Source organism: Protopterus annectens, chromosome 6.part0, assembly GCF_019279795.1.
Source record: "Protopterus annectens isolate FY-2018-M chromosome 6.part0, PAN1.0, whole genome shotgun sequence".
NCBI classification, from domain to species: Eukaryota; Metazoa; Chordata; order Ceratodontiformes; family Protopteridae; genus Protopterus; species Protopterus annectens.
Window position 1 is genome coordinate 1,740,049,057 of NC_056737.1, and position 144,179 is coordinate 1,740,193,235.

Sequence of the window (144,179 nt, forward strand, 5' to 3'; positions counted from 1 at the left end):
CTTCAGATCATTTACTGGATTCCATATTACATAAACTTCAGGCACATAATTGCACTGATTGCATAGATCCAAGACATTGTGCCTCCTAGTGATCACAGCATGGTGGTAGCATATCAGATGCAAAGATCAAGAAACATGCATCCCTTCTTAGCATATGAGAAATATGTTTTCACATGCCCCCTATCATATGCATTATATAACAAGATTTGTTACTTAAGGGGAATGTTTCCTGGAAATATAGGAAGTATAGGAAGGTTGACTGTAAAAATAAGGTTGAGCACAAAACACAGACAGACAATGTGCTATGTTTAAAATATTTCCTAAATGACAAATAGATTTTCTGTGTCTTTTCTTTTAACACATTTTTCATAAATAATGCTAGTGTGTCAGATTTCTTTTTGTGTTATTTCATTTCAGGTGAAACATGTGGCATTGTTCATTGATAAAAGCACATTCTGTCTTACACATTCATGCTTGTTACAGAGCAATACATTATTCTGGAATGCTGCTGTTCTGTTTGCATTCAAAAATATTGGTATTTATCAGTCAGATGCTTTGCTAACCCCAGAAATTTTCCTTACTTAATAAATATGTATATTTGTAAGAGTGAGAGGCTTCACTACCTGCTGACCGTCATCTCCTCTCATAATCCATTAGTTCATTTGTTTCTCACAGGGCAAGAGACAGCTGCTCCATGCCCATTTGTTCCCTGTGATGTGAGAACCAGTTACAGGGGCCATCATACTGGCAATCATCAAGTTTTTCTTGCTTTCAGTCCCTACCTAAGTCCACACCTTGGGGGCTGATGTGGTTGCCCTCATCATCAAAGGGCCTTCTATGCCCTCCCATAGCATACACATGCATCTCACATGTACACACCTTTAAGGGCTATTATCAACAGCTGTGGATAGCCAAGCTGTCATCACCCCCAGTCATATGTTCATAGGTAAATACTGTTCTATCAGTCTGCAGACTATTACAGTCCTAGCCAATAACCTGAGGTCAGACTCAAACCCTTTACCTTGTATCTGTGAGGTTAAGACCTCAACCATTTTGCCACCCCCCCCCCCCAGTCAACAGTCTTTGTGACCTGCAAGATCTTCCACCACTCAAGCTGCTAATTGTGGCTTCATCCTTCTGTTCCCCAGAACCTGAATGGATCTGTATTTTAATATTAAAGCCTATCCTTATTAATGGCTGAAGCTGAAAGCAGTGAAAGTGATTTAAAATGCATAATTCTAAGCCAACTATATTTTCACTGCTGATTAGGTAATTAGTAACTGCAATAGGGAGAATGGAAAAAATAAGATTAAAAAGATTTACTAAGGTTTGGTGGGTTGAACCAGATTTGTTACATGAGACACTGGCTACCTAAAATATGATTATCCATCCCATTTTATGTAGTATTGATCAAAGCTAATTCATAGCTAATCAATATTCCCTTCCAAAGGCACTTTGCAGAGTGTAAATATGGAAAGCATCACCATATTAGTACAATCTGATGTTTAGCCAATAGGGTATTTATCGGTCGTGCTTTTATGAAAACATATGCTTGTAGATGAAAAGACCAAATGTGTGCCAAGAACAGGCATCCCAAACAAAGCTCTACAATACAGTTACTATAGCAGAGGACACTAATGTACAGCCGTGTGAGTATACTCATCATAAACAGATGTTATGTGAAGTTACCATGTAACACTGGATCAGTGAAAAAAAGGCATTCCAGTTGTCAAAGCAGAGACAGGGATTACACTCAGATGTTAACACAGCTCAGCACAATAAATTTCCCAGACTGGTATCCATGCCTTTATTGCCCCCCCCTTTTCTCCCATATGAATTATCCTTTCAAGAACACTCCATTCCGGTTTCAACCCCCCTCAAAAAGCAGCACAGCATATCCAAAAATAAAGTGCAACATAAATCCAGAAGAACCTCTCAACCTCATACTCCAAGAAATCTGGATGAAGCCTAAAAATAATGAGGGGACAAAGGCCCAAAAATAGGGACAGATTTTAAATATTGCACTTTGAAAGTTGCTAGAATAACAGCATTTGTGAAAGCATGCATTTTCTGAATGATACAAGTCTAAAATTCAAATGTATGTTACTATTTAGTGACTTCATTCCTCAGTGATTTTCCAGAAAACCACAAATTTTATGAGGAACAGACCAAACATAAGTGGAAGAATCAGAATTCTTTCCAAAATCTGCTCAGTTGAGTGGTATGAGAAGAGGTAACGGGAAGGCTGGTGTGAAGGTGTCCTGCAGCCAAATGCATTATCACAGATCTGACATAATGATGAGTTTACTACATAAATTCTGTATCTGGTATCAAACACTCTTACTGCGTGGTACACAAGAAAGAAACCTCAGCTAAATCCTCCCAAGTGTTTGGGGGATTCCTGCTGGAACATACACTGTACCACTATGGCTCCAAAGGATGATCTGGACCAGAATCCTTTTATATGTAGTAAAAAGGCATGGGAGGACCAAAAACAGTCCAGAAACTTCATCCAGAGAAGCTTTTAAAGAAAAAGGCAGCAGATGTGAATACTGCCCCTTTAGAATAAACTTTGGGAATTATAGACAAGGATTTACTGTATTTAATATGACAAAAACAATGCACTTAGCCATTTAGCCAACTTCTCTGACCCTGAAAGAAACACAAAACCTGATCATCTTTCCTAAAGAGCTTGGTCCTCTTACATTGTCTTGTAGGCATCTGCACGATAACAGATGTTCTCTCCAAGGTTCAAATATAATAATAAAAAAAAAATGAATGGACTGATTGTTTAATCTCAGTAGTGACAATCATAAATGAATGAATGACACACAAGGATTTATCCTTATGAATGATCAGATGAGTCAGAGAAACTGATGTGACAGAGATTTCTGTAATATGCTTTGCAAATGGATCAACCTTAATATCAACTTCAAGACATGCAGTCTGAAGTGGTCAGCTGGACATGTGTGCCAGAAGCTCTTTGTGACAGAAAAGTTGAAGATAAGAAATGAGAGCAAGAGCTTGTAGTATATAGAACTACATCATATCTCTCAACCTCTTAGAGCAAGAAATCTGGACACAGCCATAAATAATAGGGGGGGGGGGGCAGGCCTAAAAATAGGGACGTTTTAAATATTGCTCTTTCAAACTTAGACAGTTGCGAGAATAACAGGTTTTGCATTAGCATGCCTTTTCTGATAGATATGAAGTCTGAAAATCAAATGTCTGCCATTATTTTCTATTTTCAGTCCTCAATTACTGGTCAGTAATTTGGCAGAAAACTATAACTTTATGAGAAACAGACCAAAAATATGAGTCATAAACCTGGACATTCTGTGAAAATCTGGACAGTGAGAGCTATATATCTGCATAGGCCACATTGAAATCCCTTTTGCTTTAGCTGTAATGTTTTTGCCAGGAGTCTGGACTTTAGGGGAGAGAAGGGTAAGCATATATGATTCCCAAGTGGACATAAAAGTCTTAGGACATTCCTCAGATTATCATGCATGGGGGTAGGGAAACATTTGTGGCATTTGACAATGATAGGAGATGTAAGCAACTCAGTATGAAGTAACTCCAGTAACCAAAGCTCATTTGGTCACTGAGGGGCTACGTGAGACTTCATTTGAAGCAGTATGCCCCTGCTCAACCTGTCTGCCAGGTAAATTAGCCCTCTGGAAATGTGGACTGCCACCAGGCACCTACTCATCTGGATGACTCACTCCCATATTATCAGAGTTTCACAGCAAGGAGGAAAATTATGAGACCCCCAATCTTATGTTCATGAAAACACAGATGTAACTGGAAGGACACCATACTGTTTGGAAACCAATGGTGCAGAGACTGAGACCAAAAGAACCATAACCAGATCTCCAATATATTAGCTAGAGTGTACTTCTACCAGGGTGAACATGCTGGGATCTATGGTTGTCTGCACATACTTCCCAGGCCAGATATAGCACATCTTGGTAAATATCTAATTTTATTTACACTTTGTTGACTAGGTTATCCCACTAGGCCAGTGGTCTTTTTTTCAAGGAATATGTGAGGTAGTATTCATACTGACCAAGGGAAATTTGGTCAGGGCACCAGGAAACCTCCCCTTTTCTTTTTATAAGTTTTATAGGATCTTTATATTTATATAAACTACCAACAATTCAGGCAGACAGATGGGGATTTGGTTTAATGTCTCATCTGAAAGATTGCATACTCAGGAGTGCGGGATCCCCCCCCCCCCCTTAAGCTACGTTGCATTGTCAGAATTGGAAAATTAATCCAACTACTTGATGAGTGAATAGAACCCACAGCTTTCTGCACCAAAGGCGTATGGGCTGTCAGGTGAGCAACTGATACTTTATGTCTAGCAAAGGCTGGGAATCAGCAAGAATTTCCTCATTAGTAGCTTGTAGGATTTCAACCATCAAAGCAGGTGATCCTAATAGTTGGTCTGGTAATCTAGATGATAGCATCAGGAGTGTCCTGGTTCTTGAGAGCCCACTGTAATAACCTCATGTGCAAACCCATGAAGAGAACAATTAGCTAAAGCCATCATGAGACCCAAGACCTCTTGGAAATCATGGGCTGGATCTATGTCACTGGAAATGATCTGAGGGATGAAAGACTGAATCTCCACCAGTCTCTCTACAGGTGAAAATGCCTGACAAGAAGTTAGAACATCGGCTGTCATGAGCAATGATTTTGGAAAACTGGCAGTGATTACCGAGGGCTGGAAGAACTAGAGCAGAGAATATGCATGTGTGACCAGATCCTCTCAACTGTTGTCTACCAGGATGAATTATTCAAGCAGGGAAAAACAATTATTCATCTACTCATCAGTGTTGCACCACAACCATGAATTTGGTGAACACCTTGGGTACTGATTTAAGACTGAAGGGTGACTACCTCAGCTGACAGTGACTGGCTTCTATGTGTGTCCAGACAAATACTGACTACCACTGATCCTGATATGTAGATAGGCATCTTGGAGATTGCAAAACTTACATCTAGTTTCTTCTTGATAAGAGAGGGAGAATAGTCTGATGAGTGACCACGCAGAAAGACTCTTTAGGGATAAGGGTATTGAGGCTCCTTTAGTTAATCCCAAGTCAGATATTCCCTCTCTTCTTTGGAACTATAAAGATCCTAGAATAAATTCCTGTCTTGATGGTCTGAATAAATGACCTACATGATTCTGTTACTAAGAATCATCTGTCCCTCCTTCCTTGCTGACTGTTTCAGGCAAGGTGATAACATTTGGCAAGGGAAGAAAAGTGGGATGAATATTGACCAAAATGTTTGTGACTTACTAAAAGATCCTCTGGGGGTAAATCTTCACAACCACACTTTATAGAGAGACTAGTCCTTCTGATAATATTCTTTATATTATCAGTCTTTGGTCCAAATAAGGGGGCTTCCTGTAAGGTACATTCATGAAAGTCATCCATCATCTTTAAAAGAATATTACTATTGTGTCAGAACTAGAGACGAGGAGTCACACAACGAAGAAAAAAAAATCTGACCCCCAGCTCTACCATTAGTATTCAGGTCTAACATGCTGAAGCAGGCCTTATGCTCTGATCAGCTTCACTTTTTTTCAATGTTTGTAATAATACAAACCCTGGAAATGAACCAGGCTTAGGAGGTGATTATGCTTGTCTAACTTCCTCTGTTACCTTCTTCTGTATTCTCAAGTCATCAGGGAGCTGATGATGCTTGCTTAACCTCCTCCTACAGTTATTTTCCTGTTGGGGGAGTCTGCTGATTGCTTATACTGGCTCAAAAGATATCCTGCTGAGAGCGATGAGTTATGCTAGAAGTTATGTGAATGAAATGCCAGATCAAAAATGTCTGTCTCCAAAGTGAGAAAGTCTGCTTCCCGTTTGTTGATATAACATATAACCGTAGTGCTGTCTGTATTAGTTCAAAGTTTACCTAAAAGGAAACTGTCCTGAAAATTTGTTAAGGTCTATAAATTGCTTTTGCATCCTTCAGATTAGACATTTCATGTCAAGACCAACCGAGATGCATAGAAAGACTGTAGAAGTGGATTTTGCAAGCATAGCTTGAAGGGTTTGCTGTCAGCCGCAGAGTAATTCCAGAAAAAGAAGGGTCATTCCTTTAGATAAGTTGTTTGGATCTGTCCACTAAATAAACTCCTCTGTAGACTGAAGGGGAGGAATCACCATCCCTAGTAAATTTGATGATTGGTTCTACATATTTCTGATAATCCAATGAGCTACTGTAATCTGTAGCCTTGCATAAGGGTGAATAATAATGGAAGGGTCTATATTAGAACATCGAAGTTTCAGAACTTCAAATGTTCTAATATCGACCCCTAATAAGCGAAAGCTAAAAATAGCGAAGTTTCAGAAAACCAAATTCTTTCCTAGGGAAAGAATTTGGTTGTTCATTCCTGTCGATTTGCTATTTTCAGCACTGTGGTGGAAAGTTACGGGTTGGGTTCAGGTAAGTGTGCGATTGTGTGGACATGAGAGTTAGGGCGGGTTAGGTGAGTTAAGGTTAGGGCGTGGGTCAGGTAAGTGCGCGAATGTGTGGACGTGAGCGTTAGGGCAGGGTAGGTGAGTCAGGGTTAGGGTGTGGGTAAGGTGTGTATGCGATAGTGATGGACCTTAGGGTTAGGGTTAAGGTAAGTGGGTAGATAGTGGTGTATGTATAGTTTAGTGTAGGGTTAGATGTAAGATTTTAGGTGTATGTGTGTGGATTGCTGTTTGTTTGGTGTGTTTGTGTTGGGTGTATCTGTTTTGGAACAGCAAATTTTTTCCCTAGGAAAAAATTTGTTGTTCTGAATTTTCGATATCAGTTTTTGGTTACTAGGTGTCGATATTAGAACATTCGAAGTTATGAAACTTCGATGTTCTAATACAGACCCTAATGGAAGACAACATACATTCTGGGGCCCTTAGACATGTCCTTTCTATAATGTCAGACAGCCAAGAGAAACCTGTCAGTGCATTCTGAATTATTATCTGTTTCTGTTTTCCAGAAAGACTTTTCTCTGGGTTGAGTCTTTGATGGCTCCTAACAAAATCACTGATGTTGCTGCAGCCACACATAATGCAATTCGTCAAGGACTTCATCAAAGCAATTGCCTGACTTATGTATTGCAATACCATTTGTGGTCTGTACTGTTGAATTTTACATTTGGAGATTCCTTCAGAGAAACATTATTGGATCTGCAATTGCACACGACATCAAAAATTTGTTTTATTATAAAAAGATGATTATGCAAGTTATTAACTGCTATATCTTGCATACTGGAGATTCGGCAAATAATGTGGGTCTACAGTTGAGTAAGGGTAAGTGTAATACTGTGAATTATGGGAAACCACATATAAAGAAATCTATAATACTTTCTTTTTAATAATGGCTGAATTTAATAGTTATAAAGACTTAGATATAATAACGACTCCCAATTTTTCATTTGGTGCACATTCTCAAATATCAGGAATAAAGCAATGAAGCAAATGGGGTTCCTACTTAACATTACATCAAGGGATAACAACTGTACACATAGGGCTTTTACTTGAATATAATACCATTTTCTATTATGCACAGTGCTACTCAACTAATTATCATTGAGCAGGTTCAAAGGAAGTTTACAAAGAAAATATTTACTGTTAAAGACCAAGTTTACATGAGTAGATGCAAATCACTGAATTTGTATTCATTGCAAATATAGCTACATCCATAGTAAACTATTTGGATTCAAGATTTTTATAAACAATATACTTTACTTGCTGTTGGACATGGAGATTAATGGAAGTATTAAGACTCAAACATAATAATATGAATTTTCTTACCCCGATTACAAGATCAAGATTAAGGGAGAGTTACATAATACCAAGAATTGAACATTTTGATATAAAATTACTACATGTATTAAATCAGCAGTATATGTTGAAACTATTACGACACTATTAGACTCATGGGTTGGTGATTTCGTTTTTAATCCTAGTATTCGGGAAATAGTGTTCCTTGATGGTTATATGGTTAGTACACTATCATCTAAGTTATTAACTTATTTCTTGGAAGTGGATTGATATTAAACAATAATCTAGGTATATAAAGATAATTGCATTTTGTTTCTTGAAATGTGAAAACAGCAGACAGCCACTCTGGTATCTGTGGGCAACCCAAATGACGCAGCTGAAAACTGAAGATGAGCTAACAGAATCAAGCAGTACTTAATGGGATGGCTTTACTGGGCTAGGTAAGTAGGGCATCCTTCATATCCACTGTTGCCATATGGGGCCCACAGTAGTTTCTGTAAAAATTCAGTTGTTATGAAAAACAATAATAAACTGTACTGCTCCAAATCTGAAATAGAACAGCACTCCTGAATCTAAGAAAACTCTTTTTTTATTACATGGAAAAAAAAACATGGTGGGGGGTCAGCACTTTAGACCCTCTCTTTACAACTGTTATGCAAGACCTTAAGCTTGAATTTCCATTACACTGGCATCATAACAAAACAACCGTCTACTGTATTTGAACTAGCCAGTGGATGTGAAGTGATTAATTATGTACAATGAATGCCATATGATGTGAGCAGAAGGCTTAATCCAAGGTGATTTCAGTGGCTCTATATTATATTGCTATAATAATGGCAACATACTGTACCTCAGATCTATATCTGTCAATAGCCTTGAACTCTAAATGTGCTTGGACTCACCCCTGTTGGGAATAAAAAAAGGGACTAATAGACACATGGCCATCTAACAAAGTTATCCAATTAAAAAAACAGCCAATGAAAGTAATTTGGCAGAAGGAGGAAGTGCTCTTGTTATTTAATCCATTAAAAACAAACAAGGCAGGATGTGAGATATTTAACAATTCTTGTATGAGTTTTAAGCTAATGACTCTAAAATCCTGGATCCAACGTATGCATGAATTCTCTGTTAGGAAGGGGTAGTCCAACTTCTTATTTTTAACAGAAATGGAAAAAAAATTATGTCTTGCAAAATGACAAAACAGAACTTCCATTAGGACCCAAGGCATGTCAGTTGGGAAGGGGGGGGGGGGCAGCAATTTCTATTTTTCCATTTTCTTTCTTATGACACCATATTTAATATTCTAGTTAAGTGTGGCTATTTGAAAGCTATTGCTTGTTATACAGGTGTTGTACAAAAGTTCATGTTAGCATAAGACAAACTGATATTAAATGTAGATGAATTTATGCACATTAATTACTGCTGAAAAACAACTGGCAATTTTAGATCTATGTGAAATATAATAACTGAAGTAGTTGTAAAAATCAAATAAAACTATTCATATAAAAAGATGCAACACAAATAGAAAAATATATAGCGAAAACTACAAGAGAAAGCAAAATAACCATTAGTTAAGAGCATGATGCACAACTGCAGGGGAAAAAAGTAACAACACATGCTTGCCCAGGGCCACATTTAACAGCTGTCCTTTCATGTCCTCAGTCAGTTGCTACATCCTTAGACAAGCATACATTCTGGTAAGAAAGCTTAGCATACTGGCATTTCACTTTGTGTTTACCGACACTGAGTGCATTCTGTAGACATTAAGACAGGTGATGTTTAAGGGCAGTGGCTGGGATCTCCTTACAGATATTCTTCACAAAAGTTCATAGGTAATCACTTGACTAACAGTCTACAGACTATTACAAGCTTAGGTAATAACCTGAGGTCAGAATCAAAGCATGTAACTCATACATGTGAGGTAATGACCTTAACCTTTAGGCAAAACCCTCTCCTGGTGGGTTTTGTTTAATAATACCTCATTGAGGATGGCTCTATGGCAGTGAAATAAAGACCGTACTACAACCCAGAAGAACTGGCACAAGCCAGGGAAGGCAGAAGTGAGTGGTCATTGTCAGCTCACTCATCTTAGTGGGAAGAAGGGTTGCCGAGCCTGACACATGTCTAGCACCTAGTGGAGGTAAATGCTCCAGCATGCATTTCATCTTGGGGGATGGGACATTAGCCTGGCATACAGAATCAGTGGCACTTAGCAGTGTCAGGTGTTCCATCGTGTGGTAGAAAGGCCCAAGATGTCCAATCCCAACAAGATGCATATATGCACAGTGGCCATACTAGCTGGTGCACAGGAGCATACAAAAATCATTGAGTGGTAATGGAATAGTCTAAAATTCCTTGCACACTATACAGAGCTGGCACTTCTTTGGGGATAAAAGAGATGTTTTTTAGTTTCTAACCTGAGTACATTTAGGATCCACCCTTAGATATTGTCTGCCCTGGTTAAGGATGATAAGGAAGCCAAGCCCTCAGGCTTGTGGAATGAGGGCACCCAACGCCCAAAGAAAACTGAGCCCTTAGCAGCATCAGTGTGTGCTAAATAGGGAAATATACAGCAGGGGACAAAAAAGCTTCCACGGCCATCTGGAAAATGTCCACAACCTGATTTGCTCTCAACAAATCGCTGGTCTTTGAGAGACAGTTGTACTGGGGGAATGAAGATTCAGTGGAGGAGGGATGATGGTTGATATACAACATGGAAAATGTGCTTAGAAAAAATAATATCTCCTTGTTACTGGAGCATGTATGGCATCTAAAACTGACCTCATACCTAGGGTAGCTGAGAAATATACCTTTTTATCAAGCTTTTCCAGGTTATGACTCTCTTTGTTGTTTGGTAAGGTGACCCTAGCAAGCACGATCTTAGATGCTCTAGCCATGTCCACTGAAATGGCAGCAGGACTGTTCACTAGATTCTAGTATACAAACTTAAATTCATATTCAACCCAGTAAAAGTGGCTGGATTCCTTCAGTAGTTCAGAGTCAGTCTCTAGGCGAGATGCTGTCAAAAAATTCAGGTATCATTTAAAAGAGCTGGATTGTTCTTGACTCTCAATTTAAAATGTTCCTACATTAAATGTGATGTTTCCTCAAAGCGTACGCCTGCTGACAGAGAGGGGCAGAAGAAAAGGTCTCCTTGTCATTGGCCTCACAGCTGAACAATGCGTGGTTCAAGGTAGCTCAGAATTAATCCTTATCACTGGACATATCCATGGAGGAAGACAGTTTTCTACTTTTCTTTGGAGGGGTTGTTCCAGAAGCTGATGGTTTATGAATGGCAGAGGGGAGCATGGATTCGCTACCATGCTGACTCATACATCTTAGTGAACTTCAGGAGTCAAAACAGGAGGGAGCACAGACAGGTATCAACAGGACCGACTCCAAAGGCATAAAGCTACTGGGTACAGTTTGGGAGGCTTGATCTGTTTATAGAGTTTTTTTCAAGAAGGAGAAAGTAGTTTCTGCTCCAGGACCTCAAAGGTCAGATGTCTGCTTGTTGTGTAATCCCATCAGTAAAGAATCATACTGCAACAGTGATTCTTAATTATGAATAAAAAAGTATCACAAAATGAACTACAATACATCTACTATTGATAATTCATAAATTATGTAATTAGCTATCAGTAAAAGAAGCATCCCAGAAATGACTTGAGTCTATGGCTATATTTTTGTGCCATGCAATCCCCCTTAGACAATTTCAATTCTGCTATAATCTTATAAAGCCAATGTCAATCAGTCATAATGCCGTCTGTAAAAAAATGTTCATGCATTTATGTGAACATGCTGCCATACACTTCCATGTTAATTCATTGATTTCATACTCCCTTTTTTATTATTTTTTTTACGGACAGTGGTTCCTGTGACAAAATATAACATTTCCATCATGCCATATAATAAATGCTAATGTACAATATCGCATGGCATTGAATAATGCTTTTAGGCCAAATATGACCAAAAACTACATATATTCTTGCGGTCTTAACTGTCAAGGTCTGTCATCTTTCTTCAGGATAATACCATCTCAGTTCAGTCTCTTTCTATAGGATTTCTGGAATAGGATAAATAATTTCCTTTGTCCTCATGTATACAGAGCTGCTTCTTCACAAGAATGAGGCCACCAGAACTGCACAAAATATTTTAGATGGGGGTCTCGAGTAGCACTTATAAGGGATCACTCCACTTTTCAGCTAGTGATACTTCTTATACAGCCATATCCCACCAACCTTCCTTCTTGTTTTCATGTAATTCATTTAGAATGTAGGCCACTGAACAGGGATACCTGTGGGAATAACTCTCAGCTGTCCTTGATTTTTCAGTACAGCCTCAATTTTGCCCTGTCCCTCATTATTTTGTTTATTTTCTGGTAAATCACTGAGTATCGCGGTCAGTGAGAATGCCATACCCTGGAGTTTCACACTCCTTATTCTTCAGAGAATGCATATTGGCATAAAATATGTTGTTCTTTTAAATATCTTGAGAGTATTATAATAACAATTAAAAATTGTTCCCAGTTTTGAGCCTTTGCCCTCATTATTTCTGCCTTTGACCTAATTTTTCAACAAAGAAGTTAAGAGCTATGCCTATGACACTTTTTTCACTTAAGCTGCCAATTCTTTCCTCCAATTTACCATCTATTTCCCATCTTTTTTTTTCACACAGCCATTATTTGGTATGTAATGTCAGTTGCCGTGTTGAGATCACTCATCTACCTTTGCAGACTTCCTTTTCATCCTTACATAAGAAGTAGAATAACCCATGTTGTATGCATATTTCTCATATTTGCCTAAATATTATCAATCCTTCATTAACATCACTTATTAAGATACTATAAAGGGTCAGTACCACTAGTGGCTCGGTTGTATGCTGCTGGTAACAATCCTTTTTTATGAGCAAACTCCACTTAACATTATTCTCTCTCTTTGCTCCTTTGCCAAGACATTTTCTAACCTGTGTTATAATCTTTTAAGCTGCACTCTGGGGACATCTAATTTACTCACCCAATTTATGTATGGTACAGAGCTGAATGTTTAGCTGATGCTTAAGTATGTCTAGTCCACAGCTCCCTTCTCATTCACTATCCTAGTTGCCGAGTCAAAACAACTCTTCTTACAATTTCTAATAATAACCTCCTGCCCAACATTTGTGGTGTCTTATGCCCTATGCTTTCTAAATTCTGGCTATGCACCAATTACATCCAGCCGAAATAATTTTATCACCTGTCTACTTTTGAAAATAAACTGGCAGGTGGGTATACTCCAGGTTTTGTCTTGGTTCTGCCACTTCAAAAAAGAATTATTCTAACCTTCAGATACCACACCATACATTCTACTTATTATCTGATGAAAGACATTATCAGTGGTGTGAATAGTCTTCCCCGAGTTTCGTACAAATTCTGAAGAAAATGCCAATAGACACTACAGATTAACTATCTCTGTCTTATCTACCTTTATTTTCTGGAGTATCTTTTCTGTTTTTTAGGTTTATGAGTATTCTGTGATTCTGCTGTTGAAAAGAAATGCTCAGGTCATCAGCTGTGAGCATGGTATTTAGCTTACTATTCTCAAAAGTAATGTAATTTAATTTTAAACACTAGAAATATGTTGCATCCAGTCAGAAAACTACTGTACAATTAAGTGTTACACTGGAGGTTGAGGCAGTGTACACTCATGTAAGGCAATTGATGTACTCATTAAAGACATCACAGAAAACATTTTGTACAAAACAGATTTTAATAAATTAATTCTTGTGAAATTAACAAATAAATAGAACATTAATGAACAGAACAATCTGAAAAAGAGCAATGTTGTAAAGAAACTAAACTCCCTCATCACACCAAGAGTCTAACATTAAAAATCTCTCACTACCTCAGTTCAGAATTAAGTTCCAAGGAAATAAATAATTACAGTATACAAACTTGTCTTTATTAGAGTTTTCAGCAAGATGTGACAATGCACAAGCCATGTGTTTCAAAAGTCAAGGTAGGCATGAAATGAGCACAGAAACAAGAATTCTGTGACCACATTAGAAAGTAGTATTATGTATAATAATATTATTATAAGCTCACTCAGACAACAGTTTCAACTTTCAAGTAAAACAATCCTTCAAGGAAATTACATACTTCAGGAAAACTAACAAACAATTTTGCATTTATTTTCTGCTAGTTATTACTACTAGTTCCTTGCAAGAACATGAACTAGACAACCCAGAATCTCTGTATTCTACAGACTCCATCTAAGTTTCAGATGTGGCAGCCTTGTGCATAAGGCAGTAGTCAACTGTGTATCACATTTTCCCTGGGTATGACAAATTGAAAGAGAAACACTTCACATTAGAAACATTTTGGTTGCTTGTTACAAATATCTAGTAATCTGAAGAGGTTGCTCCACAATCCAGAGACCCAACATTGTACAAAATTTGGAAACAAATGAAAGTCACAGCATCAAATAAAGACAATGAGAAAGTACAGGAAAATGGAAGCAATTCCCAGTTACACACTGCTAAGTCACAGCAACTGGCTTGTTGTCACTGAATCAGTTACAGTAATGAACTCAGTCTTGTAAGATTCCTCCCCCCAACAGTACTTTGAGTGGGGTCTGCACAGTTAACATGCCTTGGGGGTAGAACTAAATATGCAAATTGCTTCATTTGGGAAGTCTGAGTTTATAGACTACCAATGTGTGATGATTTAACAGAACAGGAAGCCAAGAGGCATAAGCAAAACCAGCCTAGTCTTAGAATATATAGGAAGGTGATAATGCCTAGAGAAAGTATGACACTGAACCAAGCTGCTTCTTTCAGAATATCATGTTGCCATGGAAAATCAAAAGGCTCCTACTGGCATAAGGCCCTGCAACTCAGACACGCTTCTTGCAGAAGTAATAGCCAACAGAAAAGCAGTCTTTCCAACCAAATATTTCAATTCAGCAAGTGGCCTGGGCTCAAAAAGGTTGTAGAAGTTTTCCAACATATGTATTCTGCACGGTTTCCATGAAATGCTCCCTCTAATTCCCAAACACAATGTACTTTTCCAAACTCCTGGAGAGAAAGAATCTCTACATGGCAAATCTATTTTATGACTTTTAGGTTAAAAGACAGAAAGGTGTTGTATGCCCTTTGTAAAATAAACTTTTTTTTTGTTAAATAAAGCTACGTAATTACTAGAGTCGACAGCTCTCTTTAACTTTTTACAGCAGTACATCTTAATGTATTACATTTAGTTCAGCTATAAACATAATAGGATAAGGCTGAGCAATGTAGAATTGCAAACTCACTATTTTAGCAGGATTTCCAGAAATGAAGCAAAATCCACAGATGAACCTATCTTTATGTACACTTAAGTAACACTACAATTTTGAGTATAATCTGGGAAAAAGCAGTACAGCTTAAACACTGCATGCATCTATGCATTCCACTTCAGATGGACAACTTCAACAAACAGAAAACAGTCTTCTAATAATTTTATAAGAATGACAACATAAATTACAGTTTTTATAAGATAGTCAAGTAAGTGTGTATGTAAACCTGAATGTGACTGATTCCAGATCACATTGCAAAATGATTATTACACCATAACAAAAAACATAGCCACTCACACATAGATTTACATACAAACAAAATGCAGGTAGTGTTGGTAGGTCCTTCATTAGTCCTTTACTTTCTAATGCTCAATGGTCTGAAAGTTTACATGTAGGGTTTCACAGTAGCATACTGCATGCCAGATATACAGTAACAGAAGATTAGAACACAAGGTGAGTCTGCCCAAAAAGTAAAGCCCTGCTGCTTCTGAACTTCACCAAACCTCCTTTCAAATTCAACTCTGGAAATCCACTTGTACAAGCACACTGGAAGCATTAATTGCTTGTATTCTTCTTTGCAGTCCATACTAACATTTCTGTAATGTAGGCAGATAACAAGTGCCAGCAGCTACATGGACACTTATTAGTACAGACAGGCTATTGCCTTTATTTTGCATGCTCTCCGCATTGACGGTTCAATATTGCAGGCAGATTACCATTACCTGCAGCTCATATGTACAGACCAGCAATGTAAACTAATTACTGCCTTTACGTGTGACTAGGAACATACTGACAGTCCAGAAGTACAGGTAAAGTACACTGTAAATTCATTAATGCATTTATTTCTGCTTGCATTTCTGATTCTTTATGCACCTAAAGTGGTACAACAAGCCAAAAACACTAATTATGATGCTTTTTCTTTCACCCAATCTGCACACCATGGCTCTAGTACATACAGTCATTTTCATGTTAACATAAAAGTAACTTGCCCCCAGTGCAGGCAACATGGAAGACAAATGATTCAGTTCTTCCCCAGTTGTTATGAAGTTTTCATATAAATACAGTTTGACATCCAACATATTTCATAACAGTCAGTCTGAATAACATGACGTTACAGCTCAACATATTGAACACCCTTCTGTTTAAAAATTAGAATAGTACAGCCTTTTAGTGGGAGCATTTATAGTTACTAAAATGATAAAACACATCATAAAGAGTTACTAGGCCCTTGTGAATGTAGTACATAACAGTCAGAAACAGCAATTAATCTTTGTGTATGAAGCACGGTGTGGTAAACCTTTAATACTTCATCCAACAACTTGCCATATCTTCCAGTTTCCAGTACACAAGTTTGCTGTAAGTTCCTTATTATGAACAATTTTACTTGATAGAGCCAAAAAGGAAAAGCAGCTTTTATCCTGAGTGTTGCAATCAGCCTGAGAGTATATGTAGGTGTCAGCAGTTAAAAAAAAAAAAAAACTCAGAAGATCTTTATGATGCTCTCCTCAAAAGTAGTCTGACCTCCAGTAAAGGTGGGTTATAGTTGCAGTCTGAAAAAAATGAGGCTTACTGCACAGTGAGAAAATGGCAAACTTGCACCTTGTGCTCAAAAATAAGAAGTACAGCCACTCGAATAAGTAGCACAAAGTTAACAATGGTTATACAACAGAACGAGGCCACCTAGGACTTCAGCTAAAGCAGTACCTTCTCTACTGTGGACATCTGATGTCATGGTAGCAGAAGAATCATTCTTGAAGGATCAGCTCACTGATCTTAACTGACTTTATTGCACTTGGTCCCTTTTTTGCTTCAAAATGATTTCCAATGTTTGACTGACCTTCCCTGAGTGTAGACAGGAGACTCAACAAGGCCTCACTCCTGGAAAATGAAAAGGAGGCTAAACAGAAAAAAAAAATTGCGGTGAAATTCCACTACGCCATCTGCTGTAACTGGAAATGAGTCTTACGCCAAAGTCAGTATGTAATTACTAATGAAATTGCTTGCATGACTTTATAACTTAACGAGGTATGCAAATGTAAAAAGCCAGTATCTGGAGCACATTTGGTCACTTCAGCAGGACACCATTTTGTTTACAAAGCAAATAAAAACCTAAAATTATTTTATAAAGAAAACAAATAAGACTATCGTTAACTAATATATTTTATTTTATACATTACAGAAGCAATAGAACACTTAGTGGAATAGTATATGCAATTTTATATCATTTGTATTTAAATTTTACTCTTCTACATATGTTTAGACTTGATGTTTCCTTCCTAATTTATCAATGGTGCCCAGCTATTATCAAGGCTGTCTTTGTTTATGTTCCACTTTGGTTAAATATCCAAAACAATGATGGAGAGTGCAGCTGGGTGGAGGGGGACTGGAAGCATAGTAAGACAGATTAGAATAAGAGTAGAAATAAATACTTGCAAATCTAAACCTCATTTGCTGGCCAGATATCCAGAACCCTCTATTACAAGGTGCAGCAATCCACAGACATTCTTTCCATTTCTGTACACCAGGTGCTGGCTAGTCACACAATATGTTTACTGCTGGTATTACTGACAGCACAAGTGATGCATAGTCTCCATGCTAATCTACTGTCTGTTTAAATACCGAAAATGCACTTCAGCTGTACAAAGAAATACAACAGAGGTAGTCACTAATAAGACCTGAAGTATAAGCCCACAAGCTGAGTGGAGGTAGCTACCCAAGTTGCTAAGCTGCAAGACAGGGAGAAAAAGGAACATATGCTGATGGTGAGTTTCTGGAAGAACAGTTTTTATAAAGTATTTATGATTATTATTATTTTATTTAGTTCGTACTTCATGTTTCAATCATTAAAGTCTAAAAAGATGGTCCATCACAAGGAGTAAAGAAGTCATAAACAACAGATTTAAATGGAAAACCCATGTATGTTTTGGCACAGGCCATCCACAAAGGGCAAATGTTTAATTTTTTATAAATGTGACACTGATGTGCACTTTCAAATGTAAGTGGATTCAGTTATTTTGGGGATTCAGCTACTAACCCTTATGTTTTACCTTTCAGCTGCGATGTCACAGGCATCAATTAAATTGGAAGGTAAGACAAAAATTACAAAGGACTTAACAAATAGTTGCTGCATGGTATATAACTGGTAATCTGGCTGCAAGAAACAATATAATATAAAATGGATAATTTGTGTGTAGTGATGTCAAAAGAATACATTACACAGGCATAAGAAAAAAAAGTCTTATCTGCATATAATGAACTTGATGAAACAATTACTGAATGGTCTCTAGTAACTGGTACTCTAGCAGCAAGAAAAAAAGCCAATACGGAATGCACAGTCTGTGTGGTCTTTGTATTTTTAAGATGTTAAGTGTGTGTAATAAGGCCTGACAATCCACTTCCATTCCTTACTTGCCTAGTAAACTATGAGGATGGCAAAGGCGGTTAATGGGGTTGCTACAGGAGTCCTAGGCGACTCCTAAGCATGGATGTTTGGAAAACAAAGCATCCTGAAAAAGTATCGTCAGGGATGATTTGTTTACACAGAGAATGGGTCAGGTAGATATAGTGCTTATGAATGATATAATTTTGAGTCTTCATAATTTCAAAACAAGGAAATTTTAAGTTCCTTTTTTACAAGAAGCTGTGCACCGTGTATTCCCCTTATGAGGTCTTCTCCTTCATATGTTTGTTCATATATATATATATATATATATATATATATATATATATATATATATGCGTGTGTATATATATATATATATATATATATATATATATATATATACACACACACACACATACACACACACGCACACACATATATATATATATATATATATATATATATATATATATATATATATATATATATATATAAGCTTTGGGGTGCTGTACCTTAAGTTAAAGGCATAAAAAGACAAATCATGAACAACTTGGCCTGTGACTAGGTTCACTTCCCATAAATGTCAACTCCAGAAGAGTATGGTATTAGAAATGAAGAGGCAGACAGTAATTCCCAGAGAATGGAACATCTTTGGGGTTGCTGTCTTAGAATGGGCAGTTTCCATATCAGATAATCCTCTGAGAAATGTAGCATCCAAACATGGAAGGATGCAGGAACTGCTTCTTCTCAGAGTGGCGAGCACTCATGGAAAATGTAGTCTTTCTCATAAATTCTTGTACATGGAGGGGTTCAGCATCTTTAACACAGCTGAAGAGAAGGGGAAGACCAATCTTCAAGCATTCCAGAATGGCAGCAGTCAGAGTTGCTACAACAGGACTTCTAGGACTTGCTGGGGTATCATCAGTACAGTGGGCACTGACTATTAATTGGACAGATACCAGCTGCCCTATAAAATGGGCAATAAAGCTGAGCACTGATTTACAAGAGGTAGAGGCTTGGCAGTAGATTTCATGGACATGTGGTCCCCCAGTTGCATTCCAATATGTCTTCAAGTGGGGAGCTACCGCATGTGATATAGAATTGTAAGCGGCCTCTATTGTTTTTATGTGACTTTGGGGCTACCTCATTTTTTTCAAGCTGAAATCTCAATCACTTAATTGTAAAAATATAAAGGTAACCTTGAGCTACAGAGATTGTCTTATCTGTGAATGAAATACTCCTAATTACATGAAAATGCTGACAAATTTCACAACATATAAAGTTTGTCAGACTCCAATAAATGTGTATATATGTGTGTGCATAATGAGACAGACAGTGTGTGAATATGTGTGTCTCTGTGTGAGCGTGTGCATTTACATGCGTACATACATATTCTTATAGGCATACCAGATGTGCTATCAGTAGCTGTAGAAATTGGGAAGAAAAGACAGATGGAGTGACACAAAAGAAAACCTGAAAAAAACGTAAAAAATTTTTCTGTTCAGCAGAAATAATTATTTCTAGTAAAGTGATGGTGAACTGCTACTGTTGGCATGATTAGGCTCTAATATGTGCTGCCATAGAAATCCTGCCAACTGCTGGGATCTGCATATTTTATAAAAGCCCTTCTAAAGTTATAGTGCACACCCACTGGAAGTTATTGAAATATGTTCATGCTTTACAAAACTATGACACACACAACACTCTGTATGTCCTGAAATAAATTCATGTGGCTCAGTATATTATAGCTTACAAAAGCATTTATGTAAGGATTTTTGCTCATGTTAAAAACAGATGTTACATATAAAATGTAACACAATTTCCCCTGCTATTACAATACCATTTCTCTTTGTTGTTAAAATAGTATCAAGTGCATAAAATCAGGCTGCACTATTAATAGGTTATCAAAATCTGGCACTTTGAAACATTTCTTCTATTCAAATACCCAGTATGGAAATAATGTTTACAAAAAGGAGGAAGGTAAACTGTAATTAAAATGACAGTACTAAAACAATTAAGAAAACTACATATATTATTTTAAATGGTATTGTAATGTGTGGGAATGCAGATTTAGAAATCAGAATAATTTGTTTTATTTTAATGCTTCAGTTCAAAAGTGTTTTGCAGGCACATTTATTAGACTGCATATTCATTTTTTATTCAAAATGTGTCCTGTTTAAGTGACCAAACTATTATGAAAACATGGGCATTTTAAATTTACATACTTTGGCAGTGGTGGAGGAGGGGGATATCTCATACACTGCTATACTTCAGTTTCAACACCAGTCAGTTTTGGGGTGAGAATTCGGGGTGTAATGCCAGCATTAAGGTCATTTTCAAACTCCTGAAGCTGTCCCATAAAATTGAGGTTAGGGGAGATTATGGGTCGCTTCCCCTTGACATATTTGTAGGCATCTGCCATCGTCATCAGGGTGTGCTTCATTAAGTAGGCAACAACAATGGTAGCAGAACGCGAAACCCCAGCTTGACAGTGGACTAGAACTCCTTTGCTGCACTGATGAGCTTCCTCTGGGTGGGGAAAGGGAAAAATAAAACAAAAAGAACAATGAGAATTTTTTTTAAGTACAGAAATTAAAATTCAGACATTAATTTTCTGCAAGCAGTGCTATGAACATAAAATATACAAAATATTACACACACACACGCACACACGCACGCACACACACACACACACACACACACGCACACACACACGCACACACACACACACACACACACACACACACACACACACACACACACACACACACACACACACATTACACAGATTTTTATAGAACAGATCACACTTACTCGTCTCTGTCTTAGGTTGTTAAAGACAATCCACATACTAACTGTTACTATTATTATTATTATTATTTTGAATTAAAGAGTAGACTAGACCACTTCATTTATAGCCACAACTTAGTTACATTCGACACTGAACTCATATTAAATGAAAAGTATAATTAACAATTTAATTAAGGAATATCACTAAAGAAACAATACTAAAATACAGAAGAATGATACAAACACCTGGTGTTCAGCATAGCCAAAAGAGTCTGCAGCAAGTAGAAAACCAGCCAGTTACTGAATGCACAACAGATCTTGCATTTTATACAATTCCATTTCAGCATCTATGTTGATTTTTTTTCTAGTAAAAATGTCATTAAGGTGAGATGAAAAAAAATGGTAAACAGGCAATCCAGGCTGAAAATTGCACAGTTAAGAGAGAAGATGGAATTAATTTTACTGCTTCATTTAATGGGCCGGGATGGTACTGTCAGTGCATTACCTGAAGCAATTCTGGATTCGAGTCACAGCTGCCCAGGTACCGATCAGATGTTTGGCTAGTGAAAGACATATTAAAAGACTTATATCTCATTTAACAAAGTACTTTCATCCTCTCTTACGGGTAACCATTTTGCTTTAGAAGGTGTTTTACAATGATGTTTAAGTCTGGAAAATAATACTATGAATATGCAATGTTTGCTCAACAGAATGTGCATGCTTGTATATTAGTAATTAACTTGGCTATGATGATAGACAGTGCACATTTAAGGATAGGAGTACTGACTACTTATCCTGGCATTTATTTGTTCTTTTTAATCACAGAGGTGAAACTCTGCAGCCCTAAAGAATCATACTGTTACGTGACTAGGAACATACTGACAGTCCAGAAGTACAGGTAAAGTACACTGTAAATTCATTAATGCATTTATTTCTGCTTGCATTTCTGATTCTTTATACCTAAAGTGGTACAACAAAAACACTAATTATGATGCTTTCTTTCACCCAATCTGCACACCATGGCTCTAGTACATACAGTCATTTTCATGTTAACATAAAAGTAACTTGCCCCAGTGCAGGCAACATGGAAGACAAATGATTCAGTTCTTCCCAGTTGTTATGAAGTTTTATAAATACAGTTTGACATCCAACATATTTCATAACAGTCAGTCTGAATAACATGTTACAGCTCAACATATTGAACACCCTTCTGTTTAAAAATTAGAATAGTACAGCCTTTAGTGGGAGCATTTATAGTTACTAAAATGATAAAACACATCATAAAGAGTTACTAGGCCCTTGTGAATGTAGTACATAACAGTCAGAAACACAATTAATCTTGTGTATGAAGCATGGTGTGGTAAACCTTTAATACTTCATCCAACAACTTGCCATATCTTCCAGTTTCCAGTACACAAGTTTGCTGTAAGTTCCTTATTATGAACAATTTTACTTGATAGAGCCAAAAAGGAAAAGCAGCTTTTATCCTGAGTGTTGCAATCAGCCTGAGAGTATATGTAGGTGTCAGCAGTAAAAAAACTCAGAAGATCTTTATGATGCTCTCCTCAAAAGTAGTCTGACCTCCAGTAAAGGTGGGTTATAGTTGCAGTCTGAAAAATGAGGCTTACTGCACAGTGAGAAAATGGCAAACTTGCACCTTGTGCTCAAAATAAGAAGTACAGCCACTAATAAGTAGCACAAAGTTAACAATGGTTATACAACAGAACGAGGCCACCTAGGACTTCAGCTAAAGCAGTACCTTCTCTACTGTGGACATCTGATGTCATGGTAGCAGAAGAATCATTCTTGAAGGATCAGCTCACTGATCTTAACTGACTTTATTGCACTTGGTCCCTTTTTTGCTTCAAAATGATTTCCAATGTTTGACTGACCTTCCCTGAGTGCAGACAGGAGACTCAACAAGGCCTCACTCCTGGAAAATGAAAAGGAGGCTAAACAGAAAAATGGTGAAATTCCACTACGCCATCTGCTGTAACTGGAAATGAGTCTTACGCCAAAGTCAGTATGTAATTACTAATGAAATTGCTTGCATGACTTTATAACTTAACGAGGTATGCAAATGTAAAAAGCCAGTATCTGGAGCACATTTGGTCACTTCAGCAGGACACCATTTTGTTTACAAAGCAAATAAAAACCTAAAATTATTTTATAAAGAAAACAAATAAGACTATCGTTAACTAATATATTTTATTTTATACATTACAGAAGCAATAGAACACTTAGTGGAATAGTATATGCAATTTTATATCATTTGTATTTAAATTTTACTCTTCTACATATGTTTAGACTTGATGTTTCCTTCCTAATTTATCAATGGTGCCCAGCTATTATCAAGGCTGTCTTTGTTTATGTTCCACTTTGGTTAAATATCCAAAACAATGATGGAGAGTGCAGCTGGGGACTGGAAGCTAGTAAGACAGATTAGAATAAGAGTAGAAATAAATACTTGCAAATCTAAACCTCATTTGCTGGCCAGATTTATTTCCAGGGAACCCTCTTTTTGCATCGTCATCAGGGTGTGCTTCATTAAGTAGGCAACAACAATGGTAGCAGAACGCGAAACCCCAGCTTGACAGTGGACTAGAACTCCTTTGCTGCACTGATGAGCTTCCTCTGGGTGGGGAAAGGGAAAAATAAAACAAAAAGAACAATGAGAATTTTTTTTAAGTACAGAAATTAAAATTCAGACATTAATTTTCTGCAAGCAGTGCTATGAACATAAAATATACAAAATATTACACACACGCACACACGCACGCACACACACACACACACACACACACACACACACACACACACACACACACACACACACACACACACACACACACACACACACACGCACACACACACACATTACACAGATTTTTATAGAACAGATCACACTTATTCGTCTCTGTCTTAGGTTGTTAAAGACAATCCACATACTAACTGTTACTATTATTATTATTTTGAATTAAAGAGTAGACTAGACCACTTCATTTATAGCCACAACTTAGTTACATTCGACACTGAACTCATATTAAATGAAAAGTATAATTAACAATTTAATTAAGGAATATCACTAAAGAAACAATACTAAAATACAGAAGAATGATACAAACACCTGGTGTTCAGCATAGCCAAAAGAGTCTGCAGCAAGTAGAAAACCAGCCAGTTACTGAATGCACAACAGATCTTGCATTTTATACAATTCCATTTCAGCATCTATGTTGATTTTTTTTCTAGTAAAAATGTCATTAAGGTGAGATGAAAAAAAAATGGTAAACAGGCAATCCAGGCTGAAAATTGCACAGTTAAGAGAGAAGATGGAATTAATTTTACTGCTTCATTTAATGGGCCGGGATGGTACTGTCAGTGCATTACCTGAAGCAATTCTGGATTCGAGTCACAGCTGCCCAGGTACCGATCAGATGTTTGGCTAGTGAAAGACATATTAAAAGACTTATATCTCATTTAACAAAGTACTTTCATCCTCTCTTACGGGTAACCATTTTGCTTTAGAAGGTGTTTTACAATGATGTTTAAGTCTGGAAAATAATACTATGAATATGCAATGTTTGCTCAACAGAATGTGCATGCTTGTATATTAGTAATTAACTTGGCTATGATGATAGACAGTGCACATTTAAGGATAGGAGTACTGACTACTTATCCTGGCATTTATTTGTTCTTTTTAATCACAGAGGTGAAACTCTGCAGCCCTAAAGAATCATACTGTTTAGTCTATTTTGTAGTTTTCCTATTTGCAATATAAAAGAAAGTACGTGCTGAAATGGCATCACTAGCTATCGGTTTTCATACACTTGTTGAATAGGCCTACAAGTGGGTCCTTTAAGTCACTAGTCTGTGAAAGTAGCTTTATCATTTTGTATCCTTCTATAAGGCTGAATTTTGTTTTAGCCACAAATGGTCTCCCTAAAAGACAAGACCCTATTGACTGCCTTCTCCTTAGCACTATTACCCACTTACTTCTCACATCTGACATCCCTCGAGCCTCCACATCAGGACCCTTGTTCTTTACCCAGTTCATTAACAGTATTTCTTCAAGAACAACTACTCAGCAGTTTAATGCTAGTAACACTGTGTTCTGGTCCTCTGAACTATTCCTAGAACTCATCAACAAAAACACTCTGCTCAAGGCTTACTCTTGCAGAAATACCTCATCATCACTATCAACAGTTCAAATATCAAACATATGCTACCAGGCACTAAAAAGCTAAAAAGCCAATGAAATTCTCTTTCACTTCCCTCCCCCTCAAGAAATGTCATAGAAACAGTTTTATGTTTGGATACATAAGCCTATAAATTGATCCCTGTCCTTGTTACATAATGCACATGAACACAGGTATTTGTAGATCACAGCAATTCATGAAAGTCTTTAATTTCCAACATCAACTGCTTAAAAAGCCAAAAAAAGTTCAGACCACTTTACTTTCAAATCTGTATGATGGCCTACTAATCATTTCTTCAAGCTTTGCTTTGAAGTTTGTTTATGAAGGCTACCAAACATGAGTACATCCAGGCATACCACAAACCCAAACATGGCGTAAGGCTACAGAATACTACAAAGCTAGAAAAAATAAACTGAAAGAAGCGCAAGTGTGACAGGCACTGAAAACATTCCTCGATTCACTGGGGAAAGACAGGAGCAAGATGTATATTTTACAAAATAAAGTGATATTTGATTTTCAGTCTGAATGTGATTAATGCATAGGTGCAAAACTGAACTGAAAAAACTTCAGAATTTACAGTTTCAGTTTAAGAGCATCATTATTTGTTCACTGCAGTCTGTTACATGAAAGAGAGTGTATTAATACTCACATTTAACTTCCTTAAATTATGCATTCTAAAATGAAACACAACTCTGTATGCAATAGTTTTTGACATATTTTAATTTGGATTCAGACCTGGTCTGCAAAATTTGATGCAGTGGGCAAGTACTGTGCTGTAAATGAATATGCCTATATGACAGTGTTAAAAGGACATTTTATTCCACCAAGTCAGTCGGACTGCTGCAGGCACCTGGTTGCATGGAACTATCTCATTTGTCTTTGCTGTATATTAACTACACTGTTATAACCAGTCAGTGAGCACATAATGATATACAGCACAAGTACTGACTATGGCCCTGATGAACGGTGAGGCTCCAGTGTGCCTCGATATTGGTAATATAATCTTCCAAAAAAGTAACTTGGCAGAATAAAAGACTAACAAGGTCAAAATGCAAAACATTTTACTTCTTATCTGCACATGACTCTATGTACATTTGGGGTAATCTTTTGTTCCAATTTCTGCCATTTTAAAGCACACACTTCCACTTTGTGTGCCTCAGACTGTCTCAGCAATACTCTAACCACAGTGGATGTGCACCTCCTGAGGTTTGTCAGACTGCATTCTTTTAAAATGCAAACAGCTCCTTCCTGCATATTAGGAAAACAGGCAATAAATAGAACGATCAGTCGTTTTCTTTCTTTTTCGTTTTTTTTTTTTTTTTTTTTACTAAAATGCAGAGTAAAACTGACTCTACTGAAACCATTCAGGAGGGAAAAAAAGTTTTTTCTACTAGACTATAGGAATCCACCAGAGACTAGACCATCTGGCTGCTACAACATACATACACAGCCAAGTATGTGGACCACTACAGCAAAACCAACATAGAGGTACCATTTTTGTAAAAGGTGTTTACCTGGTTTCATCACTTTACCATTCAGCAAATTTGTGGGGGCTTCAGACAGAAAATTGGTGAATTCTAACCGTCATGTCTGCATAAAACCCAATACTTAGCAATATATTCAACTGACCACACCAATGCTCCACAACAAAAGCAACAATTAACCCAACAGACTGGACAGCCTAACAGACTGGAAAGAAGTCCATTGGGATAGCCCTCTTCTGAAATGATTTTTCCCTGTCACAAACAGAAAACTTGTACCACTCCTATGACATCAAATCTTTAAACATATATATAGATAAACGGTGAACACACATACACCCACACACACATGCACACATATCTGTATATACCTATATCTATCCATATACACACACACACACACACACACACACACATACATATATATATATATATATCTATATATAGATAGATAGATATACACATACACAAACTATTTGTCTATCGATATGGGCCTATTGAAGTTGGTCACGTCTACCTTAGGTCGATATCTGTTTAGTCAACAAAATTTGATCAATTAAACAGATGATTAACAGGTGTGCAAGACTGCACAATTCTCATGGTAGGTAAATATGCCCTTTCCTCAAGATTGTGCAATCTCAGAGTTAGTATATATAATTAGCAGGGGGTTGTGGCGGGGTGCAGGGGCTTGCCCCCTTCAAAAAAAGGATGTTTCAGGCTGTGACTCATTAAGTTAGTTTGCATGCAACAAGAGTTTTACTGACTGCATGCGTACTGGTGTGCCAATGTTTACAAAGTCAACTTTTTGCGGTCGACTTTGTAAGCATCAATCTTTGGGTCATGCATTACCAGTAGACCCATCTGTATGCATCTATCTATCTACATAGATATCTATACATATCTATGTAGATAGATACATGTATAGATATATATATGGCTGCTCAACAATTGTTCAATCTCTGTTCAGTCAAATTAACTTACTGCAGCTTTTTATCAATTCAGTCTGATTAGAAACAGATTGCAGGATCTCATACGAATGGGGGCAAGGTAGCTCCTCCTTACTTCCACTGTTCTGCAGTTTTGAAATTAGTGTATTTAGAGATGTGGTGGTATCAGTGTATACAAATTGTAGTAGGTGCAGAGGGTTTGAACACTAGCAAAAAATACTGTTTAATGCATTTCTTTGAATCTTCATAATGGGAAATAAGATCTTTTACACATCATAATTACATATCAGTGGGGGTAGGGAAGCTTAGCTTCACCTCCACTGTTGTGCAATATCAGACTTCTATTTTGTGTGTGTGTGTGTGTGTGTGTGTGTGTGTGTGTGTGTGTGTGTGTGTGTGTGTGTGTGTGTGTGTGTGTGTGTGTCTGTGTGTGTCTGTGTGTGTAAATAGATAGCTTCACTCACTCATTCTGGGAAAAGTTGCTAACTATATACCCTTCCCTGAGCAAAGGCAATATACCCCATGAAAGAATTAACTAAAGGCTTCTATATACCTAGCAAAAACCAACACTTCTCCTTTAGAGAAGCACCTCTAGAGTACAGAAATGTTTTCTAATGCTTGGCTACCCTTCTGTACCATCATGTCCAAGGTCATTATCCCTGCCTCCTAAAGTTGTATGGTTACATCATGACAAATGATGCAATGTGCGTACGCGAACACTGAAACGTGGAACCGCGGTACTTCATTTTTTTCCTGGCCAGAACTGATAACGTGAAGCTTACTGATCACCTCCAACACTCCTAAAGTGGCTTGTATATTTGTTGGCAAAGTTCTTCACTAGCTAAGGTCCCCCTTCCCCAGGGAAGATCAGACTCTGGATGAATAGTACTTAGGGGATATTGTATAATCCACAGACAAATGTTAATAAATGTACTTTCCTCTTTGGGCTTTCAGTGAAACAGAGTGTGTTAACACTTGAGGAACTGTTACTTTAACTGCAACAATAAAACATTTCTAGGGAGGAGTATGCAGTCCACTGCACTCCCACATCCCTGTCAATATGAATAAATTTAAGCAGACGGACTTATCAGCTCACACAGATTTCTTGAGTTGCAATAATCACAGACTGAAAGGTCTGTCCACTAGTGCATGCAGAACTAGGTTCACTAAAAGTGAACTGAGTGAGTTGTACTGTACACATACTGGGGTACTGCCCGATGTGTAAAAAGTAAGACAGACGACTAAGAAGTCAATCATACATCTAACTCTTACCTTCTTAATGTCCTCCTGGAGTGCAGGCATGCACATATTATTACAAGTGTGCACTATGCCTGCTTTGGTGCAAGCAGACAGTGTAAAGTCTGCCAGTACCCAGATCGTTTCACCTACGAGTATCATCCTTTAAGTCCCTTTCTCTCCCCAGAAAAGAGAAGGGGCTAGCCCTCAGTCAGTCAACTGGGAATGCTGGCTGATGTTCAAACACGTATGTCACTAGTCCAAAATGGGACAGTGAAGAAAGTACTACTAAAACAAGCCACCCCGCAGTATATCACCTTTCTACTTTTTCAGGTACACTGTCCTCACTGTATATTCGGCATTTACTATGGAAACTAGCAATAAAAGAATGTTGAACTACTGGCATCTGAAGAGGAGGCATACTGTCCAAACAAGTTAAACATTTCCAGCATATGTTTAACAAATATACAGTGATGGCAAGTTTTGGTACATCATTTTTCTACAGTTCGTTTATAGTAACTATATCAACACTTACACAATTGTAACAATAAGATCATTCTCTTAATGTCTCAGTATCTCAACATCGTTTATTTTGTGTGGATGTAATGGTTTTCCTGAGGCTGCATGACTCAAAGGAAAGGGAAGAGGTGATTTTTGTTTTTGTTGTTTTTTTTCCCTTTTTTTCAAACATATGTGATGTTCAAGGTGGTATATTTAGAGATCAAGGGTGAAGAAGCAAAGCTCCAACTTTAGGACACAAGGGGTTATAGCTCAATCTGTAAAAATGTTCCTTAATTCTAATGAAGTATTTTATGATGCATGTTCTTGTACTTTCATTTTTTTAATTTACTGATGTTTCAGTTGCAATAACTTGGGGGGCAACATTTTAGTCTTAAGATTTAATCATTAAAGATTCTTACTACATTCACAGGTAGATTCATAATTACTAAACAAATGTGTATTGCCTGCCAGAAAAAAACTGAAAAAAATGCTGAAATTGAGCAAGCCGTATTTTAAGCTTTTGCAGGGGGCAAGCCACCCAGCACCCCCCCAAATGGGGAAGGTCCATTCATCTCCCCCCTAAATTATATATAGGGAATCCATGGTTGCACAACACTGATTATGCCATTGTGCTTTTGTCAATCTGACAAATAGTATTCATCAAAAACTAAAATTCACCCATAGGTGATCCACCAGTTATGTAAATATAGTTAAGCTAAATAGATTACCCATCATATATGAAGTCGTTACCTTTACAAAACAAGCAAAGCTTTCATCTGGGTCAATCTGGGTCACCTTGGACCCCCATTACTTACAGTTTTGTCCAGATTTCTTGCTCTAAGAGGTTGAAAGGTATGGTTAGGTGACACTATGTAACAGACCTCCAGGAACTAACAGACCTTTTAGCACCCATAGTCTGTTAACCCCCTATGCTGCCCATCTTGTTAAGGATTTTCTATATAGCCTCAGTTTTCATCCATACCTCTAACCCATTACAGTGGCTGGAAATGTGCCCAAAGCTTTGTGCTCATAATTAAAAGAAAAATGAATGTTTTAGGTTTCATCTTGAAAATATCAAACTTACCAATGAATTCAAAAGCTTCTTCAAAGTACTGCCGCAAGTTCTGCTTGCTGTTATCTGTAGCTGGTAAACGCTTGTAGCGGATCAAGCCTGTTTCAGCATGATATAATGGAAGGTGGGTTGTGACATTCACAACATACGCAATATTTAGATTTCGCATCTTTTCTAGGTCCTGGGCATCTTTTTCACTTCCCAAAAAAAGAAATGGCAGTATGATACTCAGTTCTGCATTTTCTAGGTCAGGTGTTAATGCCACTGGAGTTCCTGCTGACAGTCCAATCTTGCTCTCCAGTAGGGGCAAGTCTCCAGGTACACCTTCTTTCTCAGGTGCTGTACCTTTAAACATGGAAACAAGGAAGACATTGGTTGAGTAAGAAATCATTCCAGTAAAAAGGTATCTTTGTTTTAGCAAACCTTCCTTTCTGTGACTGACAAGCAACAAACACCCATAGAAGAACAGACCAAGTATACTGAGAAATATTACAGGACATGTTATGCCTTAGTAATGATTACAGAACTCACGTTCCTATCTTCTTATGGTGAACAGAATGGAAGATATACATCATAATGATAAACATTATATAATGCACAGTGTATAGAGAACATGGTGAAAAAAACTGCTTGCACAACACTGTACTTTTAGATTAATTGTATATTTGTTATACAGCAGCCATCATTAGACCTTATTCTTTATCAAAGTATTTCTGAAGATGAACAGAAACCATAAAGGTCCAGAATATTTTCTTTTTTCTTTCTTTTTTTTTTTTTGCTTTTGTATAAAGCCTTTTTTCATCTTCTTGTGTGAGTTGTGTTTGGTGTGAGGCCCATGTTCCATCTGCTGCACAGACAACTTAACAGATGCAACTTCAGACCTCAGGCCCTAATCTCTGTAAGCATGGGGACTCCCAGCTGGGTGATGTCACCAGTTTGAGAGCGTTTCTGCAGCAACGGAGCAGGTGGCTGCTCCCCCACCCACACTGAAGTGCAGAAACAGCTGAAAGAATCATGTTTACTGAAGTGGAATTAGCTCCGCCTTATGTAATTCGCATTACATCATCCTTAACCATTTGTCTAAGGCTGGCAGAAATGGACAAATAAAGTGCTGCACAAAACAGTAGCAGCTGGTCACATTCCACCATATGCTACCGCCTTGATGGTCATTATTACCTTCCTGCTTTAATATGTATATCTTCCCCACATCTGACTACTTTTACAACAAAAAACACTAATAATAAATGTTTTATTTTTAAATGGATAAACTTTCTAACCAGAATTCTAAATTAAATTTTAAGTTAATGCAATAATTTGATTTTTCTTGTTATCTGTTTTCAAATGAATTACACAAACCTATGTTATACTGAACATATTTCGGAGCTGCACACAACTGTAATAGCAAAACGCCATGTTAAAATTAAAACAGACAATATTTTTTCCTTGACAATAGCCCATTACTCGTAACTTAGTTATTAAGAACTACTCTGTTCTGATAGAACAGTCTGAGCTCTGATTCTCACTTCTAAGAAAGTAAATATGACGTGCGTTAGGAATGAGAAATACAAACTGGCCCACCTGTGATTAGCTGAGATACCAAATGCAAACTATTCCAACACGTTACTGTTTTTCAAAAACAAAAAAAAAAAAAAAAAACCAAACATGTCTTGATTAATCTTTAGACATTAAGATGTAACTGAAAAATAATCCTCACACAATCCGTAATCTTGTCTTCTCTATTTTTATTCATCTCCCTTGTTATTCTCACTGCCTTACACCTACTTTATGAACATTAATTATACACTCTAGGTTTTTTGTAACAGTGCTTTGAATTTAGTTCAAGGGGAAAAACTTGCAGCCTGCAACCTTTTTCCTTATTTTAATCCTAGATTTGGATTAACAGCTTTATTACTAAAACAGTCATATATTCTGCTTACAAAAACAACAAACCTAGACATAATTAAGTACTATGGTGTGGATATGATGCAATTATCTGGTTAAAAAAAAACAGTTCTTTAAAACCATGAAAAAGAATTAAAGAAATTCTGAAATGACAACACAATGTGTTCTTGAAACATATAGCCAAGTACTTCACCTGCATATTACAGTGCTAAATCTTCCTAATGAATCAGAATGATTATCTAAGTATATCTTCAGAGACTTTCAAATCCCAATGAGCAGCAACACTAGACTACAGAAGGATCCTGCATTTTTTAGTATACTGTTTATTTCATTAAATCCTAGCAAGTGACCCCAAGAGTTTTGTGCTATCTGCAGTACATTCCAACACTGCACTACAATCCCAAAATAGAAACAGCCTAAGTACATTAAAGACCATTTCAACAGTGTTTAATCAGAACAATATGACTAGAATAACGTATGCATATATTTGTTACATGTACACAAGGGCCATCTCATGGAGTCCACAGTCCCTGGTTGTTATGCTGAATGGAGTGTGATGTAACACAGTCTTACCATCTAAAGTTCATTAGTATTTCAGGCTTCTTGGTTAAAAAAACTGTTAGGTCAGACTGCGATGGACTGCTTTTGAGGCCTGCTGGCATAGTGCAAAGTACAAAATGCAGACAAGCAGTAAAGTATCACTTTTAAATGCAATAGTTTTTCTATTTGCAAACATCTAGTGCGTTCTTTTGAATATATAAATAAAGTTAAGTATACACCTAAAGGGCGTTTTACATGTAATAGTAGGGGGGGTTATTTATACCCTAAAATGTCCCTGTGGTTTCTTTTACATTGGTGAGACGAAAAGAAGTTTTAAGGTGAGGTTAATGGAACATATCAGGGACATAAAAAATCAAAAGGAAGACAAAATTATAGCTTGTCATTTTAAAGAAGTACACAACAATGACTTTACTGTGCTTCAGGATAGTGTTTTAGAACAAATATATGTTAGGGATAATGAAATTCTTTTGAAAGAAAAGTTGTATAAGGAATCTGTTTTTATTGTTAAATATGATACAATGGTTCCTATGGGACTGAATGGAGAGATTAATTGGAAGTATTTTATTTAACTAATTGTATAATTGAATAATTGGTTTTCTGTTTTGTATATAAGGTAATAGATTTTTGATGTACTTTGTAACTCTTTGAAGGTCTTGTAACGAGGTGCTAGAGAATTAAAGTGATTTGGGTCTGAGCCAGTGGTTTTGGTCTTGTTTTCTGCATAGTTGTTTGGATTTAGTGCTTTTCTACGGCGTCGGACCCTAATAGAGATAGTCCATGAAATTTAGAGAAGATTCCTTGCCTGCTTTGGGAGCTGTTGGTGCTTCAGGACATTTATCTGGGGTACAGAGAACTATGGAACAATATATCCAGGCTGCAGAAACGTCTACTAGTGAAAATGGCCCTGGTACATCTAATTTTGCCCAGCTGTTTGATCGGTGCATTGAGGAGAGGCAAAGACGTGTGAATAATCCCTTCTCAGCAGTGGAACAGGTTTTTAATTCTGTCCCTTTGGACATGAGAGAACCATGTGAAAAATTTGACTTGTTTTTACAGAAGAAAACAAAGGTACACTTTAATATTTTGGTCTTAAAAAGATATATAGAGATAAATATTACACCTAAAGGTCTTTGGCTTATTAAAAACCCTAGTGAACCTTTTGACTTGCATCGTGAGTCTGATAAGATGTTTCAGGAACGTTGGGTTGCAGCAGTCCATATATGTGTTATGGACTGGCTTTCTATTTTGCTTGAATGTGATCAGCTCAAGCAACAAAAGCTTAAACAAGAACTGCAATCCTTGTCTTCAGAAATATCTAGTTCTCTCAACTCAGTCAATATGAATAATTTAATGGAAACTGTAAATGCAAAGGTTAAATTCACTAGAGAAAGATTAGTTAGAATATAAGAAAACAAAATTGCTACTGATAAGGGACTATGAGAATGGGTGAGTGTTTGTGTCTTCAGCCAATCAGCACCGTGGGAAGGGACGACGCAAGAGAGGAGGTTTTAAGAAACCTCATTCAGTATCCTTTGCCTCTTCGGAAGGGATGGATTATAATGGCGGCTTAGAAAGCGATGAACATGAATATCCTGCTTTGCCAGCTTCCAAATAACCGGAAAAACATGAACGCCGGTTTTGGAAGGCAGGGGACAATATTAGAGAGCAATTTAATCACAAAAGGGGCCATAATGGCTCCAATAACAACAGTAATGGATTTGGACAACAGATTACAACAACAGTCTAACAACAAGACAGGCAGGTGGCAATGACTTTGTTAATACAAAACTGTTATATGGTTGCAAATCTTTCTGGTTGTGGTTTATCTGATGAACAATTTTCTGTTTTAGATTTGGGACTAAAATTTGTCCCTACAGTGCTACCAAGGAGGCATATTCTAAGTCAGGAAGTCTTCTGTTTTGTTCGTAAATTACATTTAAAGGTTTTTTATGCTAATTGCAATAATAATTCGCCCTGTGATGATGTATCTATGGAAGAAAGTTTTCATTCTTGTTTTTCAGATTTGAATGACTCTATAGAGTATATGCATAGTGATGCTTATTGTTTTATTGATATTTCTGTTGTTGCCACTAAAAGTAGATTAATTTCTCCCTATTCTAATGACAAAATTATTCATTTTAGTTATGTTAAATTTTGCCATGAATGAAATGTGTGAAAAGTTGTCACACAATAAGAATGAGGTTTGCTACAATTTGACATTGAAGGAGTGGAAAGCTTTACAAGAATTGAAGGAAAAAGGGATTTGATTATAAAACCATCTGACAAAGGAAATAAAATAGTTATAATGCATTTTCAACAATATTATAGGATGTGTTTGGAACATTTGCACAATAAAGATGTATATGAGAGTAGTGTTAATAACACTTACAGAAAAGCAATAACTAAATTTCAAGAATTTTTGCAAAAAGTGACAGGTTGGGTTATTTTTCAGAAGATGAAGTGTATAAAAAATGTAACACTGAAGACTGTGCTTTAGCTACATTTTTTGTTTGCCTAAATTGCACAAGGATATGAATAATCCTCCAGGACGTCCTATTATTTCGGCCTGTAAGCATTTTTTACATGGTACTGGGCTAGTATTACATAACATTTTTCTTCCTTATGTCACAAGAATTTCTTCTTATATAAAGGGCAGCTTTGATTTTTTAAATAAGATTTCCACTGTCAATTGGAATAAAGAAATGTATTGGATAACTTTAGACATTAAAAGTTTATATACGTCAATTAAACATGAGGATGGACTTCATGCCCTAATGTATTTTTTGGGGATAGTCCGTTAACTAATTATTTGATTGATTTGAAACATTTTTGTTTAACTAATAACTTTGTTAAATTTAATAATGAAATAGTTAGGCAGAAACAGGGAACAGCCATGGGGGCACCCTTTGCCTCCATGTATGCTAATTTATTCATGGCTTATTATGAGATAGAATGTCTGTATAAGTATAGTTTTACGAAAAAAATATTTTAGACATTACTACCATTATACAGACAATTTGATTTTTATTTGTGACGGGGGGTAAGGGTGAAATGCTCCAGTTTGTTGCTGATTTACAGCATAACACATTTAACCTTTCTTTTGATGGGTTACAATATGGAGAAAAAGTGTCTTACTTGGATTTAACCTTAAGGAGAACGGATAGTGGTGAAATTTGTACTGGAGTACATAGAAAGTTTTTAGATGGAAGCCAGTACTTGTATGCCACTAGTTGTCATCCTCCCCATGTTCTGTCAGCACTACCTTATGGAGAGTTTTTAAGATTATCAAGAATATGCAATGTTAAAAGGAATTTATTAGATGAAATACATTATACTACAATTATATTTTGTAGTAGGGATTATAACAAAGAAGTGGTGGAGGAAGCCAAGTATAAACTTTTATCTTTGGATTCAAATAAAAATGTGAATAAAAGGTGCTGGAATAAAGTGAAAGAAAATAGTGGGACCAATAATAATAATAAAGAACAGATGTATTTTGTTACTACACATAAGATTAAAAGTGAAGAAATTTGTGAAATTGTAAGATATTATTGGAAATTTCTTCTTATGAGATAAAGATTTGAACAAAATTTTGGATAACTATCCCATAATGTCATATAAATGGGGGAGGAGTCTAAAGGACATGCTTGTACATGGAAATTTTGTTTTGCCAAAAATAAATTTGAACAACTATCCAATATCTATTGGCACTTTTAAATGCAATAGCTGTTCTATTTGCAAACATGTAGTGTGTTCTTTTAAATATATAAATAAGGTTAAGTATACACCTAAAGGGTGTTTTACATGTAATAGTAGGGGGGTTATTTATGCCCTAAAATGTCCCTGTGGTTTCTTTTACATTGGTGAGATGAAAAGAAGTTTTAAGGTGAGGTTAATGGAACATATCAGGGACATACAAAAATCTAAATCCTAAAGGCTGGAAAACAAATACTGTAATCCCATTACACAAGGATGGCCCAACTATGGACCCTGTTGACTACAGGCCCATTAATCTCACTCAAGGTTTTAGTGCCATCCACACTTTTTGACCAGTAGCTGCACAGACAGGGGCTAAAGCTGGAGGTGTCTCAATATACCTCAATAACATGCATACCCCTACGGTGGTAAAGCAGGATGACATGCTGGAGTTCCTTCACATGCAAATTATCATAGACAAAATCTCGTACCATATCTTAGACAGCTATAGGTCACCCTCCATAGTCCGAGAAGCTCACAATACATATTCAAACCTACTGGGGAAACTTACCATCCAACCTACCACCCTACTCGTGGCTTTAATTAACCTTCTACAGATTGGGAATCTGACATGGCCTCATGTCTATGGCACAGAGATTCCTGGACTTTGTAAATACAAACACCCTTGACCAAATAGTCAATACACCCAAAACATGCTCCAACATACTGGACCACATGATAACAAATATTGGAGAATTCTGCCCCCCCCCCCAATGTCTTGTGCTCTCTGACTGATAAGGTCCAAAGATAAAGCTGTCTCCCTTGAAATCAAAATCAACTCCACAATCCCATTAAAATCAGTAAATGTTAGGAACTATTCCAAGGCAAATCACCTGTTAGTAAGTGATGGTTTATTAAAATTCCATGCCCCCTCCAAACTCCACGAACAATACCATCCTATGCTGAATTGCTCTCAAACTCTGTACAGCCATGTCAATGGCTGCACAGAGGTTGCTGTACTTACCAGAAGTAAGCCCAGAACTACCCCAGAAATAAAACAAACTGGTGGCATCCCAAATTAAACAGGATTTACAACAAAAGGAAAAAAATATGGGAAAAATCAGGAAGGGTAATTTCCATAAAGATAAAAACTCTCTCATTGAAGTAAACAGGCAACTAAAAGGACTAATTAGATCACACTAAGCTAACTCTAAGATTAAGATATCCTCCCAGGTGAAAGATAACCATAAGGCCTGGCTCACTGATAGGACTGGAGGTTATAACTGGTGAGGCCACCTCCACAAAGAGGCCAGTCACCAATGGAGTTCCCCAGAGTTCTGTGCTAGGCCCACTCCTCTTTGGCATCTACTTCTCAGATGGCAAAGCCAATACCAAAGGCCTCTGGCTAACAAAGTTTGCAGATGATTGCAAACTGGGAGCAGTCACTGAATCCCCCCAAACAAGAACACCCTTTAGGAAGGTCTAATATAGACAAACGCTTAGTGCCAAAGCCATGGCTTAAAACTCAATACTAAGAAATGCATTACAATACCTTTTGGGAAGTCTGCCACCCCTGGTAACTATGCTATCAATAAAATATCTTTAAAGGTTGAACCACTAGTCAGGAATTCAGGAACTCATGTAGACAGTAACCCAGACTTCGACCAACATGTGTCCAAGGTAGTAAGAAAATCCTTCTGTCTTGCTCAACTTATAAGCAAAGGCATGGCACACAGGTCCAGAGAGGTCATCATACCACTCTACTCAGACCTCATCAGGATCATCATAGAGTATAATACCCCCTTAGGTATGTACTTGACCAGACACATGCAGCAACTGTAATGTCCACAAAGGTTCCTTACAAAAAGAATACAGGGAGTGAAAACAAAGTCCTGCACTGATCACCTCAATACCCTGTCTCTTTACTCGGTATCATACAGACTTATGTGAGGTGATCTTTGCCTGACATAAAAGGCATCCCTGGACCCTGTTCTGATGAATCTTTTTCAAATCCACAAAACAAACAGAATCAGAACTACTAGATTAAAATACCTAGATTTTCTTGCAACATAAATAGGATATGTTGGAGATACAGATATGTTTCTCAAAGGATTCCAATTCTCTGGAACATTCTCCCCATCCATGTGAAGCAGAGTTCCTCCCTATCCCTATTTAAGCCAACCTGGACCAATGGATGGGTAATCAGAAATCCACCCTTGTTCTGGCTCCTATGTCTCTGATGGACACAGGCAATCAGTAAATCACCCCTATAAATCAAATATAAATCAATTTTGTTGGTCACATTTGAGTTGCATGGCTAGGCTTTTAAGGGCCCTAGTGGTCGTTAGCCTAGTATACACTTATGAACTAGTTTAATATGTAAAGCTATGGGGCACAGGGCCTAACTTGTGTGACTGTAAGCAAGTCACTTAACCAGACACTGCTCCTGGGCTGAGTTGAGAAAAATCCGAGAGGATCTAATCTGGACATTGAAAATCTCTCAACTCTGGACTCTCATCAATATGGCATAAACAAAGGAGGGTTCTGCCTCTTTAACCTCATTAATTTATTTGAAAAAGTAACTGAAACAGTGGGTAGTGGTTATGCAGTGCATACAGCATATCTAGACCTGGCCATGGTCTTTGACACTATTCCTTATCCAAGTATTATTGACAGACTTGTAAATCTGATTATGAATCCTTAAACTGTGTGATGGACAGCTAAATGGCTGTCTGACACAACCCATGTGGTTAGAGTAGCAGGTAACACTTCTGAAAGCAAAATAGTTACCAGTGGTGTACCACAGAGATAAGTTCTGGTCCCTCTACTATTTGACAAATATTTCGCAGACCCTCAGACCAGCACTTTTGGCCTAAGTTTGCAGATGATTGTAAACTGGATATTGTTATTTGATCTTCAGCTGACTCACAATTGCTCCAACATGCCTTAATTCCCCTTTATTCATATCTTATTAAACCCATTATTGAATAATTCACCTTTTGGCATGGATTTATATACACATCTCATGCAACCTGAGAGATCTCAGAGATTCAGAAACGAAAAGATCAGTGGCTTCAAAAATCTTAAGTTATCTGGAGAAACTGTCAGCTCTTTCTCTGTATCTATTTTCTTACAGACTAATCCAGTGGTGATGTATGGCTAGCCTTTTGTGACATGAAAGCTCCATCTCCTATTCCTTCATAGAACTAATGGTACATCAAATACTTACTTAAAGGAACTAAACCTTCATCAGCAGATTAATAACATGTGGCGTGATAGATTCATATTTCAACATATCCTTCACCTCTGGTACAAACTTCCACTACATGTCAAAGAGTGGCACCCTTGCCACCTTCAAGGTAAATCTAGACAATTTGATAGTCAGCTTCAAATTCTCTCCTGGTCTACCTTGTCTTGCCCCACTTGAGGATACAGAGAAACTGTGAATAGGGTTTATTGGCTAGGCTTGAAATGGCCTACAGACTGATTGCCTGGTACTTAATCTCTATATTATTTCTTGGAGCCTAACAATATAGGTTCATAGGTAGATACTAGGCTATTGGCCCTATGGCCTACATAAGCCTAGCCAAAAAATGTACCCTGGCTTTCGCCACCCAAGAAAATTATTTTCCTGTGCCCCTGTCGAGCAGAGCCACAGAAGTGATCCCTGGGGTGAATTTCCCATTTCCCATCCAATCATCAAGATTTTTCTTGAAGAGGAGTGCTAATGAGGAGCTCTGTTTGACATAGACAGGTAGTCTGTTCCAGAGTATGGGAAGTCTCTGGGACAGGAATCTTTCCCTCCAGCATGTTCTGTTTATTGTGGTGACAAGGTTTAGGTCCCTAGAGTGTGTAGCTCGGATGGATTGGGATTTCTTTAAGTGGAGCATGTCCAACAGCTCTGGGTTTGACATAGCTTTGTATGTTAGGGAGAGATTGCCCCTGAGTAGGCGATATGCGATGGAGTAAAGCTGTAGTTTTTTGAGACTGTCTGCATAGGGCATCTGTTTGAGGCCAGTAATCCTCTTTGTGAGGTATTTCTGTAGTCTTTCCAATTGCTGTAGATGTCTTATGAGGTACATACCAAAAGGGGCATTGTACTCTATAATGGGTCTAATGAGTGATGAGTAGAGGGAAACAATGACCTCTTTTTTTCTGGATGAGAATCCTTTTGTGATGAGATGAGCCACATAGAAGGATTTCTTGACCACTGTGGCGATGTGATCAAAGAAGAGAGTCCTGTCCACCTGTGTCCCAAGGTCTCTTATCACATTTTCGGCATTAAGTAGACTACCAGCTATGTGGTAGTTCATGGGTACAGAGTTTTTACCAAAGGGGATGACAATACACTTTTTGGCATTGAGCTTCAGGCCATGGCTTTGACACCAGGTATCTGTCTCAGTGAGGCCCTTTTGTAGTTTGTCCACATCGTTAGGAGTTTTGATTATGGCTCCGAGTTTGCAGTCATCTGCAAACTTTGTTAGCCAAAGACCTCCTGTGTTACCTGCACTTCAGAGAAGTAGATACCAAACAGGAGAGGACCCAGGACTGAACCCTGTGGTACTCCACTTGTCACTGGTCTGAAGTCGGATTTGGAATCCGCTACTTTCACAGTGTGGGTTCTGTCCGTGAGCCAGTTGGCAACCCATCTTGTGACATAGGGATTTATACCTAGTTTTGTGAGCTTATCTATAATTCCAGAGTGGGGGATGGTGTCGAAAGCCTTGGCGAGATCTAGATAAGCTGTGTGAACCATTTTACCCTCATCTATGGCTTTGGTGACTGCTTCAAAGAAGTCAGTCAGGTTTAGGAGACATGATCTGCCTTTTACAAATCCAAACTGGGTAGGGTCCAGAGTTTGGAGATTACCAATGTCTTTGTTTATGAGTTCCATGATGATACGTTCCATGGCCTTGCAGACCAGGCTCATCAGGCTAATGGGGCGGTAGTTCCCGGGGTCCGTCGTGGCTCCACCTTTGTGGAGTGGGATAACCGTTGCGGTGCGCCATTTAGTGGGTACAAAGCCTGAGGTGAGGCTATGATTGAACATGGTACTTAGGTAGGGTGCCAGTTCATTCTGTAGTTCATGTAGAACGCAGCCTGGGATATTGTCAGGTCCCATGGATGCTGTGTTCTTGGCTTTGGAGAGTGTGTTTTTACCTGTGCAGCCGTGATTATAGGAACTTTGCATTCTTCCGGTATAGAGATGGGCCCTCTAGGGGGTGAGAGGCGGGTAAAGTTAGCACTGAACCTATCTGCTAGGATGTTGGCAATATCAGTTGGTTCTGTATATTTAGCGCCATTGTGCTGTAACTCAGAGCAGATCTGAGTGTTCCCATTGAGATTCTTGACATAGCTATAGAATGTTTTGTGGTTGTCTTTAGAGTCAGTGGCAATTTTGTTTTTGTAATTAGCTTTGGAGGATTTTATGAGGGATCTCACCTTCTTACTGAGGTTGACCAGGGAATTCCTCCAGTCATGGGATTTGACTCTTTTTTGCAACAGTGTCTTTCTTCTGTTGTAGAGTTTGTTTATGGCAGAGAACCACCAGATTGGCTTCCTTTTTTTGGAGGATAACATCTTGGTTCTATTAGGAATAGCATGATCCATGCACTCGTGTAAGTGCTTATAAAGTGCATTTGTGTAGGATTCAGCAGTCATACCTCTATTGTCCATCTGCATGGGTGTCGTGATGTTTGCCACTTCTGTCTTAAGAAGTGTGAAGTTGGCTTTGGAGAAGTTTTTTATGATGGTTTCCCTAATTATGGATGTCTTTCTGTTCTGTTATACACTAAGGATGATGGAAATGCTATTATTAACTTTTGTACTTCTGAAACGGGATTCTGCAACCCCATGATTATAGTGAAACAGCAGAAAGCCAAAGTCCCTCCATATCTCCCTCTGCAACTTAATAGGTTCATAGGTTCATAGATGTTTACTAGGCTAATGATCACAATGGAGTTTTTAAGCCTAGCCACGCATCCCAAATATCTGAAAAGTTCTATTACCCTTGATAACTGTAAGCAGGTGCTTGGGAGATGAAACACTTACAAGCAGGGTCCTGGAAAATGAACCATTAACAGGTTGCCTGTGTCTATTAGAGACATAGGTGCCAAACCAGGGATGAATTTCCTGTTCCCTATCCATCTGCCCAAGTTACAACTGAATTGGGTTAAGGAGGAACTCCTGCTTCACATGGATGGGGAGCCTGTTCCAGAGATGGGGTAGTCTCTGTGATACATACCTGTCTCTCCAGCAGGTCTTATTTATATCACAGGCAATGTTTACGTCTTTAGAACAGATAATTCTGATGCTGTTGGTTTTGTGGATATGCAGGAGATCCATCAGAGTGGAGTCTGACAAAGCACTGTATACCAAGCATAGATCTCCCGTCAAAAGCCTGTAGGAGGCAGAATATAGGGAGAGAACCTTGAGGTGGTATGCACAGGACATTTTACTTTTGCCCTGTATTTTTTTAGTGAGGAACCTCTGTGGATGTTCCAATTATTAGATATGCCTGGTTAGGTACATACCAAAGGTGGTATTGTACTCAATGATAGGTCTGATAAATGCCAAGTACAGTCGAATAATGACTTCTTTAGACCTAGATGCTATACCTTTGTTTATAAGTTGTGCAGCACAGAATGATTTCCTCAGTACTGTAGACACATGATGGTCAAATCCTAGATTATCGTTTATGTGTGTTCCTAAGTCCCTGACTACCGAGTCAACTCTAAGAGGTGTGTTGTCAATCTGATAGTTACCAGGGGTGGATGACTTCCAGAAGGATACTATTAGGCATTTCTTGGTATTTAGATTTAGTCCATGGCTCTGACACCAGTTGTTTGTCTCTAAGCCCTTCCTGGAGAACATTTGTATCAATGTGGGATTCAATGACAGCTCCTAATTTGCAATCATCTGCAAATTTAGTCAGCCAGAGACAACTGACTTTGGCCTTGACTTCAAGGAAGTAAATGCCAAAAAGGAGCAGCCCAAGGAGTGATCCCTGAGGTTCTCCACTTGTGACTGGCCTCTTTATAGAGGTGGACTCCCCAATTCTAACTTCATGGGTCCTGTCTGTGAGACAGCTGGCTATCTACCAGGTGACATACAGGTCTGTACCTAACGTCTTGAGTTTGTCGACAATGCCTGAGTGGGGTACTGTGTCAAATCCCTTGGCCAGGTCAAGGTAGGCAGTGTGAACTATTTTGCCCTTGTCCATTGCTATGGTGACCTTCTCAAAGAAGTCCATCAGGTTGAGTAGGCATGACCTGCCCTTGATGAAACCAAACTGAGTTGGATGCAGTGTCTGGAAGTTTACTATATCACTATTGATTATTTCCATGATAGTTCTTTCCATGGCTTTAATTAGAAGACTAGTGAGACTTATGGGTCTGTAGTTTCCAGGGTCTGCAGATGGCCCATCTTTGTACAAAGGGATGACTATTGCTGTTCTCCATTCATGAGGCACAAAACCTGTTTGGACACTACAGTTAAACAACAATTCAGGAAAGCCTGACAGGTCATGTTTCATGCAATTTAGAAGGCATCCCGGGATATTGTCTGGGCCCATTGATGCAGTGTTCTTGGCCTTAGAGAGAGCATTAAGGACCTGTTCCCTAGTGATAGTAAGGGGAGCTATATCTGATGGTATTTCATGAAGGAAAAAAAAGGGGTAAAGTTGGAGCTGAATTTCTTAGCCAGTAGGTTTACTATATCTTCTGGCTCAGTATAGGTGGCTCCATTTACAATGAGCTGTGTACATAATTGTGTACTGCCTTTGAGGTTGCGGACACAGCTAAAGAGTGAATGCATCCCACACCCATGCACACTTCATGCCAGGGCGTTACATCATCAGTTAGTATGTTCTATGACAATAACATAACTTAGTCTTCAAATTCAGATACACAGGAGACGTTAAGCCCAATACACTTTACTGCAAAAGATTTTGGAGTTAATGGCATGACCTGGGCATTTTCCACTGTGTGCGGTTCAAACTTATGATCCTGTCATACAAGGACTTCCAATTTTAACAGCTGATTATCCTGAAATCTGACTTCACAAGCTAAGACATTATCTTTCTGACATTATCTGGTTTTGTACCTTATTCACAATGTGAATTCAAACAAATGTCATGTTAAAAGGCCAGTGTGGGGGCTATACTGCTTGTAGTTAACAATAAGGATAATACAACCTATCTTTTTAAGCTACTAACAAAACTGATCCTACATGGTTACTTGACAACTTTTTATGCCATCTCTTCTTGACAACTTTTTATGCCATCTCTTTTATTTCACTTTTGTCTGTTACATGCTTACATAAACCACACTTTTATATATGCTGTTTAATCATTTAATGCCTAAAAAAAGAGTAATTAAGACAACAGTCACTGCAGGACAAAGGGACAAAGGAAATCAACATGAACAGATGACTTTTATTCTGGAAAATACTGAAATGTTTTGCTTAACAGAAGACCTGAGTAGGCAAAAACTAATTTTATTAATTTAAAAAATCAACGACAGACTGGATCACGTATTTTAAGTATATACCGCTTTGTAACATTTTCTCTGTCAATAAATTTATTTACAAAGTCCCTGATCAGCTACCAGGCTCCAGTTCAGCAATTTAATTTCTGTTATTATAATCAGCAGTCATTGCCTCTTTGAGAGTTTATTATTGATTGCCTTTAGCCTCAGTCTTGCATGCTCTCTCTTACCCTGTCCTCAGGGCTCTGCACTCAATAAAAATGATGCACAGTACAAGAAAATATCAATAGAAACTAGTGGCGCTGTTTCAACTCTAGGTGTTTCTGTTTTGTTTTGCTAAAAACACTTTCTGCAGATTTATCATAGAACCTTCTGGGTTACAGTGCTGGATTGGGCATCATGTGCTTCTCTATGGTAACAAATGGCATAACACCTTTTCTAAAAGTGGAATTTGCTGACAGGCAGATAACTAGTGCTACCTGGTACATAGTCTAAAGGCAGCTGACTCACTGACTCACACTGTATAAGACTTGCTATAGACAAAAATATGTGGGTCTCAGAAGCTGTGCACAGACTATTCTGATTTAACATTCTGCTGCATTATATAGATAGTCACAGTTTCTAAACTCTGTGGCTTCTGTCTTGTACTACTAACAGCATGTATTGACACTACATGGCCACTACATTTAGGCTTATCCAACACTCAGCTAACCTAGACGTTGCCCCAATGTGAAGAAACAAATTCCAGGTGGCAAAGATTAACAGCCTCAAGTGAATTTCATAAAACTCTTTTAACATTCTTGTCTCAAATGCCCAGAAGCTACACAATATATGCAACCTTCACCAGATGTCAGTTACCCTAAATGGAAAACTCCTTCTGTTTACTTCTCTATAAGCTATAGAACCACCCCTTGAGCATCACAATTTGTACCCAGTCAATTAAAGTTGGTCAGATATACCCAAAACACCCGGGTCCGTTTTTTTTTGCCCTTAACAAGTCTTGTGCCACAGTTTTATCTGTCAGACTTCCTAATGAATACTGTCCAGCTATTTCCTAACAATTTTTCTTATGCATCGAATATCAAAACCTGCACTTATTTGTTTAGTTGGTACATGAGTTTGTGGGCTAGTCTAAGGATCATTTTCAGTCATAATCAGAGCCAAAGGCACAATGACAAACTGGTCCAATAATTATCAACAGACATTTAACAAAAGAGACTACTATCATAATCTCTGGACAATCAGCACAAAATCTTTGGACATGCAATACATGAATCCATCAAGCCATTCACGTTCCTTCTCCCACTCAATGTAATGGTGGGTGATAAAAACAGGTAAAGTCTATACCAGCACTCAGTGGGTGCAAGGCAGAGAAATCTAATTTTACAAAGGTTACCAATCTATCACAGAAAGCACATGAGCATGCATGCTCACTTGCACACACACACACACACACACACACACACACACACACACACACACACACACACACACACACACACACACACACACACACACGAGCGTGCATGCATACATACAAACACACATACGTGCGGGCTCACGCGCGCACACACACACACACACACACACACACACACACACACACACACACACACACACACACACAAACATTCATACACTCATGTCATGTACACAACATCTGAATCTGATCGTTAATACAAAAATAGTAAAGATACAATAACGGGGAATAAAAGACCGCTTTTAGGTAACACATTTTTTGCCAAGGTTATTTATTTATTAATTTATTTAAGTTTGATGACCGGGGAAGTCCACTGGGCCATAAAGAGCCCATTTTCAGTGGAGGTCCGAGGAGAAAAGCTCCAAATATTGCAAGTTACATATTACATGTTACAAACGAATACACAAAACCAAGTAAAAAATCCCAAAGGAAGTCAACAAATGTAAAATCAGCTTGAAGAATGACTGTAGACTGTATACAAGCACTCAAAAGGTGCAAGCACCACTTTAATACATAAAACAATAAAAATTGGTTAGCACTTTCATTTCACAATGTGCAAAACTTAATCAGACAACATGATGAAGTTTTACACATTGTGAAACAAAAGCGCTAACCAGTTTTTATTGTTTTATGTATTAAAGTGGTGCTTGCACCTTTTGAGTACTTGTATACAGTCTACAATCGTTCTTCAAGCTGTTTTTACAATTGTTGACTGCCTTTGGGAATTTTTACTATGTTACAAAAGAATAACAAAGATTTGTACAGAACAATTAAAACATTTACAGAAATATAATAACATTATGTAATAAGCTTTTAGTGAGTTAACATTTAAATGTTACTAGCCCTTTTGGAGGTTGGGTAAACTGAACATTTGCAGAAAAAGACATTTTTTTCAAATAAGCTCTTTGTAAGTAAACATTAAACAAGTAGCTACTAGCCCTTTGTAGGTTAGGTGGACCATTTTGCATGGAGAGAGTACAAGAAAACTGGATTATGGAAAGTATAGTACATTAGACAGCAGAGAGAACATCAGTCCCTGGTAGGGTGAGACTGTTTTAGGTTCAGATGAAGCAGTAAATTGGTAAATGGTAAAGATTTCAATGCAGGGTAGAAAAAGATGGGGTGGAGAGGGGTTTATGTTGGAGCGTGATATGGGCATTCCCATTTGGCTGATAGATGAGAGAATAGTTGAGATTTGAAATTGGCATGGTTTGGAGGGTTGCGAAGGTGGGGTGGGGGGGAATTCCACTGCTTGGCTAAGGAGTAGGACAGTAGTAGGTGGCCAGGAGGTCGTGCTGGTTTGCGGACCTGAAGGAGATTTTGGTTTATGGATCTGAGTTGGTGGTTGGGTATACAGGGTTTTAAGGATGTAGTGAGAGATGGGCAGTTTGTGGTTTAAAGATGAGCTTGTGGGCAATGGTGAGTTGTAGGTAAGTGAGGTAGTTGAGGAATTCAAGCCAACTGAGGGTGAGGAGGGAGTGGCAGTGGTGGGATGAGTTTTTTGAATTGGTTGCAATTTTGTAGATTTTGTGGTAGCAGGATTCAAGTTTGGATCATAAGCCGAGGTGGAGATTTGTGAAGAGAGGGGCACCATACATCAGGGAGGGGAGCAGGAAGGTGGATGCCAGGGTTTGACGGGTAGAGGGGTTGAGGAAGCAGTTGTGTCTGTAGAGGAGACCTATCTTTTGGTGGGTTTTTTGATTGCGGAGTGGATGTGGGTATCAAATTTTAGTTCATCATCAAAGATGATGCCGAGAAGCTTGGTGGTGGGAACGATTTCAAGCGGGTGTTGCTTTGGCTCTGTACAGTGAATGAGGTTTTGTTAATAATTGGTAGGGGAAAAGATCATTAGTTTGGTTTTATTTGCATTTAGAGCTAAGTTGTTGGACTGCATCCAGGTTTTGGTTGTGGAGAAGGCTAATTGGGTTTTTGCAAGGAGTTCGGCAGGTGAGATGGCTGAGCAGATGATAGTCGAGCCGTCTGCATACTGGATGACAGATGACTCTGGGAGGGAGTGGTAAAAGTTGTTAATAAACAGGTTAAAGAGTAGAGGGCCAAGAATGGAACCTTGAGAGATGCCTGTGGGTGTAGGGAGGAAGGGGAGGTTGAAGTTTTCCATTGGACAGCTTGTTGGCGGTTGGAGAGGTAGCTGGAAAGTCAGGCTATGGTGGAGGGAAAGAGGTGTAGGGTGGAAAGTTGGGATATGAGTAGGGTGTGGGAAATGGTATCAAAGACTTTTGACAAATCTAGGAATGGCATGGATACAAATTTGCCTGAGTCTCATTCAATGTTAATGTTTTCCAGAAAGGAAAGAAGGGCAGTCATGGTGGAGTGGCCAGGGTGGAAGCCATGCTGGGTAGGGGAGAGATTATTTTGGGTTAGGTGTGTCATTAGTTGTACTTGGATGGTTTTCTCTAGAATTTCAGAAAGAGGGAAAAGGATGGCAATAGGCCTGAAGTTGGTGGTGTCAGTATTCTTGCCACCTTTGTGTAGGGGGATAATGTCGGCATGGCACAAGATGGAAGGGACATATGACTCTTGTATGGATCTATTCATAAGAATAAAGATGGGATAGGCGATGCTGTCTGCAGATTGTTTGAGGAAGGTAGGTGGAAGATTGTCAGGTGCATTGCGACAGGGTTTGAGTTTGAGGAGGAGTCTTTTTATAGTGCTTGTGGGAATGGGAGTAAGGCAGAAGGGTGTGGGGGGGTAGATGATTGGGGTGGAGGTTGTGGTGGGAGGGGATGGGGTTGGAGGAGGGGGTGGGAAGGAGGTGGATAGTTGGGCTATGCAGTCTATAAAGAATGAGTTGAATTGCAAGGCTGTGTCAAAGTCGGAGAGGGCGGGAATAGGACAGGGGTTTTCTTTATTACCAGGGTGCAGAATTGATGAGATGGATTCCCAGATTTTTTGGGGGTTTGTTGAGTCCAAGGACTGGAGTTTGGAGTAGTGAGCTTTACGATCTTTAGCTATTAGCATTTTTGTAGAGTTTCAGAGATGCTTAAATTCTAAGAGGGAGTTTGGGTTTTTATGTTTTTGATGCTGTTTCCATTTTTTGTCCCTTTGTTGCATGGCTAGTTTAGTTTCTTTTGATAACCATGGGCAGGGATTTGTTTGGATGTGTTTGGTTCTCAGGGGAGCTTGCTGGCTGAAGAGGGTTAGGAATGAGTGGATAAAGTAGGATACGGGATCATCTACTGGGAGGGTTTTAAAGGGGACCAGTCAATGCACTTTAGGCATTCTGAGAAAGTTTGGGGATTGAAAGAGGAGAAGTTGCAGGTTTGAATGTAATGATGTTGTTTTTTGTAGAGGAGATGGGAGCGGGTCAGTGAAGGCAGGTAAGTGATCGCTGAGAGGATCTGGTATTATTCCAGTTTTGCTGATTAGATTTGGATGAGTTGTTAGAATCCAGTCAATGATGGTTCCAGAGGTACAATCTTTATTCGGTCTGGTTGGTGAGTTAATTAGTTGGGAGAAATTGTTTAGGTTGATAGTATGGGAAGGGGCATCAGAGTTAATAGTGGTCCAGTTGATGTTGGTAACATCAAGGATATAGGTTTCATTATTTATGTGGGAGGAGAACCAGGATAGGATGTTCTCCAGTGTTTTGATGTTATCACCTGGGGGATATAGAGGCCAGTGATACATATGGATTTGTGGTTGTTTATTTTTAATAAGCCTATTGTAATTTCAGCATTGGCAAAGGTTAGAATTTTATTGGTGTAGGGAGTTATGGTGTGGGAGGAGGAGTAGACTATAGCTACCTCACCTCCTTTTTTGTGGGCTCTGTCATTGCGAATGATTTGGTAATGTAGTGGAATGATTTTGTGATCTTTTATATACAAATTGAACCAGGTTTCAGAAATGGCGGTTATGTCGGGTTGGTTATGGGAGAGCCAGGCGTGGAGGTTAGGGATTTTGTTTCTAAGGCTTTGAACATTAAGTGTAGTGAGGTGAATGGACTTAGGTTTTGTGGGTTGAGAGGAGGGATTGGAGAAATTAATGTTAGAGGTGGGGCCGGGGTTAGGGTGGATGTCACCAGCAAGTGAGACAGAGAATTGGTGGAGGAGTAGAATGCGGTAGTCTGGTGGGTATGGTTAGTATAGGTTGAGTGAGACTAGTGATTTTTTGGTATGACATTTAGGAGATGAGTGTAGGGAGGATGGGAAGTGGAGTAGCTTAGGTATGAATAGATATGTAGTGTTGGAGCTGAAGAGTTCATGTGAGATGGATGAGTAAGAAGTGGACTGACGATGATGGTATGAAGCAGTGGAGTGTGTAAGTGAGGTATGGTAAAGGTTGGGGAACTATGTGAGATAGGACAGACAGGAGAGAGAGAGAGAGATAAGTATGGCTAATGGAGTAATTGTGAGTGCTGATGAGTAGAGCATTATAGGAGGGTTTGTAGAGTGCTTGGTTAATTTAATTAGTTCAGTTACAAAAGCGGAAATACTTGCAGGACAGAGGCTCAGCCACTTTCCCTGCAACAACTGGATATATTAATTAAATTTAGGTGTTAATCAACTGCAAAAGGCTGTATCTGAATGTCATCAAACCAATTTGGAAGAACTGCTACTGGCACACTTCCTCCGCAGCCAATGCTGGGCTCTCATTATTTTTCTTGGATTTCTGCACTACCTACTAGCATCAGCACCGGCTAACTTTATTTACATTCTCACAAAGCAGGTTAAAGTACCATAGTAGATCACAGTGTGTCAATTTGTTCAGAAAAGAGTAAAGATGGAATCTGTAACTTAAAGATGCAACCCAGCTATTTCACTGATATTATAAAATGCTGTAATGCTGGTACTTCTCTGCCTTTCATGCTACCAAGCTGGTACTGTGACCAGCTCAGGGCATGCTATTGTTTGAACAGAAAACAAGGCTCGAATGCATCTTGGGGGCTTCCATCAGCAAGGAAAGAAGGAAAATGGGTTCTGTGATGACACTGCTATGACACACAAAGCTACAGCTACACTGACAGCATAGTGTTTCCTAGCAGAGATAAACAACCTAAAATTAGTCAATCCGTTTCATAATACAATGCCAAAAGAGGGGTAGAGAAGATAAAGTTGTGCAGAGTGACACCATCTTTCATTGCGCAAGCTGCATTCCAGTAGGTACTTATCATGCACTTCCTTTCAATGTGATCACGTAGTGATCCAGCAAAAGAATGGATCCTTGTGGTAATAAAAGGTAGCAGCAGAGAAGACTTGCTACCTGTGTTGTGGTCTGTGTGCATAGCAGCAAAGAAGACCCAGATATGACCGGTTTCAGAACTGACAGATTACGCCTGCCTTTGTACGACCCTCTTCAGATTAACAAAGTAACCACCACTGCCCACAAGTTGGGCAATTTATTCTGTCATCCCTCCCCATTATCTCCCATACATATGCAGCCATTGATATAAACTTGTATAGAAAATGGAAACATTAAGTTATAAATGTCCAAAGTGAAACTGTAAAGTGGGCATGACACGACACTGAAACTCCACAGTAGTATCCAATAGATACACACACTCACAAAAACACAGAGAGGGAGAGACAGACACACACACACACACACACACACACACACACACACACACACACACACACACACACACACACACACACACACACACTTTAGTAAGGTCTAAACTCATGAAATTCAATGTTCCCAATATTCAGCTACCTAATCACACTTTCTATTGGAAGTCACAGCTAGAGTGGCTTCTATACACATGCCACAATGATTCAATGTGAGTGTGTGCTTTTTGTTTTTCTACATGATTGTGTGACCATGAAATCAGTTCCATAGGTTCATAGATTTATAGGCATATACTAGGTTAGCTGCCCTTGTGAGCCATTTTAAGCCTAGCTAATTTTCCTCAGATGAATGACTCAAACCCTGTACCTTGTGTCTGTGAGGTAAACACCTTAACCATTATGCCACCCCCAACCCTATACCAAACTAAGGGGTTTTGCACCCTCATGAGTGGTTTACAGGTGGTTGACAGCTGGAAAAAAAAGTTGTTTCATCAGCCTGAAAATTCAACTGGTTCATTTTACCCACTTGAAATTTCAGGGAATTTGGAATCCACAAAACGCAGGGGGTGTACTGGCAGCGTGTATGACTATTACATATCCCCACGTTTTAGAAAGAAAGTCTTTTCAATAAAGAAAGTCACTGACAAGTTGCAAATTCATAAATTAAACAAAAGCAGGTACTTCCCAGCGGAATCACTTTTTCATTTTGGTCTTACGGTAAAACTGCCAGTATTTAAGCTACTCTTTCACAGAGGAAGCCAGAATTCTTTTAGGTGACTACAGCTCTCAATTTCTTAGCAGAAGAATCAGGGACAAAGCCAAAAATATTAAGGAGACAAAGGCTCAAAATCAGGGACAGATTTATTGCTCTTATATACGTAGAAATTTCTTAGAATAACAGGTTTTGCATCAGCATGCACATTTTGAAGGATATAAAGTCTGAAAATTAAAGTCTGTCAGTACTTACTGACTGCAGATCTCAACAGTTTCCCAGAATACCACAAATTTTTACAAGGAACCGAACAAAAATATGAGCCCAAATTAGGGACATTCTCCAAAGTTTGGTATAGGTGAGAAATATGGGTAAATGGCATGACAAGGGCCACTAGCCTAGTACCTACCTATGAACCTATAAAATAATTTTCTTGGGTGGTAAAAGCCAGGGTACCTTTTTGGCTAGGCTTGTACAGGCCCTAGGGCCAATAGACTAGTACCTACCTATGAACCTATAAAATAATTTTCTTGGGTGGTGAAAGCCAGGGTACCTTTTTGGCTAGGCTTGTATAGGCCCTACGGCCAATAGCCTAATACCTACCTATGAACCTATGACAATTCTCACAGCAATCAGAGAACAAATCAAATGCTTAATAAGCTGAAAAAGGGATGTTGATAGAACTATTTACATGAATGTAAAAAGATCATGGAAACAGGCTTTAGCAACTGAACATATCAGACAGTATGGATGGAAAGCAAGAAGTTATTCAATGGCAAATCAAGTTTTCTCAATGATACTGCAGATAGGTGATTGCAGCAGACTTGTCATAGAGATATATATATATATCTTATACATATATATATATATATATATATATATATATACATAAGCACACAAACACACAAGCATGCACACATAAATGTTTATATGTATATAGGCCAAAAATGACTGTTAAACCAGTCAACTGTGTGAGATAACAAAAGACAAAAGATGATGTATAATTCTAGCAAGTTTAATTCTTGTGCCAGCTCCTCTTGGTGAAAACTGTAATTGAATGACAATATAAAGACTGTATTTACTGTGACATTACATTAAAGAAATCTAACAAAATTAAACTTCAAAGTTGACTATATTAACATATCAAAATCTGCCGCATTAAAATGTTGCTTATGAAGACTGAGCATCCTAAAATCATATTTCAAAATTACCCATATTTCAAAATTAATTTGTGCAAATACCATCATGCTAATGTAAAAACAAGTTATGTGGGAGAGACACATGCACACTCCTTCAGTAACATAATGGTTAAAGCATCAAAATGGTAATCATGAGGATATGGGATTAAACGCTAGTTGAAGCATATAATTATTTTCCTAGGAACGTAAATCTGCAACAATAAATAAACAGGACTTGTTGCAGGGACAGGTTCCTAACTCACGGAATTCCCAGCCTTTGGAATAAAAACTACTTCATCTGCTTTGAAGTCTAGTGTTGACAATTGGATAATTGGATAATTAATCACAAACTTACATAAGTGTTATTACATAAGGCCCTGGGAAACCTTGTAACACAATCTCTCATTCTGTAACCACAAAAATAAATATGTTTATAGGTAAATACTAGGCTAGCTGCCCTTACAGGCTATTTTAAGCCTAGCCAATTTTAATTTTTTTGTGCTCAAAATAACATCCCATTTTGTTATAGATTGGCCTTACCCATCCCATCCCATCCCACGGCTGATAAGGTTTGAGGGAACATGGGTGAAATTCTTGGCTAGGCTTATAAGGGCCTCTGGGCCAATAGCCTAATATCATCTTATGAAACTATGATAATTACATATTACTCCTAATGAGAATAACTGTGATCATACCACAGATAATTTGAAAAAACCCACGAATGGAATAAAGCATTTAGGAGCTGCCTCTGTCCATTAGTAGCACAGCGGGCAGTCCTGGAGGTAAATTTTCTGTATCTCATCCACAGATCTAACTTGTGCTTGACTATGGATAGGGATGAACTTTGTTTTATGTGGATGGGGAGTCTCTTCCACAGCAGTGATATCCTCTGTGAGATACACCTCCAAACCATTTTGTTGATGTTGCAGAAGAGGTTTAGATCCTTAGACCAAGTATTTCTATTCCACTTGACTTGCTGATGTGCAGTAAAACATCAGTAATGGGTTGAAGGATGGCTTACACACCAGAAACAGATCATCACTTAGCAGTCTGTAGGATACAGTCACAGGGCTTTGAGTTGGTCCATGTAGGACATGTTGTTTAGGTCTTGTATCCGTTTAGTAAGGTATCTCTGTGGGCGTTACTGTTGATATATGTGTGTATTATCTATCTATCTGTATTATCAATGCAAATGCGCAGATTTAGTCCAAGAGTTAGGGGAGAAATGACTCCTAAGGATACTCATAGTAGTATGTAGTGAAAGGTATATCCCAGATGAGTGCAGAATAAGAATTCTAGTGCCAGTATACAAGGACAAAGGCAGTATAGAAATATCAAAAGTCCTGTCAAAAAGTTTTGGACAGGGTAACTGAAAAATGAATATGCTGAGTAGTAGAGAGTATGATGGCAGACAAGCACTTTGGATTCAGATCAGGCTGCAGAACAAATTACCCAATGTTTTCAGTGAAACAGATAAGGAAACAGTCCAACTGGACATTCCTTCTTTGAAAAGCATATGACAAGGTGCCAAAAAAGTTGATTTGGACAGTCCTGTGATGGCTCGAAATTCCAGAAACATTGATAGAATTACTGCAGGCTATGTGCAAGTACTCAGTGACACAAGTACAAACAGTGCTTGGACTCACAAGAGAGTTTCCCAGTGAAAGTTGGTATGTTTCAGGGGATCAGCTCTGACCCACTGCTGTTCATACTAGTGATGGACTACATTAGTAAACAGGTCAAGGGGGACAGATCAACAAAGCTGCTATATGCAGATGAGGCATTACAGGTAGACTCTAAACATGAATCTGAGAAGCTTTTCTTATGAGCTTCCATTGAAAAGGGTTTAGCTAAACCCAGTTTCCTGTTAAACAAAGGCAAAATAAAAACTTTAACATGGTAGGGAAATGCAGTGCAAAACTGGAGGCACATGGTATGAAAGTGGGTACAGAGAAAATCGTTGTAATGGCAGAAAATGGGAGAAAAGAAAAGAAGATGAGAATTAAGATGGAAGGGAAAGCTGTGGAACAGGTTAGCAGCTTCAGGCAACATGGAGAGATGGCTTAGGAGAGGTAATTCTGAATGAGAAGGTCAAATCTAGAATAAAAGGGACTGCAGCCAACTGGCACAATATGTCAAGAGTAGTATGTGACAGAAAAATGACAAAGTTAAAAAGCGTAGAAAACAATGGTATGACCACTACTGCATGGTACAGAACCCTGGGCAGTGAACACAGAGCAGTTGAGGAAACTTTCACTTTCAGCAACACAGCAACGTCGTGGTCAGGGCCTAGGCAAGGAATACAGTAAGAATGAAAGTCTAGCTGGGGTCTAGATGCTTCCCACAAGAAATGCAATTATTAACTTTTTCTGACATCAGTCTAGGGCAAGAAAAAAGTTTCCCCAACTGGGTACTTAGCTTTTAATGAAGACTTCGGATCTGAAACTCAAACATGAATATCTCAGGAGTCGGCCGACCGGCACTTGCGAACTGCTTCTGCTTCAGGCACCGCACGGCAAGAAAGATTGAATAAAATGGTGTCGGCTGCATCTTTTATACCCCTGACGACCTGACGTCAGGGAAGAGGCGACAGCAACCGATGCAGGAACCAAGACTTTGGAATTCAGGCCGACTGAGGGCAACGTGCCAGCAGGATAACCCAAATGTAATGACTGCAACAGTGAAACACGAAGAACATTTCTGCTGTTACTCCATATCTTTGTTAACACCTCATCAATTACAAGCTGAAGTGCACTGTGAGGCATGAGGTGAAGCAGAGTGCCTTACACACCAGTACAATGTTCACTTTTTCCAAAATAAAAATAAAGGGTACAAGTGATTCAGTTTAGCCACAGTAATACAAGGAAACAGTACCATAGCTGCATATAATGCAACTAAAAACAGCTTCTGACATTCTTTTATTCAGCAAACAATTAATAAAACACACGACAGAGGGTGCTTTATCCATAGGATATTGTCAAACCTCACTGCACTGCTTAAAAAAGATAGGAACTCAGATTTGTGATATAAATGACACCATAGGATATATCACATGATAAAATGTAGACAGAGGGGGGTTACTGCAATTATGCACAGGACCCATCACAGAAAACTAAAGACACAAATGTCTTCATTTTAAGAGTGGTGAGACCAGGGAATGTCATCACAGCTATGGAATGTGCTGACCAATCAACTTTATAGATGCCTGCTGCCAACATACAATATACTGCTGATATGAAGCAAAATCTCTGCAACTATTTTGTCCATCTGTGTTGTACTGTTATTTAAAGCAGTTACTGAGTGACTGGAATGTGCTGTGAAATCCAAGAACTAAATGGGGAAGTTGCAGAAAAGATGGGTCTGTCAGTCTTTTTCATCAGACATGATGATCCTTCATTACTACACACACAGCTGTGAAACTATTTCTTTTAAAATTAGACTTCACCTGTGATTAGAAAGCCACTACATGAACATAACTGAAACACGTTCGCACAAAATGACTAAGAAGATTGTAGCATGCAGCGCACACTCACAGCAATTTATTACACACCTTTTTCCTGCATATTAGTTAACAAAAAGAAGGCAGAAATGATCAGATTTGAGGCACAAATTCCACAGAGAAAGATACAATTTCGTCCTACAATGCAAATATTTCCACAGCAATAAGGTTACATCTCAGACCAGGGGATCACTTCATCTAGGAAGTGTCAGGGACAGATGAAAACTGGTAACAGGGTTATGTAGTTAAGCCAGAAGCTTTGCTAATAGACTGGAAGCACTTTTTTTTAATTTTATTTATCCTTTGTTAACCAGGTTATTCCTTCTAGGCTAGTTACGTCTTTTCAGGAGAGATCTGAAGTGGTATTGATACTATAAGAAGAAATTTGGCCAGGGTACTGGGGAAGTTCTGCTCTTTTTGATATTTGCCATGGGATCTTTTACATCCTTCTGAGTTACCACCGGCTCAAGCAGACCTTGGCCCAACGTCTCATCCAAAGGATGACCCACTCAGATGTACAACATACCCCCCTCATACAGGACTGCAGTGTTAGCAATCGATGTGCCTGGTGTTTTGAATAGAACTCACAGCCTTCTGCAGCAAAGGCAAGAGTGCTACCTGCTGCGCTACTGACACTAGTATAACTAGATGAAACTCGATTTTCTAGAACAGCTTGCTTTCTTGAAGCATACCAGTACATATCATATCATATTTATCATCAGTGTTGTGTCATTTCTGTGCACTGCAAACAGCACACTTGATTAAGATGGGGCTCGAAAAAGAAACTCCTATTCTGCATCCTAGCAAGTGTAAAAACTAACAGCCTTATGGTATAATTGACTTGTCTTCTGACAATGTACACTCAATGTTAAGTATGACCATTTTTAAACTGCAATCGTGGCAGTACAAGTCACAAAGATGCACTCATTATCACACCGTATAATCCAAAACCATTGCAGTCTCGAGATGAATAAAGGAAGAGACTTCCCCAAGAAACCACTCCATTATTCTCTGAAATGCCAGGCCTGCAGAGAAATAGATACTTGAAACTTAAGCCCTATTCGTTTCAATAGAGCATATCCCTGTACTACCCCAATGAGATACATGCCTGGGAATGAGGCCACACAGGTTCCTTTTGAAACTGTTGAGGCCCTTCCGTAAATAAAAATTACGGAAAACATGACAGAGACTTTTAATTTGTTTTAAACATAACCTGACTGCTGTCCAATCAGGTCAGCTAGTGCAGCATAGAAGTAGCTAGAACCACAAGGCCATTCCCTTTTTATCGCCTTAATTACATTATCACATACGACATAGGTAAACATGCATTAACATAAAAAGAAATCAAACAATATTAACAAGTTTCCAGAGCCATACATTATATAACACATAAGCTCTTTTTTATAACTACCATCAGTCCAACATTACACAAATTGCTCAATTCCTGCCTTCCCTTAAATCTCACTCCCCTTCCTCCTGAACATGATTCTGCATGTATTGTTTCCACAAATTCCATTTAAGTAATTAGCTTCTTCCCTTTTCAAAAGATCCCACTTCCAGTCCTTTTATCTCTGTTATAATACTCAATACTCCAAATTGATTGGTTTAGACTTATCTCCATTTTCTAGCAATTGTTTTTTGGAAGCCACCTGAATTAAATTTAACAAGGCCTTACTACTTCTAGGCAATTCAGATCCTGGATCCCAGCTCAGAAGAATAATTTCCTTAACTGCACTCAATTGCTCACCCAATATTTCTGACACAGTACCCTGTAGGGAATTTTTAAAGTCTGCCAACTCATTACACTCTCAGAACATATGTTCCCAGTTACCTCTTTCTTCCCCATCACACTTCCAACATTTGACATGTACTGGAGGAAAAATTCTTTGGAGTCTGCTTGTGATATAAAAACACATATACACATACTTCCAAGCAAAAATCCTCAATCTTCTACACGTTGTTCATACTTGACAAGCATACATATATCTTCCCATTGTTCCCTTGAAAATTGCTTATCCAATTTATCTTCCAAATCGTTTCCAACATCCTCTGATTGATTCTTATAGTTATTGTGCCATAGTTTACATGCCTAGTAACCATCCCTTTTTAACACATTTTTAGAGTTTCACTGGATTATTGGAGCAAAGCTTCTAAGATTTTCCCCTAGCAACATAACCACGACCACAGTGTGGCTTGCATGTGAAAATGGCATACTCTGCAACCCATCTTCTTTGTGCATGACACTGGGGATGGGATCTGAACCTTCTGCACTAAGGCTTATAAGCCCCAGCTAGGCTTTCTTGCATTACCATAGTAGGGCTCCTATTCAGACAATACATTTACAGATTGCCAAAAACACCCTGGAAAACCATGTAGCCCAATGTGTCTTTGTCAACACTTTGCTGTTAACTTGCTGTTAGACCTCATCTTCTCTTGCCTTTACACAAACATCTGACTATTAACATCAGAATTATTCAAAATATCTTAAAAGTCTGAAAATGATAAAAGTTAATGCACTAGCTACAAACCTGAGGCCCCTTTCTAGTGTCAAACTGCATTTCTGCCTTCAGAATCATTCTGTTCTCACATGAATGAATCACACAAACCGTCCTTCTGGTCTGTCTATACTTTATCAAGTTGTAACTGGGCTGCTGGTTGCAAACAAGCCAAGCCTAGTTTATGCTGTTTTCTAGACTTGACAATGAATCCTTTGGATTTAGATTGGCTGGAAAATCATTGATGCACTCACCGAATCAATGTACTGAAAAAATAGGAGATCTACATGTCTGTCAAAATACTTTAACAAAGGGAGGTCTACAAAAGTGTATAAACATGTCACTGCAGAATGGGCATTGTAAGCTGTCCTACACCTCTTACTGCAGTTAGAATGCTGGTTAATTGTTACAGCTTGTAGTGGTGAGCTTTTATGAACTTAAAGGCAAAGATCAATGGCTCTTCTATCCCAAGCTCCATCAATAACCAAGTTTTTAATTTTTGCTTTAACTGCTTTGTTATGAATACGGGTGACAAAACTGGGAACATATGCATCCTCTGAAACTCCACTACTGATCACACAGCATAACCAGGAATCTCTTACATTTTCTTGAGTGGAAGCTCATCTACTTCCAGGTGTTGTATTTCAAACTTAATTTAATTTATTTACTGAAAAAAAGCTGGGGGGGCAACTTAACTAGTCTGGCAGTTAGTGCAAAGGACTAAGGCTACCTTTAAGCTCTCTGGAACATGTAAAAACACCCTTTGCATTTAAGGAACTTTTCAGAATCCCCGCCAGCTATCAGGAAGCCCAGGAAATAACAGGTTACATTCCACAATTCTTACATCTGAAGCTGAACTGCTTCTCATTCGCTTACTCATATTTAAACTCTAAATTCTCACCACCAGTATACCTTATTCACAGAGGATCTAACTACCAATCCTCATTCTAAAGAGCACAGACACATGATAAATCAACTACTAGCCTGTTTCTCTCCTATTCACTCTGCCAAATTATAGAAAAGCCTTTTTGTTAGAAAACTGAAGTAACACCATTTAAAATCCAGTTCAGTCTATGTAAATGTGTTAAATCTTAAGCTTCAATGCTATGTTACTAGTCAGTGTTAAGTTTGGTACTACCTACGTAAATTTGAATGATTCTGTACACACCTTATATTTTGCTTAAAATTTAACTGTGGAGCTCTTCTCCCTGGGTCTCCTCTGAAAATGGACATGCATCCAGTCGGACTTTCCCAGTCAAAAATGTAAAATAAAATAAATAAATAAGTAAAATAAATAATTTCCCCCCAATAGAAAGTTGTTTGGTTTCCAACATGTGTTCAAAGACACTATGCTTTTCTGGACCTCTTGCTGCTGTTCTATAATTCATGTCCTCCTTTAGGGGTTAACGCTGAAAACAATCTCCCCACTTCTTTGATCTTTCTCTAAGCCCTTTTCTCTACATCATCTGCAGGTTATTAAAATTCCTAGTGTCAGCTCTTATACTGGAGACCCTGTTTTCTCACATCTAAGCCCCATAATCAGGGAATATCGGCTTCCTGACAATAACCATTTCACATACCAATTATTCTGCCCCAAAATCCATGAAGCTGCAATTATACAGATATGTGGCATTAGTCTACCAAATGTGGGACTGTCTACATTCTCCCACAAAGGTGTCATCTCCACCTCTTTCTGGTGAAGTGAACTTTCAGCACTATAAATGTATTACAATACTGAGGAGTTGGTCTTTAAAAATGTAGGTCATACAATCTACTTCAAATCCTTTCACAGCTCAGCGTGCACTGCATTACTACTTAGCTGTTAAGCAACTACTACTCTGTTAGTTAAATGAATTCATTGCTACTATGTTACTATGTGCCAAATCAAACCGAAGACAGTCTACTAGTTCAATTCTGATAAAATACCTGGAAAATCAGTTAATAATTAAATATATACAGACGCAGACATTCTTTTTTAATATCCACATTATAATCATTGCGGCTTTGCCATTTGTGAGGTGGCATAAGGTCACAAGCAACTGTACCAAGGAAAACAATTCCCTTCAGAGTCAACAAGCTAATGTTTATTTATGTGTTGTTTTGCTACCTGTGAGGTTATGAGAGGTCACAAACAAGTATTCCAAGAAAAATGAGCTTCTTCACAGTCAACACCTCAACAGCTACTTATCAGCTACTGTATGAATATATCTCTCTAAATCTACACACACACATACACACACACACACACACACACACACACACACACACACACACACACACACACACACACACACAAACACACACACACGTATACATTCTGCACGTTTTTATTTCTACAGCACTTTGATATCTTTCAAATAGATGCATAGAATTTGCAGCTGCATGTTATTTTCCTTCCTATCTCTTCCTACTAGGCCTGGATTTTACAACCTTGATTTTGTGACAGGTGTGTCACATTTTTTAAATTCCCGTATGCTTTGTTTCATGGACTTTGCAACGCTAAAATGTCTCATTTAATGAACAACAAAAACAGAGCTTTTGGATACCAGATCCTTCATCAGTGTTCATCATCACTGATGAAGGATCTGGTATCTAAAAGCTCTGTTTTTGTTGCTCATTAAATGAGATGTTTTAGCATTGCAAAGTCTGTTTTGTCAAGAACATGGCTAAAAAGGGAAGAGCAACCTTTATCTTCTTTTATTCTAATAGTAGTTTCGAGAAAATGTGCCGGAACCTTGTGCACTAGCCAAAAAGGAAGACACCACATCTTCTGGCAAACAGAGAACCTGAAAAATCATTTTATAACATACCTGTTATATCTAACATATAGATAGATAACACATACACATTTACACACACACACACAAACACACACACACACGCGCGCGCGTGCGCGCACACACACTCACAACCCCCCTAACCAATACAGTGCTATCAAGGAGGAAAAAGATGGTTACAAAGTCACTTTTGGATTAACATGCACAAAAAAAGCTTCCTCATATTAGAAAGGATGCAAGAGGGTTGGCCAAAAGAAAATGAAGACAGGGCAGGGAAATGGCATACCTACACTTCATTAATGCATTTTCATGTGAAACACTTTTTATCAATTTATTGTTATTGTACTTTGTTGAAACCACGTGATCTTGTACTGTACAAGCAGACAGTGCAATCCCAGAGAACCTGAAAAATCATTTTTATAACATACCTGTTATATCTAACATATAAACAACACATACACACACACACTTGCACAGTCATGCACATGTGCATACACGCAGATGTACACACACAGACACGTACATGCACCCACATGCGCTTGAGTGGACATACACACACACATGCACACAGACACGCACACACACACACACACACACACACACACACACACACACACACACACACACACACACACACACACACACACACACACTTTAACAGGGACCAAGTCCTGACAGTGCTTGTTAAGGCCAAAAACACAGCCCCAGTAGGCCTTGACAGCATCCCTGATGCCTCCTTAATAGCTTGAATCATGGTCTATCAGGAGCACTCCAGGCACTTTTCAAACAATGCAAGAGGGTTGGCCAAAAGAAAATGAAGACAGGACAGGGAAATGGCATACTTAAACTTCATTAATGCATTTTCATGTGAAAGATTTTTTATCAATTTATTTTTATTGTACTTTGTTGAAACTACGTGATCTTGTACTGTACAAGCAGACGGTGCAACCCATTGGGATTTTCACTTTTTCCCACTGTAATTCAGCCATGGAGTTGGTATATAGGTGGTATATATGGATGAATATATAATATATAATGTGGGAGGGTGTAAAGGGACAAAACCCTCAAATGGGGGTGTAAGGAGACTTGTCTCTTCAGATTTGCGTTTTTATTGTTTTTCATGTTAAGCTTCCTGATGTTGAAAAAAAAAACAATGAAGCATGACTCATTTTGGAATTTTATAACGAACAACCTACAGAACTGGAGAATGTAAGGAAATGAGCAGGGGGCTCTGACCACTAACCTGCAGAGAAGACCACAGCCGGTCTTTTGTACGGATTCTACAATGAATGTCCAGCTGGCATGAAGGTGACAAAACCAGACCAACAGTCTGATATCACTAATTCTGCTTATATACTCTTTCAGTTGTCTGAGGACATTCATGCTATGTAAAATCATTTCCCCCTGTACTGACAGCTGAGATGGAATGCTGGGATATGGACTGACTAGCTCAGGATTAATTCTAAATTCATCATGGGCATAAAAGGAGTGCTCCTTAAGGATATCTTGCCTTTGTGAGAGACTACATAGGTTTCTCTGCAGATTAAAGCTTGCAGCTACGACATTCTTTTACTGAGGTTATGCTTACCAAGACATGTGGGACCCCTGGTTTCGCTGGACGGAGAATGTGTTGTTTGCCCAGGCCTCTCTGTAGGTGTGGGCAGTGCATAAAATTGTCAACTGGTGATTGAATTTGATGCATGCATGTATGTGCATTCTTGGAGAGATCTCTAGTAACACTTAGGCATCTGACCTCAGTTAGTGAAGAATGTTGCTACTCCTACATAAATTTGGAATTACAAATTCTGTAACTTGCATGCTAGCTTCTGATGTGACTGAAAATGGTGGCAATCCTACAACTCAATCTGTGAACACTTGGGAACAAAAACTGTGTTCAACTGCGATGCAGTACCTGGGTTATCAGAGACTTACTGTTGTGGTTACTATGCCGTCTCACACCTTGCCTGGTTACTTTACTTTTGAGTCCTTGTTAAGATTCTCTACTTTCCATAGCCTGTGCACTTTAAGGAAATTTTTCCTCAGGGAAGTAGTGACCTTTGATTTGCCTGAAAGCACCAACACTACAGTGTGCAATTACTAATGTGTGACTTTTGTATTTGAATACGAAGACTGCAATATCCTAAGAATTCCTTCTTTCCATGAGCTACAAAGACCTGAAAGTTAGTGTAATTTAAGCAGGCAGGGTAGTAATTTTTAGGAAAAATCTGTTTTGCACAGAAACTTTCTTTGAGACATTACCTAGGGACATTATACTACCATTATATCACCAAAAATGCTCTTGAAAAATCTCTGGTGGGAGGCATCTAATAGACTCACTTGAGATACTATGACCACATACTTCAGTAGCAAAACAGAATCAAAGACAGTATGGGGTACTACTCCATTTACAGATGAATTCACAGGCTATATCTCCAGTCTGGAAGGTGACACTAGCAAGAAGGTGTCTGAAATGGCCTTGAAATCTGGCTAAAATACCAACGTCTGTGGCTAAATCTCATTCTACATGCGCAGTTGTACTGCAACAATAATATTTCAGCTGAGCGTCACTTTTTACAGCACAATCAAAATGAAGTCCTTAGAAAAAAGAGCGTTAGTAAAAGAAGATATTGGGGTGAGGGATACAGGAAGATGAAAAAGGAAGGAAGCTTGTAGTAATCACTATTCTATTTGATAGCTAGAAAAAGAAAGGCAGTGATTTTCAAGAACAAATAATCTTGACTATTTCATTACTTAATATAGTCTCTAGTTGGATTTGTTACTTTGCATTACTCGTTCTGTTGTTTAGTTTGTGATACACCCAAATATTTACCAGCCACATTACAAGGTCTGTCTTCACTTTAAGCACCATATGAGTTAATTTTCAGTGTCATATACACAGTCAGAGTCTAACTAGCATGGCTGTTACCCTGAACAGAGCAGGCCACCAAATGCAAATGGAATGCAGGACCTCGATAATGGATGCCATCACTACGGTGTAGCTAGTCAGGGACTGTCACTTCCTTATGTAACATGCATTGACAGCAACAAAATCATACACACAAACACACACACACACACACACACACACACACACACATACACACACACACACACACACACATGGAAATAGACTCACGCAGGACCACACACTAAATCCTGCAGTCACAGTTTTAATTTATCAGTGCTGAGGTCATAAGCAGAGCTTTTAGGACTTTGGGTGCAACACAATAAAATAGCCACTAATAGCTTGAATTCATGCATTATTTTTATCATACTGCATCCAAATCACATCACCAAAAATAGTTCTTGTATGGTGATCACCTGAAGTGTCCACTTTTGCTAAATTTACAGAATGCATGTGGGTTTTGTTTCTGCGCAAAATGTCTTTTCCTCTTGTGAAAAGATTATAAACATTTCTGACTGTTTCATCAAGGAGAACAGCAGACCACTACCACCTTCTGTCTTGGTATTATCTGCTGTAGTGGTACTTAAATCCCTTTCCTGCCTGGTACACTGAACCTTAGAAGGTTGCTGAAAACAGTAATTTCCCTAAAATGTTTGAAAACTTTTGTTAGAGTTCATAGGTTCATAGGTAGGTACTAGGCTATCGGCCCTAGGGCCCATACAAGCCCAGCCAAAAAATGTACCCTGGCTTTCGCCACCCAAGAAAATTATTTTCCTGTGCCCCTGTCAAGCAGAGCCACAGAAGTGATCCCTGGGGTGAATTTCCCATTTCCCATCCAATCATCAAGAGTTTTCTTGAAGAGTGCTAATGAGGAGCTCTGTTTGACATAGATAGGTAGTCTGTTCCAGAGTATGGGAAGTCTCTGGGACAGGAATCTATCCCTCCAGCATGTTCTGTTTATTGTGGTGACAACATTAAGGTCCCTAGAGCGTGTAGCTCGGAGGGACTGGGATTTCTTTAACTGGAGCATGTCCAACAGCTCTGGGTTTGACATAGCTTTGTATGTTAGGCAGAGATCGCCCCTGAGTAGGCGATATGCGATGGAGTAAAGCTGTAGTTTTTTGAGACGGTCTGCATAGGGCATCTGTTTGAGGCCAGTAATCCTCTTTGTGAGGTATTTCTGTGGTCTTTCCAGTTGTAGATGTCTTGTGAGGTACATACCAAAAGGGGCGTTGTACTCTATAATGGGTCTAATGAGTGATGAGTAGAGGGGAACAATGACCTCTTTTTTCTGGATGAGAATCCTTTTGTGATGAGATGAGCCACGTAGAAGGATTTCCTGACCACTGTGGCGATGTGATTATCAAAGGAGAGACTACTGTCCACTTGTGTCCCAAGGTCTCTTATCACATTTTCGGCATTAAGTAGACTACCAGCTATGTGGTAGTTCATGGGTACAGAGTTTTTACCAAAGGGGATGACAATACACTTTTTGGCATTGAGCTTTAGGCCATGGCTTTGACACCAGGTATCTGTCTCAGTGAGGCCCTTTTGTAGTTTGTCCACATCGTTAGGAGTTTCGATTATGGCTCCTAGTTTGCAGTCATCTGCAAACTTTGTTAGCCAAAGACCTTCTGTGTTGGCCTGCACTTCAGAGAATTAGATACCAAACAGGAGAGGACCCATGACTGAACCCTGTGGTACTCCACTTGCTACTGGTCTGATGTTGGATTTGGAATCCGCTACTTTCACAGTGTGGGTTCTGTCCATGAGCCAGTTGGCAACCCATCTTGTGACATAGGGATTTATACCTAGTTTAGTGAGCTTATCTATAATTCCAGAGTGGGAGATGGTGTCGAAAGCCTTGGCGAGATCTAGATAAGCTGTGTGAACCATTTTACCCTCATCTATGGCTTTGGTGACTGCTTCAAAGAAGTCAATCAGGTTTAGGAGACATGATCTGCCTTTTACAAATCCAAACTGAGTAGGGTCCAGAGTTTGGAGATTACCAATATCTTTGTTTATGAGTTCCATGATGATACGTTCCATGGTCTTGCAGACCAGGCTTGTCAGGCTAATGGGGCGGTAGTTCCCGGGGTCCATCGTGGCTCCCCCTTTGTGGAGTGGGATAACTGTCGCGGTGTGCCATTCAGTGGGTAGAAAGCCTGAGGTGAGGCTATGATTGAACATGGTACTTAGGTAGGGTGCCAGTTCATTCTGTAGTTCGTGTAGCACGCAGCCTGTGATATTGTCAGGTCCCATGGATGCTGTCTTCTTGGCTTTGGAGAGTGTGTTTTTTACCTGTGCAGCCGTGATTATAGGAACTTTGCATTCTTCCGGTACAGAGATGGGCCCTCTAGGGGGTGAGAGGGGGGTAAAGTTAGCACTGAACCTATCTGCTAGGATGTTGGCAATATCAGTTGGTTCTGTATATTTAGTGCCATTATTCTGCAACTCAGAGCAGATCTGAGTCTTCCCATTTAGATTCTTGACATAGCTATAGAATGCTTTGTGGTTGTCTTTAGAGTCAGTGGCAATTTTGTTTTCGTAACTAGCTTTGGAGGATTTTATGAGGGATCTCAGCTTCTTACTGAGGTTGACCAGGGAGTTCCTCCAGTCATGGGATTTTACTCTTTTTTGCAACAGTTTCTTTCTTCTGTTTTAGAGTTTGTTTATGGCAGAGAACCACCAGACTGGCTTCCTTTTTTTGGAGGATAACATCTTGGTTCTATTAGGGATAGCATGATCCATGTAAGTGCTTATAAAGTGCATTTGTGTAGGATTCGGCAGTCATACCTCTATTGTCCGTCTGCATGGGTGTCATGAAGTTTGCCACTTCTGTCTTAAGAAGTGTGAAGTTGGCTTTTGAGAAGTTTTTTACGATGGTTTCCCTAATTGGGGCTGGGGGTGGGATCTGGATGTCTAGGCTGATTAGCTTGTGGTCGGATGTGACCAACGAGGAATTGCCTTTGGTGTGGAACAACGGTTTCCCATGTTGGTAATGACCAGGTCTAGGATATTGCTGCCCCTGGTGGGGGTGTGAATAAGTTGATTCAAAGCATTGGAATTTATGAATTCTAGAAAACGTTGAGCAAAAGTGTTGGTACATGAGTAGTTTTCCCAGTTAATGGTGGGGTAGTTGAAATCGCCCATTATTAGGGTGTTGGGTTGTACCCTAATACTTTCCAGTGTATCAAGAAATGAGGAGTGTGAATCCTGGGGCATGGTGGGGGGGTCTGTAGCAAGCTACAATTTGGATTGCAGTCTTGCCCAGAGTTAGTTGCACTTGGATAATCTCGGATGCATTATGCTGTACAACTAGCCTGGAGGTGTGGATATCCTTAATGAATATGGACACGCCTCCGCCTTTAGTGCTTCTTTCTGGGTTAGGTGGCGAAGGTGTGGTATGAATTGAAGCCTGGTAATACAGGGGTGCTCTCTGGAGCTTTGAACCAGGTCTCTGTCACTGCACAGATGTCAATGTTCTCCATTTTAAGGAGTGCCTCGAGTGAGTGCATTTTGAGGTTTAGACTTCTAGCATTGAGTAGCATTACCCTCAGATTTTGCTTGCTTGTACCTGTTACGGTGGTGAATTTGTCATTTGAACCTTGCCTAAAAAAGGCACTATAGGGGTGGCAAGAGCCTTAACCAGTATCCGGAATCCTAAGGGCGACAGGTGCAGGCCATCTCTGGCAAAGCATCGTGGACTGTCGATCATGTCGTCCCAGGCAGACAAATACTGGATCCCCTTAGAATGACACCAGAAGCTTAGCCAATTGTTGAAGTCAATCATTTTGTCCTTGTACTGTGGTATCATTATGGGTGATGGCAGGATGCTACTCAGGGTTAGGGTCATACCTGCCTGGGATACAAGATCGAAGAGCTCCTCCATGTCTCTTTTCATGCAGTCCAGCGAGGTACGTCTCAGGTCATTCACGCCAACATGGACAAAGACAGTGTCATATCTGTACTTATTGTGGAGTGACCTGAGTGCATGCGTTATGTGGCGGATCCTGGCACCTGACAGGCAGCTGACAGTAACTTTCTCCTTGTTTAGTCTAGTGAGTGGAACATCAGTGTGCCTGACTATAGAGTCACCTATGACTAGAGTGTTGGGTACGTTGTTATGCCTTATGGGCTGTGGTTGAGTGGCACACTGAGTTTGTGGGCTATGTGTCATTTGGGTTGTGTTGGGGGGGTGGTGTTTGCTTGCGCTTATGCTTTGGATGTCCCTGATGCTTGGGCAGGTTTTTATTGAGAGCCTCCGCAAATGTAGGTGTGTGTTTTGTGTTTCTATATTTGTGTTTTGGTGGTAGGTTTTGAGGGACTATGTGATGAGTGTGGTGTGGTGCAAGTGTTTACCTTCTCCTCTTGACTGTCTAGTCCAGTCTTGGGTGAGAGCTTTGCTTCCAGTTTGGCTATATAAGTGCATCTCTCACAGGTTGTAGTGTTGGGTGGTAGGAGGAGAGAGAAAAATCAGGAACCCTAACATATTTCCACAATTTATTCTTCCAGAGACCTGAAAGATTTCCTTTTATGAACAGACTTCTACTCTTTTTTTTTTTCCTTTTCTGAAGCATCTTTGCTTGAGGCTGTGTTTTCTGGTAAATGACTGCTTGTTTCATACTGCAGCAATGCATGAAAGTGTTATGTAATAGCAAGAAGCTACTGTTCCTCCTTGGTACTACTATCCAGAACATTTCTGTATTGAAGGGAATACTTTTGTGAAGTACAGTTTAAGGAGGTATATTTTGAGGGACTGAGATTCGGTTCTATATTAGTTCGCAAAAAGTGTATTTCAGCGAACACCTAATCATTGACCCCTAATTAGCAAAAATTGCTTCAGCAATTCGCTGAATTTAGCCAAGGGCAAAGAAGTAGTTGGCCAACTACTCAACTTTGTCCTTTTCGCCACTGTAGTGCGATCTCGGAGTTGGTATATATAGTGATAGGAGGTGTGGGGGCAAAACCTCCCCACTTGGGTGGATTCAATTTAGTGACATATTTGTCCGTTGTGCTGTGGGGCAAGTATTTTGGTGCCCTTGGTAAATTCAGTGAACTGCGGAAGTGTTTTTTGCTGAATAGGGTCGATGATTAGGTTTCCGCTGAAATATACTTTTGGTGAACTAATATAGACCCTGAGATTCAAGACATCATAAAGGAACCAGTCTGATATTTAAAATAAATTAAATGGAATCAGCAACATGAAAAGATCCCATCTTAAAGTACACTGAGCAAATTCTAAAGTCAGACATAATCTTAGTATTTGAAGTTAAAATGGGCACATTTATACGTAATTAATCTCCACAGACGAGTTGGCTACGCCTTGTCATTTACTTCAGAAAGGAATTTGTTTGAGCTTAAACATGAGCTACAGTTGAAGTTAGTACATACATAACCATGAGTTATGGTCTAAACCCAAACTCAGTCAGCTGCAAATTACCATGTTAAACAGGAAACCCTATATGTACAAGGACAGAGGAATTTTCAAACCCCGGCCCACAGCTTTGTCCTTCTAATGGAATAAAAATTATATAGTCTGGATTAAAGACAAACCACACACAGAGCCTTCAAAGACATTATGTCATGCACTTCACATAATGACTTCAGACCAAACTTGTGAAGTCACACAGTGGACAGGAAAGTGTGTATGTTATGCCACATCCTTGTCAGCTACTGATCTCTATTCCAGTTATCCGAACAAGGACAAAGCAATATTCTTCTCAGTTGTAAAGATAAGAAAAGTCTGACTTAAGTTCTAATGAAAATTTGTAAATCAACCACAAGATATAGAACTACAAGTCAGAGATGTAGTCCATGCTTTCATCAGCAGAGCTAAACGAGCATGTCTATATTGCATTCCATCAGTTATACTGCAATCATCAGCAGCCATGACTGACACATGAAAGACTATCTTGTAAAAGCCAGACTATGAAAATATTCTCATTAGCCATAAAAATCAGAAGTTTGGTTTCAGATTTTTATTACCGGTGCTCCAGGCTTCTGCACAAAACCACTACCTGTCGATACTGCTTCCTCAACAAAAATAAAGATTACCCTGCTCCTTCCTGAGGACAACCTGAGAAGATGACAGATCTAAGAAACCACAACTGAGTGATTCCTAAGAAGGGAAACAAAAAGTGTTCCAGCTGTGGGTCCTGCAAATAAAGTTATAAGATGTGAAGAACTACATCAAGTAAGGATTGCATAGAGATGACACTGCAGACTTAAAATATCAACTGCTCTAGTCAAAATTTTGCACAAACGTATCAAATATGCAGAACAATGCACCTTGCAGAACTGTGGGTCCAGAATAACAAGTGACATCATTATGTAAGATCTAGTGTTCTCCATAATCCAGGTCAGTTGTTGTAGCTAGATTTAGTCTGGCTACAGGTAAAAAGGGTAATTAGTATATTTTTATCTTCATAGCAGGGAAAACAATGCATACTAGATAATATGTTCCAATTGTCTCCCAATTTTTTAAATGGTGGAAAGTAGGGGGTTAAGAAGATGACAGCCTCCATTACAAAGAGAATTAACCAAAAATCACACCAGAATCTGTCAGAATGTTATAAATGCTATGAAGGCAGCATCTATGAAACTAAATTACTGCTGTAACATTTTGAGAGCTTAGCCAATACACTGATGAAGTCCAGTGTTCTACGTTAAAGCCATAATGATTCCAACTTCTTTTCTAAAGATCTCCTGCAACAGGTGACACTTTTGGTACTTATGGTCTGGAAAATTAGAAACATAAGAAAGAAGACTAGTGGCAGACAGCTGCTCTACATTTTTTTGACAACCAGATAATCTGATTTTAACTGCCAGATTATAACTGGTTACATTTACTGTTTGTGTAAGACCTCAGTGTGCTGTTTCGGGGATTTTCTCCCTTACATACAACTGTGCAACCATGGAGTTAAGACATATAACTGCAGGGGGTGGAGGCTTCCCTCTTCCTCCCAAAAAAGGCTTATACTGATGTGAGTGGGTAGAATGAATGAAAGTTATGTCTTTGACGGCAGTTGTTATCAATAAGTTTGTTTTCCTGTGAATGGTCATAGTGGAAATGTGGCATAGCCATGCCTATGTTAGCTGTACTTATAAAAAGCACTCCCAAGGTAAAATGTAAGGTCCTCCACACTACAGTTATACAGGTGACTGTTACAGGTATGTCCCAGCAAAAAGCAGGAACTACAGGTGCACCTGTAACTTAATGGTCATGAACAATTCAAGGAAGTTCCTTAAGAATGCTAAAAAATACAGTTGGCCAGTCATTTGAACATCTGAAGAAAGTCAAGAAAAAAAACAGACACTTTCTTTCTCAGAGGCAAAATGTCCCAGTAGTCAAAATGAAAAAGAAAACGATAATCAGTGTTTCTGGTAAAGGAAACCTGTGAACATCCAAAATTCAAGCCACAAGATGAATAAATACATAAACACAATCAGAGATGCAAGGAGAATTCCTGACCTCAGTGTGAGAGTAACTTGGCTGTCTTCCCTTTGTTTGTTACAAAAGCAGGCCAATTAACTAAAATCCAGCAAGCTCAAACATTTAAAAGCAGCCCATTACTCCAAAAGTCACTATTTAAATTTTAAAATAATTAATATAAAAATTCTGACCAGTCACCAAACTAACTCAGATTTACTCACTGTATGATAAGCATTTTCATCCATCTAAAAGATGATCTGATGAAGTCCAGTTAGTGGATTGTAGATAGGTTAGAAACAATGTGACAAGTGAAAACCACTATTATGCAGAAGACACTCTTAATTAAAGGGAAAAGTAAAGCTAGAGGCACTAAGCACAATGAAGGGCACATTTGCAAAATAAAACAAAAAATTTGGAGGTAATGATACTTAAGTATCTAAGCTGGCCAATCACAATGACAAGACGGTCAAAAGATGAAAAGCCCTGATGAATTACAGTGTTAATTTCTGGCATAAAAACATGGACAGCACTGTGCCAAGGGCACTAATGCAAGGATTGATACATACCTGGACGTCAGGTGGAGGGCACACAAAGGAAAAACAAAGATGCAAGAAACATTTGTTGGTGATGACAAACAGGAAAAATAAAAGGCATAATGTCCCATTGTGGAGAAAAGTGATAATAAACAAAGAGAAGAGATCAAGTTTGCATTGTGTTGACAGGTTAACGGAAAAATAACTTTATCCTATTGCCCTTATTCACCATCAGTTCCTAGGATTTTTGTGTCAGCGGTTACAAGCAAACTGCTGGAATCTGTAAAGTCTCTTTAGAAACATTCCCACAGCTAAGTTTGCTTCTCTTTACACCCAAGTGATAAAGTTCCTTTCCAAATTAATTCTAACTCTGGAAAACATTAGAAAAACACTTTTCAGGCTAAACAGTGCCACAGAATTCACAAACTTGCAGGTGAGGTAATCACAGGAGCTTGCATGTTTGCAGCACAAAATTTTCGTGTAAGAGTATATCATGCATCTCATCTGTGAACTTTTACTTCATTCTCAAGCACACCTCCAGGAATACCGTGGTACCGAAGTTCATAGTCTATGACAGCTGGAAGCTATAACCTAAATGTGAATTCATCTAGTTACAAGCCCAGACAAACAGTGCACACTTGTTACATGCAAATGATCACAGCAATAAAGATCAAAAGAAAAGATAAGCCCAAAAGAAAAGGAGAAAATGCTGGGAAATACATGTAGAATGATGTACTTCTTTAGAAGAGCCCACAAGCAGTGATTTTCCAGTGATTCTGCTCCAGTTTCCATAAAAGGAAGAATAATTTGCATTCAAAATAGTCCCACAGCACTTCCTCTTTTGTGCTAGGTAGGTTGGACCCGTATTTTCTAACAAAATACATAGCATCTCAAGTTACATGTGCCTCATATACATATGACATTAAGTTTGCAGACAAAGCAAAGCAAGGAATTTTGATTCTCCTAATGATTATACCCCTTGTACACAGACACACACTAAGCAGGGGAGTCTACATTTTGACTACGTACCATTACTTTTAATTCCCCAGCTGTAACATTGATTGCTCACTACATTTGTTGACCTATTGAGTATCCTGATTATTAAACGGTTAACCCATATGGCACACATTGTGAAGTTACACAATCCACAGTGTACATTTGGTTCTTAGACCTCTTGCAACTTTGTTTACTCTGCAAGGTTCCATCTAGAATTTTCTCAGCTACCCAGTCACAAGCACTGGTTACAGTCCTGTAAGTGTTACTGTTGAGATTGAAATGCATAATTAATATTGTTAAATTGTTGGTACACAACTTCAGCTTCAGAAATGATTATGCCCTGCTGTAACAAGTTTCACTGATTTTTTTTTTACAGGTTTCACTGAATTTAAAAAGTTGTTGTTTACTACACTGGCATGTAAACATTACTGCCACTGTTTTAGTTTTAGTTTCACATGAGTTTTATGCGGTAGTCATCTGTATCTGTGAAAAAAAACTTCATCTATTTCAATATCAGTTTAAACTGAAAAAAAAAATCATTCCATAAAACAAACGTAAAGACTATAAGGTCAAAAGGCTGACAGAAGCAGTAATAACCTAAAAAAACTAACCTTTTTCTGTAAAGAGGTCTTCTGAATTTTTATTAAGGGAATCCAAGACGAGGTTCAGGTTTTGTGTTGGCAATGTTTTTGAAGGTTCTTTGCTAGGGTTAGAATTAAGAGGTCCAGTCTGATCCTTGGGCCAAAGCCTTTTTAAGGAGTCTCTACCTTCTTTGGAGGAAATAAAGTCCAACACAGCTAATTTCCCTTGATGAAGTCTTCGTCTGCCTGTTGAGTCAGAGCAGGTGAAATGCATAGCACCTTGAATTTGGCTCTTTGTATATTCCATTAAATTTCTACAGTCTAATATCATGGGTGTCTGTTGATGAACTTTTGACTTGGTTATCTTTTTAGCAAGTTCTTCTGGCCAGATTGTGCGGACACTGTAGTCATCGTCATCATCGTCATTACAGCTGGACTTTGAGCCATGGGGATCATAGGTGACAATAGGGTCACTGCTACAAAAGCTGCATGAAGAGCTGAGAGATTTTACAGAAGGATTGCATGTTAAGCAACTAAGAGATTTTAAAGTTGGACCACATGGAAGGCAGCCAACTTTTTTCATAGTGGGGCTACAAGTGACACAACTCAGTTTTTTGATGGCAGACTTGCAGGAGAAGCAACTGGCAGACTTGAGGCTTGACTTGCATGTGAGGCAACCACTGGAGCTTGCTTCTTCGCAACGCATGAACTTCCAGCACCCCCGGCAACCACACTTCAGGGGATGCATACTGTCACTGCTGCAGGAAAGCTCTGGGCTAGAAAACTGAGAGGTGGTAACAACTACAGTCTGGGAAGGCCTTGAGTTTTCCTTGAAAGAATTGTCCTTAGTGACCCTAGCCACCACTGGTACAGCCTTGAACTTTGGACCAACTTGAGAGGTGTGCTTTGCACTTTGCTTGTCATTTTGAATTAAGTCTGAATATACTGAACATTTCTGCTGACTAGACTTTCCCTGTCTGGATTCCAGTGAAATTTGAACATCAGTGTGTTTCTGTTGCCTGACAGTCTTGGGTTCTGTAGTCCCCAGATTAGACTGTTCTTTCAAGCTGTTGGTTTTCTGTCTTGTGTTATAAGGTGATTTTACTCCTGGCAATATGTTCTTATCTCCAGTAAGATTTTGGTTGAGCCGCAATGCTAAAGTTTTGGGTCTTTGAAGCACCACTATACGGTCTTCCAAAGGCGAGGGCGGCATTGGGAATCACCAGCTAGTAATAAAATAATACAGAGCATTAACAGATGCAATAAATAACACAGAAGGCACTGCAGACTCCAGTTACTGTACAATATCATACACATTTTAACTTATTGGTAACATGGGCAACTTGAGGAAAAATAAAAAAGGAAACCATATAGTGATCTGAACTGCATACAGTCACTGTTACAGACTAATGACTGAAAACATAATTTAGTGTTGCACAGGACACTAAGATTACAAGGAGCAACAGTTTTATTAAATTTCCAGCTGCACTCAATGTTACTACTCAAAATGTCATCTACATAATTCAGTCCATACTGAAAATTACGGCTCCAGAGAACATTTTCTACAACATGCTGACCATGTTACTCTCTGTAATACAGCAGCAATGAGATTAACCCGTGCCACTCCAAACTGTAATTTAACTACTATATCCGGACAGTATACATAAACAGCTATCAAATGCAGTCAATTTTAACAAAAGTGTTTCCTTTAAGTTAGGAATCACAAGACAGGACGGTTTCATCTACAAATATATGTGTGACTTCACTTGTTCGTTTATTTTTTTATTATCCAATTCAGGGTTGTGGGGGAGCAAGATCCTTTCCCAGCAATCAGTGAGTATAACTTGGTGAAACTAATCCCTGACGAAGCCCTACCTCATTGCAGAAGATACCACCACCCCCCTTACACATACACAATGACACATACAACTACTGCAATTTGGAAGGAACACCAGTGAAAAATGACATACATGTCTTGGAAATGCAGGAGGAAACAGAAGCACCTGATGAAAACCCATGTGGACACAAGGAAAATATGTAGACTTCACAAAGAAAACATTACATTCAAGAACTGAACTAAGTAAATCAAGTACTGTGAGGCAGCAATTCCAACTGCTGCACCATAGAACCTCTGATATGTCCATCTTGTTCGGTTCAGTTTTGGAAAGTTTAATCTCCTTTTCTACGGTTTCATTTTTTTTTCCTTTAAAGCCAAAAGGATGAAAGGATTACTTTTTGTCTTATAGGTAGGACTAGGATTCTATTAGCAGTATGTGGTTTCTGAACAGCACTTTTTTTCCACTCCTCTTTGCATACTGATCCAGCCAGCCATCAGATGCTTGCTGTTGCTCCAACTACTACCCCCCCTGGGCTGGGACCCTCACAGCCAATGGCAGGCTAGGACAGGGAAGTGAAAACAAGGAGCAGAGCAACCTGTCAGTATCACATGCATTGGTTTAACAGGACTTCTGATGTGACTATAGAGAGCTAACAGACAACACAATGTGCTCCTGTTTTGAAACACAGAGGCTTAGCACACATAAACAAAAGCTAAATTTGAAGCATGTTAACTAAACACCATAAAAAATCCCCCTATCAAGGTATGGCAATCCCAGAGTTCAAACACATACTTTTTTTTTTTTTTTTTGGAAAGCCAGACTCTTCAGTGAAGTACAAAATCATAGTCTTTAATGAATCACCTAATTTAGGACTCAACCAAATACCTCTAGTGACCACAAAGATCAAACTGTACTGGTGTCACTGCTGCTGGACCAACAAGAGCCTATAGACAGACAGATGCTGAGTTTTCACTGAAGAGCCTTATCCTTTCAGCTAGGTAAACCCAGCTTGGTGATAAAGAGTAGATTATACATAAACACACACACACAAACACACACGCTCACACTGCACAAGCACATACACACAGATTGCCCTCTGCTTAGGCACTGTTCAAATCAAAGAATCCATGAGCTAATATTATCCTTTCAGTTCTATGATACAGACATTACCTAAGCAGATGTGTTTCATTGTATTTGTGTGATGTGTTTGCATGTGTTTGTAATTTGGCCTTTAAAGAACTGAGTTCCAGCTGTATGATTTGAGGATGTGTGCTGCAAAACAAGGACTACTCAGTTAACACATAAAATGTATAAATACATAAACAGATAAACACAAAAAAATAGAACTATGTGGCAAGCACATTTCTTCTCACTCCTACTTAATGATTTGAACATGTTGTCCTCTGTGAGGACTGACTGACAAAAAAAGCAAAGTATTCTGCTCTCAAGCACAACAGGCACTGCATGGCTTACATGTCTCACTTACGAATAATCAGTGAAGAGTACCAGAAAGGAAGCAAGTTATGTAGTCATCACTCTGCAATGGAAGGGCAAGGAACTCATCAGGAATAAACATGGAAAATGTGAGTGGATTAACAGTAAATAAATACTCTGCAAACTGCATGCCATCCTCACTTGACAACAGTAAGTAAAGCAGAAAGCTGCTAATTTTCTAGTTTAAAAAAGAATATTTGTACTTTGCACTGTCAGACAATATACACATCCTCCAAAGTGTTGGGGGTATTGTCGAGACAGGTTTCATTGAATCTTGGATTCTTAAACCCAATCTATTGAAACCCAGTTTATCTAGAAATTAGAGAAGCACCGTGTCTGTCTTCAGTAAATAAGACAGGTGGTGTGGTGCAGGACTGTATGAGCAGTGTAACAGTGCACTAGACTTCCAGTTCATTGGAAAGTGCATTGAAAAATGTGAAAAATGAACCTGTAATGAGTAAGTTAATATGGATCTACTCCCCTACAGGAACTATGTTAAAACCTATCCCAGAAGTTTCTGGAGTCTAGTTTTGCTGGCTCAGGACTGACGATCTGGGACTTGACAAAACCCAACTCAATGACTGCTTATACACTTGTATCCCCAAACTTGCAAATGCAAATCAGTACTGTATCTAATTAGCCTTTGTTAGGCTATTAAAAGCTAATCTCATAATTTACAAACTCAGTTTTCTGGAATTACCAGAAGCTTTGCTGTAGTTATATGACTTCTTCCCAGTTTTGGGAATTAAATCCAGATCTCTGGGATACAAAAACAACTAATTCAGAGCTTATTAACTAGTTTATCACACTGCCAGTACACATGAATACGCTATTCATGATCTGAAGAGGAGAAAGAAGATTCTCTTTTATATGTACCCACTGCAGTTGCTGTTTCCCATGAAAACTGTACACTGTCTTTCCACCTGCTGCCTTCTGTTACAAAACAAATTAGATTGCTGACTGATGAGTCATCTGCTTTCTAAACAGGTTACATCTATTTCAGTTCTCTAGATGTCACAGATGAGAGACACTACCCAGAGGTTTGTGCTAGTATAAAGACACCAAATCAGGAGGACAGAGTTTAAAAGAAGGTATGCAGATTAGGACAGATGGTCAAAAACATTCAGACCGATTCAAGAAATTTGCCTATATCAGTCCTCATAGTTAAGCTTATCCACATGGCTCACAGGGTATTTTTCATTACTTAAATTTGTGTTGAAGCCCTCCAATATCAGTTTCACATTCAGAATTAGTGCAAAGCTAATGTTTCCATCTAAAAGAAAGAAAACTTCTCACTCGAACCCACACAGTATCATATGACTGTCTGTATTCGTGTGTGCGAGGGGGTTTGGAGTTAAGAACTTCTAATTTATATTCCTGGTTACATCAGAGTGTACAGTTCAAGTTTGCCCTCACCACCAGCAAACAGAGCTGAATTACATTGTTAAGCTGATTCAAGAACCACAGACACAAAAGCTCCATAGTTCAGGAATGTTAACGCAGCCAGGACGAAATGTAATCTAAACCACTGCTAACCAGATATAGCATTAGGCTGACTATGTACTGGACACAGTGCTTTGCTGCTCTTATTCACATCGAACCACTGCACTGTCGTCCTGTGGGAAAGCATTGTATATTTATACATAAAGAAATGAGGCTATGTCCCTGCCGGACTAATGTCAGAACATGGATATGCTGAAAGGCACAAACTCAAGAGGTTGTGTACCTAGGAATAAAAATAATTTACATTAAAGCATTACATAATGGATCTTTTTGGTGTTTTTATCATTAGCTTTCAGCTTGGGGGTACTCATTACATCACAAAACTGTGCAGTTACTCAGTGATATGCTGTTTTGTGCATGTGTGCTTGAGTTTTACACACCCATATATAAAATCTAGAAAATGTGTAAATATACACATTATCACACTGCAACCTGTGGGTTTACCCATCTAGTTTTGTATGTGTACATTTCCATATTTAATTATTATATGCACATAAGATCTATAAATCTACATAAACATCTACACACCATAATTAATGCATTTATCCTGCCAATACATGTGTATGTATGTGTACTTACACATGTGTAAGTTAGATCTTAATGTTAACTGTAAATATACACACTAAAACCAATGTGCAGTTATTATAAGTGTGTATGTGTGTATGGGTATCTGTGGACAAGTGCTGGTGTATTTGTTATACAAAGATAACTTCTAGAAATAACTGTAAATACATACCTTAAAACTGAAACATCTACCTTGCTCTCAGCAAGTGTGTGTGTGTGTGTGTGTGTGTGTGTGTGTGTGTGTGTGTGTGTGTGTGTGTGTGTGTGTGTGTGTGTGTGTGTGTGGACAACAGAGAGTGCATTTATTACACATACATAACCTCTACCTTAAAAATGATGCATCTACCCTGCTGTCAGCTACTTCACAGTAACTATCTCCATACAGACTTCAGAGCTCTGCTTCTATCGCTTCCTCTTTTTCACTATCTAACCAGACAGACCTAGGTGACCATCAACCAGTTTCCCCTCCTTTGACCTTATTCACACTGTGAGGATAAGTCAAACGTTTTCTGTGAAACTATGTTTACTTACCTCAGTTTTATTCAGTTTACAACTTAAAATCATTATATCAACTACAATCATAAAAACATAAACATAAAATATTAACACAAGTCAATGAAAGAAGACAATTTGCCTGAATTAGTAATTTATCAAAATACTAGTACATTTATACTTTACTTTATTGCTGTTAATGTATACGTTCTTAAAAATAATCAGTGACCTAGAACCACATTTTTACACATTAGATATTCATAATAAAATCTCAAACAACTGAGATGCTTTTAAAATTTGGTGTAGAAACATAAATGTTGATGCCATCATTCCTAAACAATACTTACTAAAAAAAAAAAAAGAAAAAAAAATTAAATTTCTGTAAAAGAACGAATAAGTGTAAGAACCTGTAATAAATCTTAAAACAGATTTATAAATTGTTTCTAACTTACATATGCAATTCTTATGAACATGTGTTGCACACAATAATTCACAAGACATAAAAAGGGATGGTCCCAATCACATCCTTTTTACATAACAAAGACTACTTAATCAAACAGGAATGATTTCATAAAAAAAAAAGTTTTCTTTAAACTTCAATATGCTGGCTAAAATCAAATAGTTTATTACCTCCAAATATTTTACATATCATACAATCTGTGCAGGTACGTAGGAAGTATTTTTATAGGTATTACTGAAGTCATAAAAGAGCATTATGCATCAATCTAAATGTCACACAAATTAAGTCATGCCCTCCAAGCAGATAAACTTTGTGTAGTGTCATGCTTGGAAATCCTGGAAGGAACACATCATCCATACAACATAACCATGAAAGGGTGCTACTACTGCTAACAACATACTATTAGAGTGGAGTCTTAAGATCGACTCTTATGTCAGCATAGTTCAGTCCTTCACTTTAAACTATATATAAGTATAACTTGGATGATGGTGTTATTAAACTTAAGGCTTTGCATCCAGTTACTATGCTCCATCGCTAACTAATCACAGCTAAATGGCAGTTAACATGATTTTTCTATTCTCTGTGACACATCTAAATATCTATATATATATATATATATATATATATATATATATTTTTTTTTTTTTACTTTGTTTAACATACATAATGGTCTATATTCAAAAAGAACTGTGCTGCTGTTATAAACTAAGCTGTTTTCCTGAAGATTTTCCTCACAGGGCTCCTGCCCAGGCTTTACTAAGTATCTGAGATTTAACTTGCCGATTCCTAAATTCAGCTTGCTATAAAATAAATAAAAAATAAGCAGGTGGAATCCGTGTAATCTCCCAACTACTACTACCAACTCTTCTGTCGAGCAAAACATTAAAAAAAGAGGAGTCTCCAAAACAAAGCAATCAGTACTGGTGCATACTTTATGGCACCTAGCAGTGATTTCCTATGGAAAAATTGATCAGGAAGTTGAAGTTGAGCAGATGGCACCTCATCCAGCTGAAACTAAAAGAATATTGAGAAGCCCGTCCCCAGCCTATCAAAACAGTTCTTCATGTTTTATTTTATACCTCATTCAATTATGTCTGTCTTTAAGTTCTGAACAGTTGTCTCTTGTCGAATAACTGCCATACCTAACCAATACCCCAGAACAAAGGAATAACTGCCCAATGCTTGCCTAGAAACTATTCCAGCAGTGATTCCTTATGGAAGAGAGTTATCGGCATTCTGTTCCTCTGTGTCTTGTGGTCTTGTGACTCCAGCACTTAATGCTTGGAAGTAGAAACTTGGCAACTAACAGAGAAGCTGTATTAAAAAATATGATATCAAGCCGTAAAAGTGGGCAGAACCAGTTTTCCCCTGCCAAGCGTGGACCAGATTTCTGCAGGCATAAGGTCAATATATAGAATGGGACAGACGTCTGTGTTTTCTCACCCCCCCCCCCGCCCCCCTCCAGCTCTACTTCACAGGCCCATAGACTGTAGGAAAAGAACAAACTCAGTACAGTTACTAGTACATTTCTTAAGACTCTACCTAAATCAAAACAGCCACAAAAAGCAACAGAAATCAAACTCAAATCACTCCAAATGACAGGGATGCTGTATTCTATGATTGCCATAAAATCCTAAGCTCTCACCAAAAATCCAAGCAAATTTATTATACCAGGTCACTTAATGGTTTGGGAACAATTAAGATTTACACAGACTCTTCAACATTCTACCACATAATAGCTAGTTCATTGTGTTTTTTTTATTATTTATATTTTGTTTAAGATAGAGTTAAATTGGCTGTAAATACAATGTTTTTTCTAACAAGAATTATGAAAAAAACAATGTACATTAGATGAATGGAGCAGTACAATTTGTCTAATCTAGCAAAATCTTCAAGTGCAGTGTTAGTGCCACACACAGACTTTAAAGATTATAGACTATATATGTGAGAAATAAAAATTATGACAAATATTAAGACTGGAGGCCACACAAGTAAGAAAAATAAAACTTGCCAATATTGCAGTTAATAATCTGATAATGACAGTAATGTGCATCACATGCTGTTGTACAGCTTTCTACCCCTACCAAAAAAATGACATTTTATTAAGGGTTCACCAGAAGAAAGGAAACACTCTGTTTAAAAGTTGATTGCGCACTACAGAGAGAAAGAATGCTTTACCCTAAAGAATAAAGCAGAAACAGGCAGTGCACAGCAGTGACCCACAGTAGGAAAACCTGTGGGATACCAAAGGTGTCAAGAGATATAATGGAAGCTGAATGCCCTCACAGCACCTGCCATATGACTAATATTTAACTAGCAAAGAACAATGCATTTCTAGGAAATGAAAAACAATCTTAATTAGATTTACTTTCATCATTTAAAATCTATCCACTTCTATAAAATATCTGCAACATAACAGCACATTCCGTATTCAAAGACAAAGACCTAATAAACAAATACAAGCCTGAATTTGTCTTGTGCTTTTACATATTGTACATGTCACTATTTTTAGACAATTTCTTTCACATACTACATATTTCTTCTATCTCTAAGAGAAGCACTAGTATGGGAAGAGAAAAATCGTCAAGCGTTGTAATTAATAAAAACAGCACAGCAAAATAAAACTATTACTAAAAGGCGGAACCTTTAGGAAAGTAGAGCATGTTTCATTTTATAAGAGATTACTATGAGAGTAACTCATCAGGTCAGCCTAGTAAGGGAAGGCAACAAAGTAAAGACATCCAAATGCATGGTTTAATGATTCCACTAAAGTGAGTATCTCACGCACAAGAGTACCGTGACAATGCTACCACAGCATGACACCAGCTGCTCTCTGCAACAAGTTCAAAATCTAAAAAACACGAAGGCCACAGAGTCATACCTCTCAACCCACAGGCATTGAAAATAGTTACAAACTTCCTTGAAAATAGACACATCTAGCTGAAAATGTGGGCATCTAATTTGCATAACATTTGAATACCAAACAGGTTCAAGATATATACCAGACTAATGACCGCCAGGGTCTTTATAAGTCTAACCGTGCAATCCGGCCCAACTGTGTATATCATGGGCATTTATTAGGAAGGGGTATGTTAAAAAGTTTCCATAGGTTATGTATGTGTGTGTGTGTGTGGGGGGGGGGGGGGTAGCTTGGTAGACCCAGGGTAAATTTCCCATCCATTGGTCAAGGTTACATTAACAAGGGCTAGGGATGGACTATGCTTCACATGGATGGTAGCCTGTTCTAGAGCATGGGGATCCTCTGAAATACATATCTGTCTTGCCAGCATGCCGTATTTATGTCACAAGCAAAATTTAAATTCTTGAATCTAGTGGTTCTGATGCCGTTCATTTTGCGGATGTGCAAAAGGTACATCAGAGCTGGATCCAAGGATGCCTTGTATGCCAGGCATAGCATCAACTGCCTCTCAGTAACCTGTATGAGACAAAGTATAGAGACACGGTTTTAAGGTGATCTATTTAGGACAATGTGATTATACCCTGCATTCTCCAGGAAAGGAGCCTTTGTGGGCGTTTCAACTTTTCATGTGTCTGGTCAGATACATGCTGAAAGGGGCGTTATACTCAATGATGGGTCTGACAAGAGCCAAATAAGGTGGCACTGTGATTCCCTTGGACCTGGATGCCATGCCTTTACCTACAAGTTGGGCAGCATAGAATAATTTTCTTACTACCTTCGACACATGTTCATGAAAGGCCAGATTACTGTCTACATATGTTTCCAGATCCCTGACTTCTGGGTCAACTCTTAGAAATATCTTATTGATGGAGTAATTAGCCTGGGTGGTAGTTTTCTCCAAAGGCAAATGCATTTCTTGGCACTGAGTTTTAGTCTGTGACTTTGGCACCAGTCATTTGTGTCAGACTATCTTGTAAGATGTTTGTACCATGGCAGGAATCTATGATAGCTCCCAATTTATAGTCATATGTGAGCTTGGTCAACCAAAGGCCCCTGATATTAGTGCTAACCTCTGAGAAGCAGATGCCAAATAGAAGCGGTCCCAGCACAGAGCCCCGAGGTTCCTTGCTAGTGACTCATCTCTTAGTGGAGTTGGTTTCACCAATCCTGACTTCTCGTGCCCTGTCTGTGAGCCAGCTGGCAATCGAATGAGTTATGTATGGGTTTATGCCCAGTTCGGTGAGCTTGTCAGTTATACCTGAATGGAGTATTGTACTGAACATCTTAGCCAGGTCCAGGTAGGCAGTACGCACTATTTCCCCTTACCCAGTGCCTTGGTGACCTTCTTAAGTCCACCAGGTTTAATAAGCACTGCCTTCTCTTGACAAAACCAAACTGGGTTGAGTCCGGTATCTGAAGGTTGCCTGTGTCTTTTTTTATCATTTCTGCAATAGTTTGTTCCATGGCTTTGCATAGTAGACTAGTCAGACTAACAGGTTCCTAGTTTCCAGGGTCAACTGATGGCCATCCCCTGTGAAGTGGGATAACCATTGCAGCCGTTTATTCTCATAGTACAAAGTTTATTTTAAGGCTATTGTTGAAAAGTGGCTGGAGTGCTCCTGATAGACCATGTTTCAAGCTATTTAGGAGGCATCAGGGATGTTGTCAAGGCCCACTGGGGCTGTGTTTTTGGCCTTAACAAGCACTGTCAGGACTTGGTCCCTGTTAAAATGTGTGTGTGTGTGTGTGTGTTAAGGCTGAATTTGTCAAACAGCAAATTCCCTATGTCAGTCTGCTCAGTGAAAGTAGCATCACTGACCACTAGCTTGGCATGCTGATGTGTGCTGCCTTTTGAAGTTTCGGACATATATGTAGAAGGCCTTGTGGTGTCTTTAGCCTGTGAGGCTATCATGACCTTGTATATGGCCTTGTTGGACTTGATTAGTCCTCTTAGTTTCCTGTTCAGTTTAACTAGAGGGTTCCTATCATTATGAGAGTTGCTCTTCCTGATTTTAACCATGACTTTTTTCCTTTTGTTATATACCTTACTAAGGTTAGGATTCCACCAGTGTGGTTTGTTTTGTTTTTAAAGTTTATTTTGGGCTTACTTCTAGTATGAACAGCAGCCTCTATTCAGCCATTTACATGGTTGCAGAGGGTCTCTGTGAACAATCCTGAGTATGTTACTGTGAGCTCAGGGTTGGGAAGGGTAGAGAATTTTGACAAACTATGGCTTAATATGATGTAGTTTGCTTTGGAATAGTTCCTAACTGTTACAAGGTTTGCTAGGGTTACGGAGTTGATTTTTATTCCAAAGGAGATAGCTCTGTGGTACGACCTCACCAGTGAAGAATGTTTCTGACAGGAACATTCAGAAGAATCACCTCCTTAACTTTACTATTAAAAAGGCAATTGTCTAAAAGTTGGGGATTATCAGACAAGTTGCCATTACTCTTAAACAAAACAAAAAAAAAATTAAAAGAAATTGTACACAGGCCTTCAAACACAAAATACACACACACACACACACACACACACACACACACACACACACACACACACACACACACACACACACACACACACACACACACACACACACACACACACATACACACACACACACATATTTTGAACTATACACATGGATACTTGCAATTTCAATAAATTACTCTTTTCTTAACTTAATATATATCCAAACTATGTGGGGGGCTATGCCCCCCTTACTATATATACTAACTACAGGGTCGCACTACAGTGGTGAAAAGACCATATATAACTTTCAGCGAAATGTGTTTCAGTGAATTGTACTTTCAGTGATTTGTGCACAGTCATTTGACTTTCAGTGAAATGTGCTCTCAGTGAATAGTCCTAGAGCCATATGTGTGTGTGTGTGTGTGTGTGTATATATATATATATATATATATATATATATATATATATATATATTCACACACACACACACACACACACACACACACACACACACACACACACACACACACACACACACACACACTTTAACTCTGAGATTGGGGGGGGGGGGGTAAAGGAAAATTTCCTTATCCCCACTGATTTGCAGTCCTGCTATCTACAGTGGTCTTTGGTCAAGACTGCACAACAGTGTACACAACAGACAACAACCTACTTCATACCGTTTGTTGAAGTGCCACGGTCAATGCAAATTTCATTTGATGAAGTGGCTTAACAAAGTTTAATTTGGATGAACTTGCATTCAACCATAATCCGGTGATGTACACAGACACACATAAGTTACCTAACAATTGCCCCATCTCTGGAACAAATTGCTCCAGTACATTCAGCAGGGTTACACCCTTGTCTCCTTCAAGACTAGCCTTGAAGACTAGATAGGAATCTTTAACTTAATTCCGAGCCTAACATGTTTTGTCCTCCTGGAAATGGGGGGGTGGGGGGGGGGGGTGGGAGGGTCATCTTAAGGGTGATACCTGGCAAAGCGTACATGATCTTTAGAGTCACTACACACACACACACACACACACATATAATAACATGTATAACACACATACACACATGCACGTATTTGCATATGTGTTGTAGCAGTGCTTGCTACAGAATGTCACTATTGCTAGCCATGTTTCTGCAGGAACACAGCAGCCTGTCCTGCAAATACAAGTAAAAGTAACTGCAAAATAATGCAGTTTCCTAAATGACCTTTGTACTCAGTATAGCCATTTCGGGATTGTGTTAAAGCTGTTATTCATAATGCGTAGCTCATCTGCATTATGTACTGAATACTTGGTACTAGCCTGATGCACAGGTAGCCTATCACTTAGCATTCTGTGCACTTTTCTCTGAAATCAGAAGTCTTTGCCCTCTATTTTTCTGTGCATTGGCCCTAATCAGTACAGACCATATCTTTGACTCTCACCTTAAAGTAATAACTACTCAGTGTATTTCATAGACAAAAAAAAAACATAGAAAGTGATTCCCTTAAAACAAATGCAGTTCTTCAGCTGGCCAGTGATGAGGCTATGTGCTTGTATGTTCATACAGTTAATATACTTCAGGGTTAGACCATTGCCGCATTCTGTTCACATGGCTCTAATGCTACAGTGGCAACTTAATTTAATATTTACATACAAGACTATGTATGAGTATAATCTTGTTTTGCCTGCCTAGTTGCTCCTCATATTGCAAATTATTCCAATGAAAATAATAATGGCATCATAGTATTACAACATCAGACGTAAACAAGCAGAGTCAGCAGGTACTACCAAAACTGTGAATTACGGAAGGACATATTTACAGAATCATGTGAAATATAAATGACATTTTTGTCATGCTATCTACTGGCTTTGTCTCAGGGTCACACAACCTGCAGCTATACGGTACTGGAACGAAATCCAGTAAGCAGGTTCCTTTGTATCTTGTATCTCTAACCTATAGTTAGTGTAACTACCAGGCTGCAAAAGATAACAATTATTTTGTCAGACTAGTGAATAACTGATGATGGATTGTGCAAAAGATACTACTTACAAAGACTCCAGTAAAATCAAGCCATCTGGTTTAGAAACCCAGCAGCAGCACGATAACTTAAAGAGTCAGTGTAACTCCACTAAGGTCATAGGTGAATGCTCCTCATAAGGTCAAGGTTCAGGATGGCCCATGAACTATGTACTTTGAGTGATACTTCATGTACTGTAAAATAAGGCACTGCATTCAAGTATGAGCAGGGCATATACACATTAAATCCAAACTAAACAAGTTTAGTGCAGTAAACTGGAATTTACAAAGTATTGCCTGCATTTTTGCCAGTTTTGCAGGAAAATGTGATTTAGCTGAGATGTCAAAATACTGCAAAGCTTTGAGTTTACAAACAGGTATGACTCACAACATTGCAGCCAAAAACCAGTCAACAGCCTCTTTGTAGTCCCAGAACATTTAATCAACTTGCAGCACTAACCTGCATTTTCAAAGATTCACCCAAACCCCAATGTAAAAGTAAGCTGTTATCTGAGTTTCAGACAGAACTCATGGGGCATGGTCCATGACTCTGAAGACAAAACAAGCAAAGTTGGGCAGATGGCGAGCTTTTTCTATGACTGTCTGAACAGTGCCAAAACCTAGGCATAAGTTGTAAAAACTGCACGCACTTAATCTCTTCCTTCACAAGGGAGAGGGTGCTACCCCTCCAACTCCTTGGCAGCAAAAGGAAAAAGCCATGGATGGAACTTTCTGATGTGGTTGTTTGGCACAGTGGGCCTTGTGTTTATTTTGTCAATTCAAATTACATCATTCTGTGTAAAATGACTAGAATGACCCACGAACAGAAACTTCTGCTTAAGGGATTAAGTTTCATTGTACTCTGATGACCTCAGACTCCTTCAGGCACAGTACTGCCACTATCTCATACAACTGCTAGAATGAACAGTAAACAGCAGCTAAGAAGTAAAAACACAGTTTCACTGTTTAAAAAAAATCTATTTCACTAAAAGTTCTGGCACCTGTCCCAGTGCTCCTACGATAGTGACTTCATTACCATGTTTTCTATACTTCTTTTTAAACAAGTTACTGATATTTACTCAGTATATGTTATTCCTCAGGCTTGAAACATATCATTCTGAAAAAAAAATGTGTATGTACAACACCTAAGTGGGCTCACTAGGACCCTGCTTTGGATTTTAAAAAGGGAAAGTTACCTGAAAGGAAAAGTAGTGCTAAATTAAAATATCACAGAATCCCACTCTAAAACAATGTTATATACTACTGAATTCAGATACAGAACAATAGAATTGCTTTACCCCATCTGCCAGGAAGTACAAACTGTTTTGTTTTCAGGTTACAAATCTGACAAAAAATGTTTATAAATCAGCACTTAACACATTAAGAATGCCAAGATCAGTATCCTGAATAAATAAAATCATGGTACCAGACCATTAGCTATTTTAAATGTATCATTTACACTTCACTAAAGAGTTAAGCTTTTGTTTGCCACCCAAATTACTCTGGTTCCACAGCTGATGACATCAGATGGTATTCATGAAGCTGTGTGATTTGTAAAAAATTGCTTCAAGTCCCCTAAGCAGTCAACCCAAAGAGTGGTGTCTCTGGTGCATCAGCAACCTATATATGTACGTATGTATGTCTTTCACCCTCTCTCTACATAGATGAGACACACACACACACACACACACACACACACACACACACACACACACACACACACACACACACACACACACACACACACAGCTAGTCTGATTTCTCTGTTCTTGTTCAGTTTTGAGAACGTGTATTTCCTACTCAAAACTCTTCCTGTTGCCCCACCATGGTCCTTTGAAGGATTCTCCCTCCCCTTCTTCTTTCTATGAGAAGGTTTATTCTATAGCAGTGTTTTTCACAATTTTCTATCTTGCTTACTATTTTTTGCCCTTTTACATTTTGGGATCGTCCCTTAGGTTTTCTATTTAACTAGCATGCTCAGGAAAATACATCATTTAATTTTAATTCCAATACATTTTAGAACTGTAGAGAAGCCTTACTCCACTATGAGTTCAAGGGTTGTGAAGACCAAGCATGCCTTGAGTTAAACTTATTCTTGGGAGGATTATCTCATCTGTGTTCTTCTCTTGCAATAACTCTCACTTTTCACTAGCCATAGTGCTGCAAGGGATGATAAAGTGGTCAAGTCTTTCAGAAAAAGTTCTGCACAACTAGCTAACTAACCAACTAACTAAATAAAGTATTAGGAAAATTACAAAAAAAAAAAAAATACAAATGAACTTATTATGAACTAAAATCCACTGCCGGGCTAGCAACTAAGCACTTTCAACCTTGTAGGATAGACATTAAGATTTGTAAATTGCCCTTATTCAAAGTGAGCATACATGTATCACAAAGGACTAGGAGCATCAGTGTAATATTAAAAAAAAAATATGGTGTCACTGTCATCTTGTATTCCTATAGTATCTGCTGAGAACTTTCTATGTGGAAACAGCTAATGTGCAGTTCCAAATGGTCAGAACTGGAATGCTGCAAGAGCTCATCATACAAAAACGTTACATAAAGAATCCATCCTTACACAACAAAGGTTATAATGTCTCTGTCTGTACATCTCATTCTCTTTAGTTGCACTTTTTGAACAATCCCTTTTTCCTTCAAAAGAAGCCGCAATTAAGAATTAATCTAAAATGCTGACAATCTGGCTTCTATACACAGTTTAAACCACCACTGCAGAAAACAATGATCACAGATACTGCATACAAATCATTATTCAATTTCTAAACATTTTCGGGGAGAAGTGGTCTTTGGAAGTTCAATAGTTGACACCTCCCTCGCTTGTTTGTCTTATAACATACTATAGCTGCATATATAAATATATATATATATATATATATATATATATATATATATGTATGTATATACGGGTGCTATGAGATTAGGGCCCTTTTTCTGAAATCCTACTCTACATAATGGTGCTAGGACGTTTTTTCTTAGAATGTACTGCCAGGACCTTTATTCTTAGAATGTACTACATGTAACAGTACAAGGAGCTTTTTTCTTGCAATGTAGTATAAACAACGCAGAACCTTTTTTCATACAATGTACTGTATCTAATGCTGCTAAAATGCTGATCCTCCTCCGCCCACAGCTAAAGGCAGGTGTTAAAATCCCTTTAATCTACACACTGCACATTCTGCAGCTACATTCCTGCAATGCACTATAACGAATTTGTCAGAAATGTCTTAGGTTGAACAAAAAACTGCTAGACTGAGCACAGCTTTATCTTCTTATTAAAATATACCCTTCTTACTTAATACAACAATACAAACAGTTTGTTATCCACTACTGTTTTATCCTATGAATTTGAAAATATTCAGCAAGCATTCACAAAATGAAACCATCCACCCACAACAGCTACTTGCTATGTGTCAAAACAAAACATCACCCTCTTAACCTTCAACACAAATATGATTTACAATAGCGTGTGGCCAAGACACAACATTATGATTAAAACATCACTTTCTTAAGTACGTACCCTCCTAGAATAGCAGCTCACAGAGTAAAATGCAACTGTTAATGTAGTGTGTGCCTGTTTGAATGCATACATATTTAGGGTAATTACACAATAAGTGTCTTCCTTTTTACATCACTTATCTGGTGGCTGAACAAAGAGGTCATACCCTACAATGCACCATCACACAACACACATTGTAGCTAGTATTATATACATAATCCAGCATAGAAAGTACATTAAAATGTTTAGGGGATCACTGCATTTCCAGTCTTAATGGGTTAAGGAATCAGCATGCACAAAGACGACAACATTACATAGTAGGATAAATCATATTTCAAAACACACAAACAAATGCATAATCAGGTTAAGAACATAAGTATCCAAAGATAGTAGGCTTTCCTAGACAATCCACCTAAAGGATAGATAATCCACCAAGATAAACTGGATATTAGAGAAATTAGAGCCATACTTTTTGGAGGAGGTTATAACATATTTCCAGCTCACCATACACATTAATTGCAGCAATTTTTCACATCAAAATGCAAAATATGCATGAATAATAAGCAAACAGTCCCACACAGTAAAAAGTGCAGTACGTGCCCCGCAGGTGAGATCTGACTGTAGCCGTTTGGGTATCCTGTCGTGCACGAAAAATAAGATAACGTCACCTTTTGAAAGGTATGGATTCAGCACAGTAAAAAGTATGTAGTATTTCCTGTACATTGACGAAATAACACTACGGGCTAACCGATTAGCTGCAGCAGTTTTATACTCACAGCAATGATCCTCTTTGGCTTGAAAGGGATTGGGGGAGACTCCTCGTCCCGGGCAGTGCGGTTTTCCACCGCAGATCACTTCTCACTCGTTTCTCTGACTGTTTGCCTCGTCTCGCCGGCTGTTATCTCTGTTGATAAATAAATGAAGGGGCGCCCTCCAGCAGGATGACATCACCTCTAGCCAATTGAAAAACAGAACTTGGAAACAAAAAAAATTAAAAAAAGGAAACACTACACGCAGTAGCACGTGATCACACTTACTCATTGTCCATTGTACCAATGAGAAATTTGTGGAGGAAAGAACAAAAAAGTTAGCAATTCAGTTGATCTGAAACAAAAAAAGCCATCGTATGTAGTGTGTATGTACGCAGACACATACATATATATGTATACATGCATACGTATATATGCATATACATATATGTGCGGAAAAGAGAGCCAGTTTTATCATTCTAATAATTTCACATAATGTGTAATTGCTTTATACCAGCAGAAGTAGAGCTTTTATTTATTTCATTTGCGAACATTTTGTTTATTTCGTCTGCAGCGCTCAGTTGGGAGTCATATAGTTATTTCCACATTACATGCTGGCAGGCTGCTGCCTATCCGTGCCTTTGTTGTTCACGTCCGCTTCTGAAATGCATTAGTGGGTGCTGCTGTAAAGACTAATATTTGCTTTGTGGAGCTTAGTAAAATGAACTGTGCAAATTCATCACTAAAGTTAGATCTTTGTGTTTATTTTTAAATAGGGAAAACAACCACGGACTGTGACACACTGCGGCACTGAATGTTCTTAAACTTGATATAAATCGCTGCATTTCTCTTGCACTTGGTTCGACGATAACAAAATACTCCTGCATCAGTCTCTGCATGCTTTAACTTTGATGTTTAATAAATTGGATTAATCCCTGTGTGCTTTGAGTAGCAGCGACATGTTTAATGAACCTGCACCACCGAGTAAGTAAGTACCTCTCAGCTGTCCTGATTTAAACAGAGTGTCCCGATATTTTACTCATATTATTTTTTTTGTCAGGTCCCTTAAAATTTGTTGTTTCCTGGCAAATCATTGAGGATCATACATCTCAACTGTCCAGATTTTCGAAGAATTCCCAGATTTTTGTTACATATTTTTGGTCTGCTCCTTATAAAATGTGTGATTTTCTGGCAAATTGCTTAACGACATACATTTGAGTTTCAAACTTTATATCCTTCATAAAATGCATGCTAAAGCAAATTCTGTCATTTATCAACATTCTAAGTTTATAACAGCAATATTGAAAATCTGTCCCTATTTTTGGGCATTTGCCCCTCCATTATTTTGGGCTTTGTCCAGATTTCTTGCTTTAAGAGGTCGAGAGGTATGGTGAGGATTGAAGTTGCTAAATAATGACATCCATTTATTTCAGACGTCATGTCCTTCAAGAATGCCGCTAACACAAATGGTGTTAGCAACTTTCTAGCTTTATATGAGCAACATTTATATGTCGCTATTTTTGTGCCTTTGCTCCCTCCATTAGTTTAGGCATTGTCCGGGTTTCTTTAACTAAATGCTTGAGAGGTATGGAGGAGGATACAGTCAGCTGAGCTCCACAAGTTATTTTTCCCATGTTTTCCTTTTTTTGGTATTCACCTGAGTATGGCTTAGGAGCTCATATAACCTACCGTTTTATCTGCATTCATGGAATTATACTGCATGGATTGATTCTGGACAGTGATTTTTATCATCCTTACCTCCTAAAACTTCCCAGTTTGAAGCTACTACTACTTGCAATATGACTAAAAGTTGGGCTTATTGGAGTAAGAGATTTTACATGATGGTCCACACACTTAAACAAGGTCAAGTACCTTATTTCAGTTCTGCAATATGCTGTTGCTTGATGACTTATGCTGCATAGGTTCATAGGTAGGTGCTAGGCTATCTGCCTGAGGGCATTTATAAGCCTAGACAGAGTGTGTCGGCTTTCGCTGCCCCATTGATTAATTAACTGATCCTCTGTCAAGCAAAGCCAATGAAGTGATCCCAGGGGTGCATTTTCTGTTACCCATCCACTCGTCAAGGTTTCTGTTGAAGAGTATTAGTGAGGGGCTCTGCCTGATGTAATTTGGAATTTTGTTCCAAAGCATGGGGAGTCTCTGTGACAGGAATCTATCCCTCCAGCATGTTCTATTTATTGTTGTGGTGAGGTTTAGCTCACTAGCGCGCGTGGCTCGCAGTGACTTGGATTTCTTTAGTTAGGGCATGTCCATCAATTCTGAGTTGGACATGGCTTTGTAAGTCAGTCAGAGATCACCTCTGAGTAAGCAACATGCCACTGAGTACAGCCAGAGTTTTTTCAGTCGGGCTGCATAGGACATATGTTTGAGACCAGTAATCCTCTTGGTGAGGTACGTTTGTGGTCTTTCCAGCTGTTGGAAGTGTCTTGTGAGGTACATCCCAAATGGAGCATTGTACTCTATGATGGGTCTAATAAGTGACGAGTAGAGAGGCACTATAACCTCTTTATTTCTAGATGCAAACCCTTTAGTAATTAGATGGGCCACATAGAAGGATTTCCTAACTACTTTGGCAATATGATTGTTAAAGGAGAGATTACTATCTACTTGGGTCCCCAGATCTCTTATTACCTCTTCTGTATTAAGGGGGCTGCCACCTATGTGGTAATTCGTGGGTGTTTTGTTTTTCCCAAACGGGATGACTATGCATTTTTTGGCATTTAGCTTGAGGCCATGACTTTGACACCAGTTGTCTGTCTCAGTAAGGCCATTTTGGAGGATGTCCATCTCAGCCGGAAAGTCAGTTATGGCTCCCAGTTTGCAGTCATCAGTGAACTTGGTTACCCATAGTCCTCCTGTGTTTGCCTGTACTTTTGAGAAGTATATGCCAAACAGTAGGGGTCTCAGGACCGAGCCTTGTGGGACACCACTTGTGACTGGTTTAGAGTCTGACCTGGAGCCCGCTATTCTTACCGTGTGAGTTCTGTCTGTAAGCCAGTTGGCAACCCATCTCGTGATGTAGGGGTTTATGTTCAGGCTGTTGAGTTTTTCTGTAATACCCAAGTGGGGAATGGTGTTGAAAGCCTTGGCGAGGTCAAGGTAGGCTGTGTGAACCACCTTTCCCTCGTCTATGGCCTTGGTGACTGTCTCGAAGAAGTCAACCAGGTTTAGTAGGCATGATCTGCCCTTAACAAAGTCGAACTGGGTCGGGTCAAGTGTTTGAAGGTTCCCAATGTCTTAGTTCAGTACTAAGCTAACTGCCCTTGCAAGCCATTGTAAGCCTAGCCAATTATCCCTTGTGAGGATCAAACTCTGCACTTTGTGTTTGTAATGCAAACACCTTAACCCTTAGGCCTAGTTAATGAGTTCCATGATGAAGCCCATAGCCTTGCAGACTAGGCTAGTCAGGTTTATGGGGCGATAGTTACCAGGGTCAGTTGTGGCCCCTCCTTTGTGGAGAGGAATAATCATTGCAGTGCGCCATTCTATGGGCACATAGCCTGTGGAGAAGCTGAGGTTGAACAGCTTGTTTAGGTGGAGGGTTAGTTCGTTCTGTAGTTCGTGCAAGACGCAGCCTGGGACACCATTTGGTCCCATTGACGCTGTGTTTTTGGCTTTTGAAAGGGCTGTTTTCACCTGTGCGTCTGTGATTTTTGGGACACTATACTTTTCTGATATTGTTGTGGTCCCTTTTGGAGGTGAGAGGGGGTGAAGTTTGCACTGAATCTATCTGCCAGGATGTTGGCAATATCAGTAGGTTCAGTATATTTTGTGTTATTTTGCACTAGTTCAGTGCATATCTGTGAGTTGCTACTTAGATTCTTAACATAGCTAAAGAAGGCTTTGTGGTTATCTTTTGAATCCTTGGCTATTTTTCTTTCGAAGTTAGCCTTGGATGATTTCATGAGGGACCTCAGTTTCTTACAAATACTGATCAGGGATGTCTTTCCTTCCTGGGATTTGCTTTTTTCTGAACTAGTTTCCTCCTTCTATTGTATAGCCTGTTTATTGCAGGGGTCCACCAAACTGGTTTCCTTCTCTTAGAGGAGTGAGTCTTGGTTTTGCTAGGGATGGCATGATCCATGCATCCTTGTAGGTGCTCATAGAGTGCATTTGTAAAGGTTTCTGCATCTTGGGCAGCATTATCCTTTAGCGTGGGGGCTGTGAAACTTACCACCTCTGTCTTAAGTAAAGTGAAGTTTGCTTTAGAAAAGTTTTTTACTGTGGTTTCCTTAGTTGGGGGTGGTGGTGGGGTGTGGACATCCAGAGTGATTAGTTTATGGTCTAATCTAACCAGTGACAGGTTGACCTCCGGTGTGGAACACCTGTCCCCCATGTTGGTGATGACCAGGTCCAATATGTTTTCACCTCTGGTAGGGGAGTTTACCAGCTGATCCAGGGCGTTTGAGTTGATGAATTGCAGGAAGCGCTGGGCCTGGGAATTTGTACTCGAGTAGTTTTCCCAGTGAATGGTAGGGTAATTGAAATCACCCAATATCAGGGTGCTTGGTAGGACCTTCATGTTTTCCAGTGTCTCCAGAAAGGTGGAGTGGTGGTCCTGGGTCATGGAGGGTGATCTGTAGCAGGCCACAATTTGCATTACAGATTTGCCCGATGTTTGTTGCACATGGATGATCTCAGAGGTATCATGCTGCGTAATGGTACATCTTGATATTAGGAACAGCAAGCTTACTAATGCACTAGCCAAGCATGTTTTAGATTGTGGAGACCAGCACAATTTAAAATTTTTGGTTTTGCAGAAAATGAATGTGAGTTTTAGAGAAGGTGACATTAACAATGAAACTGAATATGCTGAATTAAGGTGGATAGTGGACTTTAAGGCATACTTATCACCTGGCCTTAACAGTGCTGTGTCCTTAAAACCTCTCTTGAAAAAAGAGGGTTGCTTCACTGATTTTTAAAGAATTTGTATTGGTTGTTGGTTTTATTTAAACCTTGTGTGCTAATTTATTTGTGTATTAAGGTCTGATGAAGAGGATTCCCTCGAAAGTGCTTACCTAACTTTGTGTTATGGAATAAATTTCAAGTATTTTATTCTCCAGCCTACAAGTCTCTTTACTCATATAGATACTACAGGGTCCCTGAGTCCCACAAGTTCCTTTTCAAAAATCCTATTGCAGATCCAGAGACTATTTCACAGGGGCCCAAGGGCATTAAGGCTTCTACTGCTAAAAATCCTACCCCTTCTGATAGAGACTCCAGGGCGCTGGATAGATGGGGTAAAAAGGTTTATACTTCAGCAACCTTGGCAATTAGAGCTTTAAACTGCCAGTTTCATATGTTAAAATATCAGCAACATTTTATTGGACTGCTTAAACAGAAAATGATGTTGATTCCTGACTGTGTGGAAAATAAAGACTTACAGGATTTAATGCATTCTGCTGAACACGTTGGAAAATATACTTTGCAATGTGGTTTTGATTATTTAGAGGCCTCTTGCAGGGCTGCTGTTACTGGGTCTATGCTTAAAAGGCATGCTTGGCTTAAGGAGCAATCTTTGCCTGATCATGTTAAAACTAAATTGTTGGATGCTCCTCTATATCAGGACCGCCTGTTTGGCAACAAGGCTGAAGAAGTCCTTAAAAAGATGGAAGATAAAGCTAAATCTATGCAAACTGTTAAAGATTTTTTACAAGTTCAGCCTCCTAGATTTAGTAGGCACTGGCCTTCTAAGAAATGGTCCTTTCCAACCCCTTCCAGTTCTTCTCAAGCCAAACCCAGACACAGCAAAAACCCCAGGTTTCAGTCCCAGGGGACTCACAGAACTAAGCAGTGGGGGGCCTCCACTTCCAAGTCTGGGAATAACAAGACACCCCCCTATGGTAAACTGTCTCAATGACTTCTTTTTAAAATTTCCAAGCATTTATCTTCTAACTGCCCCTTTTGGGGGGAAGATTGCTTTTCATGCAAAGAACTGGGAACTCATTACCCAGGACAAATGGGTTTTAAATATAGTGTCCCAGGGATACAGATTTCACTTCCACACATTGCCAACACCAAGTGGGTGGCTGGACCTACCCCCAAATCAGTGGACAGAGGCTCAAAAACATGTACTTTTTCTCTTAAGCATGGGGCTATTCAACTGGCACCAGAAGAGGAAAAGGGACAAGGTTTCTTCTCCATACTTTTCCTGGTACCCAGAAAAGACAAATCATGGCGTCCAATCCTGGACCTGTCTACTCTAAACACCTTTCTGGATATTCCAAAATTCAAGATGCTGACTCTTCACCAATTACTTCCTATGCTAGGCAAAGACACCTGGTTGGCAACACTAGATTTAAAAGAAGCATACCTGCACATCCCAATCAGGGAATCTTGCAGATGACACCTACGCTTCAAAACAGGCTACACGCACTATCAGTTCTCTGCACTGCCCTTTCCCTTATCTACTGCGCCCAGGGTATTCACAAAGTGCCTAGCTCCAGTTATTGCATTTTGTAGGCAAAGAAGTATCCAAATATACCCATACCTGGATGATTGTCTAATTCAGGCAGAAAGCCAGGAAATAGTTTTGAATCATATGGTGTTTGTAAAAAGGGTTCTAACTTGTCTGGGGTACACCATAAACAAAAAGAAATCACAATTGGTACCCTGTCAACAAATTACATTACTGGGAGCAAGCATGAATACAACTTCCCAGATGGCTTACCTCACGCCAGAAAAGCAAATTAATTTGACAACCTACTTCAAACAAGTGGCCACAAAAACCCTGCTATCTGCAAGACACATACTGCAAGCGATGGGGTTCATGGCCTCCTACAGTCTTCTAATTCCATATGCAAGACTGCATATGAGGAAACTACAGTGGTATCTAAAAAGCCTATGGAGTCACCATTCTCACGGCCTAGAAACAATGATTCCTATCATACCTTGCTTATGCCTAGAGTTCCTTTGGTGGGCAGTGGCCTGCCACTAAAATAAGGGACTTCCTTTCACACCACCCCCTGCCATCCAAACATTAACAACAGACGCATCAGACTATGCATGGGGGGCTCACCTGGCAGGGAAGTGCATTCAGGGCAAATGGAACCCAAGTCAAATGCACCTGCATATCACTCAAAAATAAATGTTAGCTGTACAGAATGCTCTGAAAGCCTTCAAGGACTACATTCTTCCAGGACAACTAATGGTAAAGACGGACAACACCATGGTTATGTGGTACATAAACAAGCAGGAGGGTAGACATTCTTACCCTCTCTGCAGACTAGCCATGGCAATGTGGAACACAGCCTTGAGCTACCAAGTGCACCTACAAGCTCAATTCCTGCCAGGAAAATTAAATACACTGGCAGATGGACTAAGCAGAAACTTCATGGACCCACACGAGTGGAAACTGGAACCAAGGATTTTCAACATGTTGACAAGTGAATGGGGGAGCCCAGATATAGACCTGTTTGCCTCCGCCTAGAACTACCAATCGGACAAATTTTGCACAAGGACTCCCCACAAACAAGCCTGGAAAGTGGATGCTCTGTCCTTCAGCTGGAAAAACCTATCAGTCTATGCCTTTTCCCCGCTGCCTCTGCTCTCCAAAGTACTACTAAAAGTCAAACAGGATAAACCAAGGATGATTTTGATTGCTCCAGACTGGTCGCGCCAACACTGGTATCCCCTCCTGCGCAGTGTGTCATGGTAATCTCCATGGCACCTGCCTCAGACTCCTTCCCTGCTGTCTCAGCAGGAGAACCAGATTCTGCACCCTCAGCTTCCAGCACTGAACCTTGCAGCCTGGCTAATTACTTAAACTCCCCCTTACCATCCCTCAGCAAAATTGTGATGGATGTCATCTTAGAAGCAAGGAGGCCTAGTACTAGAAAATCCTATGCTGAAAAATGGAAAAGATTCTGTGCCTGGAACCGATCTCAAGGGATGAGCACAGCAGCGCCCAATTTACCTCAGATTTTACAATACTTAGCTGAGATGCTTCACAAGGGCCTGTCTTTTTCCTCCATTAAAATCCACTCCTCATCCATTTCAGCTCATTATAACACAGAACCTCCCCTCTTCTCTCATCCACTGCTCAAGCAGTACCTTAGAGGGGCCAAAAATTTGAGACCACCAAGGAGAGCTCCAACCCCAGCCTGGGACCTTAACTTTGCATTGGAGAAACTCACTCTACCTCCTTTCGAGCCAGCTGCTACTGCAGACTTAAAAATTCTTTCTTGGAAAACAGCTTTCCTTTTAGCAATCACTTCAGCTAGAAGGGTATCTGAATTACAGGCCCTTATGGCAGTGGAGCCTTTCATCATCTTTCATGCGGACAGGGTGTCACTCAGAACCAATCCATCCTTCATGCCCAAGGTGGTATCCAGTGTGGCTGTTAATCAGTCCATTCATTTGCCAGCCTTCTTTCCCAATCCTCAGAACAAAGGGGAATGGATTCTGCATTCCTTGGATGTGCACAGACAACTTAGATGCTACTTGGACAGGACTAAACCTCAAAGAAAATCTGAACAACTGCTGGTAGCATTTGCTGCAGGGGCAGAGGGAAAGGCTATTTCAAAACAAGCCATTTCTAAATGGATAAGCCATTGCATTCATTTCTGCTATAAGCACCATGGAAAACCTATCCCCCAGAGGATCAGACCTCACTCCACCAGGGCTGCATCTACTTCTACAGCCTTTCTCAGAGGTGTTCCTACCAGGGACATCCTAGAAGCTGCTACCTGGAGTTCTGTATATACTTTCACTCCAAATCCAGAGCTGGCTTTGTCACTGCAGACTTGCAGGGCCTTATAGATGGCCCTAATGCTATCTAAATTCCTCCTCCCAACCATAGCTTTGGGAATCTACCCAAATGTAATGACTGCAACAGCGAAACACGAAGAACATAGTACAGTTGTGTTAACTTACCATAAATGTAGATGTTCAAGTGTATTCACTGTTGCAGTCCTGGTTACCTTCCCTCCAGCCCCCTGTTTTTCTCTTACTATACCTCTACTTTCTTTTACTATGCTTAAAAGCCTTTTTGGTGCATTTGCTTTTTTGTTGGAGGTATACCTTTGTGTTTTTATGTTTAATTGCTCCCCATTAGGGGAGCACCTGACATCTGGGGCAAGAAAAACTGATGTAATGGTGTCGGCTGCATGTTTTATACCCCTGATGACCTGATGTCATGGAAGAGTGGACAGCAACCGACTCAGGACCCAAGACTTTGTTAATCAGGCCGACTGAGGGCAACCTGCAAGCAGATTACCCAAATGTAATGACTGCAGCAGTGAATACACTTGAACATCTACATTTATGGTAAGTGTACACAACTGTACTTTAACCTTCTCCTCTTGACTGTCTGTTCCAGTCTTGGGTGGAGACAGCTTAGCTTCCAGTTTGGCTGTATAATTGCATCTCTCGCATATGTTACTGTTTTGTGGTAGGAGGAGAGGGCTGTCTCTGTACATGAGGCAGTTGTAACATTGCCTCAGTACACCCAGATTCACCAGCTGGACTGGAGAGTGCACCTGAAGTTGCCCTTTGGTCATGCCTGAATAGTAAGGTGAGCTGCTTAGTCGCTTGGTTGGTGAGGGGTGAATAAAGAGCCTTGCCCTACTGGGCAATCAGTGTTAGGGTATATTAGTGCTTGCTATTAGGTCTGAGCAAGTGCTGGGCTGTAAGATGCTTTTTGAGTGCTTAGGTTGAGAGTTAGACTAGTTTCAAGGGAAAAACTGAAGAGGAGACTTAGTGGAGCCGGGAATAATTTAACAGGAGCTAACTGGCACTGCCCGGTGCGCAAAACCGTGCAAACACTGTTTTTATAGTAGGGAAATGAAAGAGATAGAAATTAGCCCAAAATGGCCAATAAACTACAAACTTCTGGACTGGAACCACTCCTCCATGGACAGATAGGTTGCTCAAAGCTCCCCTCTCTCACAGGTTAACAGAGAAACTTCCTTCTATCCAAGTAAGGTATGGGCAACTCAGAAACTAGTATCACAGCCCTGAATTCAGCACTAGCCTGGACAACTTGACTATACTAGTTTAGAAAGGCGGGAAACAGGTTTTTTTGCATTATCCCCTGTAGCCCTGCTAATGGCTGGTTAAATTGTTTCAGGACACCTACCAGGATAACGAAGCAAAAAGAAGATACGTGTAGTTAAAACTGATAAAGAAGCAGTGCATGTTAGTGGTTTGTCATTAGACTGGCTGTTTTCAGTGGCATAACCATATTACTACCACATGCAGTGCATTGTCCTGTACTGTGGCACAATAAACTCTACTGGTGTGTGTGTGTGTGTGTGTGTGTGTGTGTGTGTGTGTGTGTGTGTGTGTGTGTGTGTGTGTGTGTGTGTGTGCGCGCGCGCACGCGCGCATGTGTCTGCGTGTGTGTAACTGTTTATGTATGCATACATGCACGGGCACACGCAAATGTGTGTGTTTGTATATGTGGGCATATACAAGTGCATGTGTATGCATTTGAAATTTCCATTTACGTAGTTTTATTTTTGTTTTCATTTCTACATTCACACATCAGAAAAAATCATCATGGTTAGGTAGTTTAATACTATTTTCCTGAGGTCCTGCAAACCTATTTTTGACTGTCTTTATTGTGCTACTAGAGCCTGAAGTAGAATGGTAGTATGTATTTATTTTGTTTTGGGAGTAAAGCAAAAAGCTGCTCTTCTGCAGTCCTACTTTTGATGAAGAACAAAGAATATGTATCATGCATGCTGTTTTTGGTCAATGAATATAAAGATATCCAAGAGCTAAAGCTTTTTATTGCCAAGTGTCAAATCTGATACATCATTTAGTTGCTTTTGCCATTTTATTCTTAAATGCCTTCAGATGACCTCCACTAGATACTATACAATCAACAAGCTGCACATGAGTATGTGTTCTAGGCCTGTTTGGCTATAGAAATTAGTTCACTTACTCTGCAGCTATTATGTGACCTGATTTGCTGGACTGAATGTGTCTGTCCTTTTTTAAATAGATTTTTGATTCCCATGTAGAATTAAAATCTCAGCTGACCCTCTGAAGAGTCTGTTCAAATGCAGAATAATCTTGCTTTGGGTGACTGCACACTTGCCGGCGTGTTCCGCTCATTAAAGCCTCCTTTAGAAATGTGTTGCTATCCCAGTGTGACTGCACCTGACTGCTGTTATTATCTTCATTGTGTTCTGTATGCGATTACCTCATCCCACCCTAATAATATGCATTGCCTTGTCAATCCCTTGGGGCTTTAGACATTTAAATTCCAGAAACTCAACTTTTCAGATAATTCAAATGCATTATTTCCACTAGATATTTATTATTTCTTTTATCACATTACTTTAAATGTGGGTTAAGCAGCAAGAATAACATTAGCCAATCCTAAAGAGTTCCAAAAGGTGAATACAAAAGGTTCATTTACATTGAAAAAAAGCTGATAATATTGCTTGAGGTTGGTAATTACAAAAATGAGTTTAAGGACATGTTACAGTTAAACTGTCCTTTGTAATTTAGTAGTCATGGCACTATATATATTAAAAATATTACTTTTTATTCAAAACTGTCTGATTGCTTGGGGCTTTTCTATACTAATGTAACAAAAAAATCTGGGCTTGAGTTTTATAGCAATCTTCATGGTTTGTCATTTGTTCTTCTACTTTAGTATTTTCCATTTAATAATAAAGTTAAAAAGTTATTGAGTGTCTGTCTCTGAGTTTTCAACTTTATTGTCACTGTTTGGGTTTATATTGTTTATTGGTTTAAATACTCACCTGTCCCCTGGTGAACAATGTTTAACATTACTTCCAGGCATTGTTCCAGAAGCAGAACCTCATGGTGGAAAAATAAACACATGCTCGTGTTTTGTTATACTGTGCTCCACCACAGATCTGCTGTGCTTATAGTCTGTATCACTATTTGCATTCTATGCACTCTGCTTCTCAAACATCCTTACTGTCCCTTTTGACCATAAATCCCTGCACTGCTCTGGTCATTTGAGTCTCATTAAACATAGCCTTCAGTAGCACTCATGCAGGCACTTTACGCTGACTAAATAAATCTGGCAGTTGGTGCAGATGTTAAGGTTGTAAGCTGTAGTTCCTGTAGTAAAAGGTTTGATTCCTTTAGTCCTCATTTGCCTACTGTGTGACCTTGAGTAAGTCACTTAACCAGATATTACCCCTGAAAAGGGGCTGTGTGTCTAGTGGGCCCACCTGGCTAAAACTAGGATTATTACTATGATAAGTCTCATACAAACAAGAGAAAAGCAAGCTTCTTTCTTCTGTCTTTGCTTCCCTTCAACGTTTATTTTATACACTACTAGCATTCTGTGTTTGTTTTGTACAAGTAACCCATATAGGTATTTTGAGGTCAGCCTGCTTATGCACTAGATACACATATGTTTAAGGCAAGTTGGCAACCCCAGGCACTGATGGTGAAGAGTGGCAATCAACCCATTTTTATTGGTACTTCTCTGGCAATATCTTGGTCAGAAATAATCAGTTTAATTTTTCCCTACTTTTTTAGCATGCCTTCTTACAAATCAGAATACATTTACTGATTAATTACAAATATAATCAGTTTATTTAAAATATATGTGAATATCCAAATAGTCCATTTATGTCCATTAAAATTTGTGTGCTTGGTGCTTGAATACCTTGCAAGAGTAGAAGTCATGATTATTAGCATTTTGCTCAAAAAAGGTTGCCTGTTCTTGGCTATGATCTTTAATGCTTTAGCCAGAATTGCACTTATCCCTATATAGCTTAATCACTTTACACCTTTGTCATATGTTTGAAGTCTGGGCTGTCCCTTTCTTTAACAAAGGTACCAGAAAGCTGCATTGGTCTACTTCTGCTTGAGACATTACAAAATCTGATTTGAACAATCAAATTTCCATAATTAACCCAGGGAAGTTATTTTTTAATTTTTTCTGCATTGTTTGCACTGCATTTGTTTATTTAACTAATCCCACCAAATTTCCATTGTCTTGACTGCTTTTTCTCTCTCAGTTCACTGTTTGCCTTGTTTACACATAGATTAGTTCAAGCCTGGTGTGGGAGCCATCTTGAAATGGTACAGGTTTGTGTAGTGGGAATACACTGACTGCTGCTATAGCCAGTAATTGGTCACATTTTGCATTGGTCTTTACTTTTTCCTGTCTGCTTTACACTAAGACCAGCTGAGCATTCTTGCTGTCTTTTAGCAAAGGCTGCAGAAAGGTGTGCTGGTCTACTCCTGCATGAGACATTACAAAAGCTGCTTTGAATGTTTGATACTCAATAATTAACCCAGGTAAGTTATGTTTGCATTTCTCCACATTATTTACAAACTGCACTTAAATTCATTAAGCTAATCCTGTTGAATTTCCGTTGCTTTGACTTTTTTTTACACTTGGCTCAGCTCACTCTTTGCATTGTTTACTCCTAACTTAGTGCATGCCTGGTGTGGGAGAAATTTTGCAGCAGTAGTGGTTTGTGTAGTAAGAGTAATTGTTTTCTGGTATTTTTGGGAAATCTAGTACTAATTAATCAAATTAATATCTGCTTTGCATTGGTCTTCACTTTTTAGTGTCTGTATTATACTAGGATCACTGCTGATAGCACTGCCAGTATAGTTGTAGCTGGACAGTGGTTCGTTTATGCAAGTGAATCTTTCCCAGAATCATCAGTATTAAAAGATTCCTTCCTTCTTCCTCTCTCAGGTGGCTGGCACCAACCATCTCTGAGCTTTAATAGTTTGCGTTAAACTACATGGACTGCCATAGACTTGCTAAATGTTGCATAAGTCTGTACATTGTTATCTTCTATGGACTCAGCTGAACTGCATGATGCCCCTCTTTCCTCCCCCCCTGCCCATACCTTCTTCCTCCTTGCACCGCTATGAATGATAACAGAGACCATCATGGAAAGACAGCAGTTGACCTTCCATTGCTAGCATTCTAGCACCTGGCATTCCAAGACAGTGTAATAACAGCCACATGTTAACCAATAACCAAAGCCTTATTGTCAACTTTTCTTCTTCTATGCTATGTACTTAAAAAAAAAAACACTCACACAGATGTCAAGAACACAGATTGAAGCCATTGTATTACTGAACATATTCGGAACACAAGACATATGTGGAGTATCTTTTATACCAGTGTTTGAGCTCACTTTTATGGAGACCTGCACTTATGTATACAGCACAGTACATCACACCTTTGCTAAACTGGGACTGAGGACATATCTAGTGAGTTAATGTTGCACTCTAGAAAATAAGACTGCACTTACTTACCGTAACCTTATATGTTATCTTTAGAACAGTAAAGAAAAAAAATGAATCTGCATATTGCAAGATGCTGATTTCTTCCTGTGCTGTCAAAAGTTGGTTGCAAAGATCTTACAAAGGTTCATAGTCATTTTATTATTCTTGTAGGACAAGGCCTAAGATGATCGACCAGCTTCTTGGCTGCAAAACTGTATTAACTCCAACAAATGTGTCTAAATTGTTTGGACACTTCCAAGCTGGTGGCTGATAATATATCACAAGGTAGCTTTTTCCACAACCAGGGTGTGCAAAACATTTCTCCTTTGACTATGAGTTTAGAATTTTAGATTGTGTAAGCTTATCATTGGTATGTAATTGGCCCAGCAATGAATAGCTGGCTGTCTTTACTAGCATAATGTTTTAAATATGTTGCTGTTCTATAATATCTACATGCTATGATAGCAACTTTAAATGGGTGTATCTATATTAGTATGTGAGTGCCTTACTGGTTATCTCAGAATGTGTTCAACTTTAGTCAGCATTTTTTATTATATGAATACATAAATAAATTGAATCCTCTGATCTAAATCATTTTGCAACATAGATACATTTAATTTTAATATAACCTGTGGGTGTCTGGATTTAATATTTAATTATTGTAATTATTGTGATTATATAATGGAAGGATCAACTTTTAATATAAATGGGGTGAAGGTTAGCCTTAATAAAACATGTTCCTGTTATACGGACAAAGTAGTTTATTGTGCTCTCTGTATAAAATGTCCCTGTTTTTATATTGGGAAGACAGAGAGAAGGTTAAAAAATGTATTTACGAACACCTAAGGGACATTAAACTAAAGAAGGACACTAATGCCCTGGCCAAACATTGCAATGAAGTGCCAGCACATTATTTTAAATGTATTGTGATTCAACCCCTACAAGTTGATCTGAGAGGGTGGTCCATGGCCACTATACCATGAAAGACAGGAAGCCCTATGGCAACTTAGGACCAATGCAAACCAGTGGCCTGGTCTAAGTGAATCCTTTTCAATCACTTGCTTTTTAAAGTTAAAGGCATTAGATAGATAATATGATTCTAGTAGTGAAAGTTTTTTAGTTGTGTTTTTAGGGTTTATTATAGGATAGTGATAGTAATGGTTTACCTGTAGTGTAATCATTTATTTACTTATTTACATATTTGTATTTATAAAATCACTTATTAATGTATTTTTAGATATGTTTTAAACTGTTCTTTCATAGAAAGGCTGTTTTAATAACTGTATGAATTGCTGCTATATTATTTATGTGAATGGTTGTAGCTTTAAATATTTCATGGATTATTTTATAGTATTTGTGAAGACTATGGTGTGATTGGCTAATGATTGTGGGCATGCTATTTAAATTCACTCTTTTTTTCCATTGTCTTTATCTTGATAAAGTCTCTGATTACAGAGACAAAAGCTCTTGATGAACTTGTGGATGTAATTTTGATTTTTTTTATTTTGTATTGACTTATACAGTATTAAAAGTGAATTCTTATTTATTAATTATTCATCTGGACTCGTATTTGCTTGGTTGCAGATATTTTTATCTGGATTTAATATTTGTTAATATTTATCCACAAATAAAATAGCACAATTCTGATAATATCAAAGTGCTGAATAAGTATTAGATTTTGGTCAGCAGTGACATCAAAATCCCTGCATTCTGCTGTTGATGGAATTCATAATTCTAGCATTAAGAATAATATATATTTTTTTTATACCACAACATTTTCATTTGGGTTAAAATGTTAGTTACTTTCTTGACATCATTTTTCCATTAGTGATTGGATACACTTGTAATGAGTTATGTTACTGATGTGATCAGACTGCCTGTGTTGCATTCAGCTGCAGATTTAACTATGCAGGCATTGGGATCAGTTGAGGGAAAAGTTGTGTTGCCAGGGCTGATACCAGGCTAAGGAAATGTCATATAAAATTTTATGTGTTTTTTCTCCTTCTTTCTTTCTTTCTTATTTCCTATTAGTAACACATTCATCTGCAAAATATGTAACTCTGTGAAGTTTTCACTTATAACCGTAAAGGTGGAGGAGAGAGCATCTGGCTAAAAAAGTCTGCAGATGACTGCTAACTAGGTGTGGTCATTGAAACCTCTAAAGGCACTCATACTCTTCAAGAGGGCCTGATAGAGACAAACAACTGGCACCAGAGCCGTAGACTAAAACACAATGTGAAAAAATCCATAATAGTACCCTTTGGAAAGACAGCAACCCCTGGAAATGATCACATTGATAATACACCCCTAAAAGTAGAGCCAGTGGTCAGGTATCTAGGAATTCATGTTGATAGTAACCTGCCCTTTGACCACCATATGTATACTGTAGTGAGAAAATAATTATATGTTGCACAGTTTATGGGTAAGGGTATGAAATCCAAGTCCAAGGAGGTCATTGTCCCATTGTACTCAACTCTTATCAGAGCATTTATTGAGTACAATGCACTCTGGCCTGTACCTGACCAGGCACCTGAAATTGCTGGAGAATTCATAGAGGTTCCTCACAAAAAGAACACAGGGAGTAAACAACAATAACTATTCAGACTGTCTCAAAGCCCTTTTCCCTGTAATCAGTCTCTTATAGACTGCTGTGTGACGCCCATGCCCTGGCCCAGCAATCAAGGAGCCTCAATCCTCACCACTAACACCAGCGAGGGGGTTCTCATATATTAGGAAAGGATAACAAATGCACACATTAAAGTGTAATTTCCCTTAAGAGCACACAGAGATCACAGTCAGTCCGGGGCTGGTCGCACCCTTGCTCTTCAGGTCCCCAATAAGACTCCCCACTGGCACAGCTATAGGGTCCAGATCTCAGCCTAGTGGGCAAGCTAAAACCTCCAGAAGCCTCTCTGTCCAACCAGTGCTTCGTGTCCCTGCCCAAGTAGCTGACACACACACACACACACACACACACACACACACACACACACACACACACACACACACACACACACACACTCAAACACACACACACACACACACACACACACACACACACACACACACACACACACACACACACACACACACACACACACACACACACTTTGAGAAGAGGGGAAGGCTGGCGCAGGTTCTCCAGCTGTGCCTTTTTTCCCCAGACTATACGGTAGTACCAGTCACCACCACACACTAATATTTATCAGCTACTCAAAGGCCCTTAAAAGGGTGTCCAATTATTACTGTGCAATATTATTATCAAATTGGTAGTATAGCCCAGGGCTAAAGCTATTGAAGTGGTTTGTACAATTTTACCAAAGGCATGCAAGTACTCTAAAGATCTTAAATTATCTCTACAAAAACAGCTAGAGTTGAAAGGGTTTAAAAATATTTAATAAAACACAAGACAATACTTTTTACTACACAGTGCTAGTCAAGAGTTCAGAGATACAGAGAAATGCTTAAAATAATTCAGTAGTACAGTTCTAAAAATCACAGAGAAACACTTAGTCTAATCATTTTAGTTTCTAGCTATTTCTAAGAGAAAATACAAGTCAAAGATAAACTTGCATATAGAGCAAGACAGTGCTGGTGAGTTGGATGGTCAAGACAAAAATGCTTAATACTCTCTGATTCTCGCTGTTTTTAAAATTACATTCCTGGTTCACATTATATCTTTCTTCACACTTCCCTGGGTTCCCAGACTAACAGAAACTACATTTACATTCTTCACTTCTGGGCAGAAACCAGAGGAATAAAGGACATTAATGCAGGCAAATTCTGGCCATTAATTCTGGCCTTAAAACAATAGGCAGGATGCCTCACTCTAGACTGACTGGCTCCGAGTTTTAACATCAAAGGTTCACAACATGCTTTACTTGGTCAGTAGAGTGCACTGTTGTTACATTTTTTTCAGTTCCACATGTAACACTATTTTTACCATTTAAGACAACAAGCTCGTGGTTTACATTAATATTTACAGATGACAGAATTATCTCCAAAATTCTATCTGGCTAGGCTGGCAGCCTTCACCTATCTTCACCCAATCTTCACATATCTTCCCCCCTGGAGAACTCAAGCTAGTTTTTCAATTGACCCTTGAAAAACGCTGCTTGAGGGAGTTAGGTCTATCTGAGTATACCTTACCCCGTTCCCTGTCTTGAGAGCCCATCTGCATTGGCATTGCTAAGCCCACTGTGGTGGTGCACAGACATATCATATGCTTGCAACCCCAGGCTCCATCTTAGCAACTTGGCATTTTGCTGGCTGGCTCTGTTTAACCATGTTAGGGGGTTGTGATCTGTCGTAACAGTGAATTTCCTTCCATACAGATAAGGCTGAAGTTTCTGCAGTGCCCACACTATGGCATAGCATTCCTCCCTGGGTTGAAGTCTATGACTGAGATAAACCTCTGAAGAAATCTGGCTAAGTACAGCCCTCACCCCATGGTTTGAAGCATCCACCTGCACAGCAAATTTGCTGCTGTAATCTGGACTGGCTAACACAGGGGGTCCTCCCAAAGCTTCTTTAAGCTTCTGGAATGCCTGCTCACATTCTGGGGTCCACACTACCATATCTGGCCTGTTCTTTCTTGTCTGGTTTGTGAAGGGAGCAGCTATGATACTATAACTGGGGACGAACTTTCTGTAGTACCATGCTATCCCTAAAAATGCCCTCACCTGCTTTTTAGTAATAGGTGCAGGCTATGCCTGAATGGCTTCCACTTTGGCAGGTTCTGGCCTTATCTTACCACTCCCCACTCTATGTCCTAGGTAGGAGACCTCTGCCATAACCACCTGACATTTGCTCAGCTTAATGGTCAACTCTGCCCTCTGTAGTCTGCCCAGCACCTCCCTGACATGTTGAAGGTGCTCTTGCCAGAAATGGCTGTAGATGGCAATATCATCTAGGTAAGCAAGGGCAAATCCTCCTGCTCCTGCTAGGATATGATCTACCAGACTCTGGAAAGTTGCTGGGGCAGTCTTCATCCCAAAAGGCATGTTTGTGAACTCATACAAGCCAAAAGGAGTCACAAAGGCTGACTTCTCCCTAGCACTGGGAGTCAAGGGCACCTGCCAGTAATCCTTGGTAAGATCAATGGTTGTAAGATACTTAGTCCCACCCAGATGCTCAAGGGCCTCATCTGTCCTAGGCATGGGGTAAACATCTGACTCTGTGTGACTATTTAATTTCCTGTAGTCCACACAGAACCTGGTGCTGCCATCCTTCTTTGGCACCAGCAACACTGGGGAGACCCAGGGACTGTTGGACTCTTAAATTACTCCTAGTTCCAACATCTCCTGTACCTCCTCCCTCAGGCACTCTATAAGGGGCCTGCCTAATAGGCTTTTGGGGTCCTGTGTCCACCTGGTGCTGCCCCAGGTGGGTGCACCCTGGTTTTCCAGTGAACATGTCCCCAAATTCCTGCAACACTGCTTGGATTTCTTGAACCTGGGTAGGAGATAGCTGCTGGGACATTGCTACCCCTTCCACTGAGGTGTCAGCCTGAGTCTCACTGAGGAAATCAGTCACCAGATCTCCCTTAGACTCCTCCTGCAATCCACTGCAAATGCTCAGCAGAAGGGCCACCCTATCATGTTAAGGTTTCATCATGTTAACATGGTACAGTTTGTGTCCCTGCCATCTGCCTAGCAATTCCACCATGTAGTTAACATCACTTACATTTTTTACCACCTTGTAGGGTCCCTCCCAAGCTGCTTGCAGCTTGTTGTGTCTGACAGGAATGAAAACCATTACCTACTGCCCCACAGCATACTTTCTAGCCCGATCATTCCTGTCATACCACACCTTTTTCTGTTGTTGGGCTTCTGCCAGGTTCTCCTGGCCCAAGCCCATGTGCTCCCTCAGCCTTGTTCTGAGGTTTAGGATGTATGCCACAACAGACTCCTTGTGAGACTCGCACTCACTTTCCCACTCATCTCGAATTAAATCTAGAGGTTCCCTCACTCTATGCCCATACAGCAACTCAAAGGGTGAAAAACCTGTGGCTTCCTGGGGAACCTCTCTGTAAACAAACAACAGATGGGGCAAATATTTCTCCCACTCCCTCTTAAACTGATCTGCAAATGCCCATAGCATGGACTTGATTGTAGAGTTTAACCTCTCAACAAAACCATTTGTCTGGGGATAGTAGGGGGTGGTCTTACTGTACTTCAGCCCACAGGATTTCCACAGACAAGCCAGCAGGTCTGACATGAAATTGGCACCCCTGTCAATCAGTATTTCTTTTGGGGAACCTACCCTGCTGAAAATCTCTAACAACGCATTTGCCACCTTCTCTGCCACAATGGAGGACAAAGCCACAACCTCAGGGTATCGTGTAGCATAATCCACTACCACTAGGGTATACTTTTTTCCTGTGGAACTTGGGGTACTCATAGGACCCACAATATCCATAGCTATCCTCTGAAATGGCTCGTCAATCACAGGCAAAAGGCATCAAAGGAGCTCTCACCTTGTCTCCTGCCTTGCCTACCTTTTGTCACTGCTCACAGGTCCTGCAGTGCCCTGTTACATCTCTGGAAATTCCAGGCCAATAGAAGTTCTGCATAATATGCCTGTTTGCACATTTTATGCCCATATGACCTGCAAAGGGAATATCATGGGTTATGGCTAGAAGCGCCAGATGGTAGGCTCTAGGCACTACCAACTGCTGTACTCTCTCACCGTCTAGCGATCCCTCAGGGGGTCCACTCTCTGTATAGTAACCCTTTGTCCCAATATAGAGATTCCCCTTTCCTTGAGAATCAGGTGCCTCCCTAGCTACCTGTCTCAGGCCTTGCAATGTAGGGTCTGAGAGCTGAGACTGTCTCAACTCTCTCCTTGTAACCATTCCCAGCTCCCATTCCACAGGAAGTCTGGCATCCTTTGACAGTGGTGCCTCACTGTCAGCCTGGGTACTACTACTCACCTCTACCTTTGCAGTTGCTCTGTCCAAGGGACCATCAGTACCCCCAAACAGCTGTGGCTCACCATCAGTCTCACTGCTACAGGGTAGCTCCCTCCCTGAAGTAACCACCTTACTAGTTCTGGCTGCAAGTATGCAGTCTGTCTGGGTCTCCCCCAGGCTACCAGACCCACATACTTGTCTCCTAGCCTGACTGCGTGCAACTGCACAAACATATGGTACTGCCTCATCCAAATCCTTCCCTATCAGGACATCTTCAGAATGGATGTTTGGTACCTTTGTTGTCTCAAGAAAACCTACATTTGGCATTTTGCCTTTCCCACTTACTGGCTCCCTCACCTTTTGTTCCCCACCTTGTTTCTGTGGACACCTGTATGCCACATGGCCCCACTGGTTGCATTCAAAACATGTAACCCTAGCTCCTGGACATGTACCTGGACTAGTGGCTTCCCCTGCTACTGGCAGATTCTGTTGGGGCAGTCTGTGCTGCCCACCATGGGTTCCTTTAGACCCATGAGCAGTACTGGGGGCCCCTTTCCTGTGCAGGGCTTCCCTGCTTGCCAGGTATAGGTCTCCCTTCTTCCCCAACTCATCTGAAGTGGCACATTGTCTATCAGCTAACCAGATCTTCATATCCTCAGGCAAAATGCTAAGGGCTTGTTCCCTCATGAAAAGGTCTGCCAGCCCTTCAAAAGTGGTGACCTGACATCCACTCACCCACCTATGGAAATAAGTGCTCAGTTCAGCAACATATTTACATACACTTTCATCTGCCTTGTGTCTGTGCTCACAAAACTTTTTTTCTAAATGTTTCCAGTATTAACTTAAACAGTTCTAACAAATGATTTTTAACAGCAGCATAATCAAAACATGCAACATCAGACATTTTTGACAAAACAGTTACAGCTTTACCATCGAGTAAGGGGGTCAGGAACTGTACCCAGAGCCTTTGGCCAACACCATACTGTTTGCATACCCTCTCAAACATTTGAATGAAACTATCAAAATTATCCCCCTCTTTAAACTGCAGAAGAAATTTATCGACCTTTTGTGCTTCTGGGGTCCAGTTACTCCCTTCCCCATTACCTCCATGACTCTGGCGAAGAGTCAGCATTTCCCTCTCATGCTTCCTTTGCCGCTCCTTTTCCTTGGCTTCCAGGCATAGCAGTTTCTCATTCTCCTCAGCCTGTAGACTCCTTAGTCTCTCACCTGCTTCTATCTCTAAATGCCTGGCCCCCAACTCAAGCCTCTTTAGCTTCAGATGGATTTTTAAGTCCTCTGTAGAAAGGTTGAGCTGTCAATTATCCGAGGGTATTATATCTCCACTGCCAGTCTGATTGTCCTCCTGGTTGCTGTTTTCTGATGCAGCTGTAGCCAAGCCTGTAATCAGGTCTGCCTTAGTCAGATTTCCATGCACCAGTCCCCTAACCTGGCACATCTCCACCAGCTGGCTCCTTGTCAGCTTTCCATATTCCTCTGCTGACATGCTGCCTGCTCACTCTGACTAACTAAGTTAACAAAAGAAATAAAACAATTGTGATCTGAACTCTGAGTATTCACTGTGTGGCTGATTTAGAGTACATAACACCTTCAAAGCTCACTGTACACAAGCTACAGGAATTCACTCTACCCACACCACTACAAGTCAATTAGTATTTGCCAACCAGTTAATATGTGGTCTGGATATCCCACCACTGCCAAACAATTAATATGTGACACCCGTGCCCTAGCCCAGCAATCAAGGAGCCTCAATCCTCACCACTAACACCAGTGAAGAGTGTCTCATATAGGAGGAACGGATAACAAATACACACAGTAAAGTGCAATTTCCCTTAAGAGCACACAGAGATCACAGTCAGTTCGGGGCTGGTCACTCTCCAGGTTCCCAATAAGACTCCCCACTGGCACAGCTATAGAGTCCAGATCTCAGCCTAGTGGGTAAGCTAAAACCTCTAGTACACTTTCTGTTCGACCAGTGCTTCATGTCCCTGCCCAAGTAGCTGACACACACACTCACACACACACACACACACACACACACACACACACACACACACACACACACACACACACACACACACACACACACACACACACAAACACACACACACACAACACACACCCACTTTGAGAATAGTTTATACAACCACACAGACACTCCTGGAGAAGGCTGGCACAGGTTCTCCAGCTGTGCCCCTTTTTCCCAGACTATATGGTAGTACCAGCTGCCACCACCCGCTAATATTTATCAACTACTCAAAGGTCCTTAAAAGGGTGTCCAATTATTACTGTGCAATATTATCCAATTGGTAGTATAGCCCAGGGCTAAAGCTATTGAAGTGGCTTTGTACAATTTTACCAAAGGCATGCAAATACTCCAAAGAGCTTAAATTATCTCTACAAAAACAGCCACGGTTGAAAGGGTTTAAAAATATTTAATAACAAATAGTCAAAACACACAACAATACTTTTTACTACACAGTGCTAGCTAGTCAAGAGTTCAGAGATCACAGAGAATTACTTAAAATAATTCAGTAGTACAGTTCTAGCATCACAAAAAACACTTAGTCTAATCTTTCTAGTTTCTAGCTATTTCTAAGAGAAAACACAAGTCTAAGATAAACTTACATATAGAGCAAGATATTGCTGGTGAGTTGGATGGTCAAGACAAAAATGCTTAATGTTCTCTGATTCTCTCCATTTTTAAAATCACATTCCTGGTTCACATTACATCATTCTTCACACTTCCCTGGGTTCCCAGGCTAACAGAAACTACATTTACATTCTTCAACTCTGAGCAGAAACCAGAGCAATAAAGGACATTTATGCATGCAAATTCTGCCCATTAATTCTGGCTTTAAAACAATAGGCAGGATGCCTCACTCTAGACTGACTGGCTCTGAGTTTTAACGTCAAAGGGTCTCAACATGCTTTACTGGGTCAGTAGAGTGCACTGTTGTTACATTTATTTTCAGTTCCACATGTAACACTATTTTTAACATTTAAGACAACAAGCCTGTGGTTTACATTAATATTTACAGATGACAGATTTATCTCCAAAATTCTATCAGGCTAGGCTGACAGCCTTCACCTATCTTTACCCAATCTTCACGTGCTGTATGATGGTCTATGCCTTCATGGGATCATCTTATCCCACTCTGGTAGATTTGTTGCACATCCACAAAACAAATAGCATCAGAAATATCTGTTCTATCTATTCAAATAACCAAAGGCACTAAGCTGGGATGCCCCTGATCTCCTATTTTGTTTGCATTAGCTATCAAAATATTTGCTGCCCTTATTCATGACAATCCAAAAATCATAGATATAAATATTTACAATCAGTATAATTCCAAGATAATGCTTTATGCAGATGATATCTTGCTTACATTAATTAATTCAGTCAGTCTTATCAGAATTAGATTCTGTGATGAACCATTTCCAGAAGATCTCAGGTTTGCATTTTAATAGATCAAAATCTAAACATATGCTTTTAAATAATAAGGAAAACATACAATCAAATAATCACCGCATTATTGGTGCAATTTCAGATTCTCTTGATTATCGAAGAATAACACTATGTAATTCCACAGAAAACATCATTTAATATACTTATAAAATATTATAAACCGAATAAATAATTACATAAATAACTGGAATAAAATTGTCATCACCTTTGAAGACAAGTTACAGTTAATAAAAATGATACTGTTACCAAAAATACTCTACATAGCTCTAGTTCTTAACTTTTCTTATAAAAATGAATACATTAAAGATATAAACAGATTATTAATGAAATTATTTTGGTTCCTCAAAAGAAACAGAATTGCTTTTCTACATCACATTAGATCTTGGGAGAAAGGAGGAATCAAATTCCCGGACATTGAAACATATATTAATGCATTTATATTTAAGGTTATTTTAAATTGGATTAATCCAAATCATCACTCTAGCTAGAAACTATTACACCTTACCTTACTAATTAATGAAAATGCCTCCTTAGCCAAACTTCCATTGAATAATCATTCTAACAAGTTCTGGTATTTCTTATGTTACCCAACACAATATTGCTAAAACCACAAAATTAAATTAATTAAATCACTATTTTAATTTCTTTAGAAAGTTTGTTAACTTTAATGCTGATATTAAGACTTAGTTTGAACTGTTATCCCCCTTTAAAATTACAAGAAACTTTCCTGATAAAATACATCTACATGTTCTAGAAGGGAAGCTAAATATTTATATGTTGGCATCAATGCATAAATGATTCTAAAGTTTTAGACTCTCAGTTTCCTATAAAAGAGCATGATTTGCTTCCTCAAAACTGATTAATTCTACAAAGTGTCTTAACTTATTCTCAAGATTTGAATCCTGAGCATATCTAAACAATCCTACCTTGTTTTGTGATTTATTGATCTTTACTGTTAAAAAGAAGTGCGACTACGATCAATAGTGAGCAGAAGCTACTGAGCATGATGTAAAGGAATTACAACTTTTGTCTGGCTTGCAGAACCTGTATGGTCAGAACAGCTTTATTGTACTTAATTTGTTACTTAGTCTCATATTGCTGGTGTGATTTTTTGTCATAGAAGTTGATTTAAGTTCTCTTTGAATTCTGTGGTTACTGTTTTTGACTATTCTTTTCTTTTGCAATGTTTTATCTGTTTGATGCTGAATATGGATTCCTTAAATGAGCATGCAATTAACAATTTGCTAATGCACACATATCTTATAAAGTGTAATAAATGCTATGCATATTTAAAGGTAACAGCTGATAACACTGGCGATCTGTGCTCCTAGTGTCAAAAGTTAGATGATTTGCTTACCATTGTTAGAAGTAAATCTAGACTTGATGATTGCACTTGTGCAATTGGCATGGCTTGGAGAACTGTTGTTTCATATATCAATGACTGGATTGATGAAATAAATAATATTAAACATTGAACAAATAGAACACATTTAGGGGAATGATGCATCTATTGTCTGCTAAGATCATTCAACCCCTATGAAACAAGATGATGAACCTGGCAACTCTGGAATTCTGCATGCAAGTATTCAGCAAGCTGAGGATCCAGTTTGTTTAGAAGGAAACAAAAAAGAAAGAAAGGAAGATGTTCACAATAAATAACAAGGAAGAAAAAGAAATTGATTAAATTGATTAAGGACTGTAAATGAAAGAGAATATGTAGTAAAAATGATACTTTTTTGTTATGTAATACACAGGTTACAGAGAATGATGATATTTTTCTATCAGAAAACCTTTTACAAAAAAATGCATGATTTTCCCAACAGAGAAGGTAGAAAAAAAATGAAAGGAGCAGGTAAAAAGGAAGAAATCAAAATTGAATGTGGAAGGACTGAAGAACATTGTTGTTTGTCTTTCGGCTTTTTCCCGGTAAGGGGTCACCACGATTGAAGAACATTACTGTAAGAAAAAAAGAAGAGAAAGATGTTGACTACATGGTTCAAACTGTGGATTTATAATACCAGGTAGATGAGAATGAGAATACAATGAATGCAGTGGGATTAATAAGACTAATGGTGATGAAGATCTATCCTTTATAACAATTGATAAAGCAGATAAAACTGTATTACAAACTGAAGATTCTTCAGAGCTGGCCAGCAAAGATATTCTTGTAATTGGAGATTCAATTATTAGAGGAGATGATACTTATATTTGCTGAGAAGATAATGAACATCGAATAGTGTTATGCTTACCAGGAGCAAATATAAAAGAAATGAGATAAGCTTTGGAATGCCTTAATGTAAAGAAGTACAGATCAATTTTTATTCATGTTGGTACAAATGATGTCACCCACAAGGATTCTCTGACTGTTAATAGGGAACTGACAGCCCTCTTAGACAGTATAGCTTGTACTGGTGTTAGGACATATTTTTCACAACTCACCTATAGAAAGGATAGTCAGGTCATTGTGAATGAAAAGATTTTTTGGGTAAATACCCACATGGAAAAAAAATGTCCTGTTTTAAAAAATGGAAATGTGTAGAGCATCCAAGAGTAGTTTTGGGCGTACATGTTCAGACAGGGTGGCATGCATTTGTCTAGATCGGGGAAGAGAAATTTTGAGCGATATTTTGCAATATTTGGCAAATACTAGGAAGGATTTTTGCCAGGTCGAAAATTTAACAGTTCACAGACAGCAATATCTGATGCATCTGTGATGCTTGTTAATGCTAGGAGCATTAATAATAAAGTTTTTTATTGGAAAATTTGCTATGTTCCCACAACATTGATGTTGTTATTGTTTCTGAAATTTGTTTAAAAGCAATGACTGGAGACCAATTCTGTCAGGGCATAAATGTTTTTACTATAAAAGGGATTCTAACAAAACATCAGGTGGCGGTGTTATGACAGGGATTAAAGATAATTATAAGACCTGTGATTATTACATGCTCAGTGATAACACCAATACTGTAGAATGTGTACCTGTGACAATAAAGGCAACCCTGGAACATATAACAATTGTTGGGAGTGTATACACCACCAAAGTTACGTGCAGATGACCTAGAGGAATTCATGTATTTCTTGCATGAAACACAGGGGGGAAGAATAATATTAGCTGGGGACTTAAATTTATCAGAAACAGACTGGAACAATATTGATTCAACAATGTTAGTAAGGAAATTATTCACAACGTATATTCAGGAACAGCAATTGCTTCAGATTGTAAAAAAACTACCAGGGGATGGAGCATACTAGACATTGTTTGTGTTCCTAAAGAAATCACTATTACGTCAAGTCATGTTTTACCACCACTGATGTACAGTGATCATGGGGTTATAAAGGTTAATTTGTTGCTAGATAATTCTGCCAAACTGAAAATTAAATCAATGCACAAAAGATTAATTACAGATTGTATGGATGCAAAACAGTCACTACGTAAAACTAACTGGAGTGCTGTGTTCAGTGGAAAAACTGCAGATGGAATGTGAAATGTTTTGAAAGAGAAATTGTATGAGTAAGATTGCCCCTTCACTGGAACAGGCTTCCCGTTCATGTAAAGCAAAGCTCTCCCCAACCCTATTCAAACATGTATTGAACCTATGGATGGGAAATTGCAAATTTACCCTTGGTTTGGCAGCTATGTTCTTAATGCACAGGGCCAGCCTATGAATGCTTGATGTGTACAAGCCTATATTGTAAATGTAAAATTCCTTGGGCTATTTACTTATGTGAGCAATATTCTAGTAAATTTTGGATAAGCTTGGCTAGGCTTTAAACGTCTCTAGACTAATAGCCTAGCAACCACCTATGAACCCATGAGAGGAAGTGAAATGCATAAGATTTGTTGAAGGTATAATCTCTTGCATCTCCTGTGCTAACAGGTTATAAAATGTAATCACATTCCACTTCAAAGAAGTAGCTGATTAGAGCTGTGAAACAAAAGCAGATGTTAAAATGCAGACAGCTAAGAAATGTGTGTTGGCATCTCTACTTACCTAGACTATTTGAGCCTACTACCAGGGAAATATTAAGGTGCATGACTTCATATTTGGCTTAATTAAGAACAGCAGGTAACTGGATGTCTCTGGCCATTTCAGAGTGGTGGCAATATTAGAATGTCAGGAATAAAAATGTGGATAATTGGAGAATTGTGAGAGCCTTCCCTGGAAATTCTGTGTAAGTGCATGTGTGAAAGTAACTTATGTGAAAGGTGGTTACCATGGAAAGACTAGGGTGTTAGGTCAAAGGCTTGGCTCTGAAAGTTGCTTGTATGCACTCTAATTATAGAGTGAATGCATACACAGGACAGCAGCGTATATTCCCTTTATGCATTTTGTAAATTGATTGAGTTGCATTTGTGTGCACTTCCTTTCTTTTACTGAAACTCTGATGGATACCAATGGTGTGACTTGACAGATCAACCCTCTGATGCCATCTATGACCTTTTTGTCATATTTAATTGGTGCATGTCACCAGCCATCATATGCTGGTGACAGTGACACTTTTTGGGCCACATATTTGGTTGGCATTGGTGGGATTAAAGTCCCGTCTGAGCTAACAGTGACAAAACAAAAGCCATGACCAGCTCAAATAGAACTGAGCCTAGTGCATACCTACTGATGAAATGCAAGCAAAATTATATCCATTTCTGTCTACCATAATTGCTCTTTCAGATAACCATATACAAACCCAGTTTAGTACATAATGATTGAACACTAGTCCAAAGGCTGAGTCCTCTGGATCCCAGGCTTGCAGAAATGCTGGATTTAAAAGGTATAGCTGTTACTGAATCCAACAACCAAAGAGATAACAAGGGAAAATACCAGGATAGTTAGTAACTTTTAATCTTCTATTTCTAAAATGTAGAAACTGCATATCACAAGTAGAACAAATGGGCAAAATTCAGAGCACATATTAAACACTTACTAACAGATTCAGAGGTGAAGGTCAACCAGTGGTTACTATCTGTTTCTTAATACAAATAAAATCTTATTTTGATGCAATAACACAATGCAATATTATTTAACATGGCTATTTGTTGAAAGATATTAATAATGCATGTGTGACAGACTTTCAGTGTCGAGCATGGAATTTTTAAGACCCAAAGTGAGGGGTGTTCCTCATAATGAGGTACAGTTGAGAGGTGTGGGTTAGTCATCAAACCTAAGACAATGATATTTGTCAAATATGAGGGAGGGGTCTGTATAATTAAAGGATTTTAGCAGGTTTGTTAAGATTGCTTCAATAACCAGTGCATTACCTATCCCCTTCAGTATGTGATCAGAATGTTTGACTAGACTGGCCTTACCCCAACAAGGCCCGTGCAGAGTCACGTGGTGCATTTGACACAGTACCATGAGATTCTAGATAATGCAGAAGTTCAGCATATGCAAGTCTAACAAATTTTATTAAGCTCAGGAGGGAAAGTGCCAGCACTATCAAGCATTCTGTTACAAAGATCACTTTTTTTTTTTTTTTTTTTTTAAAGCAGGGGCACTATTTGCTAATTGGTTGATTTCACTGTAAGGGTGAGTCACATATTCTGTAACACTTTCTCCTGCTGGATGGATGAATCCTGGCTATTTAACATTTGTAAAACTGTAGATGACAGGTCTTATTTAGTGAAGATGTTGCTGTATTTTCTTTATACTGCGGTGGTGGTGCTCCGGTAGCATTGTCGCCTCGCAGTAAGACGTTGTCCTGTTCGATTCTCAGCTAGAGCATCTTCTGTGTGGAGACATGCGTGAATGGGCATACCTTCATTGAAGGTTGTGCGTCAGGGCCGGCAACTCGGCACGTAAAAATCTACTGCCAATCATTAGCGGACTGGAGTTCCGCTGTGGCGACCCCTAACCGGGAAAAGCCGAAAGACACAACAACGTTGCTGTATTTTCTTTGTAGCGATTAACAGTAAGGGGGGGTAGCAAACTAGGATGATCTATTTGTATACCTTTGAAACACTGTTTACCAAAGCACTGATTTCTGGCTATATTCACATGTTATATTACAGTTCTTCTGCCTTTCTGCATTTTTTTACAGATTATCATATAAGCCTTTTGTTTGTTTGCAACTTTTCTGCAATTAACCTTGCAGGTGTGAATTACAAAACAGTATACCATTAGCAGACCTTTAACCTAATCTTTTGTACTTTGCATGTGAGCAGCAGGAATGTACATTGGGTACAATGTGCAATGTTCTTGAAACAGCAGTCTTTATTCGCTTTGCCTTCTTTTTAAAACAGTATGGCTTATGAATTAAACAGTGAATGTGAAATTTCATGTTTTGCTTTATTGCACTGCTTGCTGCCAGTTAATTATACAGACACCTTCAATTGAAACTTACAATAGAAGATCACTAAAGGCATGCATTAACATGCAAGAAAAAAAGTAATACAGACATGACACTCAATTCTTTTTATGACTCACAGAGTCATATTGAAACAGATTAAACTGATGTACTTCAAACAGTACCCTATGACACAAACAAAAGGCATTGTCACACCTGTGATGTAAATAATTCTAAATATTTTCCAGTAAGAGCAAACATGTGCATGTAATGACTTTAGCCTAACTGTGTCAGTGTCCAGCAAGACGTTAACTGTTGAAGTGCAGGACCTGGACAAAGAGAAAAGATACGTGTCTTTTTAATTTGGTTGGTCCATGCAATTTAGTGGTCTGGCAGGTCAAAATACTGACGTTTGAATGATATTCTCTGATGTATAGATAGGTAGTACAGTTAATATGAGAGTAATTATAAAAATTATATACAAAACTGCACTTTATTCATCTGCTTTTACTGTATTTATGTTTCCTCCTACTTTATTTTGCTTTTGCCTCTTCTTAAAAGTACTCAATTTTATTTATTCTGCTGCATTTATTACTGCTTGGTAGTAGCCTGATTAAATTGTAACTGTTATTCTAAGTCTTTTGGTTTAAGCACTTGGGCTTCATACAGGTTGTTTTACATTAAGAAGGTTTGTGGTCTGCACTGTTGTGGCATGACAGGTAGCTTACAACCTTCTAAGCTGGGAATTGCTGATTGAAGGCCCAGTGTCTGCTATTCTAAAAGTGTATTAGTTCTGGCCTAAGCACTTGGGCTTCAGGCCAGTTATTCTTCATTAAGAGGGTTTGTGGTCTGCACTCTTGTGGGAGAAGAGGCTGGATTCTGCCCTTCTGAGCTGGGAATTTATGGTCCCAGGCTTATTGTGCCTGCTTATTTGAACAGTTTCTTTCTGAAATTGGTGCACCTTGTTGCTGTATCATAGACCAGATTCAGGCCTGCTGAATCTAGCTTTGTTTATATAACTTGAACGCTGATCCAGGCCATCTTTTTTTGGAGAAGGTTCCCCTGCAACCTAGTAGCAGGAGTGTGCCTTTAGAACTTGTCTGATTGAAGACTGCTGGAACAAGGCTCAGTTTTGAGCTTTTTTTCTGGTTAATTGGGTAACTTGTTTAAATCAGTTTGTTCGTTTTCTATTTTATATATATATATAAAAAAATTTCACTTTATTCATCTGCTTTTACTGTATTTGTGTTTCTTCCTACTTTATTACTAGGGGCATTGACTACAACTCTGATCTGCGATATACAACAATAAGTATGCTTTTATGTGCATTTAAAGTGTTTTTTTTTTTTATTGTATCTGATTTATTTTCTGGAAAAAAAAACAAACAAAAAAATATATACTTGTTTCCTGCCTTTCTAAGCTAGTATAGTCCAGTTTTCAGGTTACTGCTGAATTCAAGGCTGTGTTACAAATCTCTGTGTTTGGCCATAGCTTACTTGGACAGAAGGAAGTTACTCTGTTCACCTGTGAGAGAGGGGAGCTTTGAGCAGCCTATCTGTCCCTGGAGGAGTGGTTTCAGCCCATAAATTAGTAGTTTATTGGCCATTGTGGGCTAATTTCTATCTCTTTCATTTACCTGCTGTAAATACTGCATTTGCCCGGTTTTGCACGCCGGGCAGCACCGGTTAGCTAGGGTATAACTACTCCCGGCTCCACAAAGTTTCCTCTTCAATTTTTCCCTTGGAACTAGACAAACTTTCAACTTCAACACTCAAGCCATTAATTTCTCAGCCCGGCACTTGCTCAAAAACTCATAGCAAGAACTTATAAACCCTAGCACTAGACCCTCCTGTACTGTACAGAAGGACAAGGCTTTCTATTCGACCTTACCAGCCATCCAGTAAAACAGTTCACTGAACCTATCCAGGCATGTCCAAAAGGCAGTTTCAGGTGTACTCTCCAGTCCAACTGGTGAATCTTGTCATTTTGAGGCAATGTTACAACTGCCTCATGTACACAGACAATCCTCTCCTCCTACCACCAAACACTAATACATGCGAGAGATACAATTATACAGCCAAACTGGAGGCTAAGCTCTCTCAACCCAAGACTGGATCAGACAGTCAAGAGGAGAAGGGAAATACTTGCATCACATCACCAGTCTCACATAGACCCATTAAACCAGCACCGGTAAAAAACACACATGAATACATGAAAACATACTCAGAGGCTCTAAATAAAAATCTGCAAAAGCAACAGAGACCTCCAAAGCAAGCATCCAAGCAACCTCCACCCCCCCCAACACAAACCATGAAACACATACTTCACAAAACCAGTGTGCCATGCAATTACAGCCCTTAAGGCAAAATAACATATCCAACATATTAGTAATAGATGACTCTATAGTCACGCACACTGACGTCTCACTCACTAGGCTGAATAAGGAGAAGGTTACTGTTAGCTGCCTGTCGGGTGCCAGGATCCGCCACATAACACAAGCACTCAAGTCACTCTAGAACAAGTACGAATATGACTCTGTCATTGTCCATGTTGGTGTGAATGACTTGAGGTGTACCTCCCTGGACTACATAAAAAGAGACATGGAAGAGCTCTCTGATCACATAGCCCAGGCCGGTATGACCCTGACCCTGAATAGCATCCTGCCCTCACCAAGAATGATACCACGACATAAAGAAAAAAATTCTCGATTTCAACAATTGGCTAAGTTTCTGGTGTCATTCAAAGAGGATCCAGTGTCTGTCCACCTGGGATGACATGCTCGACAAGCCACACTGCTTCTCTAGAGATGGCTTGCACCTGTCACCCTTAGGCTTTAGAATACTGGCCAAGGCTCTTGCCACCCCCATAGTGCCTTTTTTTAGGCAAGGCTCAAAAGACAAACCCACTGCCATAAATAGCACAAGTAACAAAAAACTGAGGGTAACGCTACTCAGTGCCAGAAGTCTAAACCTCAAAATGCACGCACTCGAGGCACTCCTCAGTATGGAGAAAATCGATATATGTGCAGTAACAGAAACCTGGTTTATGGCTCCAGAGAGCACCGCAGCACTACCAGGCTACAACTCATACCATACATTTCGGCCACAAAACCTGAACCGAAATACAAAAGGTGGGGGCATATCCATATTCATCAAGGATACCCACACCTCCAGGTTAGTGGCACAGCACGATGCTTCAGAGATCATCCACGTGCAACTAACGGGCAAAAATGCAATTCAAATTGTAGCTTGCTACAGATCACCCACCATGTCCCAGAACCCCCATTCCACATTTCTGGAAAAACTGGGAAACATAAAGGTCCCACCAAACACCCTAATGTTGGGTGATTTCAATTACTCAAACATTAACTAGGAAAACTACTCAAGTACTAACTCCCTTGCCCAACATTTCCTAGAATTTATCAACTCAAATGCCCTGGTTCAACTGGTCAACACTCTCACCAGAGGTGACAACATATTGGACCTGGTCATCACCAACATGGGCAACCAGTGTTCCACACCAGAGGCCACCCCCTCACTGGTTAGATCTGACCATAAACAAATCACTTTGGATATCCACATTCCGCCCCTACCCCTGGACAAGGAAACCACCGTGAAAAACTTTTCAAAAGCAAACTTCACATTACTTAAGACCAAGGTGGAAAGTTTCAAAGTCCCCATGCAAAAGGATAATGCTGTCCATGCTGCAAAATCCTTTTCTAATGCATTCTACGGGCACCTACAAGAATGCATGGATCGTGCTATCCCAAGCAAAACCAAGACTCACTCCTCCAAGAAAAGGAAACTAGTCTGGTGGACTCCTGCCATAAACAAGCTATATAATAGAAGGAGGAAACTAGTACAGAAAAGAGTAAAATTCCAAGAAAGGAAGACATCCCTGGTCAGTATCGGCAAGAAACTATGATCCCTCATAAAATCATCCAAGGCGAGCTTCGAAAGAAAAATTGCCAAGGACTCCAAAGATAACCGCAAGCCATTCTTTAGCTATGTCAAGAATCTAAGTGGCAATACTCAGATCTGCTCAGAGTTAGTGAAGAATGGGACAAAATACACTGAACTGACCGATATCACCAACATCCTGGTAGACAGATTCAGCGCAAACTTTACCCCCCTCTCACCCTCAAAAGGGCCCATAACCATACCAGAAGAATGTAAAGTCCCTGAAACCACAGACACTCAGGTTAAAACAGCCCTCTCCAAAGCCAAAAACACAGCATCAATGGGACCGGACGGTGTCCCAGGCTGCATCCTACAGGAGCTCAAAGACGAACTAACCCCTCACCTAAACACACTATTCAAACTCAGCCTACGTACCCATAGAGTGGCGCACAGCAACGGTTATTCCGCTCCACAAAGGTGGAGCCACAACAGACCCCGGGAACTATCACCCTATAAGCTTGACTAGCTTGGTCTGCAAGGCTATGGAGCGCATCATCATGGAACTCATTAACAGAGACATTGGGAACCTCCAAACACTGGACCCTACCCAGTTCGGCTTTGTTAAGAGCAGATCATGCCTCCTAAACCTGGTGGACTTCTGTGAGACAGTTACCAAGGCTATAAACGAGGGAAAGGTGGTACACACAGCCTACCTAGACCTCGCAATGGCCTTCGACACCATTCCCCATTTTGGTATTATAGACAAGCTCACCAGCCTGAACATAAACCCCTACATCACAAGATAGGTTGCCAACTAGCTCACTGACAGAACCCACATGGTGCGAGTTGTGGGAGCTAGGTCCGACTCTAAACCGGTTACAAGTGGCATTCCTCAGGGCTCAGTCCTAGGACCCCTCCTGTTCGGCATATACTTCTTAGAGGTACAGGCAAGCACAGGAGGACTATGGCTGACCAAGTTTGCAGACGACTGCAAACTAGGAGCTGTAATTGACTCTCCGGCTGACACAGACATCCTCCAAAAGGGTCTCACTGAGATGGATACCTGGTGTCAAAATCATGGCCTCAAGCTTAATGCCAAAAAGTGCATAGTCATCCCCTTTGGAAAAAATAAAGTACCCACAAACTACCACATAGGTGGTAGTCCCCTAAATACAGAAGACATAATAAGGAATCTAGGGACCCAAGTAGATAGTAATCTCACCTTTGATAATCACATTGCCAAAGTGGTTAGAAAATTCTTCTACGTGGCCCACCTAATCACAAAAGGGTTTGCATCCAGATCAAAATAGGTCATTGTGCCCCTCTACTCATCACTCATCAGACCCATCATAGAGTACAGTGCCCCATTTGGGATGTACCTTACAAGACACCTGCAACAGCTGGAAAGATCAGAGAAGTACCTCACCAAGAGGATCACTGGCCTCAAACAGATGCCCTATGCAGCTCGACTGAAGAAACTCCAGCTGTACTTGGTTGCATACCACCTACTCAGAGGTGATCTCTGCCTGACATACAAGGCCATGTCCAACCCAGAACTGATGGACATGCTCCACCTAAAGAAAACCTTATCCCCTCGAGCTACACGCTCTAGGGATCTAAACCTCACCACAACAATAAATAGGACATGCTGGAGGGATTGATTCCTGTCCCAGAGACTTCCCATGCTTTGGAACAAGATTCCAATCTACATTAGGCAGAGCTCCTCGCTAACACGCTTCAAAAGAAACCTTGATGAGTAGATGGGAAACAGAATGTTTACCCCGGGGATTACTTCAGTGGCTCTGCTGGACAGAGGCACAGGGAACTAATCTAAGGGGGTGGCAAAAGCCAACGCATTCTGGCTAGGCTTATAAATGCCTTCGGACAGATAGCTTAGCACTTACCTACCCATGAACCTATAAGGCAGGCTTCCCTATTGTAGCTCAATGTATGTTATAGGTTAACATATTTGTAAGTTCAGTTGTGCAGCTTACAAACTGTTGTCCTTCAAGAACCTTAATCACCCTGTAAACCTCATGTTGATATTTTTTGATAAATAAGTAATATCATATGTATATTATCAATGTGTGTGTCTGTGTGTGCATATGTATATTATTTTTGAAGGAAGAAAGAAAGTTATTGACTGACTTTTGATTGTAAGAACAAACTTATTCTAAGTCTTGCAAGGTATTATGTAATGTAACTGTCACCTTCTTTTATTGATATTCTTTGACCTGACCAAGGCATTCAACACTGTCTCCCACCCTAAGCTTCTTACTAAACTAACTGAATTCAACCTCTCTGCATCAACTATTCTCTGGTTCTCTAGTTATCTTAACAATCAATAGCATTCTGTTAGATGGCAGACCTCCTGCTCACATTTCCTACCTATCAAAACAGGTGTACCCCAAGAATCCATTCTAGGCCCTCTTCTTTTAAATATTTTTACTAACAATCTGACTGTTGCACCTGCTGCATCTGATACCATACACTAATGTTTCTACTCTTATTACCCTCTCCGACAACTCTACTGACCTTCACTCCCTCACACAGACTTCTTTCAACTCCATTGAACACTGGTTAATCAATAACTAACTCATCCTTAACACAATGAAAGCTAAGCTTCTTCTTTTCCTTCCAAAATCTATGACCAGCCTTAAAACCTGCTTCACTTTCTCTTACCTTACCTCTCAGCATCATTCATGCCGACTCCCATACCAAACTTCTAGGAATTACAATTGACGATCAACTGAAATTTGACCATCATATCCAACAATCCATCAAAAAGACCAATCAAAAACTCGGTTTACTGTATAGGAACAAAATATTTTTATCCATCACCTTGAAGACTTCATTTTCTCAAGCCTATCTCCTCCTCTGCCTAATCTATGCCTTTCCCATATTGACCTACCTCCAAGCAAATCTTTTAACCAAACTTGAACAAACTTACAACCAGATATCCAGATTTGCCTGTAACTTCCCTTACAAATCTCATCACTCCCTTGCCCTTAAACAACTACAGTGGCCTGAATTTCCTCCACTACTCCAACTTTCTCAGCTACAAATGACACATTCTCTACTTTACAAACCTGCAGACTGCCCTTCCTTGTCCATCCTCCTATCCATATACAAACCTTCAAGATCTCTCCATAGCACTAACCAATTGCTACTTGACACCCACAGGCCTAACAAAACAATAAGCAGATTACTTTATAAATGCTCCAAATCTCAAACTTGGAACAAACTCCCAACTAATATATGTTCTATCCAATCTTTAATCCACTTCAAAGCAGAATTGAAAAACTACTTTGCTAACTCTCCCTCCTACACCTGTCACCACCCTACCTAACATATACTTTCCCATTTGTTAGACTATAACAATTGTCCTCTTCTTACTCTAATATAACTTTTATAAAAACTAGTACTGTGGTACCTTAGCTGTGCCACTGAGCAGTACTATACCTAAATCTCATCTTTTCTCTTCCTTTACTACTCTACTTCCCACCCCACCTTCACATATCTGCTTTCGTTCGCTCTCTTGACTTTCCTAAACTTTCCTCCCCACCCCTCTAATTCAACCCCTCTGTTTAATACTTCTTACTCTCTACCAACTGGGTTTAATTATTAAATATGTTTTAAGAGCTTTTTTTCTGATGCCCTATTGTAAACCTACATTTTTTACTACAGATTTCTGCTTCTTGTAATCTTCAGCTATTGTTTTTGCTGAATTTTATGCTTTGTTAATTTCCATTATTGCATGAATGTTTGTTGCTTTGTAATCATATTCATATATGGCATGAATGTATGTAGTTATGTGAACAAATTCACATCACTTGTAATGTAATCTTTGTTATTGTTATTTTTTTTTTTTATTTGTGTGGAGCTTTTCTCCTTGGGTCTCCACTGAAAATGGGCCACCAGCCCAGATGGATGAACCCAGTTAACAAAAATGTTTTAGCATTTGATTCCTCTGGGTTAGCACTCTCAGATTTATAATGATTCTGTGAATGCAGTTTCCCTGAGTGCTGGTATGTTGAAGCAGTTATCTGAATATAACTTTCATCAAAACAGAAAACGTGTTTTTGGCAGGGGACCATGCCTCTTCATACCCATCCCTTGGAGGAATCCCCACACTTCCTTAGATTACGTTATGCTAACTTCATGGTCATACAACAGTAGAGAAGAGGGCAAAGTGGTCATTCACTGATAGTGGCTTTCAATGTAACCATTTTGCACTATCAGCACTGGAACCAGATCAGGCACTATGCCTTAACCAGACAGAAGCCATCTCTAACTAAATCTCTCTTGAAGCCTTTCTAACTAATTCAGGCTTTCCAACTATATGTTTTTTTTAGCATGGAGTGATTGTACCTTTTTGAGATGTTTTAGGTGTCTTGTTTGAAGGCTATAACTGCGGCAACATTGTATTCAACTTTGGACATAGCAGTAAGATGTAGAGTTGCACAATAAGTTCATAGACAAATACTAGGCTAAACACCACAGGGACCTTTTTAAGCCTAGCCATGCATCCCAAATGTATCTGAAAAGTTCTGGAATCTTAAGATTATTCTAAGGGGTATATGCAGGCAAGAATTAGGGTCGTCAAGAATGTACAGGCTGACTCTGTCCATTGGGGACTTACATGCCAGACCAGGGATGAATTTCAGATTCCCCAGCCACTGGTCCAAGTTATTCTTGAATTGGGTTAGGGAAGAACTATGCTTAACATTGATGGCAAGACATTTCTAGGGAAGAGGTAGTTTCTGAGATACATGCCTGTCTCTCCAACATGTCCTATTTATGTCATAAGCAAAGTTTAATTTTCTAGATTGTGTCATCCTAATGCTATATGCAGAAGGTCCATCAGAGCAGGATTTAAGGATTTTTGTATGCCAGGCATAGGTTGCCCCTGTACATTCTGTAGGTGACTGAGGAGAGGGATAGGGCTTTGAGGCAATCCAAGTAAGATATGTTGTTTACCTCCTGTATCCTTTTTGTGAGGAACCTCTGTGGGTGTTCCACTTGTTGCATGTGTAAGGGGTGTTGTACTCATTGATTGGTCCAGTGAGAGTCACGTACAGTGAAACAATGACATCATTGGACCTAAATGCCATATTATTGCCTATAAGTTGTGTAACATAGAACAATTTATTTACTACCATGGACTCCCAATAGTTAAAGGCCAGGTTACTGTCTACAGGTGTCCTGAAATCTCTGACTAAAGGGTCTGCTCTTACTGGTGCATTATTAATGAGGTAGTTTCTTTGGATAGCTGACTTTACAAAGGATACTAATATGCATTTGTTGGCACTGAGGTTTAGACTGTAACTCTGGCAACACTTATTTGTCTGAGCCGGACCCTCTTGGAGATTATTAGTATCTTCGGGGGAATTTATTACTGCATCTAGTTTGCAATCACTTGCATGTTGATCAGCCAGAGGCCCTTGATGCTGGCCTTGACTTCAGAGAAGTAGATGCCAAAAAGGAGCAGACCCAGCACAGAGCCGGGGGGGGGGGGGACTGTGCTAGTGGCCTGCCTCTTTGTGGAGGTGGACTCTCCTATCCTATCTTCTTTGGTCCTATCTATGAGTTACCCGGGATCCAGTGGGTGACATACAGGTTTATACCCAATTCTGTGAGTTTGTCTACAATTTCTCAGTGGGGTATTACATCAAATGCCTTAGCCAGGTCAGTGTAGGCAGTATGCACCATTTTGCCCTTATCCATTGCCTTGGTGACCTTTTCAAAGAAGCCCACCAGGTTCAGTAACCATTATCTGGATTTGACGAAACCAGACTATTGGATCCAGTGTCTGAAGATTTCCTGTGTCATTGTTAATCATTTCCATGATAATTTATTGCATAGCTTTGCATATGAGACTAGTCAGGATTATGGGTGTGTAGTTACTGGGGTCTATAGATAGCACACCTTTGTGCAGAGGGATGACCACTACAGTTCTCCATTTGCATAGCACAAAGCTTGTCTGGAGGCTGCTGTTAAATAGTGACTCTAATGGTCCTGGTAGGTTGTGTTTCATTCTATTTAGGAGGCATCCTGGGATATTACTGGGGCACATCAATGGGGTATTCTTGGCCTTGGAGAGAAATAGACATCCCTTTAGAATTATTTTGGTTATGGAATGTTTTTCTGAGTCTGATAAATACACATTGGTCATGGTTAAAATATTGATTATTATTGTCCCTATACCTGTAATGATAGTGTCATTTTTTTATGATCTGACCATTTGTTGTGAAATAAAGCTTATGCTCTTTTGTCAAGTCTTATGCTTCTACATATATTGGCATAACAATAGAGTGATTACTACTGCGACAGATATATATATATTGTGGAATATCTTTGAGAACTCCGGCATCTTTTAATTAAGTAATAGTGTTACCTGGTTTGCTGTTTCTACTTTTGTGTCTGAGAAGACTAGTCCAGAATTATGTAGCTCCATCACAAGTTACATAACTATGAGAATACCACTAGTAACCACTGTTGGGAGAGAAAGGGAACCTCTCCATTCTGACTTAATGTGTCCTGTATATCAGCCAATGTTTTCCCTGTTTAATTACACATGGACTGACATTTGATGCCTTTGGTCTGCCAGGTATTCATATGTTAATAGAGTCAAATGCCTTAACAAAGGCAAGAATAGCAGTATGCATTGTAAGCCTTTCATCAAGAGCTGCTCTAGATCGACAGGAGATTCAGGAGACTAGCTTTCCCATTAATAACCGTAGTCACCACTGTCTCTCACTTGCTGAACTGGGCTGGCTTGAACTCCCTCACCTCCTTCAGTGGTATCAACTCTCACTCGCCCACAAACTAGTAAACCATCCACTAAATGTCCCATCCCTCCAGAATCTACTCTAACCCTATCGCACCACCAGACCACTAAGATCCAGCAACAAAAATCACTTGCAGATCACTAAAGCCAATAACTCTGCTGGTGAAGCACTATTCTCTTGCGCCATAGCCAAATTATGGAACTCACTCCCACCCACAATTACCTCCGTACCATCATGCACCAACTTCAAAACTTTATTAAAAGCACACCTAAAAACATGCTGGCTATGCCCTTGCAACTCCCACTCTAATATCATCCACCCCATCCAACTACTACCTTTCTTTCATCTCCACTAACTACCTTGATGATAGCAAGCTGAGATGCTCATAAGCCTAGTACTTATTATACAGCAGGAACTTCTCATTGTTACATTTGTTAATGCCTGTTATGTACTTCACAGATAAAGATTCTAGTTGTCTACTGATGTACTATGTTCTTCATCTGTAAATATGTTGTAAGTAATTTCTATGTTAAATTGTTAATCACTATGTAATCCAATGTAACTACTGTCTGTTTATTTTACTGTGGAGCTTTTCTCCCCGGGCCTCCGCTGAAAATGGACCCACGTCCAGTCGGACACTCCCGGTCAACAAATTTAAATAAATAAATAAAATAAATAAATAAACCCACACTTTTCTGGATAAACTTCATTATGTTTTCTGCATGATTTTACCTAGAACACCAATTAAGATTATTGATCTGGAATTGTTTGGATTTGTTGTCACCCAAGTATCACTACAGCCAGAGATGTAGTCACATTGTAACATATTGTTTAACATGAATGACAGGAGTTTACAGTTTCCTTGATTCTGTTTGGAATCTTCCAGGTATGTTGTACTGTATTGTGGAATTTGAGATGTTAGTTTTGGCCACTTTAACAAGATCTCATGGAAGAATAAAGGGGTTGCATCAAATCTGTAATTTTTATTTATGTACTTACTTACTTATGTACTTATTCACTTTTCTTGACTGGGTTAGTACATCCAGGAATAGTCTGTTTCAGGGGAGACCTTAGATGGTATTCATACTGCATAGTGAAAAGTATGATAGGACAATGGGTACCAATGAACATTTTATATCTACCTGTCAACAAAGTCTGGTTGCTTGCACCCCAGTTTAACAAGTCATACAAGAAAGCCCCTAGGGAGTACATTCCATCCCCCCCATGCTGCACTCTACTGTTAGTATTGGAAAATACAAAGAAGAAACTCAGAAATGGCCCGTAATCAGGAACTGCAAGCTAGCACCAACCACTAGAAATGACGACAGTTTACCTAGGTTTCGTCTTTATTCACAGACTTCTTCAGAACAAAAAACCTGCACAAGCTTGAGGCAATAAATACACTCCCACTAATCATGTTCAATTAAGCATACCCATCTTCCAATAAAATATTTAACAAGCCTAGACCTAAAAATTTAAAATACTTGCAAACATGTAACATACACCTAATGTTCTCATATAAAAACTACTAAACACAAATATATATTATAAATGCAATATATGTATGAGTAAATACTTTGTTCTTAATAAATACATGAACCAAAACATTAACTACACATGAAAACAATAAATCACAATATGTTTCAACATATTTCTGAATTAATAACCAAAAATAGTAAAATATTTTTTATTGTGAAGAAGTCTGTGAATAAAGACGAAACCTAGGTAAACTGTCGTAGTTTCTAGTGGTTGGTGCTAGCTTGCAGTTCCTGATTACGGGCCATTTCTGAGTTTCTTCTTTGTGGTTTGAAGTAGTTTTGTGTGGTCCATTTATTCGAAGTATTGGAAAATAACTGAAAGTATTTGTTGTGAGAATAAAACCCATACCATTTTAAACTTCCTAGCATCAAAACTGAGTATGCATCCTGTTGAGCCACTGAGACTGTTAACATTTATTTAAAAAATAGTTGACATGAGAATAGTTTACATTTATCTTTTAAAAGACAAGTCAGAATCCAAGACAATACAAATATATCATTATTTATGAAAATCTCTGCCTACCATCATCATTACAAGGAATCCTCTGACCCATTATTGATGAATGTACTGTACATTAAAAAGTCAAATGTCATCAGAAATACTCTGTCTAGGGATCTAAACCTCTTTTACAACATCAACAGAATGGTTTGGCGGGATAGGTATACCTCACAGAGGATACTGCTGCTGTGGAACAGACTCCCTATCCACATAAAACAAAGTACATCCCTGTCCATATTCAAGTGCAACTTAGATCTATGGATGAGAAACAGAAAATGTAACCAAGGACTGCCCCCTGTGCTACTAATGGGCAGAGACAGCTACTAAATACTTTATCCCATGCATGGGTCCCCTGAAATTATATTGTTTTCATTGGGGTAATATATAATTATTGACTACAGGATGGGTAAGGCCAGTCTATAACCAAATGGGGAATTGGCTAGGCTTAAGATGTCCTGCAAAGGTAGCTAGCTTAGCACTTACCTATGAACCTATTAAGTAATCGTGTTAGAATCAGAGACACTGCTCTCCACCTAAGCACAGAGCTTCACTTCAGTCACCTCTGTTTTTCCAAACTCAATCTCATCTACACTGTTAAAATACAATACAATCAAAAACTATAAGCCTGCCAATGATGCTAACAGGCATTTGTTTAAAACACACCTTTATTGAATTTGTGTCCTAGTTCCCTTGCTTTGAATTTCAGATCACCCTCTTTTTCCTCCAAGTATGAATTTTAACTTCTTTAAGTTCTGGCAAATCCATATATAATAAGTGATTTGAAATTACCACTGCCCAGGACTGGAAGGAATTTTGCATAATACACACTATACACAACAGTTATAGCCACTTTGCTAATTGTGTACATCTCAGATGTCTGATTGTGATAAAATGGGCAAAGTAATATATTTCAACTATGTTTCGCACATGCATTAGCCATAACAAAGTATTTCAGATTGATTTAGCTAACATAGTAATTTATTTCAACTCATGTTGCGACAGTTCTCTTCATAAGGCCAGATTGTCTCACTACACAGCAATATAATGATTTAATATGATTCTGAAAGGCAGAATTGTTAGAGATTAATATACATAGGTCCTTGAATATATCAACTTCTTTTTAAATTGTGGATAATAGATATATATGCAAAATCACTCTGTGGTTACCAAAATACATTACACAGCAGTTGTTGGTGCTGAATTTAAGGCCTAAGGATCCTGCCCAAATGTATACTGCATTCTTGTAACCATTGACGACATAGGCATCTTTCTCACAAATATCAAAAATCCAGTCTTTAAGTCATCAGCATATTTAATTGTCCAACAGTGCTTGGTTACTGGAAAGGCAGAAAAAAAAAACAATGTTAAATAACACAATACATGGGACTGAATCCTGGAATGCTCCAATTTTAACTGGTAAATAACCTTATTTGATACCTTGTAATATCACTGACTGTAGGCACCCTTCTAACTAGAACACAGTCCACCTTATAATATATGGATTAATATCAGCTCTTATCAAGAACGTTGAATGGCTAAATTAGTGTCTCAAATATATTGGTCTTGTCTAAATATATTATTCCTGATGATAAACCCATATTTAAAGCTAGTGTGATTTGACTGAAAAAGTTAAACTGGTTAGGCTTGATCGTCCTTTTATAAATCCACATTGAAAGATGTCTTAAAGGCCCAACTCATTGCTATTGTTTATAACATCACTTATACTGCACTTGCCAAGAAGTGATGTCAAACTAATAGAGTGATAGTTTTTAATTTCATCTTGTCCCTCTTTCTTATAAATTGCTGCAATATGAGACATTTTCCCAAAACCTGCTACTTTAACAATTCTATACACTACCCATACATAAAGGAGGAAACTTCACTGACATAACAAATTTCAGACTTATTGCCATCCTCTCCCCTCTATCCAAAATAGTAGAACAATGTGTACGCAATCAAGTTATGCAATATCTTATGCAGGAAAATCTCCTCACACCCACACAACATGGGTTCCGACCAAATCATAGCACACCCACAGCCTTATTGTCTTTCCTAAACACAACCTCACTAGCCAGGGACAACCACAAACTTATCTCTTGCCTATTTTTGGACCTATCTAAGGCATTTGACACTGTCTCTCACCCTCTTCTGTTGGATAAACCACAGAACCTTAACTTCTCTACTGACACCGTGGCATGGTTCTCCAGCTACCTCACTGGCAGGCTGCAATCAGTGACATGGCACTCTGCACTATCTCATCCACCACCAGTTAAAATGGGGGTTCCCCAAGGATCTATTCTTGGGCCACTACTCTTCAATATCTTTACAAATCTTCTACATACCTCTTGCTCCCACTCCTCCTTAGTTCAATACGCAGATGACTCCACAGTAATTACCATTGCCAACTCGCCCACTCATCTCTTATCTGCTATACAGCAATCATGTAATTCAGTAGAAGCCTGGCTCACCAACAACCAGCTCATTCTCAACCCCAAAAAACTAAACTATTACTCTTCCTTCCAAAGAACGTTAACCACATTAAATCCTCCTTCTTCTTACTATCACTCAAAATACTACTCCCATTCAAGTAGAGACCAGCATAAAACTCCTTGGCGTCACCATCGAAGACCAACTTAAATTTGACCTGCACATAAATAATTGTATTAGGAACTCTAACCTCAAATTAGGACTCCTGTACCGTAACAAGAAGTTTCTGACTACTGAAGCCAAGATTTCTCTCTCACATGCCTACCTGCTACCCACTCTAATGTACAGCTCTCAAATTCTAACTAATGTTAACTTTCCTCTTCTGACAAAAATGGAGTCTGTCTACAATAAGGTAGCCCGATTTGCAGCCCAACAACCATACAAATCCCACCACTGCCTCTCTCTAAAGTACCTTAACTGGCTAGAACTACCCCACATTCTCCTCCTCTCACAGCTTTAGGTCATTCACTCTATCCTATTCCAGCCCTCCTATTGCCCAGTACTATCACCTCTTATCTCCCACTATTCACCAACCAGATCTCTAAGGGCTCCACCCAAGATCTACTACATATCTATAAACCTAAAACCAAATCTGGCTGCAACATATATAGCTACTACCCCTCTATGGCATGGAATAAACTCCCTCATGAAATCAGACCCCTCTCACATCCTAAACAATTTGAAACTGCCATCAAAGAGCATCTAGTCACTGGACCTGCCACTGTACTCATCCCCCCTGATACCTTCCACCCTATCCTACTTCACCCTCCATCTTTCTAGCCTACTTAAAAATAGTACCTCTCAACCGAAACTTCTCACCCCTTTATGCTTCATTCAGTAAAACTTAATCCTAACTTTTATTTGACAAATCCTCTCATATATTATTAGATGTCTGGTCTCCCTAACACTTATCTCACATCCATAGACTGCATTTCTTATTCTCCTTGAACACATAACTGTGATTGTTTCTCTCGTTTTCAATTTCTGCACAGTGTATTGTAAACCTATGTTATATTCTTGTTATTAATACCTACCTTGTATCAAATTTTTGCTAATAGAGTGTATAATTGTTTAACTAACTACTGTCCTTTTATTAACGGTTTTATATAATGTGTAACTGACTATTTTATGGAGCTTTTCTCCCTGGGCCTCTGCTGAAAAAGGGCTACTCAGCTCAGTTGGACATACCCGGTTAACAAATGTAAAATAAATAAAATATAAATAAATAAATAAATAACTAAAAACTGAATTGTATTGAAAATTAATATTTTAATTCGGGTTCTGTATGATCTTTACTATTATATATCAATATTGATAGAATTTTGTCAGGTCCCATTGAAGTTTTTTTTTAATGCTTTGCAAAACTTTCAGCATGGAGAGAGTACTAATAAATGGGAATGAGATTTCTGAATGTATGGTAAGCCCTGTATCAATATTCCTTGACATAAGATGGTTTATACAGATCTCAATAAAATAATAGTTGAGGTCATTTATTACTGCCTCTAAGTTATAAATCGAGGAATGGTTCACCTTCAATGCACAAACCGTATATATTTGTTTAGACTGATTATTAATATACTTGTAGAAATTTGTATTTGGTATATGCTTGCTTTTGCTCATAAGGTGATCAGCCCACAATTATTTACAGTTTAAGCTGCTTACTGCTAAGAGCTCAGAATCTTTTTGTTCTTACAATGGGGATTTTTTGTAAGTGCTAATAATGATTTTCTTTTTGTTATGGAGATCTTTATTTCCCAGGTCCACAAAAATGGAAATTTGTTAGTAGCTCTTTTGTGTTTGTAAGAGTTCCATACCCGCTTTCAAAATTCCTTTTCATGAGTTGTATAACCATAATTCCAATAGTCTCATTGATTTCTAAGTTCCAATCAATTGTTTGATGTAATTTCTGACAGTCCGTTGTCCCACAGTCATGTTTTAGCATGGGTTTCTAAGAAATAAGTTTATGTATTTCACACTGATGGAGTTATGATCAGAAGTTCCTATGGCATCTAAACAGACAGACAGATTATTAATAACATTTTGAACATTAATAGAAATAATGTCAAGTGTATTACTTGTTCCTGTTTTGTCTAAGGCTAGCTGCTGCCGTCCATGAAAACATACTATATTAAACTGATTTGAGTAAATAGCATTAGCAGTCAACCTATCCCAGTTTGTATCTGGATAATTAAAATCACCCATTAACAGAGTGTGTTTTCTCACTAGTATATTATCCAGTCTTGTTAAGTAGACGTAATTTTTTTTTCGATGCTCTATGATAACAAAGCAAATTATGTGGAAAAATGTCCTGGGGTTCAACTATAACAAACTATAAGTTGTTGGTTAAAACCAGAGAGGATTTAATACATTCATGAATTTAAAAAATTACTCCTTACCCACAGTTTATTTTTATGTAAACATTTATATTTAATAAAACCAAGGGACTAGTTATCTTTTTCCATGTGTCTGTATTTCCAACAACTCTGTAATTATTTGTTAAGATAATGTCCTTTTATTTGTAATGTTTATTTGCTAAACTCTGTGCACTACAATAAAATCACTTCATAATTTCCTTAGGTCTTCTTGGGTTATGTGCAGAGCATATAGAATGTCTACCATCTCTAAAAATGCCTTGATTTGTCTGTGATTTTGATGGAGACAGACTCTAACCAATTATGGCTAAAGTGAAGCTTGCCTTTAGCATACATTCTGATATCATGCACATAGTCATTTCAATAAGTATTCAACTTATGATTTTAAATCAGTTATAATTATATTTTCCAATTATTAGTGAAAGTATAATCATTCCTAGCTGGGGAAGGAATAATTTCAGCAAGTATAAGCTCCATTGAGGATCTATCAACTGTCACAATCATATCAAATATCTAATTTTTCATATGGATCAAAGGAGTAATATGTAGGTTATTTGTGCCTACATGAACAAGAATTTTATTATATTTTGGCTTGACATTAAGTAATTTAGAAAACAGGCTATCCAGTTCTGTTAACCTTAAAGCAGGAAGTGCACTGACAATCAACGTATTCTTATTATGATTACTCAAGAGTCTATCAGTTGGACATAGCATTGAGTCTCCTCAAGTTCATAGGTTCATAGGTTCATAGGTTCATACTAGGCTATCTGCCCTAGGGCATTTATAAGCCTAGCGAGAGTGTGTTTGGCTTTCACCACCCATTTTAAATGAATTTTGCTATGCCCTTTTTCGAGGTTAGTGTACTGTGCCTCTGTCTAACAGTGACACAGAAGTGATACCCGGGGTAAACCTACTATCTCCCATCCACTCATCAAGATTCCTCTTGAAGAGAGTCAATGAGGGACTCTGCCTAACCTGGACTGGGATTTTATTCCAGAGTGAAGGGAGCCTCTGAGTTATGAATCTGTCCCTCCAGCATGTCCTATTTATTTCAGTGCTGAGGTTCAAGTCTCTCGAGCACGTAGCTCGATGGGATTTGGATTTTCCAAGGTGCAGCATGTCCATTAATTCCAGGTTGGACATGGCTTTATATGTCAGGCAGAGATTGCCTCTGAGCAGGCGGTATGCCACTGAGTAGAGCTGGAGTTTCTTTAACCGGGCAGCATATGGCATCTGTTTGAGCCCTTTGATCCTCTTGGTGAGTTACTTTTGGGGTCTTTCCAGTGGCTGCAGGTGTCTGGTAAGGTACATCCCAAAAGGGGCATTGTACTCAATTATGGACCTGATGAGGGATGAGTAAAGAGGCACGATGACCTCCCCTGATCTAGATGTGAATCCCTTCATGATTAGGTGGGCTATATAAAATGTTTTTCTAACCACTTTGGCCACGTGGTTGTCAAATGAGAGATTGCTATCAACTTGGGTCCCCAGGTCCCTAATTACTTCTTCCGTTCTTAATGGATTACCACCTATGTGGTAATTTGTGGGCACTTTGTTTTTGCCAAAGGGGATGACTATACACTTTTTGGCATTTAGCTTGAGGCCATGGCTCTGGCACCAGTTGTCTGTTTCTATGAGGCCCTTTTGTAGGATGCTTGTGTCGGCTGGAGAGTCGATTATGGCGCCTAGTTTGCAGTCATCTGCGAACTTGGTCAGCCACAGTCCTTCCGTGTTAGCCTGTACCTCAGAGAAATATATACCAAACAAGAGAGGTCCCAGAACTGAGCCTTGTGGGACGCCACTTGTAACTGGTTTGGAGTCTGACATGGCTCCAGCAATTCTAACCATGTGGGTTCTGTCCTTGAGCCAGTTTGCAACCCATCTAGTGACATAGGGGTTTATATTTAAGCTGGTGAGCTTATCTATAATGCCCGAGTGGGGTATTGTATCGAAGGCTTTTGCAAGGTCCAGGTAGGCTGTGTGGACCACCTTCCCCTCATCAATGGCCTTGGTGACTGTTTCAAAGAAATCAACCAGGTTTAAGAGGCAGGATCTGCCCTTAACAAAGCCGAACTGGGTAGGATCCAGTGTCTGTAGGTCCCCAATATCTTTATTTATGAGGTCCATGATGATCCTTTCCATAGCTTTGCAGACCAAGCTAGTCAGGCTTATGGGGCGATAGTTTCCAGGATCCGTTGAGGCACCA

At 39.1% G+C, this 144,179-nt stretch overlaps 1 protein-coding gene across 1 annotated transcript; it reads right to left on the reverse strand.

The window, feature by feature from the left end:
* Positions 1 to 18,985: 18,985 nt before the first annotated feature.
* Positions 18,986 to 93,628, reverse strand: LOC122804919 (dual specificity protein phosphatase 10-like). The gene is made up of 4 exons (XM_044075130.1): positions 93,522 to 93,628; positions 75,506 to 76,701; positions 30,724 to 31,056; positions 18,986 to 21,017 (listed from the first exon to the last, which is right to left on the reverse strand). The coding sequence occupies exons 2-4, from the start codon at positions 76,686 to 76,688 to the stop codon at positions 20,752 to 20,754; spliced, it is 1,782 nt and encodes a 593-aa protein (XP_043931065.1). The 5' UTR covers positions 76,689 to 76,701; positions 93,522 to 93,628; the 3' UTR covers positions 18,986 to 20,751.
* Positions 93,629 to 144,179: the final 50,551 nt, after the last annotated feature.

Excerpts from the sequence above, each read along its gene's own strand:
- LOC122804919 (XM_044075130.1), bottom strand. The coding sequence starts at position 76,688 with ATGCCGCCCTCGCCTTTGGAAGACCGTATAGTGGTGCTTCAAAGACCC. Across the intron at positions 31,057-75,505 it reads AGACCTCTTTACAGAAAAAG|GTACAGCACCTGAGAAAGAA; the intron begins GTTAGTTTTTTT and ends CCATGTTTAAAG. Across the intron at positions 21,018-30,723 it reads AGAAGCTTTTGAATTCATTG|AGGAAGCTCATCAGTGCAGC; the intron begins GTAAGTTTGATA and ends TTCCCCACCCAG.